Raw genomic sequence first — 144,179 nt, forward strand, 5'->3', positions numbered from 1 at the left:
TCTTTATGAATTCCAAAAGGTTCTCATTATAATGTCCTAATTCCTATGACAATACTCTTATCAATTTGCTTACATACTTTCACATCTGCATTTGGGTTTGTATTGTGTGAAATCCTCCACTCCACCTTAAAGTGACCTATACTTTATTTTAATGATACTAATTACAAATCTGGAAAGTATTCTTTTTTGTTAAGCTTCTTACCAATATATTTTTCCATTAATAATCAGTTATATACACTAGAGGTTAAAGAGTCATTCACCAATTGTCACATAAGCATAGCATTTAGAGAGGCAGAGCCAGCATGATGCCACGGACAGATGCATCATGCCATCCCTCTGCAGCAAAGACCTGAAAAACTAAGTAAAGCAGATACAAATGTCAATCCTGGAACCCTAAGCATCAAATGAAGGGATAAAGAACTAGATCAAACACTGAATGGAAGAAGAAACTGAAGGAAAACAGAGAATGAGGAGAGATACAGAGCAGAGGTCTTCTGCCAATTAACATAGCACAGTGTCAGCATATTGGAGCACAGCCAGCAATGATCCTGGACAGGGAGTATGGGAGGTAGCTTCGCATAGCTCTAAACAGGAGACAGAACACTTGGTAACCAGAGAAACATGCATTCCTGCCCCTCGCCCTTCTGCCCTCTATGCCACCCCGACTCCTTCCTGATGGCTAGCTGCTTGGCTAGAGAGCTACTACCTGCCACCAGCCTGGGTCGGCCAAGCCCGCTGGCTCCCACTGCATCATTTTTAAAAATGTTTTGCCTTTCTTCCTTTTATTTCTTCCTCCCACCTACCCTGGTACAAAACCTCTATCCCTTTCTACCTGGCCTCACTTCACCACTGTGGGTAGAGAAAAATCAGAGGAAAGAATGAAGAAAAAATCCCAAGAATTATGTGGGACATAATCAAGAGCAAAAATTTGTGTGTGAGAGGAGTCCCAGAACAGCGGAAGAAAATGGAAAATAGAGAAGATTGTTGAAGATTTGCTGGCAGAAGACTTCTCAAATATCATGAAAGATGAAACGATGACCATCCAAGAAGCTCAACAAATGACATATAAGACAGACCCCAAAAGAAAGTCACTAAGACATATCATAGTCACACTTGCCAAAACCAAAGACAAAGAAAGATTCCTGACAGCACCTGAGAAAAATGCAAAGTCACTTACAAAGAGAAAATATTAAGATTAAGCTCTGATTGCTTGGCAGAAACTATGCTGGCTAGAAAGTAATGGATGACATATATAAAACCTTGAAAGAAAAAAACAAATCTGCCAGTCAAGAATAATATATCCTGCAAAACTCTCTCTCAAATACAATGGTGAAATTAGGACAATTTCAGACAAGCAGAAATTAAAGGAATTCATAAAAACCCAACCAAACTTTACAAGAAATATCATAGGGAGTCCTTCAGTTAGAGAACCAACTTCAGACAACAACTGGCGTATAGAACACAGAACAGCTTCAGCCAGATACCAACCTAGGTAAAGTACTCTCAATAATAAAACACAGTTAAAACAGGGAAACAGAGATGTCAATATGTAAAATAAATCAATCACAAAAGGACAAATACTGTATGAGGCCACTATTATGAAAACTCATGAAAAGGTTTACATGGAGAAAGAAACAATCCTTGACAATTACTAGGGAGGGAGGGGAGGGCAATACATAAGTGGTACTTTGGTGAAGGGTAAGACAATACACAATACTGGGGAAACCACCACAACTTGACGAAAACAAGGTCATGGAAACTTCATAGACACATCCAAACTCCCTGAGGGACTGAGTTATTGAACTGAAGGCTAGGTACCATGGCCTTGGGGGACATCTAGCTCAATTGGCATAACATAGTTTATAAAGAAAATGTTCTACATCCTATTTTAGTGAGTGCTGTCTAGGGTCTTAAAAGCTTGTGAGTGGCTATCTAAGATACTCCACTAGTCTCACCCTGTCTGGGGCAAATGAGAATGAAGAAAACCAAAGACACAGGGAAAAATTAGTCCAAAGGACTAATGGACCACAACAACCACCAGACTGAGTCCAGCACAACTAGATGATGCCTGGCTACCACCACTGGCTGCTCTAACAGGGATCACAACAGAGGGTCCTGGGCAGAGCTGTAAAAAATGTAGAACAAAATCCTAACTTACGAAAAAAGATCACACTTACTGGTCTGACAGAGACTGGAGAAACCCTGAAAGTATGGCCCCCTGGACGCCCTTTTAACTCAGTACTGAAGGGACTCCTGAAGTTCACCTTTCAGCCAAAGATTAGACACACCTATAAAACAAAATGAGGCTAAATAGGCACACAAGCCCCGGGGGAAGAACACGAAGGCAGGAGAGGACAGGAAAGCTGGTAACGGCAATGGGGAACCCAAGGTCGAGAAAGGGAGAGTGTTGATACATCATGGGTTTGGCAACCAATGTCACAAAACAATGTGTATTAATTGTTTAAGGAAAAACTAATATGCTCTGTAAACCTCCATCTAAACACAATTAAAAAAATGCTTGATATGAAAAAATTGAAAACAAACAAACAAAAGAATGAAAACAAATCATACCCAAACTTTTGGGATACAGCAAAGGCAGTGCTCAAAGCTCAATTTATAGCAAAAAGCATACATGTTAAAACAGAAGAATAGGCCAAAACTGAACAAATAGAAAGAGAACAGCAAAAGAAGAGCAGGCAACAGAAGAAAGGGAATAATAAATATAAAACAGAAATAAATGAAATGAAGAACAGAAAAACAACAGAAAGAGTCAACAAGACCAAATGTTGGTTCTTTGAAAAAATGAACAAAATTGACAAACCATTGGCCAAACTGACAAAAGAAAACCGGAGAGGAAGAAAATCACCCAAATTAAGAAATGAGATGGGCGACATCACAACAGATCCAACTGAAATAAAAAGGATCCTGACAGAATTTTATGAAAAATTGTAATCCAACAAATTTAGAACCTAGAAGATATGGACAAATTTCTAGAAACATACTTCCTACCTAAAATAACACAAACTGATAGAAAATCTGAACAGACCCATAAGAGGAGAGACTGAAGAGGTTTAAAAAAACAAAAACAACTAACAACAACAATGACAACAAAAAAGCCCTGGCCCAGACAGCTTCACTGGAGAATTCTACCATTCAGAGAAGTGCTCACATCAGTACTGCTGAAACTATTTCAGAGCATAGAAAAGAAAGGTATACTCTTGAATTCATTCTATGAAGCCAGCATAACCCTGACACAAAAAAAAAAAAAAGGAAGAAAGTTACAGACCAGTCTCTTTCATGAGTATAGATGCAAAAATTCTCAACAAAAGTTTAGCCAACAGAATTCAGCATCATATCACAAAAATAATACACCACAACCAAGCAGGATTCATACCATGTATGCAAAGATGGTTTAACACTAGAAAATCAATCAATATAATCCACCACATAAATAGAACAAAATAAAAGAATCACATGATCATCTCAATTAATGCAGAAAAGACACTTGATAAAGTCCAACACCCATTCCTGATAAAAACTCTCAATAAAATAGGAACAGAAGGGAAATTACTCAATATAATAAATGACATCTATACAAAACCAACAGCCAACATCATTTTCAATGGAAAGAGGCTGAACACATTCCTTCTGAGAATGGGAACCAAACGGGGATGTCCTTTGTCACACTAGTATTTAACATTGTGCTGGAAGTCCTAGCTAGAGCAAAAAGTCAAGAAAAAAGAAATAAAGTACATCCAAATTGGAAAGGAAGAAGTAAATCTATCCCAATTTGCAGAAGATATGATCCTATACATACAGAACCCCAAAGATTCCACAAGGAAACTACTGGAACTAACAGAAAGGTTCAGCATAGTAGCAGGATATAAGATCAATATTCAAAATCAGTTGGATTCCTAGACGACAACAAAGGGAACTTTGAAAAGGAAATCAGGAAAACGATACCATTTATAATAGCCCCTAAAAAGAAAAAAAATACTTAGGAATAAATCAAACCAGGGAGGTAAAAGGCCAATACAAAGAAAGACCAATATACTATTGTGAGAAACCAAAAAAGACCTACATAAATGGAAAAATATACCATGCTCATGGATAGGAAGACTCAACATTCTGAAAATGTCAATCCTACCCAAAGTGATCTACAGGTAGAATGCAATCCTGATCCAAAATACCAACAGTGTTCTTTAATGAGATGGAAAAACTAACCACGAATTTTATGTGGAAAGGAAAGAGGCCTTGGATAAGCAAAGCATTATTGAAAAAAAAAGAAGAAAGTAGGAGGCCTCACACTACCTGATCTCAGAACTTACTATACAGCCACAGTAGTCAAAACAGCCTGGTACTGGTACAACGACAGACACATAGAACAGAATCAAGAACCCAGATGTAAATCCATCCACCTATGGTTAGCTAATCTTTAACAAAGGAACAAAGTCCATTAAATGGGGGAAAACACAGTCTTTTTAACATATGGTGCTTGCAAACAGGATGTCTGTGAAAAATGAAAAGTAACCCCATCTCACACCGTACACAAAAACTAACTCAAAATGGATCAAAAGACATAAATATAAAGCCAAAAATAATAAAAATCATGGAAGGAAAAATAGGGACATTGCTAGGGGCCCTAATAAATAATTAAATTAAAAAAATATGGTATAAATTCAATAAAATCTACAACTAACAATGCAGAAAGACCAGAAGACAAACTAGATAACTGGGAGCTCCTAAAAATTAAACACTTATGCTCATCAAAAGACTTCACCAAAAGAATGAAAAGAGAACCTACAGACAGGGAAAAATTTTTTTGTTACAACATATCTGACAAGTGTCTTAATCTCTACATTCTGTAGAATGCTTCAACACCTCAATAACAAAAAGGCAAATAATCCAATTAAAAAATGAGCAAAGGATAAGAGCATACGCTTCACCAAAGAAGATATTCAGGCAGCTAACAGACACATGAGGAAATCTTCCCGATTATTAGCCATTAGAAATCCAAATCAAAACTACAATAAGATACCACCTCACCTGGACATTACTGGCACTAACAGAAATAAAACAGTAAAAAACAAATGTTGGAGAGGTTCTCGGAAGATTGGAACTCTTGCGCACTGCTGGTGAGAATGTAAAACAGTACAACCACTATGGAAAATGTTATGGCTCCTTCTAAAAAAGCTAGAAACAGAAATGCCATACAATACAGCAATCCCACTCCTAGGAATATATTGGAAAGAAATTAGAGCTGTCAGATGAATAGACATATGCACACTCATGTTCACTGCAGCATTATTCACAAGAGCAAAAAAATGGAAACAAGCTAAGTGCCCATCAACAGATCAATGGATAAACAAATTATGGTGCATATACACAATGGTATACTATGCAATGATGAAGAACAGTGATGAATCTGGGAAATATCTCACAACATGGATGAATCTGAAGGGCATTAGAAGAGTGAAATAGGTCAAATAAATGAAATAAGTCAGTCATAAAAGAACAAATATAATAGTGGTATGAGATCACTATTATAAATGCCCCCACAGTATGACAAACTGACAGCAGTATATCCACAGAGAACTGGCAGAAATTCAGGCTGGCTTAAGAAGAGGACGTGGAACCAGGGATATCATTGCTGATGTCAGATGGGTCCTGGCTGAAAGCAGAGAATACCAGAAGGATGTTTACTTGTGTTTTATTGACTATGCAAAGGCATTCGACTGTGTGGATCATAACAAATTATGGATACCATTGTGAGGAATGGGAATTCCAGGACACTTAACTGTGCTCATGAGGAACTTTTACATAGATCAAAAGGCAATTGTTCAGAAAGAACAAGGGGATACTGATTGGTTTAAAGTTAGGAAAGGTGTGCTTCAGCGCTGTGTTCTTTCACCATACCTATTCAATCTGTATGCTGAGCAAATAATCTGAGAAGCTGGACTATATGAAGAAGAACAGCGAATCAGAAGGAAGACTCATTAACAACCTGCGTTATGCAGATGACACAGCCTTGCTTGCTGAAAGTGAAGGGGACTTGAAGCACTTACTGATGAAGATCTAAGACCACAGCCTTCAGTATGGATTGCACCTCAGCATAAAGAAAACAAAAATCCTCACAACTGGACCAATGAGCAATATCATGATAAACAGAGAAAAGATTGAAGTTGTCAGGGATTTCATTTTACTTGGATCCACAATCAATGGCCATGGAGGCAGCAGTCAAAAAATCAAACGACGCGTTGTAATGGGTAAATCTGCTGCAAAGGGCCTCTTTAAAGTGTTGAAAAGCAAAGATGTCACCCTGAAGACTAAGGTGTGCCTGACCCAAGGCATGGTATTTTCAATCACATCATATGCATGTGAAAGCTGGACAATGAATAAGGAAGACCAAAGAAGAATTGATGGTTTTGAATTTGTGGTATTGGCGAAGAATATTGAATATACCATGGGCTGCCTAAAGAAGAACAAAATCTGTCTTGAAAGATGTGCAACCAGAATACTCCTTAGAAGCAAGGATGGCGAGACGGTGTCTTACATAATTTGGACGTATTGTCAGGAGGGATCAGTCCCTGGAGAAGGACACCATGCTTGGAAAAGTACAGGGTCAGTGGAAAATGAGGTGAATTGACATAATGGCTGCAAGAATAAGCCCAAGCATAACAATGATTGTAAGGATGGCTCAGGACCGGGCAGTGTTTCGCTCTGTTGTACATAGGTTCTCTATGAGTCGGAACTGACTCGACGGCACCTAACAACAACAACAAACTATTATAAAAACCCAAGAGAAGATTTAGACACAGAAATAAACAATCTTTGGTGGTTATGAGAGACGGGATGGATGGGGAGGGGAAATCACTAACTAGACAGCAGACAAATGTTATCTTTGGTGAAAGGAAAGACTACACACACCATAGGTAAATTCAGTACAACTTGACCAAGGCAAAGTCATAGAAGCTCTCTAGATACATCCAAGGAACTTGAGGGACCCAGTTACTGGATCTGAGGGCTAGGGACCATAGTCTTAGGGGACATCTAGGTCAATTGCCCCAACATAGTTCATAAAGAAAATGTTCTACATTCTGCTTCGATGAGCAGCATCTGGGGTCTTAAATGCTTTTGAGTGCCCATCTAAAATTCATCTATTAATCCCATTATATTAGGATCAAAGGAGAATGAAGGTAACAAAAGACACAAGGAAATTATCAGTCCAAAGGACCTGCGGACCACATGAGCCAGAGCCTCCACCAGCCTGAATCCAGAAGTAGATGGTACCTGGCTACCACCACTGACCACTTTGATAGGGAACACAATAGAGGGTTCCAGACAGGGCGGGAGAAATATATAGAACAAAATTCAAATTCACAAAAAAGACCAGACTTACTGGGGGAACCATTGAAAGTATGGCCTCCAGATACTCTGGTAACTCAGAACTGAAGCCACTCACTCCTGAAGCCCACCTTTCATCAAAAGATACCAAAAAACTCACTGCTGTTGAGTTGATTCTGACACATAGTGACCCTATAGGACAGAGTAGAACTGCCCCGTAGGGTTTCCAAGGAATGGCTTGTGGATTCTAAATGCCAAACTTTTGGTTAGCAGCCAAGCTCTTCACCACTTTGCCGCCAGGGCTCCATCTAAAGATTAGACAGGCCTAAAACAAATCATAACACACATGAGGAACGTGCTTCTTAGTTTAATCAAGCATATTAGACCAAATGTGCAACACCTGCCCCAAAGCAAAGATAAGAGGGCAAGAAGTGGCAGGAAAACTAGAAAAAATTGACACTGGAACCCAGATTGGAAAGGGAAAGGGGGGAGAGTGCTGACACATTGTGAGGATTGCAACCAATGTCACAAAACTATTTGTGTACAAATTTTTGAACGAGAAACTAATTTGCAATGTAAACTTTCACCTAAAACATTTCTTTTCATATTATTTCTATGAATAAGCTTTAAAATAAGTCATACATATTATTTTACATTTTTCTTTATTTTGCATATCTCTTACATTTGTTCTTCTAGTTTATCAAAGCTTTCCCCAGTGTACATAATGGTGTTTGTAACACTTTTTTTAAGTCTGAATAATATTGTATTGATTCGATGTAGTTTACTTAACCATATAGTTTACTTAGCTACTTACAGGTGCTGTGGTGTTAGGGGAAGAAGAAACAGAAAAGAGGGTCAAAGAAGGTAAGGTGAGTTATTAGAGTTAGTCCTGAAAGGCATCTGAAACCTAGAGTGTCACAAAGAGCACCTTGTGATAATAAACAACATTAAGTACAAAATGTGAAAAAGTTCCTTTACTCAATCTTTTTTCTCTCTCATGTTTTATACTTTACCAGTAGATACAATAGAATTATTTTAAATAAGAAATGGAAAGTGAACATGACAGGTGATTGAAAGTTGAGTCAATTAGTGATCTGATTTAATCTCTAAATAAGAAAGTTCTGAAGTTTGAGTATAGCCAGTAATTTACTAAATATAGCTTTAGTTAAGAAATTAAATTAACTATTATTTTTAAAGAGCCACTATTTTTGGAGAGCACATATTAGATGTTATTATTAATGAACAGAACTAAATTTACAATGTAGTTGAAGAAATTTTGCTCAAATATGAATCCACAGGCTTGTAGAGGGGCTGCCTGGTCAGCCACATTTCTTCCTTGAACTCTCTAGTCTAACACATTTATACCAAAAAGAAACCAAACCCGTTGCCGTTGAGTCGATTCCGACTCATAGTGACCCTAAAGGACAGAGTAGAACTGCCCCATAGGGTTCCCAGGGAACACCTGGTGGATTTGAACTGCCGACCTTTTGGTTAGCAGCCGTAGGTCTTAACCACTACGCCACCAGGGTTTCCAATATATTTATTAAAAAAAAAATTTATAGCAGAGAAAAATAACTATTGTATCTGAAATTTTATCTAATTTCAGTACTCAGTTACCTCTTGAAGGCCTGGAATGGAACATGTTCTAGACTCTGGATGGACGGCTTAGCATGGAAACTCTAAAGGGAGTCTTTCAGAAAGCAAAACCTCGATCGGTAGCCATAACTCATCCATCAAGTGGTTCCTCTGCAATGTCACCCCATGAGCTTAGGGAACCCTTTTATTGCCAGTAGTACACTTTATACATCCAAGCATTATCCTCGGTTACTGGATTTATTTCTATCATTAAAGAACGACATTGCTTTACATTTGGCTTCTTGAAGCATGATATAGTGGGGATGGACAATTCTTTAATATTTCTGAATATATGGCTACAATCTGATCTCATCCAGGTTGTGTCTGTATAGTTTATTTAAAAACATAGTTTATCTTTTCCTCGTGTTGCCTAACACCATGTTTTTTGTCAAGCATTGCAATCTGTAGTCTGAAATTTGGTTTGTGATCTGGTTTAGGTCCCTTTGAACAAGTAAAACCTTTTTTGAGAATGCATTTTTTTTCCCCCTTAGACACTGTTCTGGATATTTTGTGAAAGAGAAATAGTGCTTCTTTTCCCTTTAGCATATGAAATTTATGTACTTTTCTGTCCCATTACATACAGGTGTTTTGGAAACAGGAATGAGTTGCTGCTGCAGTATGATCGAGTGGAAAAGAACACTTGGCTAGGAGTTAAAACCTGGTTCTAATCTTGAGTCTCTTACTAAATAATTAATTGTGTGTTTCCATATCTTCCAAACATTTAATCTTTTGGATTGCAACTGATTACAACTACTGTCATCCATTACATTAAAAAATTACTGTAGGCTTTCTTATACGTACATGAAAGGAGAGGATAGTCAAAATTGAGCTGATGGCATCCACCTCCCAGGCTCCGTGATTATCAGCACCTATCTAGTTCTCTTTCATCTCTACCTGTAGCTACTAGCGTCTCTTTCCGCCTTCCCTGGAAATATTTTGAAACAAAAACCAGGTACCATATCTATTTACCTATAAATCTTTCATTTTCATTATGAGTCTCAAAAAGATAAAGCTTCTTTTGAAAAACACAATCACAATTATACCTACAAATAACAAAAATTTGTTAATGCTACCAAATCTGCAGTCAATATTCACATTTTCTCAATTATCTTATATATATTTTTTAATTAATTTGTTTGAAGGGGGATCCAAATAAGGTCATACATTGTGATTTCAGTCAGCATGTTTCTTAAATCTCTTTTATTCTATACGGTCCTTTCCATGTCTTCTTTTTTCTTGCATTTTTTTTTTAATTGAAGAAACTGTTGGTTTGTCCTGAAGTTCCCCACAAACTTCTGATGACTTTGATGACCGCATCTTCTTGGCGCTGTTTAACCATCCTCTCTCCTTTGTGTTTCTAGCAAATTGATAGATCTAGAGGATTGATCAAATTCAGATTTACCTTTTTTTAGGGTGGGGGAGATGGGTGAGACTACTTCTCACATGGTTTTTTTTCTTGGAGAAAGTCTTTATTTCTCCTTAGACTTTTTACTGCTTTATTGTGGTAAACATATACATAACAAAACATTTGCTAATTCAACACTTTTTTTACGGGTACAATTCAATGACATTGGTTATGTTCATCATATTATGCAGCCATCACCACTATCCATTCCCAAAGGATTCTACCACCATTAACAGACACTCAGCGTACCCTAAACAGACTCCCCATTTTCCTTTCCTTCCCCCCCCCGACAACCACTAATAAACTTTGGTCCCTATGCATTTGTCTATTTCATACAAGTGCGATCATACATTATTTGTCTTTTTGTGACTGATTGACTTCACTCAGCATAATCTTTTTAAGATTCATCTATGTTGCAGCATGTATCAAGACTTATTTCTCTTTATGGTGGAGTAATATTCCATTGCGTACACAGACCACATTTTGTTTATTCATTCATCTGTTGCTGGACATGTAAGTTGTTTCCACCTTTTGGCTATTGTTAATAATGCTTCAATGAACATTGCTATACAAGTTTCTATTTGTATTCCTGTTTTTAAATTTTTTTTTGGTATAAATCCAGGATTGGGATTGCTGGGTGATATGGTAATTCTATGTCTAACTTTTTGAGGAACTGCCCAACTGTTTGACACAGCAGCTGTACCATTTTGTATTCCTACCAGCAATGGATGAAGGTTCCAGTTTCTTCACATCCTAGCCAACATCAGAGAACGTTCGGGGCATATTTCAAAATGGTTACTTTTCTCTTCCTACTACCTAAAGCAGGAGGGGACTTTTCTCCCATCTTAAACATGAGAAACCATGATGGGGCTCCTGGAGGTAAAACTCTCAAAATTATGCCCTTACCTAAATCTAGGCCCCAGAGTTTTTAACTCTCAAGCTTGTCCACACTCAGCCTCCAACAATTCATTAATTACTGATTAGGTGTTCCTACCAGTTAGTGACTCCAGAGGCTCCTGCTCCCAGTAAGCTTGCCTTGGCTGTGATTCCATAATCACCTGTCTCTCTCGTTTTCAGGATGGCAGTTTTCCCTGTGACCTCAGTTCTTAGATGGAACTAAGAAAGGTCATTGAGTTCTAGTTTTTTCCAGATTTTTGTTGTTGTCGTAAGGATGGAAGTGATGACTTCCAAGCTCTTTATATGTAAGAGCTGAGTTTGATGCTATGTAAGTGGAATCGTTTTTCAAATTTCATTTTCAGAATGTTTATTGGGTAGTGTATAGAAACGCAATTGATTTTTGCATATCGATCTTATGTCCTGCAATCTTGCTGAACTTGATTGTTAGTTCTAGAGGTGACATATATGATTTTCTATATACAACATCATATAATATGTGAATATAGTTTTACTTCCTCCTTTACAATCTAGATGAGTTTCATTTCTTTTTCTTGTGTAATTGATCTGGTTAGAACCTTCAATACAATGTTGAGTAGAAATGTAGGGAGCAAACATCCTTGTCTTGTTCCTGGTAACAAGAGAAAGTATTCAGCCTTTTATCATTAAGTATGACGTTGCTTTGGGTTTTCGTAGATGCACTTTGTCAGGCTGAGGAAGTTCTCTTCTATCCCTAGCCTGTTAAGTGTTTTTACCATGAAAATATGTTGCATTTTGTCAAATGCTTTTTCTATGTCTATTAAGATGGTCATGCAATATTTCCCCTTTGTTCTTTAATACAGTGCATTACACTGATTGGTTTTCATATGTTGAAATAACCCTGCATTCCTGGGATAAATCCCACTTAGTCATGGTGTATAATCTTTTATATATGTTGCTGGATTCCGTTTGCCAGTATTTTTGTGAGGATTTTTGTATTTATATTTATCAAGGGTGAATATTGGTCTGTTTTTGTCTTTAAATATTTTTTTATCATAATTTATTTTATTTTTTATTGTTGTTGAGAATATACACAGCAGAACATATACCTATTCAACAATTTCTACATGTACAATTCAGTGACATTGATTATGTTCTTTGAGTTGTGCAACCATTCCTACCCTCCTTTTCTGAGTTGTTCCTACCCATTAACGTACACTCACTGCCCCCTAAGATTCCTAATCTTCTGAGTTGCTGTTGTCAGTTTAAACCCATATAGATAGGTCTTAAAAGAGCACAGTGCTAAAGGCAGACATACTTTACTAGTTAAGCTAAACTACTGTTTGGTTTTAGGAAGATTTCAGGGTATATTTTTGGTTTAAGGTTTAAAGATTACCTCAGGGAAATAGTTTCAGGGGTTCATCCAGTCTCCGTAGCTCCAGAAAGTTTGGATTCCATCTTACATGGTGTTTTGTACTTCCATCAGGAGGAACATAATGCCTTGGCATTTCTTGCTCTAAATTATCAACCACTGATATCCTTTTTTTTTCTTTTAATTTTTATTGTGCTTTAAGTGAAAGTTTACAAATCAAGTCAGTCTTTCACACAAAAACTTATGTACACCTTGCTACATAGTCCCAGTTGCTTTCCCCCTAATGAAACAACCCACTCCCTCCCTCCACTCTCTCTTTTCATGTCCATTTCGCTAGCTTCTAACCCTCTCTACCCTCTCATCTCCCCTCCAGGGTGAAGATGCCAACATAGTCTCAAGTGTCCACCTGATCCAAGAAGCTCACTCCTCACCAGCATCCCTCTCCAACCCGTTGTCCTGTCCAATTCATGTATGAAGAGTTGGCTTTGGGACTGGTTCCTGTCCTGGGCCAACAGATAGTCTGGGGGCCATGACCACCAGGGTCCTTCTAATCTCAATCAGACCATTAAGTCTGGTCTTTTTACGAGAATTTGGGGTCTGCATCCCACTGCTCTCCTGCTCCCTCAGGGGTTCCCTGTTGTGTTCCCTGTCAGGGCAGTCATCGGTTGTAGCCAGGCACCATCTAGCTCTTCTGGTCTCAGGACGATGTAGTCTCTGGTTTATGGGGCCCTTTCTGTTTCTTGGGCTCATAATTACCTTGTGTCCTTGGTGTTCTTCATTCTCCTTCGATCCAGGTGGGTTGAGACCAATTGATGCATCTTAGATGGATACTTGCTAGATGCCTCTTTCCAAGGTGGGATGCAGAATGTTTTCTTAATAGATTTTATTATGCCAGTTGACTTAGATGTCTCCTGAAACCAAGGTCCCCAAACCCCACCCCTGCTACGCTGGCCTTCGAAGCATTCAGTTTATTCCAGAAACTTCTTTGCTTTTTGTTTAGTCCAGATGTGCTGACCTCGCCTGTATTGTGTGTTGTCTTTCTCGTCACCTAAAGTAGTTCTTGTCTACTATCTAATTAGTGAATACCCCTCTCCCACCCTCCCTCCCTCCTGCCTCTCATAACCATCAAAGAATATTCTCTGTTTAAACTATTTCTTGAGTTCTTATAATAGTGGTCTTATACAATATTTGTCCTTTTGCAACCAACTAATTTCACTCAGCATAACACCTTCCAGATTCCTCCATGTTATGAAATGTTTCACAGATTCATCATTGTTCTTTATCGATGCATAGTATTCCATTGTGTGAATAAGCCATAATTTATTTATCCATTCATCCACTGATGGGCACCTTGGTTGCTTCCATCTTTTTGCTATTCTAAACAGTACTGCAGTGAACATGGGTGTGTATGTATCTGTTCATGTAAAGGCTCTTATTTTTCTAGGATATATTCTGAGGAGTGGAATTGCTGGATCGTATGGTAGTTCTATATCCAGCTTTTTAAGGAAGCACCAAATCGATTTTCAAAGTGGTTGTACCATTTTACATTCCCACCAGCAGTGTATAAGTGTTCCAATCTCTCCACAGCCTCTCCAATATTTATTGTTTTGTGCCTTTTGGATTAATGCCAGCCTTGTTGGAGTGAGATGGAATCTCATTTTAGTTTTGATTTGCATTTCTCTAATGGCTAATGATCGAAAGCATTTCCTCATGTATCTGTTAGCTACCTGAATGTCTTCTTTAGTGAAGTTCATATCTTCAGCCCATTTTTTAATTGGGTTATTTGTCTTTTTGCAGTTGGGTTTTTGCAGTATCATGTAGACTTTAGAGATCAGGCGCTGGTCAGAAATGTCATAGCTAAAAACTTTTTCCCAGTCTGTAGGTAGTCTTTTTACTCTTTTGGTGACGTCTTTGGATGAGCATAGGTGTTTGATTTTTAGGAGCTCCCATTTATCTAGTTTTTCTTCTACATTCTTTATAATGTTTTGTATACTGTTTATGCCATGTATTAGAGCTCCTAACATTGTCACTATTTTTTCTTCCATGATCTTTATCATTTTAGATTTTATATTTAGGTCTTTGATCCATTTTGAGTTAGTTTTTGTGCATGGAGTGAGGTATGGGTCTTGTTTCATTTTTTTGCAGATGGATATCCAGTTATGCCAGCACAATTTGTTAAAAAAGACTGTCTTTTCCCCATTTAACTGTTTTGGGGCGTTTGTCAAATATTAACTGCTCATACGTGGATGGATTTATGTCTGGATTCTCAATTCTGTCCCATTGGTCTATGTATCTGTTGTTGTACCAGTACCAGGTGGTTTTGACTACTGTGGTGGTGTAATAGGTTCTAAATTCAGGTAAAGTAAGGCCTCCCACTTTGTTCTTCTTTTTCAGTAATGCTTTGCTTATCCAGGGCCTCTTTCCCTTCCATATGAAGTTTGTGATTTGTTTCTCCATCTCATTAAAGAATGTCGTTGGGATTTGGATCAGAATTGCATAAATGTATAGATCGCTTTTGGTAGAATAGACATTTTTATAGTGTTAAGTCTTCCTATCCATGAGCAAGGTATGTTCCTCCACTTATACGTAAGTCTCTTGGTTTCTTGCAGAAGTGTACTGTAGTTCTCTTTGTATAAGTCTTTTACATCTCTGGTAAGATTTATTCCTAAGTATTTTATCTTCTTGGGGGCTACTGTAAATGGCACTGATTTGGTGATTTCCTCTTCGATGTTCTTTTTGTTGGTGTAGAGGAATCCAAGTGATTTTTGTATGTTTATCCCATATCCTGACACTCTGCTGAACTCTTCTATTAGTTTCAGTAGTTTTCTGGAGGATTCCTTAGGCTTTTCTGTGTATAAGATCATGTTGTCTGCAAATAGAGATAATTTTACTTCTTCCTTGCTGATCTGGATGCCCTTTATTTCTTTGTCTAGCCTAATTGCTCTGGCTAGCACCTCCAGGACAATGTTAAATAAGAGCGGTGATAAAGGGCATCCTTTTCTGGTTCCCATTCTCAAGGGAAATGCTTTCAGGCTCTCTCCATTTAGGATGATGTTGGCTATTGGCTTTGTATCAATGCCCTTTATTATGTTGAGGAATTTTCCTTCTATTCCTATTTTGCCGAGGGTTTTTATCATGAATGGGTGTTGAAGTTTGTGAAATGCCTTTTCTGCATCATTTGATAAAATCATGTGATTCTTGTGTTTTGTTTTATTTATGTGATGGATTACGTTAATCGTTTTTCTAATGTTGAACCATCCCTGCATACCTGGTATGAATCCAACTTGGTTGTGGTGAATTATTTTTTTGATATGTTATTGAATTCTATTGGCTAGAATTTTGTTGAGGATTTTTGCATCTAAGTTCAAGAGGGATGTAGGTCTGTAATTTTCTTTTTGTGGTGTCTTTACCTGGTTTTGGTATCAGGGATATGGTGGCTTCATAGAGAATGAGTTTGGGAGTATTATGTCCTTTTCTATGCTCCGAAATGCCTTTTGTGGTAGTGGTGTTAATTTTCTCTGAAGATTTGGTAGAACTCTGCAGTGAAGCCATCCAGGCCAGGGCTTTTTTTTGTTGGGAGTTTTTTGATTACCTTTTCAATCTCTTCTTTTGTTATGGGTCTATTTAGTTGTTCTACCTCTGTTCCTGTTAGTTTAGGGAGGTAGTGTGTTTCTAGAAATTCATCCAGTTCTTCTAGGTTTTCAAATTTGCTAGAGTACAGTTTTTCATAGTAATCTGATATGATTCTTTTAATTTCAGTTGGGTCTGTTGTAATATCGCACATCTCATTTCTTATTTGGGTTATTTCCTTCCTCTCCTGTTTTTCTTTTGTCAGTTTGGCCAGTGTTTATCAATTTTGTTGATTTTTTCAAAGAACCAGCTTTTGGTCTTGCTAATTCTTTCAATTGTTTTTCTGTTTTCTATTTCACTTAGTTCTGCTCTAATTTTTATTTTTTTGTTTTCTGGTGTCTGAGGGTTTCTTTTGTTGCTCTTTTTCTATTTGTTGAAGTTGTAGGGATAATTCTTTGATTTTAGCCCTTTCTTCTTTTTGGAAGTGTGCATTTATTGATACAAATTGACCTCTGAGCACTGCTTTCACTGCGTCCCAAAGGTTCTGATAGGAAGTGTTTTCATTCTCATTGGATTCTCTGAATTTCTTTATTCCATCCTTAATGTCTTCTATAATCCCATCTTTTTTTGAGCAGGGTATTGCTCAGTTTCCTACTGTTTGATTTCTTTTCCCTGATTTTTCTGTTATTGATTTCTACTTTTATGGCCTTATGGTCAGAGAAGATGCTTTGTAATATTTCAATATTTTGGATTTTGCTAAGGCTTGCCTTATGACCTAATATGTGGTCTATTCTAGAGAACGTTCCATGTGCACTAGAAAAGAAAGAATATTTGGTTGCTGTTGGGTGGAGTGTTCTGTATATGTTTATGAGTTCACATTGGTTCATTGCAGCATTTAGAGCTTCTATGTCATTACTGAGCTTTTTTCTGGATGTCCTGTCCTTCAGTGAAAGTGGTGTGTTAAAGGCTCCTACTATTATTGTGGAGCTGTCTTTCTCACTTTTCAGTGCTGATAGCTTTGTTTTATGTATCTTGTAGCCCTGTCATTGGGTGCATAAATATTTAATATGGTTATATCTTATTGGTATATTGTCCCTTTAATCATTATATAGTATCGTTCCTTATCCTTTTTGATGGATTTAAATATAAAGTCTATTTTGTCAGAAATTAATATTGCCACTCCTGCTCTTTTTTGATTGTTGTTTGCTTAATATATTTTTTTCCATCCTTTGAGTTTTTGTTTGTGTCTCTAAGTCTAAGGTGTGTCTCTTGTAGGCAGCATATAGACAGACTGTGTTTTTTAATCCATTTTGCAACTCTGTTTATTGGTGCATTTCGTCCATTTACACTCAGCATAATTACGGATAGGTATGAATTTAGTGCTATCATTTTGATGCCTTTTTTTGTGTGTGTTGTTGACGGTTTATTTTTCCCGCTTGATTTTATGTGCTGAGTAGATTATCTTTATACATTGTCCTTTCCTCATATTTGTTGCTGTTGATTTTGTTTCTGCTGAGTCTCTATTTTTTCTTGTATTTTATTTTGATGAGTAGGATCATTTGTCTCCTTTGTGATTACCTTATTATTTACTCCTATTTTTCTAAATTTAAACCTAACTTTTATTTCTTTGTATCGCCATATCTTCCTCTCCATATAGAAGGTCTATGATTATATTTCTTAGTCCCTTTTATTGTTTTGATGTTGTCTTTTTTTTTATATAATAACATCGCCGTTACCCTGTTTTAAGCTTTTTTCTTTTTTTAATCTTGCTTTGATTTTTTGATTTCCCTGTCTGGGTTGACACCTGATTGCTTTGCCCAGTGTTCTAGTCTTGGGTTGATACCTGATATTATTGATTTTCTAACCAAAGAACTCCCTTTAGTATTTCTTGTAGTTTTGGCTTGGTTTTTATGAATTCCTTAAAGTTCTGTTTATCTGGAAATGTCCTAGTTTCACCTTCATATTTAAGAGACAGTTTTGCTGGATATATTCTGGGTTTTATGATTCTTGGCTGGCTATCTTTTTCCTTCAGTTTTTTAAATAAGTCATCCCATTGCCTTCTTGCCTGCATGGTTTCTGATGAGTAGTCCGAGTTTATTCTTATTGGATCTCCTTTGTAGGTGACTTTTTGTTTATCCCTCACTGCTCTTAAAATTCTGTCTTTATCTTTGGTTTTGGCAAGTTTGATTATAAGATGTCTTGGTGACTTTCTTTTAACATGTACCTTGCTTGGACTTTAATGAGCATCTTGGATAGATATCTTCTCATCTTTTGTGATATCAGGGAAGTTTTCTGCCAACAAACCTTTAACAATTCTCTCTGTATTTTCTGTTATCCCTCCCTGTTCTGGCACTCCAATCACTCGTAGGTTATTTCTCTTGATAAAGTTCCATGTGATTCTTAAGGTTTCTTCATTTTTTAAAATTCTTTTATTTGATTTTTCTTCAAATATATTAGTGCCAACTGATTTATCTTCAAATTCAGGAATTCTGGCTTCTACTTGCTCAATTCTGCTCCTCTGACTTTCTATTGAGTTGTCTACTGTAATTTTATTGTTAATCTTCTGAATTTCTGATTGCTCTCTGTGTATGGATTTTTCCAGCTTATTAAATTTTTCGTTATGTTCCTGAATAATCTTTCTAATTTCTTCAGTTGCTTTATCTGTGTGTTCCTTGGCTTGTTCTGCATATTGCCTCATTTCCTTTCTGATGTCTTTAAGGGTTCTGTATATTAAACTTTTGTATTCTGCTCTGGTAATTCCAGGAATGCACTTTCATCTAGAAGATCCCTGGATTCTTTGTTTTGAGAGCTTGTTGAGGTGATCATGGTCTGTTTATTTATGTGACTGGATATTGACTGTGGTCTCTGAGCCATCTATAAGTTATTGTATTAGTTTATGTTTGCTTACTGTGTTGTAGCTTCTTGCTTTGTTTTGTTTTGATATTCCCAAATGGGTTGCTTGAGTGAGCTAGCTTATTTTCGCCTTTGGAGCTCTGACATCCTGTCCCCAGATGGCTAGAGCTGCTATTAGGTATATCAGTCTAGGAGTCCATTCACTTTCCCTGTATGAATTCAGCTCAGGTGTCCAGGCAGCTGATCATCAAGTATGTGGTATAGGCGCTATCCTACAGTCTTAGAGGGGCAGGGGTGATTGGTGTAGGTACCTGTATCTGGTTGCAGCAGGGGTCACACTCTGAACAAGGCAGGGGGCTGAGATCTGACCCCCAAGTGTCACTGAGGAAAGTGCGTCCCTGTTCCCTAGAGCATGCAGGTGGGTGGGTGCTGCAGACGGACTATGGGCACCAGATGTTTTTGGTTGTAAGGACTCGGGGTACCAGTTATCTTTGGACCCTGTCACGGGTGGCTTGGTGCCCTGAGTGGAGCTACCAGTCCTTAGGCCCCTGATGTGGGTAGGTGAGGACTCTGTTTAATAGGCAAAGCAATGTCAAACATCAAACACCCACCTCTCCACAGCGCAGGTGAAGCGGTTGGAGTCTGCCAACAAGGGCCTATTCTGAAATAGGCCCACACAGGTCCATGCAGAGGGGAAAGGAGCTCAGGGTCCACAGACCATTTATTCCTGGACAGAAGCCGCTTCTGTCCTGAGGTCTCCCCACCAGTTAGTGGAGCAGGCAAATTATCTTTTCCCCCAGTTGCAAACTTTTTCCTTTTCCAAGGCCAGGAAGGTGGCGGTAGGCACTCAACAGGGCCTATCTCAGGCCTAGGGAATTCAGCCACTGAAGCCGGCTTGCGGGTGGGGGGCATGGTAAAGTATGCACAAGTACTTAGCTTTTGCCAAGAGCGCCATTCTTTTCTGCTTCCGGAGGTGTGAGCAGGCTGTGAGGCTGGCTGCTTCTCCCTGAGGAAACTGCGGCCCAATGCTAGTACCAGGCTGCCACTGTGGCTCCAGGAATGGTGCCTGAGGGCTCCCCACCATTCAGGTCCGGTAACTCCTCTCCACTTCTGAATCATCTCTTCCTCCCCCTGCCCCTCTGTTCATTTTCTAAGCTTGCCCTTGATGCTCAGGGCTCCTAGCTTGTCATAAATATACTCATTTCACTTGGTTTTCAGGTCTTTGTTGTAAAGATGGCTCCCTGGAAGCGTCTGTCTATTCTACCATCTTGCCTCCTCCTCCACCATTGTTTTTCTTTGCTATACAATTAAAAAAATATGGAATCAAAGTTATTGACTTTTTTCTCCTATTGCTTCTGGAGTTTGAGTCATAGTTCGGAAAGTTTTCCCTACTCTCAAATTAGAAGCATTCACCCTTATTTTCTTATAGTATGGTTTAAGTTTTTCCATTTAAATCTTTGATTCATTTGGTATTTATCTGGTGTATGTTTTTTTTTTTTATTTTATGGTTTAAGAAAAGGATTCAGTTTTATCCCATTTTACAAAAAGTCTGTTTTCTTCCACTGTGCTGTTTATCAATGTGGTGTTGCTTAGCTCTAAATCCACCCTTGATTGGCTGCTCTGTAATAATTGAGATGGGCACTAAATGTTTTTCTCCTTAGGCAGCTGGCATGTTGTAAGTTTTGTCAGTAGAGGGTACAAGAAGGACACTTGAGGACACAGGGATTTCTCCAGTGCCTGGCTCCTGTATCACAGGTAGCTTCTCCAGCACTGGACTCTTGCAGTGACCAATGCCCATCAGTGTTCAGTGATGACAAGCTTCCCCTGGAGCCTCCTTGGTGATATTGCAGCAATTTGTGTAGCATGGCACCTTTCTGAGAATGGCTTCCCCCATCGCCCAGAGGGTAAATTTCCAGCAAGTTCTGTTGGTGTGGAAACACAACAACTCCTCTGCCCATTCACTGATTCATGGCTGTGTCCTTTTCAAGAAGATCTGGATCTCAGCCCTGGTGGTATGTGTATGTGTGTGGGCTGTCTCTTGGGTGCTCGATTCCTGTATTGTTTAGAGTTCTCTTTACTTTTTATTTATTTATTTATTTTTTACTTTTTATTAGCCAGTTTCTCATTATGCCAATCCTCTGAACAGATAATGATTTGTTATACTAAACTTTCCTTGTTCAAATTATTGTGTGGTTTGTCTCCTGATTTGACCCTATTTTTTTTTTTTTTTTTGGTATACGTAGTGATGTGAGATGGTGCTTTTATTATATACTAAATGCCCATATGTAATTGAGTTTATTTCTGGATTTTTTAATTTTGTTAATTTGTCTGTCTAATTTTGGGCTACTATCATTTTTTTTTATCAAACTGTTTTAATCACAGAAAGCCTCTTAACCACTGTGCCACCGGGTTCTATAGAAAGCTTGTTGTTTTTAGGTGCCGTCGAGTCAGTTACAACTCACAGCAACCCTACAGGATAGAGTATAACTACCCCAGAGGGTTTCCAAGGAGCTGCTGGTAGATTTGAACTGCTGACTTTTTGGTTAGTAGCCGAGCTCTTAACTGTGTTTAAAGTCCATTAGTGCTTGTTACTCCTCATTGCTCTTCATTTTCAGGGTTATTCTAGTGATTCTTGACTGTTTGCTTTTCCAAATGAAGTTTTTATCAACTTTTCTAACTCCAGTAAAACATTTGATGACTTTTTCCTTTTTTTTAAGTTTATGTTCAATGTATAGACTAGCATAGGGAGGATAACTTTATGATGTTGAGTCATCCTATCCAAGACCATAGTATGGCTTTCTACTTGTTGAAGGCCAGTTTCGGGTCTTTCTGAATTGTTTCATAGTTTTTCTCATATAACGTTTGGACTTAAAAACAAATCTTGCATTTAGATATTTTCTTTTTTGTTGTTGCATCTTCTAGCCAGTTTTTATTTGTAGATATGAAGGCTGTTGATTGTATCATAAGGTAATTTGCTCAATTTTCTTATTGTTTATAATCATTTTTTCATTGCTTCTTTTGGTTTTCATGTTAGTTTTCCATTCTAATGTTTCTAATTGCTTTCTCTTGTCCCGTTTTCATGTTAGTTTTCCATTCTAATGTTTCTAATTGCTTTCTCTTGTCTCATAGTATGGGTAATAATCTCCGTTACAATGTTAAGTATTAGTAGAGACAGTATTGTGTTATTCCCAGTTTTAGTGGAAAAGCCTCTAGTATTTTCACATTAAGTAAGATGCCGGCTTTCATATTTAATTGCTATTTGATTGAGGTTTTTTTTTAAAAAAAAACATGAATGCACACTGGATTTTGTAAGTGCCTTTCCTCCATTTTTAGAGTCAGATCATGTGATTTTTAGGCTTAGCTCAGTACTAAGATGGATTATATTAATGGTTTTCTAATATTCAATTATCTTTCCATTCCTGGAATAAACCTCATAGGATCACTATGAGTCAGAATTGACTCGATGGCAATGGGTTTGTTTTGGTTTTCAATCACTTTTTATGTTTACTAGTATTTTAAGGTTTTTACATCTGTATTCATAAGTGTGGTTGGTAAGTAGTTTTCTTTTTTGATGCAGCCTTCATCAAGTTTAGGGGTTAATGTTACATTTGCTCCACAAAACAAAGTTTGAAAGTTTCCTTATTTTTTTATGTTCTAGAATAAATAGCATTAAAATTATCTAATAAAAATTATGTAGAATTTCATTGTGAAATATTTGGGTCTTGTGCTTTTTTATAAGGATCTCTGTAACTACTTTGTATATATTCTTCCCTGGTATGGGATATAATGACATTTTCTTTCTCTACAGGAGTTACTTTAGCTGTTTTATTTTTCTAGAAAATTATCTATTTTATTTAGATTTTCAAATTTATTTGTATAGCATCAAATAAAATGATCTCTTATAATTTTTCAATTTTGTCTCCTTGATAGTTATTTCTTTCTCCCTGTCATTTACTAATTTCACGTGCTTGTGTTTTCTCTCTTTTTTCTTAATTAGGTTACTCAGTGGTTTGTCTGTTTTATTGATTTTCTTTTAAATAATCAGGCTTTAGATTTATTTATTAGTTATATTCTCTCTCAGGTTTTTTAACTCATTAATTTATGCTTTTATTATTATTCCTTCCCTCTGCTTTTGTTTGGTTTAGTTTGCTTTTTTATAATCTACCTTTTTTTTTTTGGCTGAATAATTAATTTTTATTTTTTCCTTTTTATTGATTTAAGGTAGGTTTTTTAATGCTTTAAGTTTTCTTTGATAACTGCTTAAGCCCCATTCCACAGATTCTAATACATCATCAGGGTTACAGTTAGGGTTAGGGTTAGAGGGATCAAATCACCTGATTCATGTTTTAGAATGATATTTTGACTTTAGGGACGAGTCAGAGCTTTGGCTGAAAAACTAGTTGTGGTAGTTCAAGTAAAAGATGATGAGAGTCTGAGTTAAGGCATTATTAGCAGAAATGGTGGAGAGGAAAAGTAGTGTTAATATTTTAGAGGTAGACTTTACAGAATGCGGTTACTAATTAGATAGAGGGAGAGAGAAAAAATAAATCCTAGGATTCTAGATTTGAGGTTTTTTTAAATCCAAACTGGGGAATTCAGAAGAAGACACAAGTTTGAGGGTCAAGAAAGGATGGGTGGAAAATAATAAGTTTGATTTTGAGCATGTTGAATTTGAAATGCCTGTGGAACACCCAGATGGCAATATCAAGTTGGAAAGCTTATTCTAGAATCCGGGAGACAGGTGTGAACTGGCTATAAGGCCTTGTGTGTAATAGAGTAGCTGAAGCTCTGGATGCTCATGCCATCATTCAGGCCTGTGTATGGTGAGAAACAAGTCATGGGTGCAAACAAGGCTCCCAGCTTTACTGCAAAGTTTTCTGTGAAATGTGACCCCGTCAGGATCATAGGCCCTGAGAACACAAAGCCAGATGTCGTCATCTTCTTTGCATCTTTTGAGAGAAGCTGATCTGTTCAGTGTCTGAGGCTGAGGCGCTTACTTTGAATACACTAATTGAATTAGAGAATGTAAATAAGATTTAATTAGAGGAACCTCAGAGGAAGCCCTATCCTAAATAAGTCTTGATTTTTTTTTGATGAATTGGCTTATTTGGATAAAAAGGCAAGAGTAAATAGGGTTTAGTTTCAGATTCCTCTGGGTCAGTTCTGCTGAGATGTAATGCTTATTCAAATACATATTAAGTTCAAGGAGTGGTTCAAAAGAGACGGAATACTCAAAAGAGATGTAATTTGGGGACTGAGAGCATTTGGGAGGGGTGGGCTATAGTAATGAATGAACTTTTAAGATATCCCTTATGATTTGGAGCTTTTGTTGGACTCATTTTTTGGGGGGATTACATTCCAAAAGAGACCCTGGCCAATCAATTACTTCATATCTAGTCTGAACTGTCTTCTCTGATGCCATGAATCTCAAAAAGATGGCAACACAGCACGTCAACCTTGTGGCTGCAGTCTGGCTCTCGTGCCTTGGGGCAAGAAAGGACTGGAAGGCATACTTTTTACTATGGCACAAAATAGGGACATATCTGTATATAAATTTTGGTTGCAGTTGTGGTTAGCGTTCTTGAATTTTCCTTTCTCTCAGCATTGCTCATCCTATTGCTCTTTTCTCCTTTCATCTGGTAGCCACGAGAACCTAATTTTCTCCACTTTGGTCTTCTTGAATCTTTGGACTGTGATTGAACAAACATTGGCAGTTGTGTGCTTACTATTACATTATTTTCTAATTTCATCTTCCGACTCACTCTGTGAGAAGAAATTATTAGGCCAATTTAACATATGAGGAAGCTAAGTCATAGAAGGTTTAATGTGTTGAATTAGCTAACATGGCTAGTGTGTTGTAGAGTGGGAATTTGAATTCAGATCCTCTGATTTCTTCAAATCACAACAGTCTTCTTACCTCATTGCATCTACCTTTATACATAATGGAAGTAAAGATGAAAAAAGACAAGGAAGTGGAAAGGGAACACATTATTCCAAGGAGTTTCTAAGAGTCGGATAGTATATCTTGAACTGCAGAAACGACCACTAATATTTTTCAGAAGAATGAAATTCTCATGTTTTAAGTTCTTTTATAGTGTTCTGTTCTGTCACAACATAAAAATTCTTAATAGCTGAAAGAGAGAGAGAGGGAGAGCGAGAGAGAGATGCTCTTTGGGGGTAAGATCAATGAATTCCTTTTAACTTTTTATGTTCCCTGAAAGGAGCTATAGCTAAAAGTGAGGAGGTGAGGGAACCATAAATCTCAAACGTCGAAGTACTGAAAGTTGTGAACATAAATGTTTCGATAAATACCAAGTAGTATCAAATTTTGCTGTGAAATTCCAAAGTGTAATGTAATCCTTTGGTGTGAGGAGAGAAGTCTCTGAGCGAACAACAGTCAGAGGTGGTCAGCTTGGCTTTTATATTTTGAAAAGGGAGCAAAGCCTTAAGGCTGTTGTGTATTAGCCCAGAAACAACAAGAGAATGGCTGCCTCATGCCCATGGGTTGTTTGTCCTTTTTCCATTTTATGCCTTTCTTCTTGTTTTGTATGTATACATTATATATCTATTGGATATCCAGGGGCCTTTTTGACATCAAAGATTTTGCTTCTACAGCTTGGATAATCTATAAGATTATACCGACCATAACATAGCAGGCACATGCCAGACACTTGACCCCTAAAAGGGAGTCACAGGCCGTGGCGTATTTAAACACAAGGAGAAGTGAAGTTAGCAGCCAGCTTGTTCTTGAACAAATGTGCATTGTTGTTACAATTGAAACCACATGCTGAATAATATAACATAGGTGCAACTTAACTGAGAATGTGTGGACAGTTGGAACCATGAATGTATTATTTATTTATTTATTTAATTTATAGTATGTCTGTGAGTCTTGGGACCCCCTCACTCTGTTTTCTTAGTAGAAGTCGGCAACACAAGCCCAGCTGTGAAGGAGCTGGGCACTGAAGGACTTGGTCCTCTAGCTGTTGGGACCGTGGAAAGATTCAGCTGCTGCAACAAGCAGCTAATGACTTAACTAATGATTTTCTTAACTGTGTCAAACCTGAACATATCTAAGGGGCTAACCACAGCCCCTGAGCCAAACATCTCTGAATGCAAAACTATTTCAGGGACTGTTTATTACTTCATGGAAAATTTAGTTGTAGACAATTGTATAAAGAGATATCCACGAAACTGAACTTTCAAGCTTCATTTAGTTTGAAGTAACACATGCTTCTTCTTCTGAGTTACAACGTTTTAGATGAAGTGCGTCATTTTTTGTTTTGTTTTGTTTATTGGCAACTTAAGTTGAGACAGGTTAGATACGTTTAATTTTCTCTGCAGACAGATGAGAGTGATGAAATAATGATTTATTTGTGTGTCTTTTATGCAGTAACAGCTTGAGTGGTCTGGAAATCCCATCGGTAACTTCTTTTTGCTTCTGTTCTATATCTTCAGTTCTGGCCAGTGGTAGAAAGGTTGAGGGAAAAGAGGAAGAGAGAAAAGAGAAGTGTCTTCTACTCATTGGCAGCATTTCTGTCCTCTTGGAAGGAGCATGAGGTCTGTGGGAAGAGTGTAAACTCCTGTACAGGAAAGGAACCAAGGCAAAGGTACCACTTTCTTCCATTCAGTGTCCATTCTCCTCACATACTTCTGGGATTACTACTTTCTACAGGTAAAAGCGAATACCAAAGTTAAATAACAAGTCTCCCTGGTGGTAAAGTGCCTTTACTTTATTTCATACTCACAGCCATTTCACCATAGGTAATATAGCTCATTTTTAGTCTTGTACCAGGGCCTCCTCCTGCTTTCTGAATATTCATTCATTTATTTATTTATTCAATATGTATTTAAGGACCTACTTGTGCTTAATCAGTGCTGGCTTTTTTGGGGGGAGGGATTATAACACATTATATTTTTCTTCATGTTATCTTACAATTTAGAGGTAAAAAAATTACACATACTCATAGAGATAAATTGCACATTAGAAAATGAGTTCACAAAGCATTGTGACATGAATGGGATAGAAGATAAATTGTATAAATCCAGAGACAAAGGAAAGTTAGCATTTCACCATGAACAGGAATGAGTCTTGGGGGAAAAGTGGCCTTGTGCTATGTCTTAGGGGCTTGGTAGGAATGCCCTCTCAAAATATACCTCGGAATCCTAGCCTTTATACTTGTGGATATAATCCTATTTGGTAATATCTTTCTTTGTTATATTTATATTAATGAAGCTATAGCAGTGTTTTTTTTTATAGCAGTGTAGGGATGCATTCTAAACCTAATCACTTTTAATTTATAAAAGGAGCAGTTTAGACACAGTAAGAACAAACAGGGTGGGGTGGAAAGAAATAGATGTCCAGTGAAAACTGCCAAGAAGCTAAGACAAGGATCTTCCCCCAGAGCATACAGAGACAGCCTTCCCCTAGAGCAAGTGCCCTGAATTTGGATTTCTTAATCTTCTGAACTGTGAGGAAATAAATTTCTGTTCTTTAAAGACACCCACTTGTATTTCTCTTACAGCAGCACTAGGAAACTGAGACAAATGGGAAGAGAAGACTGAGGCTGTTTCCAAGATTGTGGAATGATGGGAGCCAAATTGTAGAGGCAAAAATGAGTTTGGCACAGTCAGGAAAGTGTGAGTAGACTAGTGCGACCGGAGTAGATGTTTCACCAATGAGAATATTTGCTTAGTCTTTAATTTTAACAAATATTTATTATTTTCTACTACTCTATGCCAGGTACTTGTGATAACCCAAAACCAAACCAAACCCAGTGACGTCGAGTCGATTCCGACTCATAGTGACCCTATAGGACAGAGTAGAACTGCCCCATAGAGTTTCCGAGGAGCGCCTGGTGGATTTGAACTGCTGACCCTTTGGTTCGCTGCCATAGCACTTAACTACTACTCCACCAAGGTTTCCAGTACAAAGGTGAAAAAGACAGAAATGATAACTTTTCTCAAAGAGGTTCTGTCTGATGGACAACATGGGCAATAAACATGGAAATCAACACATTTATGAAATGATGATAAATTGGGTAAGAGCTATTAGGAAACAAACAGGATTTTATGAGCCGTAACAGGGAAAAACAACTGGAGAATAAAAGAACTTTATGAGTGTACTGCATCCCAGAGGAGGCAATGTGATTTTGTAGATAGCCAATCTGATCTGGGTTCAAATCCCAGCACTGCCATTTGTTGGCTGTAGGACTTGGTAAATATCTTAGTTATCTAGTGCTGCTATAACAGAAATACCATAAGTGGATGGCTTTAACAGAGATTTTTTTTCTCACTGTCTAAGAGGCTAGAAGTCAGAATTCAGAGCGCCAGCTCCAGAGGAAGGCTTTCTTTCTGTGTCAGTTCTGGGGGAAGGTCCTTGTCATCAATCTTCCTCTGGTCTAGGAGCTTCTCAGAACAGAGATCTCAGGTCCAGAGGATGTGCTCCCCTCCTGGTTTTTCATTCTTGGTGGCATGAGTTCCCCCTGTCTCTCTGCTTACTTTTCTCTTTCATATCTCAAAAAAGATTGAGTCAAGATACAACATAATCTTATAAATTGAGTCCTGCCTCGTTAACATAACTGCCTCTATTCCTGCCTCATTAACATCATAGAGGTAGGATTTATAACACATAGGATAATCACATCAGATGACAAAATGGTGGACTATCACATATTACTTAAAATCGTGGCCTAGCCAAGTTGACACACATTTTTGGCGGGACACAATTCAATCCATAATAGTAAGTTATCATAACTATCTGAGTATAGGCTTCTTCTTTTGTGAAATGAGAATAAAACCATCTACCTCATAGGGTTTCCATAAGAACTGAGAGAAATAACATATACAAAAAAGCATATGTAGTTTTTGGTACATAGTAGGTACTCAGTAAATATTAAAACTCATCCTTCATTTGTGCCAAAATTCCAGAGAAATAAGATGTTATTTTTTTCTTTTAGAAAGACTTTGGAATCTTCATAAAAAAATGTAAGTTTTGACATAGTAAGTTAGAGTCACAGACCAGCCTTCTGATTACTAACTATACCTGTTAGGGTGGAGGCAGCATGGCTAACAAACAAATCCTAGCTGACAGCTTTAGAATTTGAGCACTTGTCTCACAGAGACCACGTACATGCTTATGGATTGGCCTTCCCTACTATTATTTTAGCTTTGAAAGGTATATGGGTTTTTTTTTTTTTCACCGATGAATGTAAGAGAATTCAGTTCAATGACTGGAAGCCGGCTACTAATTCAGCAGACACAATTTCAAAACCCTCATCTTAACCACAGCAGTCTTTTCTCTGTTTTGGGAGTCTCCGAAGCAAGTTTAAGTTATATTAGCCCTGAAGTGGCCTTTCTTTTCTCATTAAAGTGAAGGCTCTGAAATTTGGGGAAGAAATGTCATCTCCATATCTAACTGGACCTGTTGTAGCCTACTAAGATATTGATGGATGCCTAATGGTGCTGGCCGGGCACACAGGGTGGCAGGTCATGAACGTTAGGAACAGGATGTGGTTTCTGATGCACTTGGAACAATAACTTGACCCGTGGAGAAAAAATTCTTATTTTCCTGTATAAATATTCATAGTACCATTATTTTTCTTTGGTAGTATCTGACAGGAAGTTACTGCGTTTTGGCAAATATGGTTTTGTTGTTGTTGGAGATACCAAGAAATTGGAGAGGCAATTTAAGAAAATAGTGGTGAATTAAGCTAAAGAGCAATTGCCCTTCAAGAATTCCTGAACTCATGGGTCTGGGAGAAGGTATTATGGTTTCCCAACTGGTTTGGATAACTAGAGTTCTCAGACTGGATGTCAAAAACCAAAATACTAAATCAACAAAATATCAAGTCAGAACCATTTTATTGTCCAAAAAAAAAAAAAAAAAAACCTTTCATTTGTCCTTTGCACAGTAAGATTTTCGCCTTTGCTGATGACTGCTGTTCTTTTTTGATTTAGGTCATATGTAATCATAGTGCCTCCTCCTTCCAGAAAGGATTTAAGGTAGACAGTAGACACAGATTTTTAAGGCTATTACCCAGGGAAAGACAACTCGGGACTTCCAAAATATTTTGAGACATTGGATATCAAGCATTAATTATATTTTTATTTTTTTTCCTTAATTATTTCCAGCTGTTTCTTGTCCCCTTGGCCACTTCTCTGGCCGCTTCCATTCCATGTGGTCACTAACCACGACCCTAGGCTCAGTAAAGGCTTTGTTCTGAGGAAATGAGAAATGCTCTGAAGTGGACATTGACACTAGACTGAAATGGAAATGAGCAGACAGCTGTTCTTGCTTAAACTGAGAAAAGTAAAACCAACAAAATAAATGGCGGAAAATAAATGCTGGTGAAAAATTACACTTCTGAAAGTACTTACTTAATCTGACCAATAACCCAAACCAAACCCACTGCTGTTGAGTTGATCCTGACTCATAGCAACCCTATGGGACAGAGTACAACTGCCCCATGCTTCCAAGGCTGTAATCTTTAGGGAAGCAGACTGCCACATCTTTCTCTCACAGAGTCGTTGAGGGGTTTGAACCTCCGACCTTTCAGTTAGCAGCCCAGCACTTAACCACTGCACCACCAGGCCTCCTTATCTGACCAATAATATCTGTTATAATTATACTTCTGAAATCCAAATCCTAAAACAAAATATGCCTTAAAGTGTCTTATATTTACTATACAAAAAAAAAAAAAAAGACCCATTGCAGTCCAGTTGGTTCTGACTCACAGCAACCCTATAGGACCGCCCCATAGGGTTTCCAAGGAGCAGCTCATAGAGTTGAACTGCCAACCTTCTGGCTAGCAGCCGAACTCTTAATCACTATACCACACTCACTACAGCTGTCAAGAAATAGGCGCTATCTGCTATCAGTAAATGTGCTTTGCCAGGGCTCAGTGTGAATTAGGCACATTTTAATTTTCACTGACTTTCCAGTATCGAGTGTATCATTTCAAGATAGCAGATGAAACCTATTCATTTGGACAGTTTTTCTTCCCAAACAAACGTTAAAATGAAAATTAAGTAATGATAATTACACACACAAGGAGATGATTGAAAGGGGGTTCTTGAACACACAAAATATTTTAACAAGTATCTGGAAGACAGAAATCTGATTGCAGGAGTAGTGATTAAGGAAACAAAATGGAGGAAACTTTCGCCTAGAAGACAGGCAAAGAGGCTGCAACTTACCTTCGTGTTTTTAAGTAGTGCGTACGTAGTGCCATCTGGGAGTTTTCCTTGATTTCTTCTTTTACGACTCCTCACAATCAATAAATAACCCTGGTGGCATAGTGGTTAAGTGCTGCAGCTGCTAACCAAAAGGCCAGCAGCTCAAATCCACCAGGCACTCCTTGGAAACTCTATGAGGCAGTTCTACTCTGCTATGAGTAGGACGACGGCAACAGGATTGGTTTGGTTTTTACTGATTTTAGCTCATAAATATCAACTGTCGTCAAACACCTCTTGACTTTTTCGTTTCTCATCCCATTGCTCCACTTTAGTTCAAATCTTATTGTCTCCAGTTCTGTCTACTGCAGCAACTTCTAACTGGCTTCCACCTCTCCAGGGTTGGCCTTATACTGACATGAGGGTAAGCTTTCTAAAATGCAAATTGTACTAAGCCGCTTCTCCAATAAAAACCTTGTAATAGCTTCCCATGGCTTTCAAGACAAGCACCTTAGGGTATTCAAAGGTGCAAATGGCTAATTCAGCTGCTAACTGAAAGGTTGGAAGTTCAAGTCCACCCAGAGGAAGCTGAGAAGAAAGGCCTGGTGATACACACTTTCAAAAAATCAGCCATCGAAAGCCTTATGGAGTACAATTCTACTCTGACACCCATGGGGTTCCCATGAATCGGCTACCACTTGATGGCAACTGTTAAGATATTAAAAGTCTTTGTCTTTGCTCCAGGGTCATTAACCCTGTCCATTTTCCCTCCTCCTCATCACTATCTGTACTATTTGTGCTCCAGCAATGCTAATTTGTCCATCTTTAACATACTATGCAACTTCACATCTCAGTGTTTTTATTGATGCTGCACATTTTGATCAGAATGTTCTTTCCTGGGCCACTGCCCCGTCTCCATGACTCCTTTTCCTGGAAAATTCTAGTTTATTTTTCAAAATGCTACTTAGGATTCCTCTTCTCTATGAAACCTTGCTTCCTTCCATGCTTGCTTATCTGTTATTGTAGATATCAAATTTTATTGTCTATTTGTTCCAAATTTCTGTTTCTTATTAGCCCGTGAGCTCTTAGAGCAGGACTATGTATTTGCGGCTTCAAGGCTGAAGGTTTTTTTTTTTTTTTCTCATAAAATTCCAACCATAGTTTCTTCAGGTGTTTTTTTTTTCTGTTCCCTCATTTTTCTGGAGACTCCAATTACGTGTATATTAGGCCACTTGAAGTTGTTCCACAGCTCACTGATACTGTATTTTATTTATTTATGGACTTGATTTTTTTTTTTTCTTTCTGTATTTCATTTTGGATAGTTTCTATTGCTATACCTTCAAGTCACTAACTTTTTTCTTTTGAAATGTTAATTATTTAATTAATCCCATTCAGTGTGTCTGTATATACATTTATCTGAGACATTGTGGTTTTTACTTTAGATGTTAAATTTAGGTCTTTAAAAAATATTTTCCACATCTCTGCCTAACTTTTTGAACATATGGAAAGCAACCATAATTGTCTTAATGTTCTTGTCTGCTAATTCTAACATCTCTGCCAGTAATGGGTTGGTTTCAATTGATTGTTTTTTCTCCTCATTATGGGTCATATTTTCTTGTTTCTTTTCATGTCTGTTAATTTTTCATTGGATGCCAAACACTGTGAATTTTTACTTTGTTGGGTGCTGGACGTTTCTGTATTCCTATAAATATTCTTGAGTTTTATTCTGAGAAACAGTTAAGATCTGGGAAACAGTTAAGATCTTGGAAACAGCTTGATCTTATAAGGTCTTTTAAGATTTGTTAGGTTGTACCAGAGCAGCATTTAGTTTTGGGATAATTTGTCCCTACTCCTGAGGCAAGACTCTTCTGTGTACTCTACCCAATTCTCCATGAATTATGAGTTTTTCCACTCTGGCTGGTGGGAACAGGAACTATTCCTAGCCCTGAGTGAGTGCCAAGGACTTACTTATATTCCTCTACTCCCGTAGGGTGGTTCTTTCCCTCGCCTTGAGTAGTTTTTTTTCACATTTATGTGCTGATCAGTATTCACATGATTATTCAAGGAGGACCTCTGCATGTATCTGGAGATGTCCCTCTGTGCAGTTCTTTCTTCTCTGGTACTCTGTCTTGTGAACTGTAGCTGCCTTGGTCTCCTGGACTCCCAACTTCGTCTTCTCAACTTAGAGAATCTTTTGGGTTTTTCCTGGGTGTCCCTTTCCTGTGCTGCTGCTTGGAAACTCTCTCAGGACAGTAAGTTTTGGCAAATGTAGGACTCATTTAATTTTGTTTTTCGTGTCCTAAGGATCGCTACTCTTTTTTGCTTGATTTCCAGTGTCTTGAAAACTGTTGTTTCACATATTTTGTCCAGTTTTTTGGTTGTTTCAAGTGGAGGGGTAAATCTGGTCCCTGTGACTCCATCATGGCTGGAAGCAGAAGGCCTCCTAAGATTTTGATTTAAATGTTACAAAAAGAAATCATCAAATATATTCTTTAGCACAAAAAATCCAAGATCCATCAGCCGAAGAAACTTTCAATCATTTTAGGGAATCATTTTTTCCTCTTTGATTTTATGATTTAAGGGAATACATCAGTTCCCCATGCCATTGTCTCACTGCCTTCCACTTACTGCCCTCTCTCAATCCCACTACTAGAAAAAATGTTTTCTTATTGTAATCTGTGACTACATACAGAAAATGCTGACTATAATATTTCATTCAGGCTAAGCTCTGATGAAACGGACCAGCCATTGATTTTACTGTTACTCATCTGGTCTATAATTTTCTTATACAAATGAATCAGGCTTTTATGTAACTGTAAGTTTTTTAGACCCAATATCTCTAATAAATAATAAATAGGAACACCAGAATAGTTCTAGACATTTCAACTATGTATCGTGATACCTAAAAAAAAAAAAAAAAAAAAGGATATTAATTCAGAATTTTAGAAATGTCTTTGATTCAGAGGATTAATTCAAAAATGACTAAAGTCACATTGGGGAATGAAATTATACAAATGAAAATTAATTTAAGCAGAGGGGTTCTGGCTTTAATTTCCAATTCTTCCTCATCAGGAATTAATAAAAATTTTAGCAGGATGTGCTCAGGTTCTGTTGATACTATTCGGTTTCTATCCTGCTCTCTAGTAAGATAGCCTCTTCTCTGTACAAAAAAAAAAAAAAAAAAAAAAAAAATTATTAGCAGTGACTTAAAAAAAATTGAAGATATTTTAAAAATAATGCTCTCATTTCATTTTATTTTTTTGATACATTACATTTGGAAAAGGAATCTATACAATTGCTAAAGATTAGTATCAGATAAAGAATATTTATCAAATAATTTTCTGTTTCACGCACATTGCTCTTTTTACAATTTCATTCCCATTAAACATTTATGCAGTACATCTTAACTTTTTATGGACTTAATATTTATGGACAACTAATGTTGTTTTCAGAAGTCATTGATTATATTTCTGAGATACTATAAAATTAAAGTAATAATCATCCTATAAATAAGTGTAAAATTCAGAGGCTCTAAAGGGATAATCTAATTTTACAAAGCTTAATTCCCATTTAAAGTTATTTTATTGTTAGGTAGGTATTCTTTAATTGATATTCAAAGGCCTAAAATTGGTAAATCTCTTCATTCAGATACGAGTGCAGAAAGTAGTCAGACTTAGGGCTTGGTACTTGAATGTCTGTATAAATAGTTCCTCATAAAACAAATTACACTACGAATGGAAACCAATGAGTCTTTGAGAGGCTGAATTTGTATTATATATTTTGGAAAATGTAATGTAAAAAGTAAAGACTGGGACCAAGGGTTTAGATAAATTTAATGCAACAGGAATTTATTTTCAATCATCTGGCACTTGAGAAGGAAAAACAGGAAAATCATACTGACTTTTAATGTGGGAAGATGTATGATAACTTCCTTTTTGGGTTTGGCAGGCTGTTTGGCAATATCTCTTGTAGCTGTGGTTTTCAGACCATATTGCGCCTAAGAATCAGCTGAGAGCTTGTTAAAAATGCCAATTCCCAGGCCCTAAATCCAGAGATTCTTTTGCAAATGTCTCAGGTAGCACCTAGGAGTATTTTTAATGAAGACCTCTAATGATCCTGATGCAGGCGGTTAGTGGACTTGGGGAAATGCTGTCTTATAGGCTGTTATTACCTGTTAGCTTAGATACTCTCTTCTCCTCGTTAAAGTGTGTATCAAAAAAAAAAAAAAAAAAGTCATTTGGTCAGTGCTCTCTGTAATGTTCTGTGAATTATTTGACATAGCAAAGATAAATACATAAATTTAAAACTATACCTATTTAGTGTGTCAGACAGGATATCCTAGGCATAGCAGGAAGAGAGAATAGATGGAGGCTAACAATTTGATTTGCTCCAGGATTGTATATAATTTACTTTCCATTAATTAAAATCAGTACTTTTCACTTCCTCTTGTCTCCATTTTAAGATCCCTGGTGGCGCAGTTGTTAAGAGCTCAGCTGCTAACCAAAAGGTTGGCAGTTGAATCCACCAGCCACTCCTTGGAAACCCTATGGGACAGTTCTACTCTGTCTTGTAGGGTCACTATGAGTTGTAATCGACTCCATGGCAACTGTTTTTTTTTTTTTTGTCTCCATTGACCCAGCATTCAATAAAATCTATCAGCCAGTAACCAAGTGTAACAGGACTTCCACTTTAAGAAGGTGTCACAGTAATGAGTTTTCTTTGTTTTACTTATTTCAGAAATTATTCAAGCTTTCTGATGCCATATATTCTGTTTTATGGTGTTAAATTCTTTTACAAGTCTGACTAATTGCCATCATACATAAAATATTTTGTATACTCAGGATCATGGTGACAGTGTGCGTGTGTGTGTGAGATATGTTTCCAGAGGGCAAAGTGTTGGATATATGACTGACCAAGATTATGAAAACCGAGGAAATAATGACGGGATAGGGAAAAAGAAAAGAAAAATAAGGAAGCTAGGAAGACATTAGAAACAAACAAACAAACAAACAGGAGAAATAGAAAAGAAAGGAAAAGCTTGCCAATTGTTTCAGAACAATTGGCCTTTATTAATTTGGTGGCTGTCTTAGTTATCTAATGCTGCTATAACAGAAATACCACAAGTGGGTGGCTTTAAGGAACAGAAATTTAGTTCTTGCAATTTAGGAGGCTAGAAGTCTGAATTCAGGTCCTCCGCTCTAGGGGAAGTTTCTCTCTGTCTGCTCTGGGGGAAGCTCCTGTCTCTTTTCAGCTTCTATGTGTCATGTATCTTCCCTTCAGTTTGTGCTTGCTTGCTTAGTCTGCTCTTTTATATCTTTAGAGAGATTGACTTAAAATACACCGTACACTTAAATTGCCTCATTAACATAACAAAGAAAACCCATTCCCAAATGAGATTATAACCACAGATTTAAGGGCTAGGATTTACAAGGCATATTTTTGGGGGACATGATTCAATCTATAGCAGTGGCTCAGTTGTACAGAATCTTCACAAAGGGTGCAAGGGTGAGCTACATGGTAAAGTTTTCCTCTGGAGTGACACAGCTGTGTAACCTAAAAGGCCACTGTGTTAAGGTCCATGTACTGTTGAAAATCCCCATTACTTGAGAGGTAAAATGACAGTTGTACCCATCAAAGGTCAGCGTTAATTCATTCTTTATACTTGTGGCGTGTGCGTGTGTGTGGTTCTGTGGTAGAGGGGATAAGGAAAAAGTAGAATGAGAGTATATAGCTGGATAATTGGCTGTTTGGGATCAGTTTTATGGGTAACACTTCAGATGTACGGTCTTGCCTCCAGAATTCCAGGCCCCAAATCTCAAGACCAATGTCAATGAATGTTTACTGAGTATAAGCAATTTATTTATTTTGGAATACAACAGTTCCCAGTGACTGGAATTGGGAAAGGCTTTGAATGACAGGGTATCATTTAGCATTTTGTGTTTTATGTAATTGGGAGCTAATAAATATTTTTCGGTAGATTAGTAGAACAACGAGAATGTCTTGTTATTTCTTTTTCAAAATCGAGTATAAAAATTCATTCAACACACTGTTGGGTGTTTATATTATGCAGTGTGCTTGCTTATTACACCCAGAATAAAAAATGTTATTTCTGGACATGAAGCTAAATTCAATCCTAGTTAAACCTCCAGCCTCCGTCAGGAGCTATTTTGTTAGGTTTTAATGAACAGTGTTATGTAAGTAAATTTCTTTTCAGATCTAAATATTTTGACCACACTTTTAGAGCCTGTGTGTTTACACTTGGACTATTAATAACAGAGTTTAGCAATAACCTTAGGTCCCATCTCATGGGGGAATCTGAATAACTCCCTAAAGAGCTAAATTTTTAGGCATTAAGCTTGGTGAGTGTGAAGGAGCTTATGCTAATATCAGAGAAACATTTTACTCCAATAGCTTCACCCATTCCTTTTTACGATGGCTAGGTATTCTTTCATTTTAAGCCCTAGCATCCACTTATTTTATCACTAATAAATGCTAAGGATGGGCTTTCTGACATTTTAGCTCAGAGGTTTGGGTCTCAGAACTGAACTCTAAACTGGAATTATGTGCTTATTTTTGGATGTACTTAGGCATATTAAGAAATCTTTAAATTTCTTTTCTAAACACTCTCAAGTTGAGACTGTATTAATAAAGTTGAGACTAAATTAATGCAAAGGGAGGAAAAAAGTGCTGGTTGAGATAAGTAATTACCAAAGATGAGCTAGGGCTCTTGGAGAGGAAGGCATATTGGTATTGTTGACAGAGGAATGGGAATACAACTGTGCTATGAAATGGTGCTTTCAGATTTCCTTGTAATTAAAAAATACATTTTTCTATTTATAAGAATAAACCATGTTCATTGTAAACAACTGGGAAAATAATGAAAATTTTAAGGATGAAGAGAAAATCATCTATAATTCTATTTACACAGAGATCATTACTGCTAATATTTCCTAAACATATTTTCAGTGTATTGCATTAGGCAAATCTGCTGCAAAAGGCCTCTTTCAAGTGTTAAAAAAACAAAGATGTCACCTTGAGGACTAAGGTGCGCCTGACCCCAGCGGTGGTGTTTCCAATTGCCTCATATGCATGTGAAAGCTGGACAGTGAATAAGGAAGACTGAAGGAGAATTGATGCTTTTGAATTATGGTGTTGGCAAAGAGTATTGAATATACCACGGGCTGCCAGAAGAAGGAACAAGTCTGCCTTGGAAGAAGTACAGCCATAATGCTCCTTAGAAGTGAGGATGGTGAGACTTCTTCTCACATACTTTGGATATGTTATCAGGAGGGACCAGTCCCTGGAGAAGGACATCATACTTGGTAAAGTAGAGGATCAGAGAAAAAGAGGAAGATCTTTGATGAGATGAATTAACACTGTGGCTGCACCAATAGGCTCAAACATAGTAACGACGGTGAGAATGGTTCAGGACTGGGCAGCATTTTATTGTGTTGTACATGGGGTCACTCTGAGTCCGAACTGACTCAATGGCCCCTTTCAACAACAAAAACAATAGTATTTTCATATATTTTGTTTTCATGATTTTTATAAACATATATGATTAAATGGCATCGTGTATAATATTTTGTTATCTGGCTTTTAAAAGGTAGTAATGTATGTTGTTGTTATTGTATTGTATAATGATCCTTATTTTCCAAGTCACTAAAAATTATTCCAAAACATCATTTTTAATGCCCTAATAATACTCCAATATATGACTCTTCTATAATTTATTGGGTCATTTCTTTTTGATGGAAATAAGTCTGTTTCCAATAATTTTTTTTTTTCCTGTTATATATTGTGACAAACATTTTTGTAGGTAATATTTGAATAGTTTCTTTAGTTATTACCTTAGGGATTAATGTTTAGAAGTCAACTTCCAGGTCAAAATCCACAGATTAAAAAATCTGATATTTATTTTTCCAAATAACTTTCAAGAAAAATGTGTTCTGATTTAGTCTCATGATCAAGGAAATGGTGTCTTATCTTACCCTTGTCAGCACTTTTGAAAATTTGAATTTGTATGTTTGTAAATTTCAGGAGAAAATATATCATTATTTTATCACATTTATTTGATTGTATTTGTGAATATTTTGATTAGTAATCTTCAGTTGCATGCTTCTGGAAATACATTTGAAGATACTGTTAATCAAATAAGCTACGTAACTTCTTTTCCCAAACAAATATTTTTAATGCAGAAAATTAGAGCTCTCAAAGTTTCAGGTAAGATTGTGGTTGATCTTTAGATCGAGTAATTAGGTCTAGGTAATGGTCCTGGTTTTTCTGTAAACAGTTGAGAGCCTTCTAATTTGACTATTGGAATCCCTGGGCAGTACCAACGGTTAAGCACTCTACTACTAGCTAAAAGGTTGGCAGTTCAAATCCACCTAGAGGTGCCTCACAAGACAAGCCTGGTGACCTGCTTCTGAAAGGCCACAGCCACGGAAATTCTATGGAGCAGTTTTACTTTAACACATATGGGGTTGCCATGTGTTGGAATTGACTCAACATCAATTGGTTTGGTTTTAATATGGCCTGTAGTATAAAGCAACTGATGACACATGGGTTAAGACTTAAATAACAACTGATGTTAGAACATACTCAAGTTTGAAAGAGCTCGCTTTACCCTTAGCGCCTGCATATATGTAACAACTTATCCACAGTGAGCTGGGTATAGGATCTCTTGTGCAATTTTTGCAGGAAAGCTGTGCTAATATTGCATTACAGGGCAATTCTGAAGAATTAGATATTTTTCCTTCTAGTTAATCCTGGAGTGAAAATGGTTATTTTAGTTAGCATAAACTGTGGTATAATGTGAAGTCCCTGGTGGTGCAAATGACTCTTTACTGACATGTTGACTGTTGGAACCCAGTCAGAAGTACTATGGGAGAAAGGCCTGGCATCTGCTTCTGAAAGACCACAGCCTTGAAAACCTACACAGTGCAGCTCTACTGTGTACACATGGGGTTGCCACGAGTCAGAATCCACTCGATAGCAACTGGTTTTTATTTTATTTTATTGTTGTTGTTGGTGATATAGTGTAGTGTGGAGCCCTAGTGAGTGGCACAGTGATTAAGAGCTCTGGTGAGCTACGGCTGCTAACCAAAAGATAGGCAATCTGAATCCACCAGTTGCGCCTTGGAAACTCTGTGGGGTAGTTCCATCTGCCCTATACGGTCACTGTGAGTCCAAATCGACTGGACAGCAACAGGTTTGGTTTTTGGTTTTTTATAGTGTACTGTTTCCAGGCTCACCTCAGAACTTCTGAATGAAAAGGTAAAGCCCAGGATTCTGCATTTCACAATACCTCTCTGGGAAATTCTAATGAACAGTTGTGTTTGGAAGCCACAGGCATAGCATATGGCAAAAGGAAGTGATTCAAGGGTTCCAACGGCCACAAACCCAGAACCTGGGCCATTTCTGGAACCCATTAGAAGTTATATTCATGGTCCAGTTAGACCCATAGTTGATTTCTGTCTGGACTCTTTTTGGGACACCTGCTCTGACATTGAGGTTGTGAATTCTCCCACAGCTTATTTTGGCAAGTGTTGTTAGAGGGGTCTTGCATGTTAGAGGACCCCAGATCCATGCTTCATAGGAGTCCAGGGTTTCAGAAATTGTCCCAGCTGCTATTGGAATAGATTTTAGTCAGATCATGGTGCTGTGGAATGCTCTGCTGGCTGAGTATGCCAAAGCTGCTTAATGCCTCCCTGGATGGCTGGCTCCCTGAAATAAAGTAGATTGACTGTATACCAGGACCTACCAGAATAGAAAATAGAGAAAACAGAGTCACGGGGGTGAGTATACGTAAAGTACGTGGATAACTTTGTATCTCACTGGTATGATTCAGAATAAAGAATGAGTGAAAGTCAACAAAATAAGCAATAGTGGTATAAGGAGCCCTGGTGGTGCAGTGGTTGAGAACTATGGCTGCTAACCAAAAGGTTTGAATCCACCAGCCACTCCTTGGAAACCCTATGGGACAGTTCTACTCTGCAGAGTCACTGTGAGTTGGAATACACTCAACAGCCACAGTTTTTTTTTTACAGTTTTGAGACAGTGAAAAGAAATTAAACATGGAAAAACAGGTTTAAGACAAGAATTAAGTAAAACTGTCCTCTTTGGGCCTTAAATCCCAAGCTGATGAAGAAAGTCTTAAAAATAATTTTAAATTGGCTGTTTTGTGCATTGGGAAGTTATTATCACATTACTGAAATTAAATAAGGCCATCTCCTTAAAAAGAGCAACGAAAGTCGACATAAACCTTGGGTTTAAGATTTAAACCAGGCGCTGTCTCATGGAATGTGAGAGCCAGAACCACACTTTGGGGAAAGGATTAATAAGAGTTTAGGAAAATTTGCTAGTAGCTGCCATAAAGCCAGGAATCTGTCCCTTAAAAATGTTTTCTCCTGAAGTCCTTGGTAACACTAGATGTGTTTTATTCACCTCCCCCCACCCACTCAGGCTGAATCACATAAAAAAGGTTATTTCAGAAAATTATTAAAAAATTATATGTATCTCTTCTTTATATTGGTATATAAAATGTGGACCATTGCAGTTTAACTGACTGAAGCTTAGAAAAAAACTAGATATGTGAGTGTAGAGAGTTTGCCCAACCTATTAAAAGCTAATATCCATCTATTTAAGAAACAAATATTTATTATTAAAATCACATAAAATAATTGGATAGCTTTAAATTGGTGATGGAGGAGCAGAAATGAGATGATCCGAGAAAAGGGGTGCAAGAAGGAGAATTTAAAATCACTCAGGAGTGAAGAGAAGGGAGGTGAAGAATGAGATATCTTGAAGTCATTTGGCAGTGGCTAAGAACCACACAGGAGGAAGAAAGACAGGAAGTCACAGTAAACCTGGGAAAAAACTGAAGAGTGGAGCTATGAGCCCTGGTAGCATTGTGGTTAAAGCTATCAACTACTAACCGAAAGGTCTGTGGTTCGAAACGACCAGTGGCTCCTTGGGAGGATGATGTGGCAGTCTGTTTCCATAGAGATTTGCAGTATGAGCTGGAAGGGACTCGGTGGCAGTGGGTTTGGTTTGGGTTTTAGATTGGAGCTATGAGCACCAGGCAAATAGAGGAGTGGAATATGAGATGACGGAGGCCGGTTCTCAATCTGATAACCTGTTGTCTTGACTTGGTTATTTGAGAGGAGAAATAGAGAGGCCCATGTAACAAACACATTGACTGTGGTAGAGAATATGAGATATCTCTAATTTGTATTAAATAAAAAATGCCACATGACACCCTTAAAAATTCTGAACATACAAGTGAGTAGAAATAAACAAAAGTATAAATCTACGGATTAACCTGAGAATTCAAATGACAATAAAATGCTAAGACAAAAGGGCATATTTAAATTCAAATATGTGCCCCATATGATCCTGGTAGTTGCATAAGAAAAAAACAAAGAGTCTTTTATGAGTATTTTTGTCTCTACAATATATGATAAGAAGAGAAGTGACTTAAGATTTTGATTCTAGACCAAAGCTCGGTGGAGTAGTTAACAGGACTTTCAAAACCAGAGAAAGCTCTTAAGTTTCTTTAAGCGTCATTGTTTCTGGTTCATCAACTAAAGAGAAAACTTTTTCAGACAACTGAAACTTTTTTTTTTTTAATTTACTCAGACACATCTGGGAAATCACTTTTCTCCTAAAAGATAGAATAACTTTCCAAGACAGTGTTTAGAAGAGAGTTCTTTTAAATGGACTAGAGCATTTACTATTCTACGTGTGCTTTCATGTCAATTAAAAAAAAAAAAGAGAATGTGTTTCCTGCATATTAAGTGCCAGAAATGGAACTTTATCTCTTGCTGATTCTCAAAGATGAGTAATAGAGTTGTAGATGAAATGGTAGAGTCCAGGGCTTGGATCTGGTTATCTTTAACATGGAAGAGATGAAGTACTCTGAGCTTTATTAATTTAAGAACACTGTCTAGAAGGAGGTCACTGGTCTCCCTAGAATTTTCCTGGAATTATAACTTCATAATGTCTTTTTGGGTGGAATGTCTTCGTAATGTCAATATTTTTGGGGTGTGGTTTGAGCATGAAATTTAACTAATTCCTAAATATTCCAGTTGCAAAGTGCAGTCAATTTTGGTTGAAGCCCTAGACATTTACGAATGAGATAGAAGTCACCTAGAGACTATATTTACTGGCTTCTTTTTTTTTAGGGATATTTGGAGAACAACTTAAAAGCAGGTGCTTATAGTCCTTATTTTCAGAATAACATATACACAAAAGCTATTTAAAACCCCTCTGCCATATGAGTTCATATATCTTAAACCCAGTATGTTAAAAATAAAAAATGACTTCCTACTTTGAACCCAATGATTTTTGACAAATTGATTGAGTCTTATTTTCCAGGGAAATGATACATTTAGCCATGATCCAAAAGGAAATCTGTTCCTTTCATTTTTCAATGTGTGGTCCAAATGTGTTTGAGTGTGCATTATGTATTTATTTTGGGAATACTTATTACTGTGCCAATGGGCATGCCTTATATCAAATATGGGTGTTGAAGCAGTAGATGTTTAAATTATACTTCCATTCTCTAGCAAGTAAAATCATTTTTGAGTGTCAATATAAATAAACATAGCAGATTGATTGATGCCTCCCAACTAGAATTTAACCTGAAGAATCGTTACATAAGACAGAAACTTAACATGCTTTTTGGCAAGTATTATAGGAAGAGTCTGCCTAATGCATGTAAAGGATGGCCTTAGTCAGCCAGATTAAATAGGATGAATACTTGTCATCTCAAGGGTATTTGGTGAGTGATAATTTGAAGAAAGTTGGGCAAAAAAATCTTGAACAAGTTGAATGTGAAACACTGAAGATAGATTTTTAAAAAATGTAATCATTTTTATGGAATGATCACTGTTCCAGTTGTACACAACATGTGTGTTCCCCTTTGCTACTGGGTTTCCTATAAGAGGATAATTAAAATGGAGAAATAAATTGTCTTTATATTATTATCAATACAATTAGATCTCTATTATTCATCTGTGTATTATCCACTTACGTATTAGCTATGGCCTTTTATCACTTCTGGATGGAATTGGTCAAAGTGCCCAAATGATTCTTAAGTGATAACCCATAGTAGTAATAGTTGAAGCGCAATCCAGGGTGTGTGATGATGATATGATCCTGGTGACTTTATGGTGAACAGTAATTGTATAAGTGTACACACACACACACAGATACACTAGATATTTTATGTCTTAATTCATTTAATGGAACGGAAAACCAAGAGAATGCATCTAGAAGATGTTGGGAAGAGATCCTACTTTTTAAATCATGGATTTCTTTTGGAGCTGATATCTAAACTCAGGCAATCTGGTATCTTAAATAGGTTAAGTATTGAGAATTTTGGGTAAATCATCTACTATATAGTGTTTGATCCAGAGTCGACAGACTATCAAGTAGACAGCATCCAGTTGGTGTTAGGTAGTTGGGCTCTACTCTCAAATCCCAGTCCCCTCTTTTTTCTATGGTAGTATTGACTTTTCCTTGGTAGCTGGTGTAAACAGTATTCCTCAGGTTTTGCGTTTTTTGTCTTTCAGGGAGTTTGCTTGTGTAAATGACTCTCTATCCCAAGCCTCTGCTTCTTACTTTGAATTGTGGGCTTAACTGAATTTCTTAATGCTTCTTCTGGTGATATACTGCGAAATTACCCCAATAAGAAGTACTTTCGTCCACTAAATATTTGGAAAATATTTTGAGGTTAGTTAAGAGTAGAGACAGGAAAATACATTCTATTTTTTACTTATAATCAGCATAATTTTATATGGGAAAGTTCTGCCTCATGAATGCAATTCATTCAGTATTGGTAATTAGTAGCTATGTGTTGCTGGTTGACTGGTTTTTGGTAGGATATATGGTTAGCTCTATTCCATGAGAGCACATTACACCCCTGCATTTAACTAGCCATCTTCCAGTGTCTTCTGCTCATAATGAGAGACCTTGAGAGAAAGTGCAGAGACCTCAGGGCAACTTTTAATTGCTATTATAAAAACAGCAATATAATGCAGTGGAAAGACAATTGGATGAAGACAATCTGGAGACCTGTGTTTGATTTCAGTAGGGGTTCCAGGGAGTGTCTGGTGGATTTGAACTGCTGACCTTTTGGTTAACATCCAAGCTCTTAACCACTTTGCCACCAGGGCTTGTTAACTAGCTTTGGCCTGGGAAAATCACTTAAATTCTGTAATTGTGTTTCCTCCATCTGTGCAATGAAAGAGTCGAGTTTAGACAACCTCTAAGATTTCTTCTAGTTCTAATATTCTGTCATTCTATATTATTAAACACCAAAATAATTATTTAATGGGCCTCTGGTCAATTACATAAATTCCAAAATCTTATGCAAATAAACTAATAGCCCAGGATATTGGCTGATTGGTTTCTCAAGTATTCAGCTGTGAAACTGTGCAAGATTCTGAGTCTGGAAGACTGACTCAACTATAAGGAAAAGTTAGAGAAAGTATCTTTAAAGTTATCTGCTTTATGAGATGACTACAACTGGTAGATTTTATTTTTATTTTTTGTAAGTTAGTAGAAATCACAATACTGCCAAATATACTGAAATAAACTTTGGGATGCTCCCAGATAACAGAAATGGCATTGCTCAGGCAGAAAGCTAACAACATGAACAATAAGATAATTAAATAAAAATTAGAGACTAATATGGGTGAGATGTATTTTTGGTAAAAATAAAAGTAACATAGAAAACATATGTGTAAAGATTAAAGTATCTCTTCTTAAGCAAAGGTTTTTGAAAAATTATGAACCCAGGGGATGGAGCTAAGACGACTTGAGGGAGACGCCAATGTCGGTTAGTCTTTTCAGTCAGGTTAGTTCAGACAGATAGCAGTCACTTTTTACTACTTCCTTCTTGGACTCAGGGAGACACATGCATGTTCACCTATTGTTGGAGCTTGGCATTGTGGAAAGAGACCTGGGAGAGGAGTCAAAACACTGGTGTTTTAACTCACAAGGGTATGTGTTACAGATTGAATGTGCCCTCCAAAAATTAGGTGTTGCAAATCCTCATCCTTATACTTGTGGATATAATCTCATTTGGGAGTAAGGGTTTCTTTGTTATGTTAATGAGGTGGCATCAGAGTAGGGTATGTGTTAAGTCAATCACTTTTTGAGATATAAAACAGCAGACTAATTAAAGAAGAAAGCAAGCACGATTGGGGAGAGAGAGACAGATGCCACTTGAAGATCTCCAAGGAACACCAAGAAGCTGAGACAAGGATGTTCTCCCAGAGCTGACAGAGAGCCTTCTCCTAGAGCTGGTGCAGTAGATTTGGACTTTTGGACTTCTAAACTGTGAGAAAATAAGTTTTTATTCTTTAAAGCCACCCACATGTGGTATTTCTGTTATGGCAGCACTAAGAAACTAAGACACTGTGTCACTGAGAAAATCCTTTAATCTCTTTGTACCTCAAGTCGTCATCTGTAAAATGGCAATAAATAAATAACTTTGCCTACCTGACAAGCCATACAACCTTAAGATCCTTTTGCTGTTTCTTTTCTTTATTACATGAATTTTTCCCATTGGTTTATGCCTTAATATTTTCCTCACGAGGATGAGAATTAGCGGAGTGGCACTTACTTGCTCCTCACCGACATTATTCTATGTTGGCACAATAATTTAAGAGTTTAATTACAAATTAGAAAGATGATGAAATTTAAAATAGATGAATTTAATTATGCTTCATTTAAGCTGAATAAGAGGGAAGGAAGTAAGGCTGTTACATATGGTCATTTTCTTCTGGAAATACCTAATTACCAGAAAAGTGACTCTACTGAGCTACTTTCAATATTAACTACCATTCGAATAAGCTCTTTATAATCTTTAGAAATCTAAATCTTAATGCTGAAATGTCCTACAATTCTAGTTTTGGAAGAAATAATTTGTTAATCTGAAGTTTAAAACCAAAAAGAATGAGTGAAGAAGAACACAGAGGAAGAATTGGTATAAAAATTAGGGTGCTGGTCCATCTTTCCCATCCCTTGAAGCTGGGCTTGGTCTTGTGATTTTCTTTGTCCAGCAAAATTAGGTGGAGTGATAGTATGCTAGTTACAATCCTAGTGTTTAAGAGGCCTCACACACTTTTATTTTACCTTAAGCACCTCTGCCTTCACGTGGCCATTTTATTTGTTCCAGGGGCAATCACAGCCAGGCTAGCCCTGAGATATCTGTGGAGCACAGTAGATTCTCGCTAGGAGTGCAGCTTTAATCTGTAGATCTCCAGCTAAGCACAGGAGTTTAAGGTGGTTCCTTAAGCAGTAAAAGCTCACCAATATGAGAGTGTAAGTTCCTTTGGAGCAAAAAGTGTATCTTACTCGTATGTAGTTTATTAGGGCCTGGTGGCTATGTACTCAAGTAGCAAATTCTGTAAAAAGTTTGATGTTGTTGTTGTTAGGTGGCATCAAGTTAGTTCTAACTAATAGCAATTCCATGTACAACAGAACAAAACACTGCCCAGTCCTTCGCCATTCTCATAATCATTGCTATGTTTGAACCTACTGTTGCAGCCACTGTATCAATCCATCTCATTGAGGGTCTTCCTCTTTTTTGCTGACCTTCACTTTACCAAGCCTGATGTCCTTCTCCAGGGACTGGTCCCTCCTGATAACATGTCCAAAGTATGTGAGATGAAGTCTCACCATCCACATTTCCAAGGAGCACTCTGGCTGTACTTCTTTGAAGACAGACTTGTTTGTTCTTCCTGCAGTCCATGGTATATTCAATATTCCTTGCCAACACCATAATTCAAAGGCATCGATCCTTCTTTGGTCTTTCTTATTCATCGTCCAACTTTTGAATACATATGAAGCAATCGAAAATATCATGGCTTGGGTCAGACCTTAGCCCTCAAGGTGACATATTTGCTTTTTAACACTTTAAAGAAGTCTTGCAGCAGATTCGTCCAACGCAATATGTCTTTCGATTTCTTGGCTACTGCTTCCATGGGCATTGATTATGGATCCAAATAAAATGAAATCCTTGACCACTTCAAAATTTTCTCCTTTTATCATGATATTTTTTATTGGTCCAGTTGTGAGGGTTTTTATTTTCTTTATGTTGAGGTTTAAGTCATACTGAAGGCTGTAGTCTTTGATCTTCACCAGTGAGTACTTCAAGTCTTCTTCTCTTTCAGCAAGCAAGGTTGTGTCATCTGCCTATCACAGGTTGTTAATGAGTCTTCCACCAATTCTGATGCTGTGTTTTTCTTCATATAGTCCAACTTCTAGGAGTATTTGCTCAGCATACAGATTGAATGAGTATGTTGAAAGGATACAACCCTGACGCACACCTTTCCTGATTTTAAACCATGGAGTTTCCCCTTGCTCTGTTTGAACAACTCCCTGTTGGTCTATGTATAGGCTCCATATGAGCACAATTAAGTGTTTTGGACTTCACATTCTTCTCAATGTTATGCATTATTTGTTATGATCCACACATTCAAATGCCTTTGCATAGTCAATAAAACACAGGTAAACATCTTTCTGGTATTCTTTGCTTTTAGCCAAGATCCACCTGACATCAGCAATGATGTCCCTCTTTCCACACCCTCTTCTGAATCTGGCTTGAATTTCTGGCAGCCCTGTGTATGTACTGCTGCAACCGTTTTTGCATTATCTTTAGCAAAATTTTACTTGTGTGTGATACTAATGATATTGTTCAATAATTTCCACATTCTGTTGTCACCTTTCTTTGCAATGGGCAAAAACATGTACCTCTTCCAGTCACTTGGCCAAGTAGCTGTCTTCCAAATTTCTTGACATAGAGAAGTGAACACCTCCAGCACTGTATTCATTTGTTGAAACATCTCAATTAGTATTCCCTCAATTCCTGAAGTCTTGTTTTTCACCAATGCCTTCAGTGCAGCTTAAACTTCCTCCTTAAATACCGTCAGTTCTTGATAATATGGTACCTCCTGAAATGGTTGAACATTGACCAATTTTTTTTTTTTTGATACAGTGACTCTGTGTATTCTTTCCATCTTCTTTGATGCTTCCTGTGTCATTTAATATTTTCTGCATAGAATCATTCACTATTGCGACTCGAGGCTTGGATTTTTTTCTTCAGTTCTTTCAGCTTGAGAAACACCGAGTATGTTCTTCCCTTTTGGTTTTCCATCTCCAGGTCTTTGCATGTGTTATTACAATACTTTGTCTTCTCGAGCCACCCTTTGAAATCTTCTGTTCAGCTTTCTTACTTCATCATTTCTTCCATTCGCTTTAGCTACTCTGTGCTCAAAAGCAAATTTTAGAGTCTCTTCTGACATCCATTGTGGTCTCTTCTTTCTTTCCTGTCTTTTTTTTTTTAATGTCTGTTTTTATTTATTTTTTATTATTGTACTTTAGATGAAGATTTACAGTACAAACTAGCTTCTCATTAAACAATGAGCACACATATTGTTTTGTGACATTGGTTACCAACCCTATGACATGTCAACACTCTCCCCTTCTAGACGTTGAGGTCCCTATTATGAGCTTTCCTGTCCCTCCTGCCTTCTAGTCCTTGTCCTTGGGCTGGTGTGTCCCTTTAGTCTTATTTTGTTTTGCGGGCTTGTCCAATCTTTGGATGAAGGGTGAACCTCAGGATTGACTTCATTACTGAGCTAAAGGGGTGTCAGGGGGCCATACTCTCAGAGTTTCTCCAGTCTCTGTCAGGCCAGTAAGTCTGGTCTTTTTTCGTGAGTTAGAATTTTGTTCTATGTTTTTCTCCAGCTCTGTCTGGGACCCTTTATTGTGATCCCTGTCAGAGCAGTCAGTGGTGGTAGCCAGGCATCATCTAGTTATGCTGGACTCAATCTAGTAGAGGCTGTGGTAGTTGTGGTCCATTAGTTCTTTCGACTACTCTTTCACTTGTGTCTTTGGTTTTCTTCATTCCCCCTTGCTCCTGAGGGGGAGGAACCAGTGGAGTATCATAAATGGCTGCTCACAGGCTTTTAAGACCCCAGATGCTACTCACCAAAGTAGAGTGTAGAACATTTTCATTATAAACTATGTTATGCCAGTTGAGCTAGATGTTTCCTGAGACCATGGTCCCCACAGCCCTCAGCCTAGTAATTCGGTTCCTCAGGAAACTCTGGTGGTGTAGTGATTAAGAGTTTGACTACTAACCAAAAGATCGGCAGTTTGAATCCACCAGTTGCACCTTAGACATCCTGTGGGGCAGTTCTACTCTGTTCTGTAGGGTCTCTATGAGTCAGAATCGACTCGAAGGCCGTGAGTTTGGTTTGGTTTATGGAGCTACATAAACAATAGATAAATGGTAACTTTGGTGAAGACAGTACACAATACTGGGGAAGCCAGCACAACTTGTCCAAGGCAAGGTCATGGAAGTTCTTTCCTGTCTTTTTAATGGCCTTTTGCTTTCGTCGTGTATGATGACCTTGATGTCATTCCACAACTTGTCTGGTCTTCTGTCATTAATGTTCAATGCATCAAATCTATTCTTGAGATGGTTTCCAGATTCAAGTGGGATATACTCAAGGTGGTATTTTGGCTCCTGCGGACTTGTTTTAATTTTTTTCGGCTTCATCTTAAACTTGCATATGAGCAATTGGTGATCCGTTCCATGGTTGGCTTCTTGTTCTGGCTGATGATACTGAATTTTTCCATCGTCTCTTTCCACAGATGTAGTCGATATAATTCCTGTGTTTTCCATCCGGTGAGGCCCGATTATTAATGGGTGTTTGCAATTCTTTCCTCTCATTTGAGTCAAGTTGAAATGTTTAATAAGTAAATAAAATTTATGAGGAACAACATAATACAATTTAGAATAAAGATGCAATAATTTGTTTTTATTTTTGCTTCTAAATTTTTTATTAAAATAATGTTTCTTTTGTTTTTCTTCCCAGAGTCAACCACTATCGTGAATTTAGAATGTTCTTATGATTCATGTATTCATACATTTGCTATTGTATGCTTTCATAAGTAGTATAATTATGCTTTGTGCATATTAGAAATATTTGTGTGGGTGTGGATATGTTTCACATATTCCACAACTGGCTTTTTATACTATATGTTTTTGTGATCTATATATGTAGAAAAAAAAATTATATATGTAGATAGATTTAATTCGTGCATTTTAATGGCTATACAGTATTCATTTATATGAATAGTTTCTTTATCCATTCCCTTACTAAAGAATATTGAGAATGTTTCCAGAATTTTGTAAAAACAAATGAGGCTGCAGCGAATGTTTTTATTTGTCTGGAAAAGATTTTGTCTGGTACATATTTGTAGGAGTTTTTGTAGGATGTTTATCTGGGATTAAAATTGCTGAGCCATTATCAACTTTACTAGAAATTTTCAGATTACTTTTCAAAGTAATTGTACCAATTTACACTCCATCTTTAAGTGTATGATACTCTTTAGCTTCCCATATCCTTGACAATTATTGACTTCATTTTTTGCTAATATAATAAGTATGAAACCATATGATATGTTTGTTTTATTTCATGTTATTTCTGAGTATTCGTGAGGTTGAGCAATGTTCCAGATATATATTTGCCATTTGGACTTTTCTGTTAATTTGCTTATTTTTCTTTTTCTTTCTTGAAATTCTTCATGTGTCCTGGATACTATTTTTTTTTTTTTTGTATGCTACATATATTGCAAATATTTTCCCCTAGTCAGTGTCTTCCCTTTTTTTTTATTTGTAACGATGTCTGTGGTGGTAGGCATCTGAGATGGCTTTCAATGATCCTTTCCCCCTAGTGTTGTTGACCTTGTGTAATCTGTTCCTTGAACGTGGGCTGTACTTATTGATTCACTTCTAACCAACAGTCTTTGGAAAAGTGATGGGATGTCACTCCTGATAGTAGTCTATAAAACAACTGTGACTTTTATCTTGGGCTCTCTCTATTGCCATAGCGTATGTGCAATTTATTTATTCTGGGGGAAGCCATGTCATAAGCAGCCCCTTAGAGGGGCCAATTTGGTGAGGAACTGAATGAAACCTCGTGCCAAAAGTCATGTGAGTGAGCTGGGACTCAAATCCTCCATTCCCAATCTTGTCTTTGGAGTCCCTGGGTGGTGCACAGGTTTAAGTGTTTGACTACCACCTGAAAGTTTAGCAGTTTGAACCCACCTAGAGGCATCTATGAGTCGGGATCGACTCAACGGCGCTGGGCTTGGGTGGGTAGAGGCATCTTGGAAGACAGATCTGGTGATCTGCTTATGAAAGGTCACAGCCTTGAAAACTCTATAGAACAGTTGCACTCTGCAACGTTGGAATTGTCTCAATGGCAACTAACAATGACAATCATGTCTTTAGAGAATACAGTCTAGTCAATACCTTATGAGAAACACTGAGCCATAATCACACAGATGTCCTGACCCTCAGAAACTATGGGAGATAATAAATATTTGTGGTTTAAGCTGCAAAGATTTGGGATAATTTGTTAAGAAGTAATAGATAACAGTGTTTTTTGTCATGGTGATTTTAAATGTTAGTGTGGTGAAAGAAATCAATATTTCATTTATAAGCTAGTTTTTTTTTTTTTTGTCAGATAAATAAATCCTAGATTTGAATTTATGAAGAATTTTGTCTGGTTTTTTAACCATTTTTTTTCTCCCGGATTTCTTTGTTTTATTGCACTTTCAAAATTGTTATGCTTTAACAAGGCTGATGTGGATTGAATATACCTGTGGATGTGATCCTGATTGGAAACAGGGTTGTTCTTTGTTATGCTAATGAGGACATATCAGAGTAGGGTGAATCCTAAACCTTAACCTAATTACTTCTGAGTTATAAAAATAGCAGAATAGACACAGAGACACACTGAGGGAAGACAAATGCCAAAGAACAAAAAGGAAGGCCAAGGAATATCAAGGAACACCCAAAACTATCCCCAAGGAAGGACCTACTCTCAGGCCCATACCCTGAATTCAAACTTCTAACCTCCTGAACTATGGGAAAATAAATTTCTGTTCTTTAAATCCACCTAATTGTGGTATCTTTTATTAGGGCAGCACTAGGTAACTAAGACAAAGATTTATGTTTTTGTCTGATAAACTCATTGAATAGTCAGCAACAGTGTTGAAATCATTTATTTATTTTAATATTTCCTGTATAGATTCCCTTGTGTTTTCTATGTAAACAAACATGTAATCAGCAAAAATGTCTATTTCATATCTTCCATTCTGAGATATTTTGAAAAATCAGCTTTATTGAGACATGATTTACATACAATAACATTCATCAATGTTAAGTGTACAATTTGATGAGTTTTGACATATGTGTGCAGCTGTGTAATCTCCACTACAATCATGGTATAGGACATTTCCATGACTGCCCCTGTGCAGTCAATTCCCACCCCCTACTTCTGGTCCGTGGCAACCACGGACCTTCTTTTTAATACTGTATTTTTAACTTTTCTAAAATTTCATGTAAGCAAACATACCATAGATGGTCTTTTGTGTCTGACATTTCATTTAGTGCAGTATTTTCAGATTCCCATGTTTTTATATGTGACAGTAGATGGCCTCTTTTTACCACTGATAAGTATTCCATTGCATAGACGTACTATACCTATTTATCCATTCACCAGAAGATTGACCTTTGAATTGTTTTCGGTCTGTGGCTGTTATGAATAAACCACCTATGACGATTCAAATTCAAGTATTCGTGTGGACATGTCTTCTCATGTATCTTGGGTAAATACTTAGGAGTAGAATTGCTGGGTCAAATGGTAAGTGGGCTTTTAACTTTATAAGATATCGCCAAACTGTTTTGCAAAATGGCTGACTATTTTGCATCCCTTCAGGCAGTTTATTCCAGTTGCAGGTGTTCTACTACTTGCCGAAGTTTGGTTTTGAAAGTTGCTCCAATTTTAGTCACTCTAATAGGTACCGAGTGGTATCTCATTACGGTTTTATTTGCATTTCCTTAGTGACTAATAATGTTTAGTATCTTTGCATGCCTTACTTGCCATTTTATATTTTCTTTGTTAAAATGCCTGTTCAAGTCTATTGGCCATTAAAAAAAATGTTTGTATTCTTATTATTGAGCTGTAAGAAGTTTTTACATTTTCTGGTTTCAAGTCTTTTATCAAATATATGCTTTACAAATATTTTCTCCCAGTCTGTGGTTTGCCTTTTTATTTTCTTAACAGTGTTCATCTTAACAGTGTCTTTTGAAAAAGAAGTTTTGATTTTGATATAGTACAATTTATCCATCTTTTCTAATTTGTGTGTTTTTGATTCCTATGTAAAATATCTTTACTAATCCAAGGTAACTAAGATTTCTCCTATATCTTCTGGAAATTTTACAGTTTTAGATCTTACACTTAGACCTATGTCCCACTTCAAGTTAATTTTTGTGTATAATGTGAGGTATGGATAAAAGACTATTTTTGTCTGTGGATGTTTGTGCCAGTAATATTTGTTGAAAAGCTTCATTTCTCTTTTGATTTGCTTTGGCATTTGTTGAAAATCAATTGACCATAGAGTTGTTTCTGGACTCCTTATTCTATTCCATTGTTCTGAGATAAGTGTTTTTTTAAGGCTTTGAAAGTATAAGAAGAACATCAGAGTGGTCCCTCCATGTCTTATACTTTCATAATTTAAAAAATTATCTCTTTAATCTTCCTGGAAGTTATAGTTGTCTATAGTGTGATGTGAGACTCTAAACTAATTTTCTTCTAGATGTATACGTAATTGCCAATTCCCACTTACTGACTACTTTTCTCTTAGATTTGAAATGTCAATCTAACTATATACTAAAATTATGTGTGTATATGTGTGTTTGTGTATGTACACACCCACATCATACATAACCTACACATCATACACTTAAAATTAGCACATATATTTTTGTTTGCAGGCTGTCACTTTTATCCTACAGTTCTAGTTTTCTTTTCCTGTACTGATACCTTGCACAAATATCGTGCTGTTTTCATGTACATTATTATAGTTCCGATTTATGGTAGAGCAAATCCCCCTTAAATATTTCTCTTTTTAAGAAGTTTCTTGGCTATCACTTCACATTTACTCTTCCAACTGATCTTACTACATCTTGAACAAATATATTGCTTCATGATTTTGTTCCTCGGTAGAGAACTACTAAAACTTTCCTTTTGAGAAAGGGTATGATTAATATTTTTTTTTCAGCTCATGCACGTTGAAAGAAAGCGACTCTACAGGCTATAAAGGAATCAGGCAGAACAGGTTTGGGCATGCCTTCACAGTGTAAACAAATCTGTCTACGGATGTGGTTCTGAAATAATGCATTTAATAATAATACACTATAATTAATGTGGTGTCCTATGGCCTCCAAGGCATCCAAGGAACTATAACTCAAAGTGTTTTCCAAAGCAAAGGGCAGAGGGGTTTAATAAAGACCAGAACTGGAGAACAGCTTGATTTCCTACATCCTCTGCCATGTTATTCAGAAATATTTTTTAAAGTATGTGAAACTAGAAGATGCCTTAGAGCTGATCAGAATTTCCTGATCATCTTTATTAATTTTGGAGCTACAGTATAAATAGCTGCAAACTGACTTTTTTTTTTAATAATTTTTATCGTGCTTTAAGTGAAAGTTTGCAAATCAAGTCAGTCTGTCACATATAAACTTATATACACCTTACTACATACTCCCATTTACTCTCCCCCTAATGAATCAGCCCACTCCCTCCTTCCAGTCTCTCCTTTCGTGACCCTTTTGCCAGTTTCTAACCCTCTCTACACTCCCATCTCCCCTCCAGACAGGAGATGCCAACACAGTCTCAAGTGTCCACCTGATACATGTTGCTCACTCCTCATCAGCACCTTTCTCCAACCCATTGTCCAGACCATTCCATGTATGATGAGTTGTCTTCGGGAATGGTTCCTGTCCTGGGCCAATAGAAGGTTTGGGGACCATGACCGCCGGGATTCCTCTAGTCTCAGTCAGACCATTAAGTCTGGTCTTTTTATGAGAATTTGGGGTCTGCACCCCACTGTTCTCCTGCTCCCTCAGGGGTTCTCTGTTGTGCTCCCTGTCAGGGCAGTCATTGGTTGTGGCCAGGCACCATCTAGTTCTTCTGGTCTCAGGATGATGTAAGTCTCTAGTTCATGTGGTCCTTTCTGTCTCTTGGGCTCATAGTTATTGTACGACCTTGGTGTTCTTCATTCTCCTTTGATCCAGGTGAGTTGAGACCAATTGAGGCATCTTAGATAGCCGCTTATTAGCATTTAAGACCCCAGATGCCACACTTCAAAGTGGGATGCAGAATGTTTTTGTAATAGAATTTATTTTGCCAATTGACTTAGAAGTCCCCTTAAGCCATAGTCCCCAAACCCCCGCCCTTGCTCCGCTGACCTTCGAAGCATTCAGTTTATCCCGGAAACTTTTGGTTCAGTCCAGTTGAGCTGACCTTCCCTGTATTGAGTATTGTCCTTCCCTTCACCTAAAGTAGTTCTTATCTACTAACTAATCAGTAAATAACCCTCTCCCACCCTCCATCCCTCCCCCCCATAACCACTAAAGTATGTGTTCTTCTCAGTTTATAATATTTCTCAAGATCTTATAATAGTGGTCTTATACACTATTTGTCCTTTTGCCTCTGACTAATTTCACTCAGCATAATGCCTTCCAGGTTCCTCCATGTTATGAAATGTTTCACAGATTCTTCACTGTTTTTTATCGATGTGTAGTATTCCATTGTGTGAATATACCACAATTTATTTAACCACTCATCCGTTGATGGACACCTTGGTTGCTTCCAGCTTTTTGCTATTGTAAACAGAGCTGCAATAAACATGGGTGTGCCTATATCTGTTCATGTAAAGGCTCTTATTTCTCTAGGGTATATTCCGAGGAGTGGGATTTCTGGGTTGTATGGTAGTTCTATTTCTAGCTGTTTAAGATAATGCCAGATAGATTTCCAAAGTGGTTGTACCATTTTACATTCCCACCAGGAGTGTATAAGAGTTCCAATCTCTCCGCAGCCTCTCCAGTATTTATTATTTTGTGTTTTTTGGATTAATGCCAGCCTTGTTGGAGTGAGATGGAATCTATCATAGTTTTAATTTGCATTTCTCTAATGGCTAATGATCGAGAGCATTTTTTCATGTATCTGCTAGCTGCCTGAATATCTTCTTTAGTGAAGTGCGTGTTCATATCCTTTGCCCACTTTTTGATTGGGTTGTTTGTCTTTTTGTGATTGAGTTTTAACAGAATCATATAGATTTTAGAGATCAGGCGCTGGTCGGAGATGTCATAGCTGAAAATTTTTTCCCAGTCTGTAGGTGGTCTTTTTACTTTTTTGGTGAAGTCTTTAGATGAGCATAGGTGTTTGATTTTTAGGAGCTCCCAGTTATCTGGTTTCTCTTCATCTTTTTTAGTAATGTTTTGTATTCTGTTTATGCCTTGTATTAGGGCTTCTAACGTTGTCCCTATTTTTTCTTCCATGATCTTTATCGTTTTTGTCTTTATGTTTAGGTCTTTGATCCACTCGGAGTTAGTTTTTGTGCATGGTGTGAGGTATGGGTCCTGTTTCATTTTTTTGCAAATGGATATCCAGTTATGCCAGCACCATTTGTTAAAAAGACTATCTTTTCCCCAATTAACTGACAGTGGGCCTTTGTCAAATATCAGCTGCTCATATGTGGATGGATTTATATCTGGGTTCTCAATTCTGTTCCATTGGTCTATGTGCCTGTTGTTGTACCAGTACCAGGCTGTTTTGACTACTGTGGCTGTATAATATGTTCTAAAATCAGGTAGAGTGAGACCTCCCACTTTCTTCTCCTTTTTCAGTAATGCTTTACTTATCCGGGGCTTCTTTCCCTTCCATATGAGGTTGGTGATTTGTTTCTCCATCACATCAAAAAATGTCAGTGGAATTTGGATCGGAAGTGCATTGTATGTATAGATGGCTTTTGGTAGAATAGACAATTTTACTATGTTAAGTCTTCCTATCCATGAGCGAGGTATGTTTTTCCACTTATGTAGGTCCCTTTTAGCTCCTTGCACTAGTACTTTGTAGTTTTCTTTGTATAAGTCTTTTACATCTCTGGTAAGATTTATTCCAAAGTATTTTATCTTCTTGGGGGCTGCCGTGAACGGTATTGATTTGGTGATTTCCTCTTCGATGTTCTTTTTGTTGGTGTAGAGGAATCCAAGTGATTTTTGTATGTTTATTCTATAACCTGAGACTCTGCCAAGCTCTTCTATTAGTTTCAGTAGTTTTCTGGAGGATTCCTTAGGGTTTTCTGTGTATAAGATCATGTCATCTACAAATAGAGATAATTTTACTTCTTCCTTGCCAATCCGGATGCCCTTTATTTCTTTGTCTAGTCTAATAGCTCTGGCTGGGACCTCTAGCACAATGTTGAATAAGAGCGGTGATAAAGGGCATCCTTGTCTGGTTCCCGTTCTCAAGGGAAATGCTTTCAGGTTCTCTCCATCTACAATGATGTTGGCTGTTGGCTTTGTATAGATGCCCTTTATTATGTTGAGGAATTTTCCTTCTATTACTATTTTGCTGAGAGTTTTTATCATGAATGGGTGTTGGACTTTGTCAAATGCCTTTTCTGCATCAATTGATAAGATCATGTGGTTTTTGTCTTTTGTTTTATTTATATGGTGGATTACATTAATGGTTTTTCTAATATTTAACCAGCCTTGCATACCTGGTATAAATCCCACTTGGTCGTGGTGGATTATTTTTTTGATATGTTGTTGAATTCTATTGGCTAGAATTTTGTTGAGGATTTTTGCATCTATGTTCATGAGGGATATACGTCTGTAATTTTCTTTTCTTGTGATGTCTTTACCTGGTTTTGGTATCAGGGAGATGGTGGCTTCATAGAATGAGTTAGGTAGTATTCCATCATTTTCTATGCTTTGAAATACCTTTAGTAGTAGTGGTATTAACTCTCCTCTGAAAGTTTGGTAGAACTCTGCAGTGAAGCTGTCTGGGCCAGGGCTTTTTTTTTTGTTGGGAGTTTTTTGATTACCTTTTCAATCTCTTTTTTTTGTTATGGGTCTATTTAGGTGTTCTACTTCTGATTGTGTTAGTTTAGGTAGGTAGTGTTTTTCTAGGAATTCATACATTTCTTCTAGGTTTGCAAATTTTTTAGAGTACAATTTTTTGTAATAATCTGATATGATTCTTTTAATTTCAGTTGGGTCTGTTGTGATATGGCCCATCTCGTTTCTTATTCAGGTTATTTGTTTCCTTTCCTGTATTTCTTTAGTCAGTCTGGCCAATGGTTTATCAATTTTGTTAATTTTTTCAAAGAACCAGCTTTTGGCTTTGTTAATTCTTTCAATTGTTTTTCTGTTCTCTAATTCATTTAGTTCAGCTCTAATTTTTATTATTTGTTTTCTTCTGGTGCCTGATGGATTCTTTTGTTGCTCTCTTTCTATTTGTTCAAGTTGTAGGGACAGTTCTGTGCGTTTGGCTCTTTCTTCTTTATGTATGTGTGCATTTATTGATATAAATTGACTTCTGAGCACTGCTTTTGCTGTGTCCCAGAGGTTTTGATAGGAAGTGTTTTCATTCTCGTTGCATTCTATGAATTTCTTTATTCCCTCCTTAATGTCTTCTATAACCCAGTCTTTTTTGAGCAGGGTATTGTTCAGTTTCCAAGTATTTGATTTCTTTTCCCTGATTTTTCTGTTATTGATTTCCACTTTTATGGCCTTGTGGTCTGAGAAGATGCTTTGTGGTATTTCAAAGTTTTGGATTCTGCAAAGGTTTGTTTTATGACCTAATATATGATCTATTCTAGAGAATGTTCCATGTGCGCTAGAGAAAAAAGTATACTTTGCTGCTGTTGGGTGGAGTGTTCTGTATAAGTCTATGAGGTCAAGTTGGTTGATTGTAGCAATTAGGTCTTCCATGTCTCTATTGAGCTTCTTACTGGAAGTCCTGTCCTTCTCTGAAAGTGGGGTGTTGAAGTCTCCTACTATAATTGTGGAGCTGTCTATTTCACTTTTCAGTTCTGTTAAAGTTTGTTTTATGTATCTTGCAGCCCTGTCATTGGGTGCATAAATATTTAATATGGTTGTAACTTCCTGGTCAATTGTCCCTTTAGTCATTGTGTAGTGTCCTTCTTTATCCTTTGTGGTGGATTTAACTTTAAAGTCTATTTTGTCAGAAATTAATATTGCTACTCCTGCTCTTTTTTGCTTGTTGTTTGCTTGATATATTTTTTTCCATCCTTTGAGTTTTAGTCTGTTTGTGTCTCTAAGTCTAAGATGTGTCTCTTGTAGGCAGCATACAGACGGATCGTGTTTCTTTATCCAGTTTGAGACTCTCTGTCTCTTTATTGGTGCATTTAGTCCATTTACATTCAGCGTAATTATAGATAAGTACGTGTTTAGTGCTGTCATTTTGATGCCTTTTTGTGTGTGTTGCTGACAATTTCATTTTTCCACTTACTTTTTTGTGCTGAGACGTTTTTCTTTGTAAATTATGTGTTCTTCATTTTCATAGTAGTTGAATTTATGTTTGTTGAGTCGTTATGTTTTTCTTGGTTTTTATTTTGAGTTATGGAATTGTTAGACCTCTTTGTGGTTACCTTAATATTTACCCATTTATCTAAGTAAAAACCTAACTCATATTGTCCTATATCGCCTTGTTTTCCTCTCCATATGGCAGTTCTATGCCTCCTGTATTTAGTCCCTCTTTTTGATTATTGTGATCTTTTACATAATGACTTCAATGATTCCCTGTTTTGAGCATTTTTTTTCTTTTTAAAATTAATCTTAATTTGTTTTTGTGATTTCCCTATTTGAGTTGATATCAGGATGTTCTGTTCTGTGAACTTGTGTTGTGTTGGTATCTGATATTATTGATTTTCTGACCAAAGAATGTCCTTTAGTATTTCTTGTAGCTTTGGTTTGGTTTCTGCAAATTCTTTAAGCTTGTGTTAAAAAAAAAAAAAAAAAAATTTTTTTTTTTTTTTTTTATGTTTATCTGTAAATGTTTTAATTTCACCTTCATATTTGAGAGAGTTTTTTGCTGGATATATGATCCTTGGCTGGTAGTTTTTCTCCTTCAGTGCTCTGGATATGTCATCCCATTGCCTTCTTGACTGCATGGTTTCTGTTGAGTAGTCTGAACTCATTCTTATTGATTCTCTTTGTAGGAGACCTTTCTTTTAACCCTGGCTGCTTTTAAAATTTTCTCTTTATCTTTGGTTTTGGCAAGTTTGATGATAATATGTCTTCGTGATTTTCTTTTTGGATCAATCTTATATGGCTTTCGATGAGCATCTTGAATAGATATCCTGTTGTCTTTCATGATGTCAGAGAAGTTTTCTGCCAACAGATCTTCAACTATTCTGTCTGTATTTTCTGTTATCCCTCCCTGTTCTGGAACTCCAATCACACGAAAGTTATTCTTCTTGATAGAGTCCCACATGATTCTTAGGGTTTCTTCATTTTTTAATATTCTTTTATCTGATTTTTCTTCAACTATACATTTTTTTTATATTGGTGTCAATTGCCTTATCCTCCATCTCTCCCACTCTGCATTCCAATTGCTCCATTCTGCTCCTCTGTCTAATTCTGTAATTTTACTGTTAATCTTTTGTATTTCTGAATGCTGTCTCTCTATGGATTCTTGCAGCTTATTAATTTTTCCACTATGTTCTTGAATGATCTTTTTGATTTCTTCAACTGCTTTATCAGTGTGTTCCTTGGCTTTTTTTGTAGATTGCCTTATTTCATTTCTGAGGTCATCTGTGATGTCTTGAAGCATTCTGTAAATTACATTTTTATATTCTGCATCTGGCAATTTCAGGATTATATCTTCATTTGGGAAAGATTTTGATTCTTTAATTTGGGGAGTTGTAGAAGCAGTCATGGTCTGCTTCTTTATGTGGTTTGATATCGACTGCTGTCTTCAAGCCTTCTATAAGATATTGTAATGATTTATTTTATATTTGCTCACTGAGTCTTATCTTCTTTCGTTTTCTTTCAATATACGTAGATGGGCTACTAGATTGTGCTGTCTTGATTGCTGTAGCCGTTGAATCACTTATGTCCTATTACCAGCTGGTTTGGGCTGTTACCAGATATATAAGCCTAAGAGTCTATTCACTATTCTTGAGTAGAATCTGATTTTGGGTCACCAAGCATGTGGTGTAGACTGTCACCTATTCACTTAGAGGAGTAGTGGTGATAGTTGAGTGCACCAGATTTTAGTAGCAGCAGGGGGTCACACTCTGGGGGGGGGGCAGGATGCTGACAGACATCCCCCAAGTGCCAGTGAGGTAGGCGTGTCTCTATTCCTAAAGCACTTTGGTGGGTGGGCTCTGCAGCTGTATCTTAGGCACCCAATGCATGTACCTCTACAGATTGGTAGGTGTCACTATTCTCAGACCCCTATGGCAGGAGGCTAGATGGTTTGGGTGGAGCTTCAGCCCTCATTTCCCCATTGTGGGTCAGTGAGGGCTCTGTTTAATAGGTAGAGATAGCAGACTTGGAAAACTTGTCTTTCAGTAATCTGCTAAAACAATTACATTCAGATCCCTATCAGAATTGCCTTTGCATTATAATAGCCACCTTGTTCCCTGTAGGGATGAAAGCCCAAGACTGTGGATCTCATATGCTTGGCTGGAGCTTGTTCTGTATTTTTAGTGCAATTTCGGGAAGTTAGGCAAGGATTTTTGGTCCCTGGGTTTTTTTTTTTTTTTTTTTTTTTTTTTATAATAACTTTTATTAAGCTTCAAGTGAACGTTTACAAATCCAATCAGTCTGTCACATATAAGTTTACATACATCTCACTCCCTACTCCCATTTACTCTCCCCGTCTTGAGTCAGCCCTTTCAGTCTCTCCTTTCTTGACAATTTTGCCGGCTTCCCTCTCTCTCTATCCTCCCATCCCCCCTCCAGACAAGAGTTGCCAACACAATCTCAAGTGTACACCTGATATAATTAGCTCACTCTTCATCAGCGTCTCTCTCCCACCCGCTGACCAGTCCCTTTCATGTCTGATGAGTTGTCTTCAGGGATGGTTCCTGTCCTGTGTCAACAGAAGGTCTGGAGAGCATGACCGCCGGGATTCCTCTAGTCTCAGTCAGACCATTAAGTTTGGTCTTCTTATGAGAATTTGGGGTCTGCATCCCACTGCTCTCCTGCTCCCTCAGGGGTCCTCTGCTGAGCTCCCTGTCAGGGCAGTCATCGATTGTGGCCGGGCACCAACTAGTTCTTCTGGTCTCAGGATGATGTAGGTCTCTGGTTCATGTAGCCCTTTCTGTCTCTTGGGCTCTTAGTTGTCATGTGGGCTTGGTGTTCTTCATTTTCCTTTGCTCCAGGTGGGTTGAGACCAATTGCTGCATCTTAGATGGCTGCTTGTTAGCATTTAAGACCCCAGACGCCACATTTCAAAGTGGGATGCAGAATGATTTCATAATAGAATTATTTTGCCAATTGACTTAGAAGTCCCCGCAAACCATGTTCCCCAGACCCCCGCGCTTGCTCCGCTGAGCTTTGAAGCATTCATTTTATCCCGGAAACTTCTTTGCTTTTGGTCCAGTCCAATTGAGCTGACCTTCCATGTATTGAGTGTTGTCTTTCCCTTCACCTAAAGCAGTTCTTATCTACTGATTAATCAATAAAAAAACCCTCTCCCACCCTCCCTCCCTCCCCCCCTCGTAACCACAAAAGTATGTGTTCTTCTCAGGTTTACTATTTCTCAAGATCTTATAATAGTGGTCTTATACAATATTTGTCCTTTTGCCTCTGACTCATTTCGCTCAGCATAATGCCTTCCAGGTTCCTCCATGTTATGAAATGTTTCAGAGATTCGTCACTGTTCTTTATCGATGCGTAGTATTCCATTGTGTGAATATACCACAATTTACCCATTCATCCGTTGATGGACACCTTGGTTGCTTCCAACTTTTTGCTATTGTAAACAGAGCTGCAATAAACATGGGTGTGCATATATCTGTTTGTATGAAGGCTCTTGTATCTCTAGGGTATATTCCGAGGAGTGGGATTTCTGGGTTGTATGGTAGTTCTATTTCTAACTGTTTAAGATAACGCCAGATAGATTTCCAAAGTGGTTGTACCATTTTACATTCCCACCAGCAGTGTATGAGAGTTCCAATCTCTCCGCAGCCTCTCCAACATTTATTATTTTGTGTTTTTTGGATTAATGCCAGCCTTGCTGGTGTGAGATGGAATCTCATCGTAGTTTTAATTTGCATTTCTCTAATGGCTAATGATCGAGAGCATTTTCTCATGTATCTGTTGGCTGCCTGAATATCTTCTTTAGAGAAATGTGTGTTCATATCCTTTGCCCACTTCTTGATTGGGTTGTTTGTCTTTCTGTGGTTGAGTTTTGACAGAATCATGTAGATTTTAGAGATCAGGCGCTGGTCGGAGATGTCATAGCTGAAAATTCTTTCCCAATCTGTAGGTGGTCTTTTTACTCTTTTGGTGAAGTCTTTAGATGAGCATAGGTGTTTGATTTTTAGGAGCTCCCAGTTATCGGGTTTCTCTTCATCATTTTTGGTAATGTTTTGTATTCTGTTTATACCTTGTATTAGGGCTCCTAGGGTTGTCCCAATTTTTTCTTCCATGATCTTTATCGTTTTAGTCTTTATGTTTAGGTCTTTGATCCACTTGGAGTTAGTTTTTGTGCATGGTGTGAGGTATGGGTCCTGTTTCATTTTTTTGCAAATGGATATCCAGTTATGCCAGCACCATTTGTTAAAAAGGCTGTCTTTTCCCCAGTTAATTGACACTGGTCCTTTGTCAAATATCAGCTGCTCATACGTGGATGGATCTATGTCTGGGTTCTCAATTCTGTTCCATTGGTCTATGTGTCTGTTGTTGTACCAATACCAGGCTGTTTTGACTACTGTGGCTGTATAATAGGTTCTGAAGTCAGGTAAGGTGAGGCCTCCCACTTTCTTCTTCTTTTTCAGTAGTGCTTTGCTTATCCGGGGCTTCTTTCCCTTCCATATGAAATTGGTGATTTGTTTCTCTATCCCCTTAAAATATGACATTGGAATTTGGATCGGAAGTGCGTTAAATGTATAGATGGCTTTTGGTAGAATAGACATTTTTACTATGTTAAGTCTTCCTATCCATGAGCAAGGTATGTTTTTCCACTTAAGTATGTCCTTTTGAATTTCTTGTAGTAGAGCTTTGTAGTTTTCTTTGTATAGGTCTTTTACATCCTTGGTAAGATTTATTCCTAAGTATCTTATCTTCTTGGGGGCTACCGTGAATGGTATTGATTTGGTTATTTCCTCTTCGGTGTTCTTTTTGTTGATGTAGAGGAATCCAAGTGATTTTTGTATGTTTATTTTATAACCTGAGACTCTGCCAAACTCTTCTATTAGTTTCAGTAGTTTTCTGGAGGATTCCTTAGGGTTTTCTGTGTATATAATCATGTCATCTGCAAATAGTGATAACTTTACTTCTTCCTTGCCAATCCGGATACCTTTTATTTCTTTGTCTAGCCTGATTGCCCTGGCTAAGACTTCCAACACGATGTTGAATAAGAGCGGTGATAAAGGGCATCCTTGTCTGGTTCCCGTTCTCAAGGGAAATGCTTTCAGGTTCTCTCCATTTAGAGTGATATTGGCTGTTGGCTTTGCATAGATGCCCTTTATTATGTTGAGGAATTTTCCTTCAATTCCTATTTTGGTAAGAGTTTTTATCATAAATGGGTGTTGGACTTTGTCAAATGCCTTTTCTGCATCAATTGATAAGATCATGTGGTTTTTGTCTTTTGTTTTATTTATGTGATGGATTACATTAATGGTTTTTCTGATATTAAACCAGCCTTGCATACCTGGTATAAATCCCACTTGATCAGGGTGAATTATTTTTTTGATGTGTTGTTGGATTCTATTGGCTAGAATTTTGTTGAGGATTTTTGCATCAATGTTCATGAGGGATATAGGTCTATAATTTTCTTTTTTTGTAATGTCTTTACCTGGTTTTGGTATCAGGGAGATGGTGGCTTCATAGAATGAGTTGGGTAGTATTCCGTCATTTTCTATGCTTTGGAATACCTTTAGTAGTAGTGGTGTTAACTCTTCTCTGAAAATTTGGTAGAACTCTGCAGTGAAGCCGTCCGGGCCAGGACTTTTTTTTGTTGGGAGTTTTTTGATTACCGTTTCAATCTCTTTTTTTGTTATGGGTCTATTTAGTTGTTCTGCTTCTGAATGTGTTAGTTTAGGTAGGTAGTGTTTTTCAAGGAATTCATCCATTTCTTCTAGGTTTTCAAATTTGTTAGAGTACAATTTTTCATAATAATCTGAAATGATTCTTTTAATTTCATTTGGTTCTGTTGTGATGTGGTCCTTCTCATTTCTTATTCGGGTTATTTGTTTCCTTTCCTGTATTTCTTTAGTCAGTCTAGCCAATGGTTTATCAATTTTGTTAATTTTTTCAAAGAACCAGCTTTTGGCTTTGTTAATTCTTTCAATTGTTTTTCTGTTCTCTAATTCATTTAGTTCAGCTCTAATTTTTATTATTTGTTTTCTTCTGGTGCCTGATGGATTCTTTTGTTGCTCACTTTCTATTTGTTCAAGTTGTAGGGACAGTTCTCTGATTTTGGCTCTTTCTTCTTTTTGTATGTGTGCATTTATTGATATAAATTGACCTCTGAGCACTGCTTTTGCTGTGTCCCAGAGGTTTTGATAGGAAGTATTTTCATTCTCGTTGCTTTCTATGAATTTCCTTATTCCCTCCTTGATGTCTTCTATAACCCAGTCTTTTTTCAGGAGGGTATTGTTCATTTTCCAAGTATTTGATTTCTTTTCCCTCGTTCTTCTGTTATTGATCTCTAGTTTTATTGCCTTGTGGTCTGAGAAGATGCTTTGTAATATTTCGATGTTTTGGACTCTGCAAAGGTTTGTTTTATGACCTAATATGTGGTCTATTCTAGAGAATGTTCCATGTGCGCTAGAAAAAAAAGTATATTTTGCAGCAGTTGGGTGGAGAGTTCTGTATAAGTCAATGAGGTCAAGTTGGTTGATTGTTGTAATTAGATCTTCCGTGTCTCTGTTGAGCTTCTTACTGGATGTCCTGTCCTTCTCCGAAAGGGGTGTGTTGAAGTCTCCTACTATAATTGTGGAGGTATCTATCTCGCTTTTCAGTTCTGTTAAAATTTGATTTATATATCTTGCAGCCCTGTCATTGGGTGCGTAAATATTTAATATGGTTATGTCTTCCTGATCAATTGTCCCTTTTATCATTATATAGTGTCCTTCTTTATCCTTTGTGGTGGATTTAAGTCTAAAGTCTATTTTGTCAGAAATTAATATTGCTACTCCTCTTCTTTTTTGCTTATTGTTTGCTTGATATACTTTTTTCCATCCTTTGAGTTTTAGTTTGTTTGTGTCTCTAAGTCTAAGGTGTGTCTCTTGTAGGCAGCATATAGATGGATCGTGTTTCTTTATCCAGTCTGTGACTCTCTGTCTCTTTATTGGTGCATTTAGTCCATTTACATTCAGGGTAATTATAGATAAATAAGTTTTTAGTGCTGTCATTTTGATGCCTTTTTATGTGTGTTGTTGACAATTTCATTTTTCCACATACTTTTTTGTGCTGAGGCGTTTTTCTTAGTAAATTGTGAGATCCTCACTTTCATAGTGTTTGACTTTATGTTAGTTGAGTCGTTACGTTTTTCTTGGTTTTTGTCTTGAGTTATAGAGTTGTTATACCTTTTTGTGGTTACCTCATTATATACCCCTATTTTTCTAAGTAAAAACCTAACTTGTATTGTTCTATATCGCCTTGTATCACTCTCCATATGGCAGTTCAATGCCTCCTGTATTTAGTCCCTCTTTTTGATTATTGTGATCTTTTACCTATTGACTTCCATGATTCCCTGTTATGTGTATTTTTTTTTTTAATTAATCTTAATTTGTTTGTTTTTGTGATTTCCCTATTTGAGTTGATATCAGGACGTTCTGTTTTGTGACCTTGTGTTGTGCTGATATCTGATATTATTGGTTCTCTGACCAAACAATATCCTTTAGTATTTCTTGTAGCTTTGGTTTGGTTTTTGCAAATTCTCTAAACTTGTGTTTGTCTGTAAATATCTTAATTTCGCCTTCATATTTCAGAGAGAGTTTTGCTGGATATATGATCCTTGGTTGGCAGTTTTTCTCCTTCAGTGTTCTGTATATGTCGTCCCATTCCCTTCTTGCCTGCATGGTTTCTGCTGAGTAGTCAGAACATATTCTTATTGATTCTCCCTTGAAGGAAACCTTTCTTTTCTCCCTGGCTGCTTTTAAAATTTTCTGTTTATCTTTGGTTTTGGTGAGTTTGATGATAATATGTCTTGGTGTTTTTCTTTTTGGATCAATCTTAAATGGGGTTCGATGAGCATCTTGGATAGATATCCTTTCGTCTTTCATGATGTCAGGGAAGTTTTCTGTCAGAAGTTCTTCAACTATTTTCTCTGTGTTTTCTGTCCCCCCTCCCTGTTCTGGGACTCCAATCACCCGCAGGTTATCCTTCTTGATAGAGTCCCACATAATTCTTAGGGTTTCTTCATTTTTTTAAATTCTTTCATCTGATTTTTTTTCAGCTATGTTGGTGTTGATTCCCTGGTCCTCCAGATGTCCCAGTCTGCATTCTAATTGCTCGAGTCTGCTCCTCTGACTTCCTAGTGTGTTGTCTAATTCTGTTATTTTATTGTTAATCTTTTGGATTTCTACATGTTGTCTCTCTATGGATTCTTGCAACTTATTAATTTTTCCAGTATGTTCTTGAATAATCTTTTTGAGTTCTTCAACAGTTTTATCAGTGTGTTCCTTGGCTTTTTCTGCAGATATCCTAATTTCATTTGTGATATCATTAAGCATTCTGTAAATTAGTTTTTTATATTCTGTATCTGATAATTCCAAAATTGTATCTTCATTTGGGAAAGATTTTGATTCTTTTGTTTGGGGAGTTGGAGAAGCTGTCACAGTCTGCTTCTTTAAGTGGTTTGATATGGATTGTTGTCTCTGAGCCATCACTGGGAAACTAGTTTTTCCAGAAAATCCGCTAAAAAAAAAACTGCAGTCAGATCCCTATCAGAGTTCTCCCTCTGGCTCAGGCTATTCAGATGTTAATGAAGCCGCCTGCGTGCAGTCCAAATCCCTGTGGGACGGTTCCCCGGCTCGGATGCTGCTCTTTCTGCTCCAAGATCAGTCACTGCCTCCCGGGGACTTCTCCTAACGGCTGCGTCCCACGCCGCCCGTGGAACCGGCTAGTCCCCCTCCCGGGGTTAGTTCAGGGGGGTGGAGCAGGTCTCTGTGCTTGTGCCGTACCTGACTGGTATGCTGGCTCCAGGCTCTGGAAACAATCGCTGCTTCCCCGTATTAGTTCGTTCTCCGTCTCTAAATCTGTGTTTGTTGTTCAGGGTTCGTAGATTGTTATGTATGTGATCGATTCACTTGTTTTTCCGTGTCTTTGTTGTAAGAGGGATCCGAGGTAGCGTCTGCCTAGTCCGCCATCTTGGCTCCGCCGAGATTGTGGTCCCTGGGTTTTTGGTAGCTGCTTCTCTCAGGCCAGGAGAATGGGTTAGGAAAAGACAAAACAAACAAACAAACAAAAAAAACTGCAGAGTACTTCACTCTCTGGCCCAGGAAATTCCAATGTTAATGAAGGCACCTGGGAAGGAAGGGGAGGGATCTGATAGGTAGGAGAGCATAAGCACCCAGGAATATAGACAAAGTTACTTATCTTGCTTGGTGATGACTGTTTTATCTGAGATTCCTGAGGGGCATGTAGCCTGTGTTCGCTGGCTGGGTCCAGATTGCCCCTGAGGGTCAGGCCCGAGTCCTGTGCTTGTGCTGTCTCAGAAGCCGTGGTCAGCCCCTCAGCTCCCCATCCAAAGCCCAGTGCCAAGTTTCCCCAGATGGGATGCCATTCTCCAGGCTCCAAAACCAGTCACTGCGTCCCAGTGGCTTCTCCTCCTGTCAGCTGCGTTGCTGCGCTGCCTGCATGCACTGGTTGGGCTTCCCCTGAGGTCACTTCAGGGGGCTAGGGCTGGGTCCCGTGTTTGTGCCATCTCAGGATGCCGTGCTCAGCGCCTCTACGCCCAGTCCAAAGCCCAGCGCCCAGGTTTTCTGACTGGGATGCTGGCTCCAGACTCCGAAAACAGTTGCTGCTCCCCTCTGGTTGCTCGTTCTCTCCTTAGCCACGTTAGTGTGCAGCCTGCTTGTGCTGGCTGAGTCTCTGTCACTCAGGTCAAGTCTTTAGATCTGTGTTTGATGGTCAGGGTTCGTAGATTGTCTTGTATGTGATCGATTCACTTGTTTCTCTGAGTCTTTGGTGCAAGAGGGATCCGAGGTAGCTTCTACCTAGTCAGCTGTCTTGTCCCCGCCTCCCTGACTCCAAGTCGCAAACTGACTTTTTAATAGTTATTTTTCATCATTTCCCAGTGACAGATCTCAAGACCAATGAGATTTCTCATCAGTGCATTTGGTCTAATATCTGACGTCTAAGCAAATTTTTTTTTTTTAAGCAAATCTTCAGTACCGTCTACAGTAATCTTCTGGGACATGTTTTCCCCTAATACTGAAATACTTCTAATAGTGGTGGCTTTCCTGTCTTGAGATTCCAGGGTGTTAATATGGCTCCCTATCAAAAATTTATATTTCTGTTCTTGTCTGCATTTGAGATAGACCCTATTTTATAAAACGTAGTTATAGTAAGCAATTTTAGAATTATAGAATTTTTAATTTGGAGTAACTTTGGAGATACTTTTCTTATAGTTAAGGAAATTTAATCCCAGGTAGATCTTTCTCAAGGTCACAGTGTAAATGCTTTGTACAAATAGTATAATTTCTTCCTGATGCTTTTAATCCTTCTTGGAGATTTTGTTTTAACACTTGAAGTTATACGTGATTTGGATGTGACAAAGATAAGAATAGTTTGAAAACAAATACGATGATCAAATCTTTCAGCTCCATGTTTTGTGGGACCCAATCCCTAAGACGTCATTGTTAGTTGCCGTTGATTCCAACTCATGGCTACCCCATCTGTGCAGAATAGAACTGCTCCATAGGGTTTTCAAGTTAGTCATGTAGAAATACAGTCCAGAGTTAGTGGACTAGGTCTTTCAACTGGGTTCCTAACCAGTCTCAGAATTTCCTAGTCCTATATTACCTCCCATATATATGTTTTCAACCAAGACATTTTTCCGTTTGAAAAATAATTGCACACCTATGATAGAAAATGTTTTGTTCACCGTACTAGAAAGATAAACTAAGATATATAATGGATATCAGTGTCCAGCTATATTTCACTTTGCAGAAGAAAGGGACAATATTATTTCATAAAATTCTATAATAGTACAGAATGGAACTTTGGGCAACAAAATATATTGAATAAAATTAAGGTTGAACTTGATGGTAGTAACAAACTTTTCAACCAGGTTAACTGAAGAAAATGAAAATATTTTAATACTGTTCACTCCACTCTTCCATAAGGGATAGAGAACTTGTTTCTCTGCTTGTATTTCTATACAGGGACTTACGTTCCATATCCAAGGACAGAGCAGTGTTGGTGCAAGCCTTCCAACCTCTACTCTCTTCACTGTTTTTCTGGGGACAGTCTAGTGTCAATAGCCCCTCCACTGGGTGTGGTTAACATGTTTGTAAGGCACAAGTTTTACTTCTCTTGCTTTCTCTTCAGGTGGCAAACAAATTGTTCCAAGGTCAGTGTTTTGGAGAATGTGGCAGGAAACATAAGCATAGTAGAAGTCATATATTGGGTGAGTCATAATCTGTTATACTATTTCTCACTCTGTCTAGTTCACAAATTGGGTAAAACCCCTATAGCAAGGTCTGATTAATTATACCCACAAACTTCTAACATCTCACATTATCTATTTATGTGCTAAATATCATACTTTTCTTGGAAATTCTGTAAGTGTGTACTTGCTATTTAGTGGCTGGGCCAGTGGGCTGACAGACATATTACCCTTTGCAAGTCCTGGAGGAAAGGATGGATGAAGCCATATGGAGCAACCAGGGTTGTCTGCAGAATTCTGCGATACTTATTTGCCAAGTGAAGAACAGAACTTTGGAGTGGATTTCAGAGAAAACCATTGCCCAAATAAACACCTTCTTAATTAAAATAATAGATCCATCAAACACATTCTTTACGTTGATGTTGACTTTCTTGACTTCTGAGTGAAATGTAAAAAATCATAATGTGAGGAAGTTGAAACAAACTTCAGAAAGGAGTGGTAGAGGCATGAGTAGAGGGCAATGTTCTTGGTAACGTTCATGGCAACATCCGCAACCAAAAGTAAAATAAGGAAAGTAATTTAAAATAAATAGAAATATTTTTTACTATTATTTTCACATACTACACATAATTTCAAACCATTTCAACTTGAAAATATACTACTCAAGTTTGGCTTGAGAGCGGTTGATTTTGCCAAGAATGTGCTTCATAGCTCTAGTGGTATCGAGTTATGAGTGCAAAAAAAAAAAAAAAAAAAAAGGCTATTGAAGATTTTCTTGAGTTACAAAATTATCTTTACCCTTTTTGCATTCTTATTACTTGAAAATGGTTAATTATAAGACCTAAGCTATGCTGGTTTGTGGTAGCATCAGGACATGAACACAGTTTGCCTAAGAAAGAGTAAATTCTTAATTTATTCATGATTCTCTACCTCAAAATATAAAGAACACTCCTATGCAGTGTGTAGGCTTTGAGTTTGGGAACTTCAAAGAGGGTTTTGAGTTTACTGGCTTTGTGTCTATGACCATTGAATTCAAGGACTGTTCTTTGGAGGTGCTGATTGGGCAGTCATACCTGGGGAAAGACTACCTGCCACCTGGAAAAATTCTTGGAACTTTAATAAATTACTATGCCTATAGTGGAGCTCTGTTCCCTTTTTCTATCCTGGAAGCAATCAGTTATAACTCTTGCTCCAAAATATACAATGATACACCACGGACGATGTAGCGTAGCAAATTATTGTTAAAAGGTCTGGTAATGTAGACCCCCCAAAAAACCAAACCCCGTGCGGTTGAGTCGATTCCTATTCATTGCAACCCTATAAAGTAGCACTTAATTAAGAGTATATATGCAACCAAACTCCCTAGGAAACACACAATCCTTAATTTATGTATGATAGTACTTATTATTTTTTTTTTCTGAATGAAATAAGCATTAGGAAAGGATTTACCTTATACGGGGAATCAAAACTGCAAACAATAACACCATATATTACAATCTTGGAAGAATTTTCATATTACCGATGTTATTGGCTAGTAAGTAATGTAATGAATAGTTTAAATGGCATATTGGTAGGCATAAGGCATCCAAAAAGAAAAAGGACCTGGGTAAAAGATACTTATGGCCAGCAAATGATGAAGAAATAAGAAACTAACCAGGGTTCTTTTCTGTTTTGGATAATAGAAAAAATGAGATGAATGTAGATTTAAGAAATAATATTATAATAGTGATTAGTTACGCTTTATGGGTGGTTTCGGTTGCTTAGACATCAATCAACTGTTTCTCTAAGTTAGACAAATGAAATTAGTTCTGGATATCCTTTGTATAACACATATTTGCTTGTGTTATTTTTAAATTTCATAAAATGAAATTTTAGATGATTTAGTAAAATAAATTGTATGAATGAATGTTGTGAAGTCTTTTTGCATTCCTTGGAAGAAAACTGAATTTTGAAGATAGGGTGTAGAAACTGTAATCTGAATATTAATTTAGCTATAATTGAAAAATTATCAGACTCATGATTGATGCATAGTCTTACTCTAGTGCATTTTTGGGAGAAAGTTTGAAACAAATGTTTATTTGGTTTTGAGTTATATGGGTGTAGAAAGAATACACATTCTCTATTTTAAAGCTATTACATATTTTTTCTTTTCCTGTTTGTACACAGTATCAAAGAACTCAATTTTAGAATTTAGAGGTTTCTGGGAGCTTGATCCTTGTCAAGGGAAACTTTTTCTACATAATCACCAAGAGAGCAAAACAGTAAAAATTGATCTTATTTTTATAAAATACATAATTTCACATGGCTAGATTTTAATTATTTTGGGGTTTCAAAAAACACAGATTTATTTGATATTTATTTGTGGTTTTGTTATCACTATTTTCCACAGGAAAATCTAGGAAAATTGGAAATCATCAAAAATGAAATGGAACACATAAACATCGATATCCTAGGCATTAGTGAGCTGAAATGGACTGATATTGGCCATTTTGAATCAGATAATCATACAGTCTACTACGCTGGGAATGACAACTCGAAGAGGAATGGTGTTGCATTCATCGTCAAAAAGAACATCTCAATATCTATCCTGAAGTACAATGCTGTCAGTGATAGAATAATATCCATACACCTACAAGGAAGACCAGTTAATACGACTATTATTCAAATTTACACACCAACAACTAGGGCCAAAGATGAAGAAATAGAAGATTTTTATCAGCTGCTGCAGTCTGAAATTGATTGAACATGCAATCAAGATGCATCGATAATTACTGGTGATTAGAATGCAAAAGTTGGAAACAAAGAAGAAGGATCAGTAGTTGGAAAATATGGCCTTGGTGATAGAAACAATGCCGGAGATTGAATGATAGAATTTTGCAAGACCAACGACTTCTTCATTGCAAATACCTTCTTTCACCAACATAAACGGTGACTATACACATGGACCTCACCAGATGGAACGCGCAGATATCAAATTGACTAGATCTGTGGAAAGAGACGATGGAAAAGCTCAATATCATCAGTCAGAACAAGGCCAGGGGCCAACTGTGGAACAGACCATCAATTGCTCATATGCAAGTTCAAGCTGCAACTGAAGAAAATCAGAGCAAGTCCATGAGAGCCAAAATATGACCTTGAGTATATCCCACCTGAATTTAGAGACCATCTCAAGAATAGATTTGACTCACTGAACACTAGTGACCGAAGACCAGACCAGTTGTGGAATGACATCAAGGACATCATACATGAAGAAAGCAAGAGGTCACTGAAAAGATAGGAGAGAAAGAAAAGACCAAGATGGATGTCAGAGGAGACTCTGAAACTTGCTCTTGAGCGTCAAGCAGCTAAAGCAAAAGGAAGAACTGATGAGGTAAAAGAACTGAATAGAAGATTTCAAAGGGCCTCTCAAGAAGACAAAGTAAAGTATTATAATGACATATGCAAAGAGCTGGAGATGGAAAACCAAAAGGGAAGAACACGCTCGGCATTTCTCAAGCTGAAAGAACTGAAGAAAAAATTCAAGCCTCGAGTTGCAATAGTGAAGGATTCCATGGGGGAAAATATTAAACGACACAGGAAGCATCAAAAGCAGATGGAAGGAATACACAGAGTCATTATACCAAAAAGAATTAGTCGATATTCAACCATTTCAAGAGGTGGCATATGATCAGGAACCGATGGTGCTGAAGGAAGAAGCCCAAGCTGCTCTGAAGGCATTGGTGAAAAACAAGGCTCCAGAAATTGATGGAATATCAATTGAGATGTTTCAACAAACATGCAGTGCTGAAGGTGCTCACTCATCTATGCCAAAAAATATGGAAAACAGCTTCCTGGCCAACTGATTGGAAGAGATCCATATTTATACCTATTTCGAAGAAAGGTGATCCAACCGAAAGTGGAAATTATAGAACAATATCATCAATATCACACACAAGCAGAATTTTGCTGAAGATCATTCCAAAACAGCTGCAGCAGTATATCGACAGGGAACTGCCAGAAATTCAGGCTGGTTTCAGAAGAGGACGTGGAGCCAGAGATATCATTGCTGATGTCAAATGGATCCTGGCTGAAAGCAGAGAATGCCACAAGGATGTTTACCTGTGTTTTATTGATTATGCAAAGGCATTCGACTGTGTGAGTCATAACAAACTATGGTTAACACTGTGAAGAATGGGAATTCCAGAACACTTAATTGTGCTCATGAGGAGGCTTTACATAGATCAAGAGGCTGTTGTTCAGAAAGAAAAAGGGGATACTGATTGGTTTAAGGTCAGGAAAGGCATTTGTCAGGGTTGTGTTCTTTCACCATACCTATTTAATCTGTATGCTGAACAGATAATACGAGAAGGTAGACTATATGAAGAAGAACGGGGCATCAGGATTGGAGGAAGACTCATTAACAACCTGTGTTATGCAGATGACACAACGTTGCTTGCTGAAAGTGAAGAGAACTTGAAGCACTTACTAATGAAGATCAAAGACCACAGCCTTCAGTATGGATTACACCTCAACATAAAGAAAACAAAAATCCTCACAACTAGACCAATGAGCAACATCATGATAAACAGAAAAAGACTGAAGTTGTCAAGGATTTCATTTTACTTGGATCCACAATCAACAGCCATGGAAGCAGCAGTCAAGAAAGCAAAAGACGCATTGCATTGGGCAAATCTGCTGCAAAGCACCTTTTCAAAGTGTTGAAGAGCAAAGGTGTCACCCTGAAGACTAAGGTGCGCCTGACCCAAGCCATGGTATTTTCAATCACATCATATGCATGTGAAAGCTGGACAATGAATAAGGAAGACCGAAGAAGAGTTGATGCCTTTGAATTGTGGTGTTGGCGAAGAATATTGAATATACCATGGACTGCCAAAAGAACGAACAAATCTGTCTTGGAAGAAGTGCAGCCAGAATGCTATTTAGAGGCAAGGATGGTGAGACTGCGTCTTACATACTTTGGACATGTTGTCAGGAGGGATCAGTCTCTGGAGAAGGACATCATGCTTGGCAGAGTACGGGGTCAGCGGAAAAGAGGAAGACCCTCGACGAGGTGGATTGACATAGTGGCTGCAACAATGGACTCAAGCATAACAACGATTGTAAGGATGGCGTAGGACCAGGCAGTGTTTCGTTCTGTTGTGCATAGGGTCGCTATGAGTCGGAACTGACTCGACGGCACCTAACAACAACAGCATTTTCCACAGGAGTGGATAACTCTTCATGTTTTTTTTTTTTTTTGAGGGAGATTGTTTTTCTCCTCATTTATTTTTGGTTAAGGAAATACTTGCTGTATAAATTAGGTGGAATAAATGCTACCATTACTGTAGAAAAGTTATATATGTTATCATGCCAAAGCCATGGAACAATCAAGTTAAGGGTTTCCTGAGTAGAACACACTTTGAAAAAAATCTTTGTAATTCAAATGGCTTTTGTAACATAATTTTCAAACTTAACCTAAAATGCAGGACATTCTCTAGAACTGGTTTTAAAAAGTACTCATTAGCAGAGTGGATCTCATCATTAAGAATGATTTTTTTTTTTTATTACCTCATCAATTGAGTAATTATATAACTAACTTATCTTCATTCACTCAGCAGTGTATGGGGGTATCAACTATATGGTTAGTAGTGTGCTAAAAGGTACATATATAGTGGTAAAAACAAACAAAAATACCCAAAACAGACATATTCCTTATGCTTTTGAGCTTTAGAGTTGAGAGAGCTTCAGATAAAAATATTCTCTACACTGTCATGCTCCCTCTCCAAATTCTCTTTTTTTTTTTTTTTTTTATGATCCAGATTTGCTTAACATAGTGATTTGAAATAGTTAAAAAGAGGAGTGACTTTGGAACCAGAAGTTCTGGATTTGAAGACTAAAAAACAAACAAACAAAACCCAAACCCACTGCTGTTGAGTCAATTCTGACTCATATCGACGCTATAGGACACAGTAGAACTGCCCCATAGAGTTTCCAAGGAGCCCCTGGTGATTTGAACTGCCGACCTTTTGGTTAGCAGCTGTAGCACTTAACCACTACACCACAGGGGTTTCAGACTAGCTCTAACATTTACTATCTTTTTCTTTAAATTGAACTTTAGATGAAGGTTTACAGATCAAACTAGTTTCTCATCAGTTAGTACACACACTGTTGTATGACATTGTTTTACAACCCCATGACGTGTCAACATTCTCCCTTCTCAGCCTTGGTTCCCTATTACCAGCGTTCTTGTTCCCTCCTACTTTCCAGTCCCCGCCCCTGGGCTGGTATGCCACTTTAGTCTTGTTTTTTTCCATGGGCCTGTTCAATCTTTGGCTGAAGGGTGAACCTCAGGAATGGCATCATTACTGACTGAAAGGGGGTCTGGGGGCCATACTCTCAGGGTTTCTCTAGTCTCTGTTAGGCCAGGAAATCTGGTCTTTCTTTTTGAGTTGGAATTTTGTTGTACATTTTTCTCCAGCTCTGTCTGGGACCCTCTATTGTGATCCCTGTCAGAGCAGTCAGTGGTGGTAGCTGGGCACCATCTAGTTGTACTGGACTCAGTCTGGTGGAGGCTGTGGTAGATGTGGTCCATTAGTCCTTTGGACTAATCTTTCCCTTGTGTCTTTAGTTTTCTTCATTCTTCTTTGCTCCCGAATGGGTGAGACCAGTGGAGTGTCCTAGATGGTCACTCACAGGCTTTTAAGACCCCAGATGCTACTCACCAAAGTAGAATATAGAATATTTTCTTTATAAACTCTGTTATGCCAATTGAGCTAGATGTTCCCTGAGACCGTGGTCCCCACAGACCTCAGCCCAGCAATTCGGTCCCTCAGAAAGTTTCGGTGTGTCCATGAAGCTACCGTGGCCCTGCCTTGTACAGGCTGTGCTGGCTTCCCCAGTATGGTGTACTGTCTTACCCTTCACCAAAGTTACTACTTATCTATTGCCTATTATTTTTCCATCTCCACCCCTCCACCCTTGTAACCATCAAAGATTGTATCTTTTTGTATGTACACCTTTTATTTTTATTTGTTGTATGTACGTAAGCTTTTTCATGAGTTTTTACAGTAGTGTTCTCATACAGTATTTGTCCTTTTGTGATTGACTTATTTCACTCAGCATAATGTCCTCCAGATGAATCCATGTTATGTGATGTTTCATAGATTCATCATTGTTCTTTAGCGTTGCATAATACTCCATTGTATGTATGTACTACAGTTTGTTTATCCATTCATCTGTTGATGGCCATCTAGGTTATTTCCATCCTTTTGCTATTGTGAACAATGCTGCAATGAACATGGGTGTACATATATCTATTTGTGTAATGACTCATTTCTCTAGGATATATTACTAGGATTGGGATTACTGGATCATATGGTATTTTTGTTTCTAGCTTTCTAAGGAAGCACTATATCATTTTCCAAAATGGTTGCATCATTTTGCATTCCCACCAGCAGTGTGTAAGAGTTTCAATCCCCCTGCAGCCTCTCCAACATTTGTTATTTTCTGTTTTATTGATTTGTGCTAGTAATGCCAGGGTGAGATGGTATCTTATTGTGGTTCTGATTTGCATTTCTCTGATTTTTTTTTTGATGGCTAGCGATCCTGAGCATTTCCTCATGTGTCTGTTGGCCACTTGAATGTCTTCTTTGGTGAAGTGCCTGTTCATATTCTTTGCCCATGTTTTAATTGGATTATTTGTCTTTTTGTTGTAGAGGCGTTGGATTTTCTTGTAGATTTTAGAGATCAGACGTTTGTCTGATTTGTAATAGCCAAATTTTTTTCCCCAGTGTGTGTAGGTTCTCTTTCTACTCTTTTGGTGAGGTCTTTTGATGAACGTGTTTGATTTTTAGAAGACCTAGTTATCTAAGCTTATCCTCTGGAGCTTGCGTGTTGTTGGTTGTGATTCTTATCCTGTTAATGCTGTGTATTAGGGCCTCTAGCATTGATCCTATTTTTTTTCTATGAACTTCATGGTTTTTGGCTTTATATTTAGGTCTTCGGTCCATTTTGAGTTAGTTTTTGTATGTGGTGTGAGGCATGAGTCCCATTTAATTTTTTTTCAGATGGACATCCAGTTTTGCCAGCACCATTTGTTAAAAAGACTCTCTTTTCCCCATTTGATGGACTTTGGACCCTCGTTGAAGATCAGGTGACCATAGGTGGATGATTTACATCTGGGTTCTCAATTCTGTTCCATTGGTCAATGTATTTGTCATTGTACCAGTACCAGGCTGTTTTGACTACCGTAGCTGTATGGTAGGTTCTGAGGTCAGGTAGTGCAAGTCCTCCTACTTTGTTCTTTTTCTTCAGTAGTGCTTTACTTATCTGGGGCTTCTTCTCTTTCTATATAAAGTTAATGATAAATTTTTCCATCTCTTTAAAGAATGTTGTTGGTATTTGGATTGGTATTGCGTTATATTTGTAAATCGCTTTGGCTAGAACTGTCATTTTCACAATGTTGAGTCTACCTATCCATGAGCATGGTATGTTTTCCATCTGTGTAGATCTCTTTTGGTTTCTCACAGTAGTGCTTTGTAGTTTTCTTTGTATAGGTGTTTTATATCCATGGTTAGATTTATTCCCAAGTATTTTTTTTTGTAGGGGCTATTATATGTTATTATTATAAGTGATATTGTTTTCCGGGTTTCCTTTTTGTCATTCTCTTTATTGGTATATAGGAATCTAAATGATTTTGGCATGTTTATCTTGTATCCTGCTACTCTGCTGAATCTTTCTATTAGTTCCAGTAGTTTTCTCATGGAGTCATTTGGATTTTCTAAGTATAGTATCATATCATCTGCAAATACAGAGAGTTTAACTTCATTACCAATCTGGGTGCCCTTTATTTATGTTTTTTGCCTTTTTGCTCTAGCTAAGACTTCCAACACAATGTTAAATAGGAGTGGTGATAAAGGGCATCCTTGTCTTGTTCCTATTCTCAAGGAGAATGTTTTCAGTCTTACTCCTTTGAGAACAATGTTGACCATTGGTTTTGCATAGATGCCCTTAATTATGTTGAGAAAATTTCCTTCTATACCTATTTTATTAAGAGTGTTTATCAGGAATTAATGTTGGACTTTGTCGAATGCCTTTTCTGCATCTATTGAGATGATTCATGTGATTCTTTTCTTTCCTTTTATTTATGTGGTGGATTATGTTGATTGATTTTCTAATGTTGAACCATCCTTGCATACCTGGTATGAATCCTACTTGGTCATGGTGTATTTTTTTTTTTTTTTTGATATGATGCTGAATTCTATTGGCTAGATTTTTGTTGAGAATTTTGTATCTATATTCATGAGAGATGTTGGTCTGTAATTTTCTTTTTTCGTGGCGTCTTTGCCTGGTTTTGATATCAAGGTTATGCTGGCTTTATGGAATGAATTTGGAAGTATTGCTTCCTTTTCTATGTTCTGAAACAGTTTCAGTAATACTGATGTAAGCTCTTCTCTGAACGTTTTGGGGAATGCTCCAGTGAAGCCACCTGGGCCAGGGTTTTTTTTGGTTAAGAGTTTTTTCTTTTTTTTTATTACCTTTTCAATCTCTTCTCTTGTTATGGGCCTGTTCAGATTTTCAATGTCATTTTTGTGTTAGTTTGTGTAAGTAGTGTGTCTCTAGAAATTTGTCCATTTCCTTCAGGTTTTCAAATTTGTTGGAGTATAGTTTTTCATAATACTCTGTATGATCCTTGTTTCAGTTAGGTCTGTTGTAATGTCCCCCATTTCATTTCTAAGTTGGGTTATTTGCATTCTCCCCTGTTTTTCCTTTGTCATTTTGGCCACTGGTTTCTCAATTTTGTTGATTCTTTCACAGAAGCAAGTTTTGGTTTTGTTGATCCTTTCCATTGTTTTTCTATTCTCTATTTCATTTATTTCTGCTCTGATCTTTATTATTTCCTTTCTTGTGGTGGCTGTAGGCTTCTTTTGCTGTTCTCTATGTGTTCAAGTTGTATAATTAATGTTTTGATTTTGTCCCTTCTTTTTTGATACGGGCATCTATTGCTATAAATTGACCTCTGAGGACTGCCTTTGTTGTGTCCCAAAGGTTTTGTTCTGATGTATTTTCATTCTTGTTTGATTCTAGGAACTTTTTGATTCCATTTTTGATTTCTTCTGTTACCCAGTGGTTTTTAAGCAGGGTATTATTCAGTTTCCACATACCTGATTTTTTTCCCCTTACTCTTCCTGTTGTTAATTTCTACTTTGATGGCATTGTGGTCAGAGAAGATACTTTGTATTATCTCAGTGTGTTTTAGATTGTGTTGAGGGTTGCCCTGTGGCCTAAGATGTTGTCTATTCTGAAGAACGTTCCATGTGTGTTGGAAAAGAATGTGTGCTTTGCAGCTGTTGGGTGGAGTGTTCTATGTACATCTATGAGATCAAGTTGGCTGACTGTCTTCAGCTCTTCTGTATCTTTGCTGAGTTTCTTTCTAGATGTTCTGTCCTTTACTGAGAGTGGTGTGTATGCGGTGTAAAGTTTCCTACTATTATTGTGGAAATGTCAGTTTCTGTTCTCAGTGCTGTTAGAGTTTGTTTTATGTATTTTGGAGCCTTGTCATTGGGTGTGTAGATGTTTATTATGGTTAAGTCTTCATAATGGATCATTCCTTTAATCATTATATAGTCCCCTTCTTTGTCTTTTATGGTGGATTTTGTTTTAAAATCTATCTTATCTGAGATTAGTATTGCCAGTCCTGCTCTTTTTTGGTAGTTATTTGTTTGATATATTTTTCCCATCCTTTGATTTTTTAATGAATTTACGTCTTTGTTTCTAAGGTTTGTCTCCTGTAGACAGCATATTTATGGATCCTGTTTTTTCATCCCTTTGGTCACTCTGCGTCTCTTTATGGGTGCATTTAGGCCATTTACAGTTAGTGTAATTATTGATAGGTGTGAGTTTATTGCTGTCATTTTGTAGTTTTTTTTTTTTTGTGGTGCTATCATTTTCTTTGTTCCTATTACTCTCCTGTGCTGTTCCTTCTGACTGTGGATTTCTTTTGTTTTTGTACTTTGTTTTTATTGAGACTTTATGTTTTTCTTCTTTATTTTGAGGAGTAGTTTTCTTAATTTTTTTTTTGTAGTTACCTTGAAATTTACCCTTACCTTCTTATGTTTGAACCAGTCTATTATTACTTGGTATTGCCTTGCCTTTCTCTCCATTAGAAAGTTCTATACCTATATCGTTTATTCCCTCTCTTATTGTTCTGAGGTTGTTGTCAAGTACAGATTAACCTCTTTGGTTCCCTGTTGAAGTTGTTTTGGTTTTGGATAGTCCTTGAGAGTTTATTTCCTAGGTTGGTATCTGGCTGGTACAATCTTGCATCATGGATTCAGGCTGTGGTCTGATGTTTGTTCTCAGACTGAAGGACTCCCTTTAATAATTCTTGTAAGTTTGGTTTGGTTTTTACATGCTCCCTTAATTTCCGTTTATCTGGAAATGTCGTAATTTCACCATCATATTTGAAAGAAAGTTTTGCAGGATATATTATTCTTGGTTGGCAATTTTTTTCATTCAAGGTTTTATATATGTCATCCCATTGCCTTCTTGCCTGCATGGTTTCTGCTGAATAATCAGAATATAGTCTTATTGTTTCTCCTCTGTATGTGACTTTTTCTTTTTCTTGAGCTGTTTGCAGGATTTTTTCTTTATCTTTGGTTTTAGCGAGTGTGATTATGATATACCTTGGTGTTTTTCTTTTGGGGTCTATCCTATATGGAGTTCTTTGAGCTTCTTGGATGGTCAGCTTTTCATTATTCATGATATTGGGGAAGTATTCTGTCAGCAATTCTTCAGTGACATTCTCTGTGTTTTCCATTTTCTTTCCCAGTTGTAGAACTCTGATCACTTGCAAATTTTTGCTTTTGATCGTATCCCACATAATTCTCAGGGTTTCTTCATTTTTCTTTATTTTTTTCTGATTTTCCCTCAAACAGAGTTGTATCCAAGTGTTTGCCTTCAATTTCGCTAATTCTGTCTTCCAGCATTTGAAACCTGTTCCTCAGCCTTTCTATGACACTGCCAATTTCTGAAATCTTGTTGTTTATCTTTTGGATTTCTAATTGTTTTTGTATGATTTCTAGTTGTGAGTTTATTTTGGCATTTTGTTCCTGTAGTACTTTCCTGAATTGTTCCATTTTTTTGGTCTGTATTTTCCATGAATGTCTACCTTTTTCATAAATTTGTGTATTTTTTCCTCATTTTTGTCAGCTTTTTGCTTCGGCTCTTGGATTGCTGTGAATATTAGAGATTTGAATTCCCTGTCAGGTAGTTCTAGCAGCTTTTCTTCTACTGGAAAGTCATCTGGTGTTTCATTTTGGATGCCTACTGGAACCATCCTGTCCTGTTTTTTTTTTTTAATATGCTTCGATATTGTCTGCTGTCTTTGGGACATTCAGTAGTTATTTCCTTCTTTTCTTGATTGTACGTTTGTTTGTTTCATCCTGCTTTTTTGTTTTATTTGGTTATTTCTGAGCAGGTGGACTATGCGTTCTTTGTTGTTTGTTCGTCAATAGTCACAATACTTTTCACCTCCTTGTTCAATGGGCAGAGCCAGTCAATCACGTATGGGGCAGCAAGGGGATGGACTGGGATTGGTTGTTTGTGGCACATACTAGTGCTGACAGGGTGAGCCAGGAATCAGTGCTGGGCAGGTTGCAATAGGCCATGCCTGTGCTGCTTGGTGGTGTTCAGTGCATGGTGCAGGTTGGCAGGAAAGACGGGGAAGGTTGTGATATGTGCAGATAATAGGAGCATGGGAAAGAGGAGAGAGAGAAGAGAGAAACAGGAGCTAAAGACAAACAAGCAAAGAAATAAAGAAAAAAAAATGTTAAGGGAGCTTGCCATTGGAATGGAGAGAAAAGAAACTAAGAGATGGAGAAAAGAAAAAGAAAGAAAAAGGGAAAAGAAAGAAAAAAAACTACATACAAATGTGGAGAAGAAAAGAAAAGCTCCCAGGAGTCCTGTAGTCCCACTGGTGGGGCTGCTAAGACCAGGGAAGTGGCTCTCAGGCTGTGCAGTATAGCCTGGCTATAGGGGGTATAGATGTCACACAGCACCAGGTATTCAGGAGACAGGAAAAGATCAGTGTAGAGAGATGAGAAATGAGGAAAGACAGAAAGTGAAAAAAAGGAAGAAAGAAAGAAAAAAAAGAAAGAAATGCCCCCAGGGATCCCACCTACGTGGCTGCGCAGACTGGGGGAGTGGCTCCTAAGCAGTGTAGTGCAGCCCAGCTAGAAGTGGCTTCCAAGCTGTGAAAAGAAAAATAAAACAAACAGAACAAAGCAAGGCAAAGCAAAAAAAAAAAAAAAAAAGCTCCAGTGATTCCACCAGTGTCGTGTTGCAGGCCAGGGGAGTGGTTCCCCAGTTGAGCGTGGCTTCACAGCCTTTCAAGAAGAAGCAAAGATGGCACATGGAGCCAGATGTTCCGGAGAAAGGAGGGGGAGGTGGTAGCAGGCACAGAAGAAACCGAAAGAGACAGAAAGAACCAACACCAGCTCAGGGGCCTGGCCAGTGTGAGCACGGTGAATCCAAGCAGCCTGAGGCCAAAGCAGTTGCCTCCTGGCCAAAAGACTGCAGCTGGTGGAAAGCAGAGGAGGCTGAGGGGGGAGGAACAAGGGGAATTAGGAAAGCTTATATCTTTCCTTACCGGGTGATTTGTCTCCTGCTGGGAACTTTGTGAAGCTTCTTTCCTGCACTCCCTCTCCATGGATCTCTGTTGTGGGTGGGGGAATCCAAGCAGCAGGAACGCTGCACTTCTTGGCCGGTGGAGCCACTGCAGCCAGCCAGCAAGCTTGCAGGTAGAGCAGCAGGGAGAGAATGGGGGGTGGGAATGTGTGTGTCGATGGTTACTGGGTGCTCTGTCTCCCACTAGGTGTTCCGGAAAGCTGCTCTCCCATGCTCCCTGTCTGCCGACAGGAGTTCAAGATGGTGGATACACGCTGCGTTAGCGATGGGGGTTTTGCGCGTGTCTCTCCTCGCTCTCAGTTCTCTGTCAGTTTCTTATTCCATTCGGTGCTCGGCTGAGTTTTTTTCTCTTCATTTGACACTTCCAGTTCCAGGAATGATGTTTGTCTCTGTTTTACTTAGTTTTTCAAGTCTTTGCTGTAGAGGGATGGCATGGTGCTTCTGTCTATGGCGTCATGTTGGCTGGAAGTCTTTACGATCTTTTTGGTATGAGCAAATTACTTAATTGCTGTGAGTCTTGATCCTCTTTTGTAAAGTGCTGATAATAGCATATATTATCTCAGCACCCAATCATTGCCCCAGGATTTAAATAGGAGGGGACTAGGGGCTAAAAGGAGCCCTGGTGACTCAGTGGTTAAGAGATCCTCTACTAACCAAAAGGTCAGCAGTTTGAATCCATCAACCACTCCTTGGAAACCCTGTGGGGCTGTTTTTTCCTCCTGTAGTGTTGCTATGGTTTGGAATTGACTCTATGGCAATGACTCTGGTTTTGTTTAGGGGCCAAAAAGAGTCCGTGGGTGATGCAAACAGTCTTGGCTGCTAACCAAAAGGTTGGAAGTTCAATACCACCCAGAGGCTCCTCAGAGGAAGGTCCTGGCAATCTATTTCTGAAAAGTTAGCCATTGAAAACTCTGTGTAGCCCAGTTCTACCCTGAGACACATGGGTTCACCACAAGTCAGAATTAACTCAATGACAACTGGTTTTTAGGGGCTGAAATATAGTTGGAAGAGGTGCCCACAGGACTTGTCTCAAAGCTGCATTAACAGAACAAACACTTATTTTTACTTAGGTTGTATATTTGGGGTGGGCTAATGGAGATTATGGGAATGCATAATCTCTCCTAAATTACTCCTGACCTTAGCCACTGTCTGGACTAGCCCAGTGCTCAGCTCAACTACCAAACAGTGGTGTGTCCAGAATCACTTAAGATATGCATTTTAAAGGGCTTAGAAAATGTGTATGTATATACTATTATTACTTTTTGGAATCAGCGGAAACTCACATGAGAGCTAGAGGGGATGTTTCCTTCCTAAGCCTAACAACTATACTTTTTAGGAATTACGTTTGTGGACTTGAAAGCCTCAACTGGTTTCTTCTCATGTAGAGAGTTACGTGTCTGATTCCCAGATGGCTGCTCTGAAGACATCATGTCAGGCTCTTGCTAAGTTCCACTGCAAAGGGAGAGATTTGTGCAGTATTTTACACAAGTACCATATTTTTATTCAAATAATGCATGTATTCCACATTTTTTTTTTGCCAATTGTTCCCTCCCCACGTAGTGCACTTACAAAAAAAATTGTGCATTATTTGAGTAAAAATATGGTAATTTTTTTTTTTTGATGAGTCATTCAGGGAATTGTTTTGCACATAGCCAGTTTCTCTAATTTTTTTGGTCAAAATGTCTTTCTCCTTTTATATGCACCTTTTGAGAGTTGTCAACCTGGAGTTCTTTCTTCTAAAATGAATTTTGATTATTTGCTTTATTTAGTACTTTTTTGTGAGTACTAATTACTCAAAAATGAAAGAATAAAATTCTTGTATTGTATATTGATGTTTAGAAATCATAAAGAGCTTGGTATACTCAGTACAAAGTTATAAGAAAAAATGTCAACTATTTGATTAAATTCAGGCTGCTTTGTAGAACATCCGGAGGAATGATTCAGATAAAAATTTCATTTTTGTATATTCATTGACAAACATAAATTATAACATTGCCAAAGGCTTCTTTAAAATCTTGAAAAGCAAAGATGCCACTTTGATGACTAAGGTATGCCTGACCCAAGCCCCTTTATTTTCAATGACCTTATATGCATGCAAAAGTTGGAAAATGAAAAAGGAAGACAGAAGAAGAGTTGACTATCTGAGTTATGGTGTTGGTGAAGAGTATTGAATACTCTTCAAGTACTGCCAAAGAACAATCAAAGCAGTCTTGGAAGAAGTATTGTCAGAATGCTCCTTAGAAGGGAGGATAGCAAGACTTTGTCTCACTCACTTTGAACAAGTAATCAAGAGGAGAAAGATATCATGCTTGGTAGACTAAAGGGTCAGTGAAAAAGACAGTGACTCTCAATGAGATGGATTGACACAGTGATTGCAACAATGAGCTCAAACATAGCAACAATTGTGAGGATGGCACAGAGCTGGGCAATATTTTGTTTTGTTATACATGGGGCTGCTGTGTGTAGGAGCTGACTTGATGGCACTTAACAACAATTCAGGGAAAGAGATATCACAAACCCAAGTTCCAAGTTTATGCTTTAGAATAAAGACATAAGTATTAGGATTCTCTAGAGAAATAGAACCAGTGATATATATATATATACATATACTTAGAAATTGAGACAGAGGGGGATTTACTTCCAGGAATTGGCTTACACAGTTGTGGAGAGGGGCTGGCAAGTCCAAAATCCATAGGTCAGTTAACAGGCTGGGGGTTCCTGTAGGATTGTGTCCCAGAATTATAGGTCAGGTGACAGGAGTAATGAGGAAGGTGTGAGTTCTGGAAAAGTGTCTGTAGTCTGGAGGCAGAACACACCCTAGGGAAACTCACTTTCTGCTCTTAAGGCCTTCAGCTGATTAGTTGAGGCCCACCCACATTATGGAAGGTAGTCTTCTTTAGTGAAAGCCAAATGATTTAATCCCATTTGACTATTTCACAGCAGCAACTAGACTGGTGTTTTACCAAACAACTTGGTACCATAGTCTAACCAACTTGACACATAAAATTAACCATCACATTGGAAATAATATTAATTACTTCTAGTGCAGAAGTTTGCTCCTCGAGTGTGTTAATGAAGGTTTTCAGAGCATATGATATAGAGATTGCTCTGTTATTTTTGTAAGTAGATGTTTATTGTAAGGATATGTATGGAAGTGAAGGAACCATCAGCAATTGAATAGAAAGGCACATGGAGGATTAGAATGCAACCAGGATCCAACAGAAACTTGAGCAGTCTGCCCTTCCATGACTCAGCTCCTTCACCAGTCCCTTCCCCTTACTTGCTTCTTGGTATTCTGGATAAAATTGGGTGTCTTGCTCTACTCTCTATTCCATTTGACTCATGACTTGCATCCTTACAATGTCATCTTTCTTTGTCACAATTTCTACTGTTCCATCCTTTGTGTCTCTGAGAGAGAATATAATGGTCAAATTAGTCAATGCCTGGTATAAACCAAAATATCCAAACCCATTGCCATCAAGTCAATTCCGGCTCATAGCAACCCTATAGGACAGAGAAGAACTGCCTTATAGGGTTTCCAAGGCTATAAATCTTTATGGAAAGCCACATCCTCGGAGTGGCTGGTGGATTTGAACCAACAACCTTTTGGTTAGCAGTTAAGTGCATAGCCACTGCACCACCAGGGCTCCTGCTACCTGGTATAACAACTTTAAAATGTATAATATATGACTCTGCTGTGGAGAAATGTAACTTTACTTTTCTATAGCTGAATCTAGAATACTTTTTCTGAAGAAGGCAGGCAATGCTTAATCTTGTCACTTCAAGGTAGCCCCTCTACTTTTCATTTGGTTTAACAGTTAATTCAGGGCAAAAACTCAGCCAGTTAAAAGTTCGAACTTGCCTAGGACTATGCTTATTCCAAAGATTTGCTACGCTTCCCTGCTGTGGGTTCTTTCTTCTCTTCTCAGCTTCCCTGGGATGGTATCTAGGTACAGAGAGAACTTTACATAACATCCTGGCAGTAAAGGAGACAGTTCAAGTTCTCTAGATTAATGTTGGCCTCTGTCGTATTGGGTTTGGGCTGTTGTATTGTCTCACTTAGCATGGTTTTTTGGTGTTGGCTTCTGGTCCCTCTGTTTTTTGCTGTTTTGACTGCTCTGGTGTCTTGGTTATTAAGTGCTGCTATAAAAGAAGTATCACGAGTGGATGGCTTTAATAAACAAATTTATTTTCTCACAGGTTAGGAGGTTAGAAGTCTGAATTCAGGGTACTGGCTCTAAGGAAAGGCTTTCCCTCTCTGTTGGCTCCGGAGGCAGGCCCTTGTCTCTTAGCTTCTGCTCCTGGGTGACCTTGATGTGGTGTGGCATCTTTCTTTCCCCATCTCTCTCTGCTTGCTTGTTTAATCTCTTTTATATTTCAAAAGAAATTGACTCAAGGTACACCCTCCACTAATCCTCCCTCATTAACATAACAAAGACAACCCATTCAAATGGAATTATAACCACAGGCATCTGGGTGGAATTTACAGCACATATATTTTTGGGACATAATTCAACCCATAAGACTCTATCTACCCTTTGATCCTCAAAAATTCACATCCTGTCCACATGCAAAACACTTTCACCCCATTATATCATCCCAAAAGTTTTAAGTCAGCACCAAGTGCAAAATCTCATCTTCTGAATCATCTAGATAAAATATGAGCAAGACTTTTGGTGTATTCCATCCTGGGGCAAAATTCCTCTTCATCTGTGAGCCTATGAAATCTAGAATACAAGTTATTTCCAAAGTACAACAGTAGAACAGGTACAAGGTAGACATTTCTTTTACAAATGGGAGAAATTGGAGGGAAAGAAGGGATAATGTACCCCAAGCAAGTTCAAAACCCAGCAGAACGATTTACATTAGCTCTCACGGCTTGAAAATAATACTCTGTTCTCTGAGACCTTCTAGGCAATGGTCTGCCCTCCAGACTCTGGGCGTTGACCACTCCCTCTAGATTATCAGTGGAGACCCTTGGCCCTGGGCTTCAGCTCCCACTTCCAGGCCCACTGGGATGGGAACTCTGCTGTCTTGGCTTTGGGCAGCCTCATTCTCCTAGCCCATCTGATGGGTGACCCCATCCCCTTGATGCCAGCAAGCACCATTCTTCTGCCCCTTTGGTGTGGTAACCTCGTTCCCTCCGCTTTGTGTAATGGCCCTTTTATGGGTTGAATTGTGTGCCCAAAAAATGAGTGTCAGCATGGCTAGGCCATGATTCCCTGTATTGTGTGGTTGTCCTCTGTTTTGTGGTCTGATATAATTTTCCTACGTGTTGTAAATTCTAACCTCTATGATGTTAATGACACAGGATTAAATGCAGTTCTATTAATGAGGCAGGACATAATCTACAGGATTAGGTTTTATTTTGAGTCAATCTCTTTTGAGATATAAAAGAGAGAATTGAGCAGTTAGGGGAGGGACCTCATTACCACCAAGCAAGAAAGCCAGGAGCTGAGTGAGTCCTTTAGACCTGGGATTCCTGCACGGAGAAGTGCCTAGACTAGGAAAATTGATAGCTGGGATCTTCCCTCATAACTGAGAGAGAAAGAAAGTCTTCTCCTGGAACTGGCACCCTGAATTCAGACTTCTAGCCTCCTAAACTGTGAAAGACTAAATCTCTGTTTGTTAAAACCATCTACTTGTGGTATTTCTGTTATAGCAACTTTAGATAACTAAGGCCCCATCCATTTGACCAAACTGAATGGCAACTCTACACCTAGAACCGAGTTGGAGAAGATCTGACTCTTTGAATCCTAGGAAGCCATAGCTCTACCCTTTGACACCCCAGAGGCCATGGCCCCACCCTTTGAGACTGAGACAGCTCTGCTTCCTGTGCTCCTTCTATCAGTTCTGCTGATTTCCAGGCTGCTCCAGGGATGGTCCTTTTCTTTTCTTGGAGTACAAGAGATGTAGCTCCTTTGGCCTGTTTGCTGCCTGTAGAATTCCAAGAGGCATACAGCATTCTCTCCTTTCATTCTTTCTCTGTCCCTTTCAGTCTAATCTGATGCGTTTTCTGCTGTGGTAGTTGGTGGTAGTTCATTAGATCTATCAGTCATAGACTTCATCTCAAACAAGAGTTTGTGTAGCGGGTACTTGGTGAACATTCTAGGACACGTATCCTTAATTTGTACAAAAGAATTTTCCAAATCTTTGTTTTGTTTTCATTTTGCCCAGTTGATTTTTAAGTTCACCTCTTTTCTCTCATGTTTTATTGTAAGCAGCAGGGAGACACCATGTGACACCTTTAAGATCTTGCTTAGAAATATCCTCTGCCAAATATCTAAGTTCATCACTTACAATTTCTATCTTCCACCAGACATTTGAACATAATTCAGTCAAGTTCTTTGCCACTGCATAAATGCATTGCTGTTCTTCCTTTGTCCAATCACGTATTCCTCATTTTCTTTTAAAGCCTCACCAGAAGCATATTTAACATCCACATTTCTAGCCACATTATGTTGCTGGTGCCATATGTACTTTCTAAGACCTTATAGCTCTCTTCACTTCCTTTAGAGCCCTCATCAGAATCATCTTTGACATCCGTAATTCTAACAACAATCAATCTCTTCAAGGCAATTTAGGCTTTTACTATTAGGCACCTTAAAACTCTTCCAGCCTCTACTATTATCCAATTCCAAAACCACTTCCACATTTTCCATATCTATGAGAGCACCACCCTAATCTGCCGGTACCAAATTCTGTCTTAGTTATCTAGTGCTGCTACAACAGAAATACTACAAATGGGTATCTTTAGCAAACATAAATTTATTTTCTCACAGTTTGTTGTTGTTATTAGGTGCTATCAAGTCAGTTCTGACTCCTAGTGGCCCTATGTACAACAGAACAAAATACTGCGCAGTCCTGCACCATCCTTACAATCGTTGTTATGCTTGAGCCCATTGTTGCAGCCGCTTTGTTAATCCATCTCATTGAGGGGCTTCCTTTTTTTCCATGACCCTTTAATTTACCAAGCATGATATCCTTCTCCAGGGATTGATTCCTCCTGGTAACACGTCCAAAGTATGTGAGATGTAGTCTCACCATCCTTGCTTCTAAGGGGCATTCCGATTGTACTTCTTCCAAGACAGGTGTGTTGGTTCTTTTGACAGTCCATGGTATATTCAGTATTATTCTCCAACATCACAATTCAAAGGCATCAATTCTTCTTTGGTCTTCCTTATTCATTGTACAGCTTTTGCATGCATATGAGGCAATGCATATGGCCTGTGTCAACTGCACCTTAGTCTTCAAGGTGACATACACCATCTGGACTCCAGTTCTAATATTTCATTAGAAGAGGCAAAAATGTGTTGAGAGAAAAGTAGCCAAAGCTAGAGAACTAGGATGGAAGTACTATAAACTCATGGTGAAGGAGATATAGGAGATGATGTAAAGGGAGTTTTCAGTCATCCTGGAATAAGAAAATCCTCTTTTAAACTTGGGAAAAGGGTCCCGGAGAGAGAAGAGAAGAGCAAAAAAGATGGGGTACAAAGCCAGGCCTGATCCCTGCCCATCCCCAGCCCTCCACCCTCCCACACTTGGCATTACAGCCCAGGGAGGAGGATAGGAATCAGAAAACATATTTGGGGATCTTAGAGCAGAGGAACTTGTGACCACTTCCTGCATGGAACTCGGGGTAAAGGAAGTCTGCCATGACCCTATAGGACAGAGACAACTTCCCCGTAGGGTTTCCAAGTCTTTAATCTTTACAGAAGCAGATTGCCAGGTCTTTTCTCCCACAGAGCTGATGGTGAGTTTGAACTGCTGACCTTTTAATTGGTAGTCAAGGGCTTAACCACTGTACAACCAAGCCACCATTCTTCGTGTTAATAATGAAGGCTGATGGAAAGTTTTCCATTTCTCAAATGCTCTTCTGTGTGCTGGAGACACAAACCTAAGGCAGGTTCTTTGCCTGAAGAGCTTAGTGACCAAAATGGCCATGAGATTTTACCCTGAATTGCTTCTACGTTTGACTAAGTTTTGTGATGATACCTAACAGGATGTAGAGTATAATGATTAAGAACTTGGTTCTGGAGCCAGCCTGACTGGGTTCAAGTCCTAGCTGTGTAATCTTAGACAAGAATATCGATTTCTCAGTGCCTCGGTTTTCTCACTTGCAGAAAGGGAGTATATAACTGTACCTACTTCTCAGGGTTGTTGTGAGGATTAAATACATTAGAATTATAAAATGCTTCAAACAGTGCCTGACACATGGTAAGTGCTCAGTAAGTGTCAGACTATCCCAAAGACATTTAGGAGAGCTGTTTTATAGAGGAAAGATGAAGGTTCCAGCCCAGATAGAGTTTCTGAATCAAGATTTGATTATTTCTATAACATTGGCCAGGTTAACTCCTATTCTGCCAAGGCCTAAACATTCTTTCCAGAGGTCAGTGCTCCTCTTGCACAGGTAACTGTGAATACAGGTATTTGGCCAAATTGCTAATCTCTCTGGAACTCTAAAATCTAGACATTGAATTAGAAATCCAAGAATAATAGAATTCCCTTCAAAATTTTTTGCCATTAATTCCCCTTAGAAGGTATATAGAGAACATGTATTTGATGATGTGCTTTTATTTCTTTCATCCACCATGACATTGAGTGCTATTGTTTCTTGTCCTAACATACTGTTTTCTGGCTAAATGAAAAGACATGTAGGGGGATTGTTCATTTTAACTACATCCCAGAGCATCTACTAGTATGCCAGGCACTGTGCTAAACTCTGATGTGGGCTCTGGAGATACGAAAATGAATGAGACACTGCCTTTGCCCTGAGAAGCTCACCTCTTGCAGCACAGTTAAGGATAATGTTGTAATTTTTTTTTTTTTTTTTAAATAGGATGTTGTGTTAATGTGGGGTGGAATGGAGGTGTGTGATTTGGTGGAAGTGGGCATCTCTCTTTCTTTTATATCATTGTGTTATCACCACTCCATAGTTTTTCCATATTTCCCTATTTTTTGTTTATTTGTTTTGGAGTCAAATTTCCCAAAGGTTTCCTATGAAACAGTGATAGAAATAGCCATAAAAGAAGGTCCATTCTTGTCCATTAACTTGGAGGGACTTTTTACATCCCTTTTCTATTTCATTTCTACCACTTCACCCAACTCCTGAGATTCTGCAATGATATAAACTGCTGAGGGCCAAGATTTTGAACTGTTACCAAGTCGATTCTGACTCATAGAGATGCTAAGTACAACAGAATGAAACACTGCTTGGCCCTGCACCATCCTCACAGTCGTTGCTATGCTTGAGCCCATTGTTGCAGCCACTGTGTCAATCCATCTAATCGAGGGTCTTCCTCTTTTTCTCTGACCCTCTACTTTACCAAGCATGATGTCCTTTTCCAGGGACGAATCCCTCTTGATAACATGTCCAAGTTAAATGAGACAAAGTCTTGCCATTTTTGCTTCTAAGGAGCACTGAGGCTATACTCCTTCCAAGACAAACTTGTTTGTTCTTCTGGCAGCCCATGGTGTATTCAATATTTATTGCCAATGCCATAATTCTTCTTTGGTCTTCCTTATTTATTGTCCAGCTTTCACGTGTCTTTGAGGCCATTCTTTTCTTTTTATTTTGTTGACTCTAACTTCCTTTAAAAGAGAAGAATTAGGAACACAATTTCCAAACCCTTCACTATGCAAAGATGAGTATGTGACTATTCCTGATTTTGTCCTAGGAAGATCTGGGGTTGATTCTTTGAGATTCAAGAATGAACACTTTAATTTTTGCTTATGTTTGAGCATACACTTCTGTTATTGATGAGGGTTCATGATAAAAAAAAGTGAATTCACATTGACATTAGTAACTATGAGGAATCTTTCTTTTACTGTTTTTAGTTGCCTTTGAGTCAGCTCCAACTCATGGTGACCTTATGTATAACAGAACAAAGTATTGTCCAGTCTTGCTCCATCTTCATGACCATTGATATGATTGAATTAATTATTTTTGCTGTTGTGTCAATCTGTCTCATTGAAGGTTTCTCTCATTTTAATTGGCCCTATACCAAACATGATGTCTTTTTCTACTGAATGATCTTTCTTGATCATATGTGCAAAGTAAGTAGTTGAAATATTTTCATCTTGGCTTTTAAGGAACACTCTGGTTATATTTCTTCTAAGACTGATTTGTTCATTCTTTTCACAGTCCGTGGTATATTCACTATTTTTACGAACATGACAGTTCAAATGTATCAATTCTTCATCTGTTTCTATTTTTCACTACCCATCCTTTCACCACCAGCAGGTTTATCCAAGTCCTTCAGAACCATGGCTACATTGGGTCCTATTTGGATTATATAGACCCTTATTAAACAGATGACTTCTCTTCATTGCAAAAAGGGCAGCCTAGATCGTCTACATAATATCTTGGATCAGTCAACTCCTAATCACCATAAGGCAACTTTCACCTTTACTCAATCCAAACAACTAGTCAGATACTTGGTAAGACTGCGGTTTCTGGTAGAAATGTGCATTTTGATGACTGAGCAAAAATAAACAGCTGTTCCACTCAGTATTCAGCAGCGTAAATCAACCGTTTTTAAATAGTAACCCAAACAACCCCAAAGCAAAAATGTGTTACCTTAAATTTTTTTCTTCATGGCACAAACATCAAAGTTTTTTTGGTGAGGACAAAAAGGAACAATGATTTCAAAATCTGTTTTAGTGGCTGTGAGGGCCAAGGAGAAAAAAAAAAAGCTAAATTTCTACATTTTTGTTTTGGTGGGAAACAGGAGTTCTACTGATTTTAATAAGCACTTCAGTAAATCTCTTAAGTTAATAAATCCAAATCTTTGGTGTTGTAGCCCTGTCTTGTTGCTGTTAGGTGCCATTGAGTCAGTTCCGACTCATAGCGACCATATGTACAACACAATGAAACAATGCCTCATCCTGCGCCATCCTCACAATCATTGCTAAGTTTGGGCCCATTGTTGTAGCCACTGTGTCAACCCATCTCATTGAGGGTCTTCTTCTTTTTTGAGGACACTTTGCTTTACCAAGCATGATGCCCTTCTCCAGGGTCTGATCCCTCCTGATAACATGTCCAAAGTACTTGAGATGAAGTCTCCCCATCCTTATTTCTAAGAAGCATTCTGGCTGGACTTCTTCCAAGACACATGTGTTCATTCTGGCAGTCCATGATATATTCAATATTCTTTGCCAACACCATAATTCAAAGACATCAGTTCTTCAGTTTTCCTTATTCATTGTCCAGCTTTTGCATGCATATGAGGTGATTGAAAATATCATGGCTTAGGTCAGGCACACCTTAGTCCTCAAAGTCACAACTTTGGTCTTTAACACTTTAAAGAGGTCTTTTGTGGCAGATTTGCCCAATGGAATATGTTGTTTGATTTCTTGACTACTCCTTTTATGGGCATTGATTGTGGATCTAAGTAAAATGAAATCCTGAACAATTTCAATATTTTCTCCATTTATTATGATGTTGCTTATTGTTCTAATTGTGAGTATTTTTATTTTCTTTATGTTGAGTTGTAATCCATATTGAAGGCTGTAGTCTTTGATCTTCATTAGTAAATGCATCATCCTCTTTGCTTTCAGCAACCAAGCTTGTGTCATCTGCATATCACAAGTTATTAACAAGTCTTCCTCCAGTCCTGATGCTGTGTTCTTCATGTGGTCTAGCTTCTTGGATTATATATTCAGTATACAGATTGAATAAGTATGATGAAGAATACAACCTTGATGCACACCTTTCCTGATTTTAAACTAGGTAGTATCTCCTTGTTGTGTTTGAACCACTGCCTCTTGGACTGTGTACAGGTTCCTAATGAGGCCAGTTAAGTGCGCTGGAATTCCCATTTTTTGCAGTGCTATCTATAATTTGTTATGATCCACACAGTCAAATGCCTTTGAATAGTCAACGAAACACATGTAAACATCTTTCTCTTAGTCTCTGCTTTCATCCAAGATCCACCTGACATTAGCAATGATATTCTTCGTTCCACATCCTCTTCAGAATCCAGCTTGAATTTCTGTCAATGTACTGCTGCAACCATTTTTGAATTATTTTCAGCACAATTTTATTTGTGTGGGATATTAATGATATTGTGCCATAATTTCTGCATTCTTCTGGATATCCTTTCTTTGCAATGGCCACAAATGTGGATCTTTTCTAGTTGGTTTATCAGGTAGCTGTCTTCCAAATTTCTTTTCTTATGAATTTCTTGAGTGCTTTCAGCATTGTATCCATTTGTTGAAACATCTCAAGTGGTATTCCATCAATTCCTGGAGCCTTGTTTTTCACCAATACCTTCAGTGCACCTTGGACCAATTCTTTTTGGTACAGTGACTTTATGTATTCCTTCCATCTTCTTTTGATGTTTCCCACATTTTTATGAGTCAAAATTGACTAAAGGCAATTTTTGGTATGTTGTTCAGTATTTTGCCCATAGAATCCTTCAATATTGCAAACAAGGGCTGAATTTTTTCTTCATTTCTTTCAGCTTGAGAAATGGCGAGTGTGTTCTTCCCTTTTGGTTTTCTAACTTCAGGTCTTTGCACGTTTCATTATAATACTTTGTCTTCTTGAGCTGCCCTTTGAAATCTTCTGTTTAGCTCTTTTACTTCATCATTCATTCCGTTCAATTTTAGCTATTATTTATGTTCAATAGCAAGTTTCAGAATCTCTTCTGACATCCATTTTGCTCTTTGCTTTCTTTCCTGTCATGTATGATGTCATCTCACAACTCATCTGGTCTTTGTTCATTAGTGTTCAAGGAGTCAAATCTGTTCTTGAGATGGCCTCTAAATTCAGGTGTGATATACTCAAGGTCGTGCTTTGGCTCTGGTGGATTTATTTTAACTTTCCTCAACCTCAACTTGGACTTGCATATAAGCAATTGATGGTCTGTTCCACAATTGGCCCCTGGCCTTGTTCTGACTGATTACATTGAGCTTCTCTGTCATCTCTTTTCACAGACGTAGTCAGTTAGATTCCTGTGTGTGCTAACTTATGCAGTCCACATGTATATTTGCCATTTATGGTGTTGAAAAAAATGTATTTGCAATGAAGAAGTCTTGTAAGATTCTATCATGTGATCTCAAGTGTTATTTCTGTCACCAAGGCCATATTTTTCGTCTACAGGTCTTTCTTTGTTTCCAACTTTCACGTTCCAGTCACCAGTAATTATCAATGTGTCTTGATTGCATGTTTGATCAATTTTAGACTGCAGAAGTTGGTAAAAATCTTCGATTTCTGCATCTTTGGCCTTAATGGTTGACGTGTAAATTTGAATACTAGTTGTATTAACTGGTCTTCCTTGTAGATGTGTGGATATTATCCCATCACTGACAGCTTTTACTTCAGGATAGATCTTGAAGTGTTCTTTCTGATGATGAATGCAATGTCATTCCTCTTCAATTTGTCATTCCCAGCATGGTAGATCAAATGATTGCCTGATTCAAAATGGCTAATATGAGTCCATTTCAGCTCACTAATGCCTAGGGTTGTGATCTTTATGCATTCTATTTAATTTTTGATGACTTTCAATTTTTCTAAATTCATACTTTGTACATTCCACATTTTTATTATTAATGGATGTTTGCAGGAGTTTCTTCTCATTTTGAGTCATGCCATATCAGCAAATGAAAGTCCTGAAAGCTTTATTCCATCCATGTCATTCAGGTTGACTCTACTTTGAAGAGGCAGCTATTCCCCAGTGGTATTTTGAATGCTTTCCAACCTGAAGTGCTCATCTTCCAGCACTGTATCAGACAATGTTCTACTGCTGTTTATAAAGTTTTCACTGGCCAGTTTTTTCAGAAGTAGATCAGCAAGTCCTTTTTCCTTGTCTATCTTAGTCTAGAAGCTCCACTGAAAGCTGCCCACTATGGCTGACCCTGCTGGTATTTGAAACAACGATGGCATATCTTCCAACATCGTGCAAACTCAAAAGCCACCACAGTAGGACAAACTGACAGATGATTGGTGGGGCCCTGTCTTATACAGCAGCAATGTCAGAACAGATTGGATAAACATCTGAAAGTTACTTGGATGAGGTCAAAATAAGATGGTTTAAAGTCTCCTCATCTATTTAACTGGAAATGAAGGTGTCAGGAGCAAATTCATATTTCTCTGTTTACAGCTTTTTATTATTTCAGTTACTTATTGAGCCCTGGTGGCATAATGGTTAAGTGTTCAGCTGCTTACCAAATGACCTGTGGTTCAAACTTACCAGCCACTCCATGGGAGAAAAGACCTGGCGATCTGCTTCTGACAAGATTTAAAGCCTAGGAAACCCTATGTGGCAGTTACTCTGTCCTATAGGGTTGCTATGAGGCAACTCGATGGCACACAGCAGCAACAACCGTTATTTATTGCATAATGTAACATTGCACATCTAGAAAATGAGAGAAAAAATTAGAGGATTTTTGGAGTTCCATTCCAGGTTTAAGACACTGTAATTCCATGATTTCTAGCCCTTGAAGGAACTAGAGAAATAAATAGCAGTGATATAAAGCAGTGATATAAATTATACTATTATCACTTTAAATATGTGCTATGATAGAGCACTGGGTTTTGTGATAGAGCTGGAAGGAATTTTTATATCTGACATATACTTATTGGTCCAGGGTATGTTGGTACCTAATGACTTGGACTCATAGGGTATAGTTCTCAATAAAATTGTATATCAGTGGAGACTTCACAGCTCTTCCTAGCAACATATCCTAATGCTTCATAAATCTTAAGGTAAAGAAGTTTTCATTATGTCCAAGGTTAAGTGCCTTTGAAAATACAGCCATACTGTACACATTTTGAGAGTCCCAAAGCACTTTCAAAAAGTATAGAAAATCTACCCCCTCCCATTTTTAAAAAATTCTTATGCATACCATTTATGATACATAGCACTAGAATATATTGCTGGGCTTCTGAACCATAACACTTTACATTAATTACTAAATGAATAGGAAAAAAAAAATCCATTGTTGTTGAGTTGGTTCTGACTCACAGTGACCCTGCAGGGCAGAGTAGAACTGCCCCAGTAGGGTTTCCAAAGAGCGGCTGGTGGATTCTCTTGACCTTTTGGTTAGCACCTGAGTTCTTAACTCCTGCACCACCAGGGTTCTGGATGTATAGAAGCTACATTTTCTTTCTTTTTTTTTAAACCTGTTTTTGAACTTCCTCCTGGATAAATGTGAAGTAGCCTGAGGGTTCAGAACCAAAGCAGCTTTTAAGACTGAATGGCTCAATAAAGATAATGACAAGAAATTAATCAGGACTTAAGTTGAAGGCATTTGGTGTTCTGTTGGTTCATATGAGCCTATTTTACATTGGTAAGAATCATAAATAATGATCCTATATGTAAAATTAAGGACAATGATACATTTGGTGGGTTGTTAAGTGACATGCAGGAAAGTGGTAAACACACATTAAGGCCACAACAGGCAGCTTTCACTGTGAAATACCCATTTCCAGGACATTGTCCGTTATTTCTTCTTCTTTTTTTGCTGCATTATAGGGTTCTCCTTATACCATTTTCTGATTTTCTTTTTGGCACAATGAATAACATATGGCAAGTATCAGCTTCCCTTGGCTCCTGTGTTTAGTGTAGCTGAGGTGACTTGCCAGATTCTCTTGTTCGTCTGTCTCCCTTAGAGCCACATTTATTCTCTTCTTCCTGCTTCACAACTAGAAAAGACGCACCAGTGGATACCACCATTGGTGCCCATAGATCAGGCCTTGTGTTGATGACCTCCATGGTGGGCAATTTTCACTTCCCTCTTCGCTGATTCAGTGCAGGCTAGAGAATTTGAGCAAGAGCCAGAACATGTGGCAGCCCTTAAGTTTCTTTCAAATTTTATGAGCTCAGAATCCAATGTGGAGTCCACCCTTCTCTCTATCACTGGCCTTGACATCATGGAATTTGCACCACCACATTGCCCTGGAAAGTTGGAAATTGCCTATTCTCCAGGTTATTGGAGGAGTTTGCTTATTGATTCTGAAGCTGCTATTTGGTAACAGTTCAGAGTGTAATGTAGAGATCTCGTCTTCTAAATCCTGTCTGTGTGTTCTCTTTCCTATGGAGCAGGGTGTAATTTTGCTTGTGGTATTTTTTTTTATATGCAAGCACCTTTTCCCAGCATGCCATCATCTAAGCATGCCTTTCTTTGTGCCAGATACTATTATGTTCTATCAATTTAATGTTCTCAAGCCTTTAGTTATGTGGCTGTGCCAGGTATCCCTAATTTTTCTGTTCATCTAAAAATATAGCTTTATGTTATTATAAATAGAATGCACATTTGGAGATGGAAATGCACTCTTCATTAGGTATATCAGTACAAACCACTGGCCTCTGGCCATGCTTCTCTAATGGTGTAATTTCCATACCCCTGGGGGATATGGCTATGCATCCTCTCTTTATTTTGAAGGCTCTAATTGTAAACACATGTCTTTGACTGGATACCTTATATCAATAGCCTTCATCCACCCTAACAGAGGAAGTGCATAGCGCAATGCAACATCAAAGGAAACTCAAGGAAAAGTTGGTCTATTATCTGAGATATACTCAGGCTGGGTTCACATTAGCTTACTTCTAGATTTGAAAATCAAACCTTAGGTTAAGATTGAGAGGTTGGAGGGGAGAAATGTTGGTACCGAATAGATGAGATAAAAAATTATAGAGTAAAAAGTGCTCACTGTAGTCATCTGCATGGCAAAACCACCAAATCCAACATACATAAACCAGAGTCCATTATCAGTCACATGCATTTAGTTTATTTACATTATAATTTCCCAGATCTGTCTGAACTAATTTGTGAATTTTCGGTAAAAAATTTTCGTGGGTTTCTTGTCTTACTTGCATTTAGAGAATATCGTTTGTGAACTTGTGGTCTGGCTATGTTTCATAAATGCTTGTTACAAAGAAACAAAAAAACAAACACCAATTTTTTTTTTCATGATTATGGGGTTTATTAGGGAAGTAACAAGTTACATACAACTCAGGATCAGGAAGGACTCAGGATACAGTTGTTCAGTAAGAACAGCTTCTTGGTGGTGCCCACAGGCAGACCTCTCTTCCCTTCTGGCCTCTTGGGCCGACCCGGCCTTTTTCATGCTCTGGCAAGTGTTACAAATCTCTTTAGCTCCACCAGTAAGTGCCCAGAGGTATCCTACTCCTCCAGTAAACCTCACCTGAAGATGCTCAGCTCTCCAAACACCAAATTCTTTAGTGGGCTCTTACAGCTTGATTTTTAAAAGGTTACTGATGATCAGTCACTCTGAATATTATTATAGGTTTCCTTTACATGTAAATGTACATGGGGTCACCACAGTCTTAAACAACACCCTACTAAATGACTTTCTTGGGAGAAAGAGAATCTGTTAGTAGTGAGCAGTGAAAACTAAAATACATGTTTTCCTTTAGGTAGAAATCACACATTCTGCTCTCTCTTTTTCGTGTTACAAATACTTACATTGATTAGTAAGGCTGTGCCAAAATACTCAAGATTTTGAAATTTTTTTTTTTCCCTGAATTTTGTAGTTACCATCATGAAGAGAAGATAAAGAATTTCTGATTTTGGAGTTGTATTATTATTTTTTTATGAGATGTTCTTGTAGAATTTCAGCAACTCTGTAATACCCTATGGCAGTCCTGTTCCATTATTAGTGTTCCACTCTGTAGGGAGGTGCTGTGGGACCTTTCCGACAGCTATGGAGAAGTTGGAGTTTGCTGGCACCCTGACAGTTATGTGGCGAGCAGCGGGTGTGGTGCCTTTGTGATGAGCGCCAGGACAGCAGATGTCATGAGCCTTTGTTCACAGGACACATTTGTGTCAGCTGGATATGCTAAGCTATGAAATCAAGGTCAAGGTCTTATTTTACGCCCCTTCCCCTAGGACCAGCACATATCATTTAAGAAACGTCTCTTCATGAGATGACTTTTTTTTTTTAAACATGAAAATGACTTTAAAATGGTTAACATTCACCAACTAAAATGCTATGTTTTTCCAAGCTTAATAATGTATTTTTTACTCATATGAAATGAGGCAGGATGAGATAAGCTTCTATAAGGATTTAATCACATTGTGACTAAAAAAAGAAGATGCCCACATAATTTAGTTATACTTTTACCAGTTACTGTGGCGTTGACTCTGACTCATGAATAAACATTAAAAAAAAAAAAAATCTGCATGTTTCTTAGGGAGAGTCATAAGATGATTGAATTTGGGGAGTTAATAAACCCAATGAAAACTTATGAGTCCTTGGATCAATGTTTCCTTACATTTTTCATGTCATGGCACACACATAAAATGCTAACGTACCTATGTCACATTACAGTAAACAGATTTGCAGTAAGACCAAAGACTGGGGCAGGTGGCTACTCCAGACGCTGCCCCTCTGCCCTAGGAGTTGAGGAGACCAATATTTGCATCTGTACTTAGATTGTACATTTATTTCCTTCCTTCTCTTATTGTAACTTATTTTAGAAAATCAGTATGAACAAAAAGGTGGACTCTTCTTAGATTTTCCATCAATTTCCAGGAGTATAAATTTACGCAAATTAATTATTCTCAATTTCAGTGCTTCCGTTTTAATTAACAGGCAGGAGTCCGAATCAACTCGATAGCAACAGATATGGTTTGTTTTGGTTTTTGTTGGTTTAGGAGCCCTTGTGGCACAGTGGTTAAGAGCTCTGCTGCTAACCAAAAGGTCAGGAGTTTGAATCCACCAGCCACTCCTTGGAAACCCTATGGGGCAGTCCTACTCTGTCCTATAGGGTCTATGCTTCAGAATCGACTTGAAGGCAGTGGGTTTAGTTTTGTTGGCTTTTGGTTGTTGGTTAAAAAAAAAAAAAGGGGTTCTTTCTTTAAAAACAAATCTAACTATGCTCTGGTGAGCCCCAAATGCCTAGCAGAATGCCATTGGCCTGATCAGTATTCACAATAGTAACTGATGTTGGAAACAGCACAAATAAACCAAGAGTTAGGAATGTCAATAGCATGCTGAAGATTTTGCAGTAAATTTCAGCTTCACTTGCCCAAGTTTTATTTGATGTTATAGTTTTTGCTATCTTGAATCATAAGTATAGGCCAGTCATTCTCAGCTAAGGTTGAAAGTCAGATGACCTTGAATCTTGTACTTTGCATTTTATTTTGTTATTATGTGTTGATTCTTACAAATATTTGAAATCCTTCCTTTTTTCTTTTTAATTTTCCCCCTCTCCCCATGCTCTCTCCCTTCCCTTCCTCCCTTCCTTCCTTCCTTTTTTCTCCCACCCTCTCGTCCTCCCTCTTTCTTTCCCTTCCTTCCTTCTTTTCCTCCCTCCTTTCTTTTTTTTTTTTTTATCCCTTCCTCCATTTCTCCCTTCCTTTTTCCTTTTCTTTTTTGTAGAAAACATTTCTGAATTTTTAAGGCAGTCTCTTAAGAGAGAAGGCCTAGCCTATAAGATGGGGTATGTTGAGGGCAATCATTATGAATGTGGCAGCTTTTTATGTCTTTTCCTTTTTTATCCTTTTTTTGCCCTTTCATTTCAGAAAGTTAAAAAAATATTGAGTTCATTAAAGAAGACTTTCATGTGGTTACCTTCTGTTGTAATAAAAAAATTCATAAAAATGGAAAGCCATCCAGAAATGGAGTTTTATTTAGGTTATGAATCAGGTTAATGTTTTCAGTGTATGTTTGAATTAGTAAGGGTAATCCTTGGCCACAGTTTGGATTCATTCAGTCTTTCTGTTCTTCAAACGTTTTATATTTTACAAGCTCTAGAAGTTATTATTAATTTATTTGATTTATAAAATGCACTCATCACCCTGGCCACTGGGCATATTTACAACAGTGATGCAAATTTAACTAATACAACATTGCTTGGTTCTCCCCCAGCAATGGATTTCCTCACCTCCCTCCTGCAGCCACCATGAATCAGAAGAAGAGCCAGCTTGAACAGATGGACCATGCAACTAACTGGGCTTCAAAAGAGACATTTAAAATGTTGTTATCCTCAGAGAGGAAGTGAGTCTGTACAAAATGCCTTTCTCTTGGTGGTCAGGTGGATGGAACCTCCAGCAAGCCTATGCTACTTATCTACACAGTTATGAGACAGTATGGAGAGAAAGTTGAAAATACTGCTAAGGTTATGCCTTCTACCTTAACCTACAAAAAGAACCAGGGCAACAAAAAGGAAGCTATAAAATTCTTCATTTATACATTAGGCAGCCAGGGAACACTGGGGTGCAGTGACTTAAGTACTGGGTAGCCAATGTCTTTCCAATGTTATTTTTTTTTCCCCAGACCAAGGTACAATGACCGCAGGGCAATATAATCATTGAATGCACACATCTGGAATCATCTCGCTTTGGCTTAAATCCAGATTTTTCTTATTTTTCTCATGTATAAAATAGGGATAAAAATAGTGCCTAATTTACTGGATTTTTGTGTGCATTCAGTGAAATAATGTGTACAAAGTGTCTGTAGCAGTAAATGTACATAGAAAGAGCTCAGTAAATGTTCGCAGTGGTTTTACATGAAATTTATTTTTAGAGAGTTGCCTGCCTTGGAGAGGCCTAAATGATCACTTTTTGACCCTATAACTCACATTAAAATAGAAGTAGTGTTTCCATCTTTAAAACATTTTCCCTAACCGATGAATATTGATGAAAGTTTCTGGAAAAACTCATTGTGGCACTACCAACACACAACATACTGATGGTCAGGAGGGGTTTCAACACATGCATTGGCAATGATGTTGACAAAACAGGAACATTAAACCTCTGGACGGTACAGTATCAGTGAGCTCCTCTGCTATGGCCTCCTTCTGTGCAATGCATATGCCACCACTCTCACAAGCCATCTCATTATTTCCCGTCTACTCTAAGACAGAAAAGTTACAGATCCGCAAAAGCATCCATTGACTGTTCAGCAATAGCAACGACTTTCATGAAATGATAATTTGGGGGTCGTGGGAAATATAGCAATGAGTGAGAATCTCTGGAAGCTATTTATTTTATCTTGTGAAACATTAATTTTATTCTGAGGGAGAAGCCACTTGGTGAAGAACTAGGATACATGTTCTCTTCTGTTCCCAATATTTCCTCATAGCTCCATTTTGTATCTGTGGAGGATACACGTATGATTCAGAAGCACCCTCTCAGCTCTAGAGGACTTCGTGGATACTGAACCAGTCCTCAGACCCAGACTACAGTCTGTAGTTGAGCTGGCAATATGTGTAGGAAGATGCCAGACAGGGTGGGGTAGGAGGTTTCGCTGTAGCATTTATGTTTTGTTACTTGTCTTTTGTTTTAATAACCCAGGTACTAAAATACTATTTCAACATTACATGTCCAGAAGGAAAAAATTTAATTGAGTGATTGTGGCTTTGTTTACTTAATTCAAAAGTGTCTATTTGAAAAGAGAAAAATAGATCTTAACTGATTATTTACTAAACAAACTTTATAAATAATTGAAAGATTACTGAATAAATTTTTACTTTTTTCCAGGTATTTGTGTTTGTTTAGTAGTCATTCTATTTTTTGCTTCCATATCATTTGTATGTAAAATACACTTCCATCAGTAATGCCCTTTATTTCAAATTCTATGATTTTCTATCAGCTAGTGTTAGGTTTTTATTGAGATATGAGGATAATTTGTTCCTTGTCTTAGTTATCTAGTACTCCTATAACAGAAACACCACAAGTGGATGGCTTTAACAAAGAGAAATTTATTCTCTCACAGTGATGTAGTCCAAAAGTCCAAATTCAGGGTGTCAGCTCCAGGGAAAGGCTTTCTCTCTCTGTAGGCTCTGGAGGAAGATCCTTGTCCTCAATCTTTCCCTGGTCAAGGAGTTTCTGAGGTGCAGGGGCTACAGGTCCAAAGGACACTGTCTGCTCCTGGTGCTGCTTTCTTGGTGGTATGAGGTCCCCAACTTTTTGCTTGCTTCCCTTTCCTTTTATCTCTTGAGAGATAAAAGGTGGTGCAGGCCACATGCCAGGGAAGCTCCCTTTACATTGGATCTGAGTGAGGGTGGTGTTCCAATCCCACCCTAATCCTTTTAACATAAAACTACAGTCACAAAATGGAGGTCAACCACAGAATACTGGGAATCATGGCCTAACTAAGTTAATGCACACATTTTTGGGGGAACATAATTCAATCCATGACATTCCTTTTTCCCATGTACAAAATTGAGAATTTATTTAGATAGTTCATCAGCGCTTTTGGCCTCCAAGGAAGCTTAGAGTCCTTCCCTGTCTTCATTCAAGTTTCCACTGATTGCCAATATACCATATAAAACACTCCACACTCAAAAAGTAGGAGTGCTTCTCTGAACTGATCAAAAGGGCAGCCCGTGTGGGAAAAGAGAGAGCACATGAGTCTAGGTAAAGTGGGACCGGAAGCAGCTCTCTTGGGATCTTTCTTTTACCCCATTCCAGAGAAAGATATGGCTGTGCAGTGTGGGAAATCCCACTCTAGATATTTGGGGCAAATTCTCTGACACTCCTTCATTTAGCTCTTTTTATCTCACAGAAGAAGGCCCTTCCTTCTTTCAGATGTGTTGATTTGAGATTTGAAGGGTGGTTCCATAGATCTACCTGGGCAGATGGGTTTCTCTACATGGTGCAAGCCATTTTACTGGAATTCTATAATGGAGTTTGGGCACAAAATTATCTTCTAATAATATTGAGTTCCTTGGCCCTAGTCATAGTTCTTTAGTAGTTTTTGACTAAGAGGTGGCTAGTTAGGGACAGAATTGAGATGTTCCATAGCCCCTAGCCAAATATTACCTATTAGTATAACTCGCATATCTGCAAATATTTCTATATCAATAGTGCATCTCAACTCCTACTCAATGGGGTGTTTTTCAGTGCCATCATTTGGGGACATAAGACTAAAAATCATTGGTTATTATTATTTTACCTTACTCAATATTTTGCAGAATATGGTTGGTCCCATCATCTGACTTCTGTTATCTCCATCTGCATAGACCATACAGACTTGCATAAAGAACACCGTGTATTTGAACCCACATGGAAATAGACCAGTAGGGAGGATTTTTATGAAGATGGAAATGTCCACAATATGTAGCCATGGGAATGTACATAACCTCCCTGGAGGGGCGTCTGGAGTGCCTGCAGTGTGCTAATTCTCAGAAGGAAGAGAATTGAATTGCATGTGAAAGAAATTCTGGAAAACTTCCTTCCTGGAATTCAAAATTTTGTGACGTTCCCAAATCCAATAGAAGACAGAAGAAAGATTACATGCGTTTATGAAACAACATATGTTTGAATTTGTCCACGTCTAACAACGTAATTATGAGATGAAGGAAAACAACCTTATAACAGCAAAAATTCATTTCTTTAAAAAACTCTGGTTGAGAAAGGATGTGACCCTTCTAGTTTTATAGTCCAGACACTTATTATAAAATGGGACAATCAAATTCCTTCCAAAGCCTCAAATTCTTTGGGGTGCCATTGAGTTGTGGTTTCTACTTAAAGTGTTCGGTGGAATGCTGAGATGAATCCTATCCTATATCTTTCTGTCAGCAAGAGGTTTCCCACCATGTGTACTGGAACTAGGCCTGTTACTTATTAATTTTTTTGCCATCACAGTAGCATTATGCTAATTCTGATGGGCTGGTCAGTGTCATATTTGTTCCCAGCCAATTCCTTTCTCAGATTCTCTGTAGACAACAGGGAATGGTGTGCTGAGATAGCTGCCTTTTATTTAATTTTTATCATTGTTTATATATTTACACTCTTTATCATGGGCGATCCCCAGAATATGTAATCAGACATTGCATACTGCACAATTCTTTATGGTCTGTAGAAGAAAATATAGTTATGGAAAACATGATCCCAGAAATAAAACTTTATTCTTTAGTGGTGGAAATAATTTTTCAAGTGAAATTTACATGGAGGCTTAACATAGAAGAAAAGGTGAAAGTGAAGCTGTTTTGAATAGGTGTAAGGAAATTGGAGGTGGTCTACTTGCCCCTACAAGTATGTCTAAGTAACCTCCTTCTTGCATAAGTCCTAGGAAAAGTTGCCCCTAAGTACATGACAATATATTAAAGTCTTGAAGGGAAGAGAAATAGCTGAGGTTAGTGTTAATAATTTCTCCCTTGATTAATTAATTTAGTCAACCAGTATTTATGGAGTACCCACTATGTGCTGGGCTTTGTGTCTCATGCTTAGGAGGATAATGAGAACAATAATCACTAATATTCACTGAAAGTTTATTTTATACAGCAGATATAGAGAATCTCAATTATCTTAAAAATCCTGTTAGGTAGGAACTATTATCAGCTCAGTTTTACAGTTGAAATAACTGAGGCTTAAAGGCATTAAGTACCTTGCTTAAGGTCACATGACTAGTAAGTGGAGGAGCTAGAGTTTGATTTTGGACCCCAAACTCTTAGACGTTACGCTCCCTATAGTAATGTAAAGACGCTGATTTGAGGCTTAGTTCTCCTCTGTCCTATAGGGTCGTTATGAGTCGGAATTGACTTGATGGCAGTGGGTTTGGTTTTGGTATGCTCTAGGCAGAGCCCTAGTGGCGTAAGGGTTAAGAGCTTGGCTGCTAACCAAAAGGCTGGCAGTTTGAATCCACCAGCCACTCCCTGGAAACCGTATGGGGCAGTTATACTCTGTCTTACAGGGTTGCTATGAGTCAAAATTGACTTGATGGCAACAGGTATACGCCGTAGGCACAAGTAAGTTTACATGTATTCTCTATTTTAATTCTCTTAACAATCCTAAGTTTAGACATTATTATATTATTATCCTCATTTATGCTTATGGAAACTGAAGCACAAAAAATAATTAAAATAATCTTCCTAAAGTCACAGACCAGGTAGTTGCAGAGTTAAGCTATGAACCCAGAAAACCTACGTATGTGCTTAAATACCATTGTTTAAAAAACAGGAACAGTCCACCTATTCTCAGGAAGCTTATGGTACAATTTAGGTATAGATAAGCAAATAAAAACCCATTACAAAAAGACAATTGCCTCTTTAAAGATATGGCCAAATAATCTGGGAAATGTTGATTTTAGCTTAGTGCCCTAATGGGTCCCTCTGTATTTGTACCCTACAAAAAACTTTTACAGATACCTTTTCATCAGCTTTGGGATTCCCCCAAGCTCTGCTTCCCACCCTTCACTTAAAACCTTTGCTAGCTTTTGGCTTGGTTTCTCTGGCTTGTACCCAAATTTTCCCTCTTTGTTTATGTCTCAGAAATACAAACATTTTAACATCTGCCTGTTCTTATGCTCCTGCTGCAGATTTTCCCACTCCGTTCTGGCCTCTCTCACAGATGTATGCTCTGCAGCCTGCCCTTGTGCCACACCCATCTCCTTGGATGGAGCACTGAACCCACAGGCCAGGCCTTCGAGTGGCTCTTGATTCTGAAAATGTGGTTGTACCAGCAGCACAGAGCTTTTTAGAAATGCAGAGTTGTGGGCTGTACCCCAGACCTACTGAATCAGTCTGAATTTTGATAAGATCCCACGTGATTTTTATGCTTGTGAAATACTGGCCTAAGAGGTTACATCTTAACTGGTACATAGAGAAAGTCGAAGTTCATTTGGGGCTCTCAGGGAAGTCTTCACAGTAGAAGTGGTACTTGAGATGGTACTAGGGGAATGAGTAGGAGTTTTTGGGGGCGGAGAACTTAGCGAGCTAAGAAAACAGTGTGTGCAAAGACATAATTGAGGAACCCCTAGCTCAGTTTTTCTAGAGCATATCATGCAATAAGGAAAGATGGGTGTAATGGCTTTAAAACATGGTTCCAAATTCTTTGACACTTCTTCCATCAAGGGTCCACTGAATCTCAGTGGGCTTGTGACTGTTTGTCCAATAGAGTTTAGTGGAAGTAACACTATCTGACTGCCAAGGCTAGGTAATGAAAGGCCATGAAGCTTACACTTGCTTGTGGAGCCCTGAGCCACCATGTAAGAGGTTTGACTACCTTAAGCTGTCATACTCATATGTACTAACAAGTTTGAAAAAGAGAAATATGGTATTTGCAAGATTATAGACAAGGTAACTTAGTTAAAAAGCTATTTCAGTATTTAGAAAAAAAGTGATAAAGGTTCGGACTAGGAAAGTTGTTAGTTGGAATGGAGAGAATAAATCTGAAAACTATTTAGGAGGTAAAATTTGCAGGACTTGATTAATTAAATGTGAGGATAAAGCAAAGTATTTTCTTTCCATTCATCAAAATAGGAAATGTAGAAAGAGAAGGAGGTGATTTGTGGGAAGAGAACCAGCATAGATTGCACCTTTTGCGTCTGATGTGTCTTGGGACACATCTAGTTGGGACACAACTAGTCAGAGGTGTATACACAACAGTCCGGTTTGGACTAGGTCAAAATTTCAAATGCAGTTTTTCACCACTGCAATTCTGAATATCTGATGGTGGATGTTTGAAAGATTGAGGGGAGGATTCTTAGTGTGGGTCTTGGTGGGTCCACTTGGTGGGTCTTAGTGGGAGGAAGAGCCATGATCAGTGATTGATGTTACCTGGGGCAAGCAAAGGACAGTGATTATTTGCCTGATGTATATTTGCCCACCTTGATACTGATGGTGTGAGCTGTTGAGAAGTGATAATATTCAAGTGGAGCTACCATGAAGAACACCAACATTTACCTCTTTTGGAGTCTTCCTACACTTTGTTGAGGATGATGAAGTCTGAAAGATGTTGATCTAGTTCTTCATTATTTGTGGCATGATGTTTTCAGGGACTGACCTGCTATGGTGCTGGGTAATTTCAAGAGCTGGCAATAGTAATGGAGCAGCATAGGCTTCCCTGCAAATGAAAGTAATTCTACTTCCTCCTGGAAGAAGTAGAATCATGAGATTATAGAATTGGAAAGACATTTGGAAACTGGCCATTCCAGCCCTCTCATTTTACTGAAAAAGGAGATTGAAGCTTGAGAAGATGTGCCTTGCCTAAGATCACTTAACTTAAAAAGCATTCTAATTCCTTTGAAATCTATACTATTCTATATAAAATTTTCTTTTTAGGGACAGAGCCAGTACTGGAAACTTGCTTCCTGACTGTTGGTCTAACTTCAGTGTGATGACATTGGCTTATGATGAACTGAATCAGTTACATAGCAGATAGAAACTACCGTGTAGCTGCTCAGGGTGAACCAAGGATTCCCTTGACACTGATGACATCTATTACCACCCAAGGCCATCAGAAGCTGGCCTGCTGCTAGATGTGGAGCCCAGAAGATAACTTCAAATTATCGGGGAAGGGCAGGAGATGGCTAGGAGAATTTCCAGAATGGTGGTTTCTGTAACATCTGTAGCCTCAGAACTTAGGAAGAATGAGCACAAAATGTGTTTTTTTTTGCAAATGTTTTTCATGGATTTAAGACATAAGCTGTTTAACAGATTGTCTTGCTTAAAAAATATGACTGGTTTTAGCTGACAAGTTGGATTTTATGAAGTGATTGATCCCAGCTGCCAATTGTCAATGTCAGAGGATGTTCCAAATTGGCACTCCCCAAAGACCTTGAGTGGATTGATTTAAAGGGGGGAAAAGGAAGATTTGGGGGTGGAAAAAATAAAGTTTCATAAAGTTAATGTAATTTTGAAGGTATTTAAAATACAAATATCTATTAGAACACACAAACACAAAAAGTAAAGTAGTCCAAACTCATTCTACTTTAGGGGTTATGTCTTCTAAGGGTGTAGATGCCCTCCTTCATCTTTTATTTGATTTTTATTAGATTTTCTAAAAGCAAAATTCTATCAATATTTAAGCAGTGCAAAGGATTGGAGGAAGGCTCATTAACAGCCTGTGACATGCAGATGACACAACCTGGCTTGCTGGAAGCCAGGAGGCCTTAAAGCACTTACTGATGAAGATCAAAGACTACAACTCAAACAAAGCAATGATTGTGAGGATGGCATAGGCCTGGGCAGTGTTTTGTTCTGTTGTACCATGTCGCTAGAGTCAGAACTGACTCGATAGCACCTAACAACAACAAGAAGATAAACCTCTTGAAACCATCAGCACAGTCAAGACAAAGAAAATATCAGTTACCTTCAAAAGTTTCTGTAGCTTCTCAGTTCCTCTATAATCACTCTCTCCCAGGCCTTCTATCTTCTCATCTCTTGATTCCCAGACAACTGATCTGCTTTATGCCACTGTACGTTAGCATGCATTTTCCAGAACTTAATATAAATGTTTTTACCCGGGTTTTTTCACTCAGGATAATTATTCTGAGATTCATCTATGTTATAGCATGTATGTATAAACCAGTTTCTGTTAAGTGAATTTTGACTTGCTTTGGAGTAGAACTGTGCTTCCTAGGATTTTCAATGGCTGTGACCTTTCAGAAGTAGATCGCCAGGCTTTTATTCCAGGGCACCTCTGGGTGGATTTGAACTGCCAGCCTTTTGATTGGTTTGGTTAACCCTTCGGGCCTTAGTATGTATCACCAGAAAAAAAACCAAACCCTTTGCCACTGAGTCAATTCTGACTCATAGTGACCCTATAAAACGAGTAGAACTGCCCCATAGAGTTTCTAAAGAGTGCCTGGTGGATTTCAATCGCTGACCTTTTGGTTAGCAGCCATAGCACTACGCCACCAGGGTTTCCATGTATCTGTAGTTCATCCTTTTAATTGTTAAATAGCATTCCATTGGATGAATGTACCACAGGTTGTTTATCCATTCACCTCTTGATGGGTATTTGGATTGTTTCCAGTATATGTCCATTACAAATAAAGCTACTTATAATTTTATTTCTCTTGGGTGAAGACTTAGGAATGGAATGACTGGAGCATATGGTAGGAGAATGTTTAAATTTTTAAGGAACCTCCAAATTGTTTTCTTAAGTGGTAGTATCATTTTACATTCCTACCAATACTTGGTATGGCCATAGATTGGAAGGGCAGGTGAAAAGTAGATAGAAATTAGGATACCTAGCTAAAGGACTTGAGCTTTAATTGGGAGACTCATTAAAGTTTTGAGAACAAGACAGGGACAAGATGTATGAGGTTATTTAGGAAGGTCAGTCTTTGTTGGTGTATACAAGGTGGACTGGGGTGGGAAGAAGCTGTTGGTTGAGAATCCAGCTTAGGTGGCTAATGAAATAGCCCAGACATGAGGAGGTAAATGTCTGAACCAGTGGGATCATGATGAAAATGAAAAGGAAGGGGCAAACGGATGAGACAGGCTAAAAGGAGAATTAATAACTCTTGTTTAATTTTGTCTTGTCCTTACAAGAAAGGAAGGAGAAGTTGACTTGTACTTTTCTAGCTTTATAGACTAGCAGAAGATTGGTACAATCAGCATTAACAGAAAACTTAGAAGGTATTCTTTGAGGAGAAAGAATGAATTGGGATTTAAATATGTTGAGTTTGAAGTGCATTCAACTCTGTTCCTATAATCTTTCATTTTAGTGTAAATGTTTCCACCGTGTTTCAATTCCAAATGTATATTAGGTGAACATATAAATGTATAGAAAAGGAACTTTGAAAATAAGTTAGTAGAAGCTGCTGCCAGTGGCATGGGGACAGGGGAGAAAAGCAGGATGTAGAACTGGGGGGTGGGGCTTTAAGGAGTCTGGCAAAGGAGCTATGGAAGCATATATTTGGGGAAATTTACTCACAAATTGATAGTTCAAGTTGAGAAATGTGGATGACCACATCAAGGGTCATTCATGGTATTTCAAGGGTCACTCTGGGTAGCATTATTGGAAATCTTGTTCTGCTTGTGATGATCATCACTTACAAGGTACCAGGCTTAAACTATATAGTAAAGCTTTGACCAATTTTCTCTTCCTGTTTGGTTTTTCTCAAGTCCCACTAGTGCTAGGAATGACCCTGCTTATTTATTTCTCTCAGACTTGCCTAGCATATACAGTCAGGAATTCGATTCTACTGCTATATCTTTAAAAGATGAGTCCAGGACTCAACCAACAGTATTGAATACAAAGTTTCTGAGCCTTAGGAAGATGTAATTTAAAAATTAGCTTCAAGGAAATTGTGCTTCAGACATTTCTTATTGCACTTAAAATTCATATTTAAGTGATTCATGCCAAATAGAAGAAAAATGTCTCTTAGGTTTTATGAACTAGATTAATGCTTTATGGGCAGTTGGCAAATTATGTATGTGGCAGTGAGGGAGTCGGAACATGGCACCTACCACATTTTCATAGAGCAAGTCCTTGTGACAAATGATTGGATAATCGTGATGCTTTATATTTGGATGAGGACTTTCCACTCCATTCCCACCCCCAACTAGCCACACACATGGTGAGACCACTTACTTCACCCTGAAATAGTAATACAGTGATGCTTCTTAACAGTTTATAAGAGAGAAAGTGTTTAAGTGCGATTTTTTTTTTTAAGGAAAACATACTGTAATGATGCCTCAGGAGACATAATAAGTTATGCTGAATATCTGCCAGTACTTTCATCCTGAAGCAGTTGATTTAAATTTAGCACTTTCTGTGGACTGAGACAAAAATTAAATGTCTTTTGTTGATTTTTCTTCCATTCTCTTTTTTTCAGTTAGGATAACAGCCTCTATGTCAGTATTAGCCCTTCTTGAACTCTCAGGATTAGTTCCATTGTGCTAGAATGAGATTTGACACAATTGTCGTATGACTCCTGATCTAAATTTGTATGTCTTCGAAAGGCGACCTCTTTTAATGCCTTTGTTATGAGTCAAAGTAATTGTTCTGATTTAGATCAGTTTATTTAGCTGGGAGGGAGACCCTCAATGAGATAGATTGATACAGTGGCTGTAACAATAGACTCAAACCAGGATTGTGAGGATGGTGCAGGACCAGGCAACTTTTCATTCTTTTATACATAAGGTCACCATGAGTCAGAGTGGACTTGATGACACCTAACAACAACATTTAGTTTTGCTATATATTAAAAAAATTTTCATCTACTAATTAGATTGTTGAAGGTCCCTAGGTGGCACAAGCAGTTTTGGGGTCGGTTTCCAACCTACCTAGCATTGCCACAAAAGAAAGGCCTGGAAACTTGTTTCCGTGAAGATTATAGTCAAGAAAACTCTATGGAGCAGTTCTATTCTGCAATACACGGAGTTGCCATGAGTCAGAATCAACTCATGGCAAAGAGTTTTTTAAAAAAATTAGATGGTTGGCCTATAAGATCAGTGCATTATAGATGGCTTTGCTTGGGTCCACTGAGCAATATTGTTGTTAGGTGCTGTTGAGTCGATTCCGACTCATAGCGACCCTATGTACAACAGAACGAAACACTGCCCGGTCCTCAGCCATCCTTACAATCATTGTTATGCTTGAGCTCATTGTTGCAGCCACTGTGTCAATCTACCTTGTTGAGGGTCTTCCTCTTTTCTGCTGACCATGTACTTTGCCAAGCATGATGTGCTTCTCCAGGGACTGATCCCTCCTGACAACATGTCCAAAGTATATAAGACGGAGTCTCGCCATCTTTGCCTCTAAAGAGCATTCTGGCTGTACCATTCTGGCAATATCATTAGGGTGACAATTTTCAGTAGGCTTATTTAGCCAGGCTTGTATTTTTCAGTTTGGTCATCACTCCCAAAAGTTTATAAATTGAACTCGAAGGTGAAAAGTGACCAAAGTGACCAAAGAATCAGAGCACAATGGTTAGAAGCATGAGTCTGGAATCAGACTCTACCACTAGGTGATGCCTCCTCACTGGATAGTTTTTTTGAACTTCGGCAATTACTTAAACTGTGCTTTAGCTTCCTCAAATGTAAAATGGTAATAAAATAATATATGTCTCAATGGGTTATTGGGAATAATGAAAAGTGTCTGGTCCTTATGAAACAGTAAGTAAAAAAACAAACCCAGTGCCGTCGAGTTGATTCCGACTCATAGGGACCCTATAGGACAGAGTAGAACTGCCCCATTTAGTTTCCAAGGAGCACCTGGTGGATTCGAACTGCTGACCCTTTGGTTAGCAGTCGTACCACTTAACCATTACGCCACCAGAGTTTCCAAAACAGTAAGTAAATATTAGCAAATAACAACAACAACAAACAAATAAGTGAGAATCTCAGTTGCCCGACTCTGAAGGTTATCCACAGATTTTCCTTCTGTGTGTAGGTGGACTGCCCATCCATTCAAGGACACATTTAAGTTAAGTTCTTCAACTTTGATGACAAACTGGAATATTAGTTATCTATTGCTGCATAACAAGTCACCCAAACTTGAGTAGTTTAAAACAACAAAAATTGTTTATTATCTCTCATGGTATCTTTGGATCAGAAATTCAGGAGTGGCTGGGCCAGGCAATTTTGGGTTGGGTCTCTCATGCATTTACACTCAGATGGTTACTGGGGCTGAGGTCCTCACAAAGGCTCCTTCACTCACACCTAGATCTTGGGGCTGGAATAGTTGGACCTCCTCAGCCATCTCTATTTCTATACAGTCTTTCCAGTATGGGGATTTCAGGGTAGCCAGACTTTTTAAATGCTGGCTCAGAGCTCTCAAGGTGTGCGGTGGTACAGAGAGAGAGGCAGGAGAAAGCTCTATCATCTTTTATGACCAAGCCTGGGTCATCAGTATCCCTTCCACAGCATTGTATTGACTGAAGCAGTTATAAAGGTCCACCCAGGTTCAAAGGAAGAAACATGGAGAAGCGTAAGCATCACATTGTAAAAGAGAATGTGGGGTGGGGATATAGATTGGTGTACTTTTGAAAAATTCAACCTACCACAATTGCCAAGCCTCCTGGTACTTAGACAGTGTCTAAGCGCTCACTTTTGTATTCATTCAGTAACACACATAACTAGCTTTTAAGAATCTGGTTAAATAATATGGTGTTGAACTCTCTCCTGCTCTGTGCTCATCAAAAGCTCACTTGTGAGAAACAATACTCATGGAAGAGAATGTTTTCAATATTCTACTCTTTGTCCCTGGGTTAAACCAGGTCATCAAAGAGTTTATTGAGTCTCTACGGAAGTATTTTCCTTTCACCTTAAACTACTGGCTGCATTGGGGGAGGCCATGAGAAATGGCCATATGAGAATAACTAATGCGCTGAGTGTAGAGATGTTTAATTCTCACCACCCCCTCTTCCACCAATGTTCCTCTTTACAGTCAGTAATACCCTTATCTACCCACTTCCCTAAGTTAGAAAACTAAGGTAGCCTAAGTAAGAAACCCAACCTGAGAAGCCAAGCTTGTCATCCTTGACCTCACCTTTTAATTGATATCCAATTTATCGCCAAGTTTTCTTATTCTTACTATTTCATATTTGTTCCCTTCTTTCCACATCTGTCTGGAAATGGTCTTGCACTAGAGGTGATTAAAGCACAGATTTGGTTTTAGTCACCTAATTTGAGATTAAAATCATCAAGAGAAATGATGAAACAAGAGACAGATGGTAAGCAGCATTCCTGTTGATTTTTCCTAACTAATTTTTTAGGGTCCTGAACCATAGTCATAGTAGTCATTGGCCTGATATGATCACATTTCTTATTGAACTAATTAGTCATTATCTATTTCAATATCCCTGACGTTTTTAATTTTGTTACATTTCCACATAAGCTCTATTGATTACAATTATAAATTTTTAGACTGCAATAACATCATTGATCCATTCAGGATTTATTTACTTTTTAAAAATATTCTCTTTTATCTCCATTCTCCATTCTTACTTGCCTCCCCACTCCCACAAGCAGCTACTTGTGATGGTTAAGACTGTATGTCAACTTGGGTGGGCCATGACTTTCAGTGATTTGACAGTTATATAATGGTATAGTTTGGCAGTTATGTAATGATGTAATTTGGCATGTATGTAATGATGTAGTTATCCTCTATTTTATGTTATAATGTAATCATCGTCATGATATGATCTGATGTGATCAGCCAATCAATTGTAAGGGGAGTTTCCTTGGGGGTGTGGCATGCATCCAATATATATGGACATTCTGGCAAAGCATGTTGGCTTTCCTACACTCTGGACCCTGTATCTGGCTCATCATCATCTGACCTCTGGTTATTGGGGCTTGAGTCAGCAGCCTGCCATATTGCCTGCCAATCTTGGGTTCATCAGCCTCCATAGCCTGTGAGCCAAAAGCCTGCCATCTTACCTGCCAATCTTGGATTCATCGGCCACTGCAACTACGTGAGTCAGGAGAACCCTTCAGCCTGACACCTGGCCCGTGGACTTGAGACTTGCCAGCGTCTACAATCACATAAGCCATTTCCTTGAGATAAATTTTTCTCTCTTTCTCTATGTATATACGTTTCACTGGTTTTGCTTCTCTAGAGACACTACTCTAATGCTTTTACTATGTATCCTTTTTAAACGTATTTTCTTATTAAATTCTTATTGTTGCTTTATGTAATTATACAGTAAAATCTGCGAAAGCTGGAATTTATGTGAGGCAGAAACCTGTCAGAGAAGGAAATCTCAAATATCTTCCGCTAAAACGAGTGATAGAAAGGTGGTAAGACTGCACCCTGTTGGTGGAAAACTTTCGAGACCTGGAAAAACAAGGCAGTCCCATCAAGTTCCAGTTCTCACAGGCTTCACTGTATTTTAAGTTTACATAAAATATGTTGCACTATAGATCTTATTCTGTCTTACTTTCTAAACTTTCACTTTGATGAACTATATTTTTAAGACACATCCAAGGTGCTGTGTGTATGTTTAGCCCATTGCTGCAAAATTCATTTTTAAGGTAGAACTCTTTTCAGTTAACCCCAATCTTTTTGGTTTTTGTACAAATTAAGACAAAAGGTCTATTGTTCCCTAATTACAGTTTATGTTGTTGTGCTGTAGAGTTCATTCTGACTGATAGTGACCCCATGTGTTACAGAGTAGAACTGCCCCATAGGGCTTTCCTGTCTGTAATCTTTACAGAAGCATATGACCCAGTCTTTCTCCTGCAGAGCTGCTGAATGGGTTCCAACCTCCAACCTTTCAGTTAACATAGTTACCCATTGCACCACCAGGGCCTCTTATTATTTTGAAGAAGTATCATTCTTCTTCTCTTTTCAATTGTGCTGATTCCCTCATGTTTTTATCTTAGGCCTGTCATGGAAGGATCGCTGTTGTTTTTCCCTGGGAAAATATCTACCCCTCAAGACCCTTCATTTGACCCTTCCCAACTAAACAAATGTTTAAAAAGGATCAAAAGCAATGGGCACTGAACTCAAAGATCAGGCTATTTATATTTCAACCTGATTTCAGGACAGTATTTAACAAATACCCTACAAATTCTCTTCGGGCATTTTAACTGAGTATTTTTCTAATCATGGAATTATAGCATCAGCAGCCGTTGTTTATTCATTCTGACAATTTACCACCCTCTTGACATACTAATGTGGGTAAAAGGAGGTCATTCCCCCTCTTTGGCTTGTCTTGATGTGCATTTGCTGGCTTCGATTAGCAGCACCATGGAGCAATCTGAAGTAAATTAGTATCAATGGAATGGAAATCTTAGTGGTTTAAATATCCCTGTTAGTGTACACAGAATGTCTAAAACTCTGCATTCCTCTCCTGGCTGCATCTCCTTAGTGCCCTGCCTTTCCAAAGTTCTGTCAATAAAGCACTAAGTAGCTGACTACTTGGATGAGATTTGGGTATCAAAAAAGACTTTCAACTTTTAGACAGAAGGATCATTTTATTGATCTACTGAAAATTTGAGTTCTGGTGGGTGCACTTTGAAACCGAATAGAGTCTTAAGTTGAAAATTAGATTTACTTAATGGTCATCTTACTCTTAAATGGAGTAACATAACTTGCATTTGTTTGTATTAAACAGACAGGTAAGACAGGTATTACTTAAAGGCTTTGTGGATAGCATATAGGCAGAATCAAGCCGAAACAACGTTTTTATTTTGGCCTTTGTAGTAGGCAAAACTCTCCTAAAAATAGGTAGGAAGGGCAGAGAAAAGAGCATAGGTTCAGTATTGTTGACATGAATCAATTGTTTGTGCCTGACAGGTTTTTCTTTGCCTTGTGCCTTTTTCCTCTGTGCCTCCTGCCCCTGCAGCTTTCCATGCCCCTCCTTTCTCCCCAGCCCTCCCTCCTGGCACGGAACTCTGGATAACCAGCAGTGAGGGATAGCTCAGGTTGGAATTGCTGACTGGGAGAATATTTGTTAGCAAACATGAGAAGCCATAAACACTGGTTTGCTGGCAAACATGGAGCTGATGGAGAGGAGAGGGGGTCCTGTGTGTTCACTAGGGCTCTTCTCACTCAGGAAGCATAAGGGCCATTGACGAGTTAGGAAATGCACCTCCCCTCCTCTCTTGCCAGGAAAAACACAACCTTTGGAGAATAGGGGCATAAGAAACTGCTGGCGTAAGGCCCTTCTGTGCCTGCTGGCACTTGAAGTTACCATTGCTGTGGTTTGTGTCGCTGTTCATTCTTGATCTTAGTGCTTGAGAGTTTGGTCTGATTTATCTTTCATTACTCCTGGGTTGTATAGTTCAAGAAGATTTCAGTTTTTAAAAAAAGGCTTTCCCCTGAGACTACTGAAAGGTCTTTTCCTCTTGAATTGAAGCAGAAATAACTTTTGGTGGCTTTGGAATTTAAACAGTACTCCCACTCTATAATAGCGGCCTTGTTTTACCAAAACCACAACACACAATCACTTAGGTGAAAAGCTAGTGTAAACACTCAAATTCTCAAACAATCGGAATCGTGTATTCACCAGAATGTTTTTCAACCCTTTAATTCTTATTTTATAAGACGTAGGTAAACAGCAAGACAGTAAAGGCCCATCAGTGATGAATTTATACTAAACCGTTATACACTGCAATTTAATGTCATTGTAGCTCTACCCCTATTTCTTACCCTTCTGACTTCATAGTTATAGCACCAAAGGGATATATCTTTGAAGTTATGACTTTAGAGACCATCATCAAATAGAGATTAAAGTATATTCTCTATGCTATACTCAATAAAATCAGGAAAATGGACTAATGCATTTAAAAACATTTTTGATCCAGAGGGTTGAAATAGGAAGACTTTTTCTATTTAGTGCTCAGTTGACTTGCAAATCCAATGACCTAGAACACTCTTTCCTTGAGAATTCCAATCAAGTGTGGTTTGGGAGTATTTACATGAGGTTCATGTTGCAGGGGCTTGTGGAATTATATCATACAGGGTCATACCCTCATATATCAGGGAACCTAAGTCTAAAGACTACTAGCTTAGTTTTCCAAAGGTAAGTGAGGTTTAACTTCTGCCTTTGAAATCAGACCCATATGTGTATCAGCACAATCAGAATTCAGTTCTCCCTTTTTGCATTGCCCCCCCATCCAGCATGAGGGATCTCCCAAACCCAGTCCAAATTTAGGCTTCTTTGCCCTCCTTTTTTCAAGGCTCTAGACTTTCTCTCACTAGATTAACTGCTTTCTATAGAGATATTAAACCCCAGAGGAAGGTTGTATTAGAAACCCATTACAGAATAATGTTCCATGAAAATAATTCTTTTGAAGCTTTGATTTAAAACTCATGGTGCTCATTAATACCGGCAGCGGGAAGCTGGGAGACCTGTCTCTGAAAAGGGCTTGTTATGAGCTGGGGAAGCAGCTTGAATCCTCGGCATGGATATACAGAGTTAAAAGCAAAGCCAGGCAAGAAATGAGATCAAGCCTGGAATTATGTATCTGTTAGTAATTTCAGAACCACAAGACTAGAGAGCAACTGCGTGTTTGCTCGCTAGCAGTTCTTTTGAAAGACTGAACAGAGTAGAGTGGAAGCAGGATTTTAACTTTGATTTTTATTCTAATTTTAAGGTTTTTCTTCTTCCTAAATTTATGCCATGTAGCTATCCCTATGAAATACTTGAGTCAGAGCACAACCAGCTGTTTTTATATGGCATCCGATTCTCTCCTCTACGTGAAGAAACAGAGAAGCAGGAAAGAATTCCTTTGGGGACAGAGCATACTTTGTAGTTTTTTTTAAGGTGAGTTAACCAGGCAGAACTTGGTTGTCAGTAAAGATGTTTGTTTTGTTCGGCAATCAGTGTATTTAGACTGAGAGGCAGGCACGTTGGCTTTGGGTTCAGAGGTAAGGCCTAAAGGTGCGTTGTCTTCACACTTGGAGAGATCAAAGAAATTGGTGGAACAGAGAAGTAATGATTTCAGCACTATTTCATATGGTCAATCTGATTTTTACCTACTCAACTGGAATTTGTTACGAGAATGAAATGTGCAATTTTTCCACATACGCACTTTCATCTAGGCCTAAGGTCACAACAGCACTTGAAGTTGGGGTAGCAAGAGGGAATAATATCATAATTTTTTTTTTTTTTGGAAGCTGTAATAGAGTTTTCCAAAGTAGAGAATGGAATGGATCCAAAAGATTCTAGGAAACTCCTCCAGCTTTTTCCCTCCTCATTCTTTCTCTCTTTTCCTTATATACTACTCTCTTCAACAAATATTTATTTAATATTTCCTATAAAATTCAGCACAGTGGTTAAGAACAAGAATTCTCAGTAGACAGATCCAGATTGCAATCTCTAAGGGCTCAATTTCTTCATCACTAAAATGGGGACAAAAATAGTATCTACAGCAATAGATATAAACCAAATCAAACCCATTGCCATTGAGTTGAATCTGACTCAAGACAACCCCATATGTTACAGAGTAGAACTGAGCTCCACAGGGTTATCTTGGCTGTAATCATTTAAGGAGCAGATCAATAGGCTTTTCTTTTGCAGGGCTGCTGGGTTCCAACTGCCAACCTTTTGGTTTTTCGTCAAGTGCAAACAGTTTGAACCACTCAGGGACCTTTAACAATGCATATAGTCGGGGTTAAAATGACACGATTCCTTTTAAATACTTTGTATAGTGCCTGGTAGACAGGAAATGCTTACTTGTATTTATTCTTTAAAATTTCTTTATGATATAATACAGATATTTAGCAATATATCACATAATCCCTTAACCTTTTATTTATTAGTCTAAACATTAATCGTAGATTAATTAGTTATGTGAAACTATTAGTTTCTCTGAGAAAGGTTTCATGATTGGAAGAATAAAAACTTATGTGATAACTCTGCCAGCTAGGAGGTGAACATTAATGCCATCATGGACCCCAAAGCTAGAATGGGAACTAGAGGACCTTGACTCACAGGGAATTTTGAAAATAGCTAATAAATCACACTGGTCCTAGGAGTGAGATAGATGGACAGCCAACAGGAGTGCCACTTGACATATAATGAAACCATCCAACCAAAAGACAAAACAAATGTAGATGAGCACAGGAATGATGTTAACCATTGGAATGGAAAAAATAAAGTCCCTCTCCCAGGTTCCAGACTTGACTCAGTTTTAAAACCCTGATTGCTCCAATCGAAGGGGATGTAAAATTCCTTTGAACAGACTGCTGAGAACCAGAAGATTTGATTGTGATTGTAAGAATGGAGAATCTACAAAAGAAGCTGAATTCATAACCCTGGCAATTCTCTCTTACATAATTTAAGACCCTGATAGGGAAAGAGTAGAACCCTGAGATCTCGGATTAGCACATGTGGGTGGCAGTGTCAGAATAAGAATATATATTAGCTATTCTCTCAGTCTTTTTCCTCAAAGGAACGTGACCATTAATCAGAATAAAAGGGAAATCCCAGATCTTTTAAGAGCTGTTGGATATAGGGCTGAGCTGACACTGGTAAGTGGACCCAAAACTATCATGGCCTTTGATAGGATGGGGACATATGGAGGACAGGGGACAGATGGAGTCGTGGCCTAAATTCATTAGACAGTGAATTCAGTGGTCCCAAAGACCAATCTGTGATAATTTACTCAGTTCCTGAGTACATGATCAAGGTGAATCTACTTAACAGATGACAGAACTCTCACACTGGTTCCCTAAGCTATGTAGTAAGAGCCATTATTTGGAGAGGGCAAAGTGGGAACCATCAAATTTCTCTCTATTCCTTAGACCTTAGTAAATGAAAAGCAATTCTACATCCTAGCAGAAATGGCAGAGGTTACTGTTACCCTTAAAGACTAAAAGAATGCATGGATGGTGTGCTCCCCACAATATCACCATATTTCCATTTTAATTAAAAAAAAATCAGCTTATAATGGTGGACCACGGTGGGCTACTATAAACTAAGTGAAGTTTTGATCACAGCTGCTGGGCTTGATGTTTTATCTTCATACAGGATAGATCAACAAGGATTCTGGAATTTGGTATGTGAATTATGATAAGGTGAACATACGATTTTATAATCCCTATCAGGAAGGAGGCTCAAAAACAGCCATAATTGTCTAAGATGGATAGCAGCACCATTCATGGTCATGCCCCAGGGTTTGGTTAATTTTTTTGTTCTCTGTGCTAATATAGTAAAAAGGAACCTTTATTGTCTTGACATTCCACGCAGTATCATGCTGGAGAACCTGAAGTGACAAGTAACCTGGATACTTTGGAAAGATATATGTATGCTAGAAGATGAAAGATAAACATTACATAGATTAGAAGCCTGCAACATCTATGAAGGTTTTAGGCATTCATTGGTCTTGGGCACACTGGGTCATCCCTTCCAAGTTAAAGACAAGTTATTGCTCCTTGCGTATGCCACCGCCAAGAAAGAAGCCCAGTGCGTGGTATATCACATTAGGGAACACTGCCACAATCCAATTGTTGGGTATCATGGAACGCTGCCAGTTTTGAGTGGGACTCAGAGAAAGAGAGGTCTCTGAAGCAAATTCAGGCTGACTATATAACCCAGCAGATCCAATGGAGCTAGAAGTCTCTAAGAGATAAAGATGTTGTATAGAGTCTATGGCAAATTCAAAAAGGATAGTTGTAGTGCAAACCTATAAGATTCTTGACTTGAACAAAGCTATGATGACTGTACCAAAAAACAAACAAATAAGCAGACAAACGTGACTCTCAGTGACCCTGTAAGACAGAGTAAAATTGCCCCATAGGGTTTCCAAGGCTGTAGTCTTTACAGAAACCTACTGCCACATCTTTCTCCCATGGAGTGGCTGCTGAGGTAGAACTGCTGACATTTCAGTTAGCAGCTGAGCACTTTAACCACTGCACCACAAGGGCTCCTATGGCAGAAAATTATTCATTATTTTAAAGGTAGCAAATGCCTGAATTTGAGACAGCGAGTTACTATGTGACCAGAGCTACCCATCACGAGATGAGTATTATCCAATCCATAAAATCATAAGACTGGGAAGGCCCAAGCATGCCTGGAGGGTACAAGCAGGTTATAAAAGTAGGTGGGCCTGATTTTATGCCCCTACCCATGATGTATCAGCTATCAAAAGAAGAAAACCTCTGCACATGGTTCATAGTTAGATTGATTTGTTGTGATGCAAGCTGAAAATGGACTGCTATCACCTTGCAGCTCCATTTGGGGATGGCTCTGAGAAAGTGATGAGGGGAAGTCCTCCAAGAGGCAGATCTTTGAGTAGTATACCTGGTCATTAACTTTGTTTGTGTGTGTGAGTTGGGGAGGGAGGCGGTAGGGAGAAAATGGCGTAAGGAAATGGTATACTTTGACTCCTTGGCAGTGGCTGGTGGCTTGGCTCATTGATAAGGAGTGGGGGAGCCTAGAAGGAACAAGATTGGAAGCCTGAGTGAAAAAGACCTGGGGCACAGACATTCATGTGGACCTATGGGAGTGGGAACAAAGTGTGTGGATCTTTATTTTACATTAGTGCTCACCATTGTCCAGCTTTAATATGCATATAAGGCTAATGAAAGTACCATGGCTTGGGTCAGGTGTACCTTAGTCCTCAAAGTGAAGGACTCACCCAGTGGAGACCAGTCAGACTCTGTCCTCCACCCCAGTGCTTGCACAATGAACTCATTCATGGATTAGCCATAGGGCCAGCAATGGAAGCTAGGCATGAGCCCAACCTCTTACCAAGGTTACTCTAGCTACTGCAGCTGTGAAACACCTGACCTGTCAGCAGAAAATACTGATGCTGAGCCCTCAATATGTACAATATGTGTTTCTGTACTTGTAACTTTAGCCTCTGCTGGTGGTATGGTGGTTAAGAGGTTGGCTGCTGACCAAAAGGTTGGCAGTTTGAATCTACCAGCTGCTCCTTGGAAACCCTGTGGGGCAGTTCTGCTCTGTCCTATAGGGTCACTATGAGCAGGAATTCACTCAACAGCAGTGGGGTTAGTTTGGTTTGTTACCTGGTTAGGGATTCTTCAACTAAGGTGCACAGTAAGGATTCTATTAAACCTAAAGCCTGGTAATCGTGGCTTCTTATGCTGGTGGACCATCAAGAAAGAAAGGCAATACTATTCTGGCACTTCGTGCTCAGCCACCATTCATCTGTTAGTGGAGGCGTATGTGTTGCTGTGAGGCTGAATAGGTTTCAGCACAGCTTCCAGACTAAGATGGACTAGGAAGACAGGCCTCCCAAAAGTCAGCCAATGAAAACCCTACGGATCATAATGGTCCAAGCCGACTAAATGGCAGCTAATGACAATAACATACTGGCAGGGCTAATTGACTCTGATTATCATGAGGTGATAGGATTGTTGATACATAATGAGGGAGGGAAGAGAGAAGTGTGCCTGGAACTTGGGAGATTCACTGTGATACCTTTAGGTGCTTCCATAAAAAAAAAAAATTTTTTTTTTTTTCTTCCATAACTAGTGATAACCACGAATAGGCAATTGTATCAACCGTGGCCTGATTATTGTTGTTGTTGTTAGGTGCCATCAAGTCATAGTGACCCAATGTACAACAGAAGGAAACACTGCCCCGTCCTCACAATTATTATCCCTGAGCCCATCATTGTAGCCACTGTATCAGTTCATTTCATTGAAGGTTTTCCTCTCCTTTGCCAACCCTGTAATTTCCCAAGCACGATGTCCTCCTCCAAGGACTGGTCCCTCCTGATAATATGTCCAAAGTATGTGAGACAAAGCCTTGCCATCCTTGCTTCCAAGGAGCATTCCGGCTATATTTCTTTCAAGACAGATTTGTTTGTTCTCTGGCAGCCCATGGTATGTTTAATATTCTTCGCCAACATCATAATTCAAAGCATTGATTCTTCTACGGTCTTCTTTATTCATTGTCCAGCTTTCATAAGCATGTGAGGTGATTGAAAGTACCATGACTTGGGTCAGATGTACCTTAGTCCTCAAAGTGACATTTTTGCTTTTTAACACTTTAAAGAGGTCTTTTGCAGCAGATTTGCCCAATGTAGTACATCATCTGATATCTTCACTGCTGCTTCTGTGGCTGTTGATTGTGGATCCATGGCCTGACTAGGGCCTGATAACTGGGAGTTCAGGTCCCTCAGGAAGGAAGATCTGAGTTACTCCATTAAGAGAGCAAATTAGACAAGCAGAAGTGCTAGCAAAGAAAAGAAAAATATTATATAAATAGTTATACAATCTTAGTTTTAGAAACTGTGATCTGCCCCACCATGAGGAATTAACAACACAGATGTGAAATGAATATATGACATGAATGGATCTCAGTGATGCTAGTGGTGAACCATGGCACAGACGCTGTCACTGCCCTGCCTGCATTCCCTCAGCTGTCACCATTTTCATTTACGCTGAAGGTTTCCTAATTCAAACATCTCCAACTCTCTGCCTGAATCTTTGCGAAGTCAAGAGTGTGTGATTGCATTATGCAAGGGGATGGGGGCTAGAAGTGCTGGGGACCTAATGCCCTAGAAAACAGCACTTAATTTATGGTAAGAGTTAGTGAATAAATAACACACTCTTCTGCACCTCAAGTGAGACAACTCAGAGGTGGGACGAATGCAGAAGTCCGTAGTATGATTGTGTACCAGCTGCCCATCGTGGTGACCTGCTCACCAGTGCACTCTATATTGGCTTCTTTCTTTTCCTCTTACTTCTTTACTTACTAGCATTGCTTCCTGGGATCACCTACCAAATAAATTACTTGTACTGAGGTCCTTGCTTCCGGATCTGCATTTATGGACACCAATCCTAAGAAGATGGATCTTTTTTTCTTTGTGATTATTTGTATGCAAGAACAGGTCCGTGTGTCCCATGAACTGCATCAACAGTTATTATGTACTTAACACAATTTTGCCTAGCTCAGGGGTTGCAATCTCATATGCACATGGGACAACCAGGTAAGGAAAATGAAATACAGTAAGAGGGGAGCAGTGGAAACTCTGATGAACTACAGAGCAAATGTTCATTGTTGACAATTCTGATTTTTTTCAAGAGAAGTGAATAGTCACAGTTTTTATGTAAAATCTTGTCAACTAATTGCAGCCCTGGTGGTACGGTGGTTAAGAGCTACAGCTGCAGTTCGAATCTACCAGCCACTCCTTCGAAACCTTATGAGGCAGTTCTCCTCTATCTTATAGCGTTGCTATGAGTTGGAATTGATTGGACGAAATTGGCTTTGGTTTTTGGTGTACTATACAAATCTGTGGGACTTATTAGCCTGGAAACTAGCCATTTGCAAACTCTGATCTCATCTAGGCATCAGACTTTGGGCAGACACTGACGCTACCTTTTTGGGTGGATTAAACATTTTCTGTAGTTTGGTTTGGAAATTATAAGTTAATTTGGAAATTACAATTGAATTTAATTCAGGAATGAGCTTCAGCTTCTTGTGTTGTTTAATTCAGTTTGTCAGAGCAAGAAAACCAAATTTAGTAGAAACTATTGGAGACTCATGTAAGAGCTCATTGAGTCATTCTCTAAGCCTATCCAATGTACACCTAGGAGGACAGTTTGAATAATTGCTATGGATCCCCTTGGAATATGGTTTAAGATGGGGTTGATTTAAACCTCAGCTACCAACAAGACCTATTGCTGTACCATATAATATGCATAAAATTAGATGCTAAAAACAGATTTACTACTGACTGACTACCTGAATCCAAAGGATTAAATCAGAGGAGGTACCTTATTTTATTTCTCCAATTTTTGCAACTTTGTCAGGTAGGATCTGCTGGGGCTTCTTTTCCCCTGCTGTGTCTTAGGACAGGTGCCAGCAAATGCTCATTTATTGTTATAATATATTCTATAAGTGCAAGAATTTTATATCAAAGATACAGGAATGACAAGCAATTCTAAATTGAAAAATCAAAATTGTTGCTGTTACCAGGTAACGCTTGGTGTTTCTTAAAACACGATGATCCCCCATTCTTGTGCTTGTTGCTCTCTATCCAGTGCTGCTCAATAATAATAAAAAACATAGTGCAAGCCGCATATATAATTAAAAAAATTTTAGTAGCCACATTCGAAACAGTAGAAAGAAACATGTAAAATTTTATTTAACCCAATATATCAAAAATACTCTCATTTCAACATGTACTCAATACAAAAATTAACTGCTTTAAATTCTTTTTATCATACTATGTATTTGAAATTTGGTGTGTATTTTACCCTTAAAACATATCTTAATTTGGAGTAGCTACATTTCAAGTGGAAACCCCGGTGGCGTAGTGGTTAAGTGCTATGGCTGCTAACCAAAGGGTCGGCAGTTTGAATCCACCAGCTGCTCCATGGAAACTCTATGGGGCAGTTATAGTCTGTCCTACAGGGTTGCTATGAGTCAGAATTGCCTTGGTGGCAATGGGTTTGGCTTTGTTTAATAACCATGTGTGACTAGTGGCTATTACATTGGTCAGCCCAGCTATGTATAGTTAGTCACATTTACCCAGAAAATCATGAAAATATATTTAATTTTTGTGCTAAGTGCATTACCGCTTGGTGCCAGGAAACCCTGGTGGCATAGTGGTTAAGTGCTACAGCTGCTAACCAAAGGGTCAGCAGTTCGAATCCACCAGGCGCTCCTTGGAAACTCTATGGGGCAGTTCTACTCTGTCCTATAGGGTCGCTATGAGTCAAAATCGACTTGACGGCACTGGATTTGGTTTGGTTTTAATATATGCCATTGAGTAAAAACATTTTAATTACATACTCGTAAAATTCCTTAAAATTAGCCAATATGTTCTTTTTGAGCCTGTAAGCAAGTGGAAAAAAAATTTTTTTTTTTTTAAGCAAGTGGGTAGGAAGGGAATAAAGATGCTCCAAGTCTTGCCAAGTGTGCAAGAACCATGAAGTCTTTAGAAGACAAAAGAGCATCTTCATGGGTTCTGTTGTAATTAGGTCTTCCTTATTTAATTTTCCCAGAAGGTCTTGAGTTTTTGTCCTGCAAATTCACCAACCATGGTTTTTAAGAGCATAACCACTATGGTTTGGGAGAGAACACTTTAGTTAAGGTACTTAACTGGAATATAATAAAAACCGGTTGCCATCGAGTTGATTCCAACTCATGGTGACCCCAACTCTGTCAGAGCAGAACAATCCTCCATAGGGTTTTCAACGGGAAATTTTGGGGGGATAGATTGCCAGGCCTTTCTTCTAAGGTTCCTCGGGGTGGACTTAAGACTGCAACCTTTTGTTTAGCAGCTGATTGCATTAACAGTTTGTACTACTTCAGTCTTAGGCATATGTCTTGGTTACCTAGTGCTGCTATAACAGAAATACCACAAGTGGATGGCTTTAACAAACAGAAATTTATTCTCTCACAGTCTAGGAGGCTGGGAGTCCAAATTCAGGCTGCCAGCTCCAAGGGAAGGCTTTCTCTCTCTGTCTGCTCTGGGGGAAGGTCCTTGTCATCAATCTTCTCCTGGGTGTAGGAGCTTTTTGGTGCAGGGACCCTGGGTCCAAAGGATATACTCTGCTCCCAGCACTACTTTGTTGGTGATAATGAGGCCTCTCCTCTCTGCTTGATTCTCTCTTTTGTATGTTAAACGAGATTGACTCAAGATACAACCTAATCCTCTAGATTTCATCCTGCCTTATTAACATAACTGCCACTAATCCTGCCTCATTAACATCATAGAGGTTAGGATTTAGAAGACACAGGATAATTACATCAGATCAAAAAATGGAGGACAACTGCACAATACTGGGAATTGTGGCCTAGCCAAGTTGATAGACATTTTTGGGGGACACAATTCAGTCCATAACAGCATATAATAGGTGTTTGATAAAATCTTATTCAAAGAAATCAAATGAAGGAAGGTTAATCATCTTGGCTGTTCACTATCCTGGTTGCCATGAAAACTTTTTTTTTTTCCTTTTGTTTCCTTTTAGTGGAATTAATTGAAATATTTCAGAGAAAGTTAAATGTTATGTAGTTTTGATGACCTTTAATTGTCACCTTCTAGGTCAAGGATTGCTGGTGTACAATTTGCATTTCATCATCACCTATATTTCATTGTGTTATTGTTTTTCTGGAGCTCTTTGCAAGCTGGGTAAAGCCTTCTTTTGTGGCCCTAGTGTTTGGATTTTAAATTAATGGATGTTGAATGAATGGACAAGTGGTCATTTTGCTCTTTGTTTTAATTCTTAGATCTTTTTATTTTCCTTCAGTAACATCTGGGATGTCAACAGATGTTGCTGGTCAAGTTGCATCTGATTTATGCTAATCTTATAATGACAGTTCATTACTGTGGACTCTTAGCAACTACAGTAGGCTCTCAGATCCATGTCTTTCATGTTTATATGAACATATTTTCTTTCTCTTGTTTTTCTTTTTTCTCAGTTGAACTTTTGCTCTCTCTATATACCACTCTAGATTCCTCTCAAATCTCTTTTATTCTTCTTAATTAAAACATCATGATGAAGCATAATGGTCTAATATATGTGTGTATAGAACTTCAACCTAGTCCACAGATAAAGTTTCAGTTTCATTTCATTGACTTTGAATCCCTCATGTTTAAAATTAAAATCCAAAATATCTCATATATAACAAAGAAGAAAAATAATCCAATTTAATAGTCTCAAGACATTCACATCAAATTTAGAGTGATTAAAACCTATTAAATTCTGAAGATATAATAGGCTTCCTTTTTTTTTTTTTCAGACTGTATCACTTAATGTGCCTTGTGAAGAAAGTGAATGAAACATGGAGCCCACTCTAAATGCAGAGCAAAGGATTTCCGTTATTTTTCAACAACAGAGCAAGTGTAGAATGCGCAGGCGAATGTTTAGTATTTTTGCTGCTATTTCAGTTACTAAGGAGTGGCTCTGGTGGTGCAGTGGTTAAGTGCTCAGCTGCTAACTGAAAGGTCCGTGATCTGAACCCACCAGCCACTCCATGGGAGAAAGATGCAGCAGTCTGATTCTGTAAATATCACAGCCTTGGAAACCCTATGGGGTAGTTCTAGTCTGTCGTATGGGATCGCTACGAGTCAGCATCAAATTGACAGGTATGGGTTTTAGTTGCTAAGGAGGGTGACTTTTTCCTTTGAATAATTTTAAAGAAGGACTCAGGCTTGATGATCATAAAGTCTGACATTTAGGAAAAAGTATTATAGTCTAAGGAAATAGAGAAAGCAGAAATAAACTAAACAAGAAATAAAGAGATTGTTGTGGCCTAAGTGTCTGGTAGTGTGGCTAACTCCCATTTATCCATGGTATTGGGAGCTGGATAATATATGGGTAATTGACATGTACTCATAATCTCAAAAAAAAAAAGCCTTGGTTTAATGAACGGTTTCCAAAACTTCTCTATGAGGACTACTAACAAGGAGCAGAATAGAGTGGTTTGTGTTTTAGCTCATTTTATTTCTCCTGCCCAGCTTTGGGTGGGGTTACTAACAAGCAAAGTGTTGTCCAGAAGGCCGGGAGCCAGAGGGAAAATGAGAAATCAGTGGCTAGTAAGCCCACAATTGGATAATCAGCCCTCAGAATGACATAGAGTTGACTGTATGTCAATTAGGAAGAAAGAAGCAAACAAACTCCCTTGTGATTATTTGATTGTTAAAAAACAAAAAACAAAACAAAAAAACTGCCCTCTCCTCAGAATTCTTTTCATCATAAAAGCATGGATTCTATGTAGCCCAATGGGTTGAAAACGAGATGTAGATTTTCCATACTGTGGTGCTTAATTTGACCAGTAGCTTGTTTTTCGGAGCTTGTCGTACTTGGGTTCTGCACCTTCCTGGGTTAACAGCCCACATCATGGCCAGATTGGTATGATGTTGATTCTGCACCATCACCACCATGAGAGTAAGTGTTGCGATTTACTGTGAGGGGTTCCCTACTGGGAAACAACTGGCGCCTGAAAGCCTTCCCCTTACATGTATAACAGGGCAGTTAAACATTGTTTTTGCCTCAAACAGAGTGAAATTCCAAAATACCACAGAGAGAGCAAGACGTTTTACATTTAAGGATAAGGGCAGTACTGCATAATCTATGTACATTAAAATAAACATTTTCTCCATTTGAACACTGCTACGTAATTAAAGGTAAATGTCTCACTCCCTCATAATATATCCATGCCTGAACTCACCAATGATATCCCCATGGAATTCCCTGACATAGCCTCCTTTTTTCTCTGTCTTAAATTGGATGAAGAATGATAAAAATATTTCTGAAGCAGTCGTGCAATTATCTCAGCTCCTTGGCCGACATCCTGAAAGAAGCTAGACCATGTCTAAATGAACTCAGACAGCAGACAAGTGAGAGATAGGCACTTATGATGTGGAGGACTATAATCTGAGTATGAAAATTGCTTCTCAGTCATTCAATGTGAAATCATTATGCTGGAGACTTGGATGGAAGGATTATAAAGAGGTTGAATAATAGGCTAAATTTTTAGGCTTGTAAGTTAAAAAAAAAAAAACTACTACTTGCCTGTCAGTTTGTTGTTCTATGGCACCTTGCATGTTACTGTGATGCTGGAAGCTATGCCACCAGTATTTCAACTACCAGCAGGATCATCTACGGTGGACAGGTTTCAAGAGAGCTTTCAGACTCAGACAGACTAGGCGAAAGGACCTGGTAATCTACTTCTAAAAAATAGGCTAGTGAAAACGTAATAAATAGCAGCAGAACATCGTCTGATATAGTGCTGGAAGATGAGGCCCTCCGGTTGGAAGGCGCTCAAAATACGACTGGGAAAGAGCTGCCTTCTCAAACTAGAATTGACCTTAATGATGTGGATGAAGTAAAGATTTAGGACTTTCATTTGCTGATGTGGCGTGACTCAAAATGAGAAGAAACAGCTGGAAACATCCATTAATAATCAGAAGGTGGAATGTACAAAGTATGAAACTAGGAAAACTGGAAGTTGTTGAAAATGAAATGGAACACTTGAAGATCAATATCCTAGGCATTAGTGAGCTGAAATGGACTGGTATTAGCTATTTTGACTCTGATAATCACATGGTCTGCTATGCCAAGAATGACAAAATGAAGAGGAATGATATTGCATTCATTGTCAAAAAGAATATTTCAAGGTCTATTCTGAAGTGTGGAAACCCTGGTGGCATAGTGGTTAAGTGCTGTGGCTGTTAACCAAAGGGTCAGCAGTTCAAATCCACCAGGCGCTCCTTGGAAACTCTGTGGGGCAGTTCTACTCCATCCTATAGGGTCGCTATGAGTCAGAATTGACGGCAATGGGTTTGGTATTCTGAAGTACAGTGCTGACAGGGACAGGATAACATGTCATACACTTACAAAAAAGACCAGTTAACAGGACCATTATTCAAATTTATGCACCAACTACTAATGCCAAAGATGAAGAAAATGAAGATATTTATCAACTTCTGCAGTCTGGAATTGATCACACGTGTAATCATGATGCATTTGTTGATAATTACTAGTGATTGGAATGTGAAAGTTGGAAACAAAGAAGGAGGATTTGTAAGTGGAAAAGGTAGCCTTAATGACAGAAATGACAACAGAGGTCACATGATAGAATTTTGCAAGACCAACTATTTATTCTTTGCAAGTACTTTTTTCAACAACATAAACAGTGACTGTTAATGTTGGATCTCGCTATACGGAATACCCAGGAATCAAATTGACTACATCCGTGGAAAGACACAATGGAGAAACTCAGTATCTTTAGTCAGAACAAGGCAAGGGGCCACCTGCGGAACAGATCATCAGTTCTTCATGTGCCAGTTCAAGTTGAAGTTGAAGAACATTAGAACAAGCCCATGAGAGCCAAAGTACGAACTTGAGTATATCCCACCTGAATTTAGAGACCATCTCAAGAATAGATTTGATGTATCGAACACTAATGACTGGAGACCAGAGAAATCGTGGGATGACATCAAGGACATCATACATGAAGAAAGCAAGAGGTCATTAAAAAGACAGGAAAGAAAAAAAGACCAAAATGGATGTCAGAAGAGACTCTGAAACTCACTTCTGAACATACAGTAGCTAAAGTGAATGGAAGAAATGGTGAAGTAAAACAGCTGAGCAGAAGATTTCAAAGAGTGGCTCGAGAGGACAAAGTAAAGTATTATAATGAAAGATGCAAAGACCTGGATTAGAAAACCAAAAGGGACGGAAACACTTGGCATTTTTGAAGTTGAAAGAACTGAAGAGAATATTCAAGCCTCAAGTTGCACCGTTGAAGGATTCTATGGGCAAATGGGAATGCAAGTGGGAATCCAGAATGGGAATTCCAGAGCAGATACCACATGGTTTAAAAATCAAGAAAGGTGTATGTTAGGATTGTATCCTTTCAGCATACTTATTTAATCTGTATGCTGAGCAAGTAATCTGAGAAGCTGTACTACATGAAAAAGAATATGCCGATGACACAACCTTGCTTGCTGAAAGCGAGGAGGACTTGAAGCATTGATGAAGATCAAAAACTACAGCCTTCAGTATGGATTGCAACTCAACATAAAGAAAACAAAAATCCTCAAAACTGAACCATTTTACTTGGATCCACAATCCATATCCATGGAAGCAGCAATAAGGAAATCAAATGACATATTGTACTGGGCGAATCTGCTGCAAAAGACCTCTTTAAACTGTTAAAAAGCAAAGATGTCACTTTGATGATTAAGGTGCACCTGATCCAATTGCCTCAAATGTATGGGAAAGCTGGACAATGAATAAGGAAGACCTAAGAATTGATGCTTTTGATTTATGGTTTTGGTGAAGAATACTGTCTTAGCCATCTAGTGCTGCCGCAACAGAAATACCACAAGTGGCTTTAATAAAGAGAAAATTTTTTCTCACAGTCTAGTAAGTTACAAGTCCAAATTTGGGGTGCCAGCCCCAGGGGAAGGTTTTTCTCTCTCTGTTGGCTTTCTTATCAATGTTCTCCCAGATGAGGACCTTCTTCACAGGGACCCCGACTCTAAAGGATGCGCTGTGCTCCTGGTGCTTCTTTGTTGGCGGTATGAGGTCCCCATCTCTCTGCTTGCTTCCCCTTCCTTTTATCTCTTGAGAGATAAAAGGTGGTGTAGGCCACACCCCAGGGAAACTCCCTTTGCCTTCAATCAGGGAGGTGACCTGAGTAAGAGTGGTGTTACAATACCACTTAATCCTTTCAACATAAAATTGCAATCACAAAATGGAGGACAACCACACAATACTGGGAATCATGGCCTAACCAAGTTGACACATATTTCTGGGGGAGACATGATTCAATCGATGACAAATATACCATGGACTGCCAGAAGAATGAACAAATCTATCTTGGAAGAAGTACAAACAGAGTGCTCCTTGGAAGTGAGGGTGGAAAGGCTTCATCTCATGTACTTTGGATATATTATTAGGAGGGATCAGTTCCTGGAGACAGACATCATGTTTGGTAAAGTAGAGGGTCAGTGAATGAGCAGAAGATCCTCAATGAGATGGATTGACACAGTGTCTGCAACAATGGGCTCAGACCTGGTAATGATTGTGAGGTAAGCCTTGGACTGGGCAGTGTTTCATTCCGTTGCACATAGTGTTGCTATGAGGTGGAATTGACTGGATGGCACCTAACAACAAGTAAAAGCAAACAAACAAAAGACCCACCAAACCAATACCCCCACCTACGCTCTTAAAGATTGATTTTCTTATTAAAAAGTGAACTACAAGGAAGATACTGTGGTTATATAAGGGAAAGACATTTTTTGTGTGACATTTTAATAGTATTTAAACTATCCTGAATAAAAATGCCTGAATAATCCATATGGTTTTATGCCATTGACTCTTCTTTCAGAATATAATAATTTAATGTGTAATTGAAACAATGGAGAACGAAAAAATTACCAAACTCAATATGACAGTAATATCTGTTCTTCAAAGGCCCCCCAAGAGATCATATAGATAATAAAGTACTAAAAAAATGGTGCATTTCTTATTAAAGATTGTTCTTGACATAGTAAAATAGGGATAAAAAAATTTAAACAGGCATATTTTACTTCTTTGATTACTCTATGATCTGTTACTTTATCGACACTTGATACAGAAATTTATGCACAGTAGATTGACCATATAGGATGGGAAGGGGCAAAGCAGAGATGGAAACTACAGACTTCTCTTCCAAGAAATTTAGGAATGTTTTTTGGTTGAAATATCCAGAGTTTTCATTAAGTTGGAAGGAATTTGCTCTTTTCTCTCTCTCTCTCTCTCTTTCTTTCTTTTTACTCAGGGAAGTAACTGGCATGAAAGAGTAGTTTGAGGGTAACAGAAATGGATATTGTCTTAGTCATCTAGTGCTATTATAACAGAAATACCACAAATGGATGTGCTTAACAAGGAGAAGTTTATTCTCTCATAGTCCAGTAGGCTATAAGTCTGAATTCAGGGTGTCAGCTCCAGGAGAAGTCCTTCTCTTTCTGTTGGCTCTGGAGGAAGGTCCTTGTCATCAGTCTTCCCTTGGTCTGGGAGAATCTCAGCGCAGGAACTTCAGATCCAAAGGATGCTCTGTGCTCCGGATGCTGATTTCTTGGTCGTATGAGGTTCCCAACTCTCTGCTTGGTTCCCTTTTCTTTTATCTCTTGAGGGATAAAAGGTGGTGCAGGCCACACCCCAGGGAAACTCCCTTTACATTGGATCAGGGATGTGGCCTGAGCAAGGGTATTATATCCCACCCTAATCCTTTTAACCAGAGGCAGAGTTTATGGTTTATAACACATAGGAAAATTACAAAATGGAGGACAACCACACGTGGCCTAGCCAAGTTAATACACACATTTTGGGGGGACATAATTCAACCCATGACAGATATTGTGTAAGAAGAACTGTCCAAGGGAATTTGGTAAGGAATGGGATTCAGGGTAAAAGAGGAAAAAATGGCAGTAGAGACAATTATAGCTTGGGGAAAGTGGTATTTGTGCTTGAAGAACTTGATGAGGTAGAAAACAGATCATCGGAGAAAATGAGCAGGTCAGAAGTGGGCAGAGGCATTAGGATGGTACTGAAAATTTAGAACAATTATTACAGAAAATGGGAGGGTGATTTAAAGAGACAATGACAAAAATTGCTTAATGTCAACTCAGGCATCAAGTTCAGGTATCATTAAGGTTGGGAATCTATTAATAAACTTGTAGTTGTTAGTTTCTTCCTTAGGCTGGGTTCTCTAGGAAGCAAAACCAGTAAAACATACAAATATATATATATATAGAGAGAGAGAGATTTATATCAAGGAAATGGCTCACATGGTTGTAGGGGCTGAAAGGTCCCAAATCCATGGGTCATGTTAGAGGCTTCTGATTCACGTAGCCACAGGGGCTGATGAACCCAAGGTTGGCAGGTCAGACAGCAGAGCTTTTGCTCACAGGCTGTGAAGACCGATGAGAATCCCAAGATCGGTAGGCAAGATGGCAGGTGAGCTGCTAGTTCAAGTCCGAAGAACTGGACATCAGATTAACAGGAGCCAACTACAGGATCCAGAGTGAACAAAAGCCCAAGAGCCTTGTCAAAAAGTCTGCTTTTATTCGATGCATGCCACACTCCCAAGGAAACTCTCCTTCAGCTGATTGGCTTCTCACAGCAGATCCCATCATGGAGGTGATTACATTGTATCAAATCACATCACGGAAGTGATCACATTATCATGGGATTCCAAACTACATCATAACTGTCCATCCACTGAGAATCATGGCCCAGTCAAGTTGACACACAACCCTAATGATCACAGTGGCCATTGAATTGATTCCGGATCATCGCCACCCCACATGAGCAGAGTAAGATTGTTCTATTCGGTTTCCAAGGCTGTGACCTTTCAGAAGCAGATAGCCAGGCTTGTCTCCTGAGGTGACTTTGAGTGCGTTTGAACTGCCAATCTTTTGGCTAGTATTAAAAATGGTGCTTAAATGTTTGTACCAAGTAGTGGCACTAAAAATAATTAGCTCTCTAAAACTTGGTCTCAGAGGTAGAGAATTAGATTAATCTATTGAGGGGAAGGGCTTTGTGGGGTAGGTATGGCAAGAGTACAGAGATGAGAAAAATAGAGGATGCTAATAATAAAGGTGACTGCCTGCCTGTTTGTTGTATTGTGGTGACTTGTGTGGTGTTATGATGCTAGAAGCTATGCCCACGATCTTTCAAATACCAGCAGGATCACCCATGTTGGACAGGTTTCAGAGGGGCTTCCAGATTAACACAGTCTAGGATGAAAGACTTGGTGTTCTACTTTTGAAAATTACCCAATGAGAACTTGATGAATCACAATAGAACACTGTCTAACTTGTTTGCTTTGGATACGTCATCAGAAAGAATAAATCGATAAAGGTCATCTATCATGTTTGGTGAAGTAGAGAGCCACTGAGGGTGACGGAGACCCTCTGTGAGACGTATTGACACAATAGTCTCAAAGATGGGCTCAGACCTGCTGGCAACGGTGAGGATAATGCAGGACCAAGCAATGTTTCGTTCTTTTCTTCATAAGGTTGCCATGCATGGGAGCTGACTGGATGGCAGCTATCTATCTATACGTCTAATAATAAAGGCAGTAAGATCTGGAGGGGACTAAGTAGGGGAGACAAAAGGGAGAATTCAAGGCAATAAGATCTCAGTGGAGTTAAGTGGGTTTTTTGTTGTTTTGTACCATTGAGTCAATTTTCAACTCATAGCAACCCTATAGGACAGAGTAGAAGTGCCCCACAGGGTTTCCTAAGCTGTAATCTTTATCTTTATGGGAGCAGATCACCAGGTCTTTCTCTTATGGAGATGCTGGGTGGGTTTGAACCATCAACCTTTTGGTTAGCAGCTGAGAGCTTAACCATTGCACCACCAGGGCTCCTTCAAGTGGTTTTAGTGGGACTGAAACAGTAGACAGATGGGAGATTTTGTTCTGAGTGGAATCCTGATGTATAATATTTCAGAGAAGGAACTGGGGGATGACAAAGGCCAGTGTACAGCCAAGATAATGGGTTGCTTCCATCCACATTCTCTCACATACATGTGGAAAATGTCAGAAAGGAGGAGCTTTACATCTGCTTCCTGAAAGGCCTCAGGGTACAGTACACTGGTTATAGGCAGAGACCGGCCCTGGCCCTACCGCCTGCTAGCTCTGTGGCAACACACAATTCTCACCTCCTCTTTGATTAAATGGGTGTGAAAATACCCAGCATACTCCCATTTTAGGTATGCTGTGAAGAATAAGGAAACCCTGGTGGCATAGTGGTTAAGAGCTACGGCTGCTAACCAAAGGATCAGCAGTTTGAATCTGTCAGGCGCTCCTTAGAAACTCTGTGGGGCAGTTCTATGCTGACCTGTAGGGTTTCTATGAGTCAGAATCAACTCGATAGCAATAGGTTTGGTTTGGTTTTTTTTTGTGAAGAATAAATTATGTATGTGCAAGTTCTTAGAAAGCCGCAAAATACTATACAAAGGTTGAGTGTTGCTAAGGAACAAAATTTTAAATGTAAAAGTGACCTTACCAGCATCTAAGGCAGTTAAGAAACTTTTAAATAAATAGAAATAAGGATTTTAATTATTGGAACTTAATTATTATCAAATTCTGAAACACTTTTATGCTCAAAGTCAGCTGCCTTTGCCTGACCCCTGATTCCCATGACCTCCAGGTGATGGCTGAAGGTTTTTTGGAAACTAGAGGGATTGTCCGTAATTAAAACCCTGGCACCTATCCTCTTGACCCAGAGCATTGCCACTGTCTGGAAATTCTTGTTTTCACAACTCAATCGCCAGACTAGACTTCAGTGAATAAAGATGCTGGTTTGGCTTGAGCACATTTTGCTATGATACGTTTTTGTTGTTGGTTCCTATCGAGTCTGCTCCGATTAACGGTGCCCTTATGTACAAGAGAATGAGTGCTGTGTTGTGATCCATAGGGTTTTCATTGACTAAGTTCCTGGAGTAGATCACCTGGCTTTTCTTCCAAGTCTGCCTTAGTCTGAAAGCTCGGCAGAAACTTGTCTAACATGGGTGACCCAGCTGGTATTTGAAATACTAGTGGCATGGTTTCCAGCAACTTAGCAACACAAATCTGTTGCTGTTGAGTTGATTCCAACTCATAGCGACCCTACAAGACAGAGTAGAAGTGCCCCATAGGGTTTCCAAGGAGTGGCTGGTAGATTCAAACTGCTGACCTTTTTGTTAGCAGCTGAGCTCTTAGTGAACGTGCCACCAGGGCTCCTTTTATTTGGACTTCTGACTATCTTCCCACAGCGTAGTTTCCAAAACTCTGGTTCTACCCTCTCTAGGCCTCCTCTTCCCAGCTGGCCTGATGTGGAGGTTTTAGCAACCCTTGCTGTGTTCCTACAAGTCTGTGGCATCGGAAGACGACTGAAGTGGTATAAAGACAAGGGAAGACTACACACTTCAGTTTCCTTCAGCAGAAGAGTAATAATTAAAGCCATGATATATTTTTTATCTTTGTTTTTCAAAATCTCGGATATGTAAAAACTCAGTTGAATTAATTCTACCCGATGTTTTCTGGTTTTTTTTTAGATGTTTAGATTGAGACAGGTATTGCCTGACATAGTGCTAATTTTCAATGGCTGGAGTATTACAGCATTAATCGTCTTATGGTATATTTTCTGAAGTAGCAAAATAAAAATACCTTGCTATGAGAACAAATTTGGGATGAAGTCATAAAGAGTTTTAACCTTCTGTAGATGCCAATGAAAACAAGAACCATGAAACTGCTTTCTCTGACCTATTCTGTCTTGTCGGCAATTTTACATTCATTTACAAATGTTACTCCGAATAAAGCAATTACACTTGGTGAAACACATATGGAGGTTGAGGACCTGATACTCCACCTCCTGCTTTCAAGCCCCCCTTCTTTCCCTTTGTAACCTACACGCACAAAAACCATCAATAGATTCCAGCTGGCTATCTGTACTGAAACAGTTCAGAAGAAGAAAATCCCAACTTGAAAACTTTTCTAATGATCTGTTTGATAAAGCCATGGAACTGTAAGACTCTCACAATGAAGTACAAGAATAAAAGAAAAAAGACCCAGCCAAGTTTTATGCTGATGAAGAGAAGTTTAGATATCTCTTGGACCTGCATCTAACATCAACAATACCACAATTATTAATAGCAAGACCTATGGAGCTAAACTTTACCTCACTGTCAGCAAAGAATGTGGTTGCTGCAACGTATTAGGCTTTTCTTTGACAAGTTTAAGACACACCATAATGAAGCAGTTGCATGGGACAGACAGATAAAGTAATCCATCAGATAAATCAGTTCTTCATCCTATTCATGCTTGTATTCAAATGTTAAGTTCATGAGGGGGCTGGGATAGGGAGAGATTTCTTTGTTATAATGTTCTAGACAGTTCCACCCTCCTCCCCCTAAGGTCCAAATCTTTGTATACTTTGGATAAAATTTGATAAGGCCCAGGGAAAAGTTTTGTAAATGAAAATATCTTTGTAAATGTAAGAGAAAACCAAACCAAACCCATTGCCATGGAGTCAATTCTGACTCATAGGGACACTATACGACAGAGTAGAAAAGCCCTATA

This window comes from Elephas maximus, chromosome 5 (genome assembly GCF_024166365.1).
Source record: "Elephas maximus indicus isolate mEleMax1 chromosome 5, mEleMax1 primary haplotype, whole genome shotgun sequence".
NCBI classification, from domain to species: Eukaryota; Metazoa; Chordata; class Mammalia; order Proboscidea; family Elephantidae; genus Elephas; species Elephas maximus.